The sequence below is a fragment of the Oncorhynchus mykiss genome, chromosome 17 (genome assembly GCF_013265735.2).
Source record: "Oncorhynchus mykiss isolate Arlee chromosome 17, USDA_OmykA_1.1, whole genome shotgun sequence".
Taxonomy (NCBI): Eukaryota; Metazoa; Chordata; class Actinopteri; order Salmoniformes; family Salmonidae; genus Oncorhynchus; species Oncorhynchus mykiss.
Window position 1 is genome coordinate 31,856,672 of NC_048581.1, and position 144,179 is coordinate 32,000,850.

Below are 144,179 nucleotides of genomic sequence, written 5' to 3' on the forward strand. Positions count from 1 at the left end.
CTCTCGGAATGTTTCTGTGCTGCATGTTACTCTCACCGAGATATGGATCGACTGTTAGAGCGATCAGCGATTGGTCATTGACTGCAGTCACCTCATGGAATCAGTCTCAGAACAAAACAAAGCCGGCCTCCATGTTGCATGAGAGATACTGAAGGCGTGGTGCGACTATCAGGGGAGGCACCGAAATAGCGGATCAGTGTTGGGTTCGTAGGGGTCAAAGAAGAGGCGGCGGTAGACACTGGCTAACCTGTCCTTGTTGCCGGCCTTCAGGAACTACTTTCTTTCAGTCACTCAGAGATGGGGGATGGGATGGAGATAACACGGCCATAGCAGGTGAGATCACTGACTCTGGGTTCAACTGCATGTCAGGTGAAATTCCCACAATGCCCTCTGTTTTCATAGTCTACACAAACATGGAACTGAGATCCAATCGCCCCCACTCTTTTGTTGTCTTTCAAACCTTTTCTTGTATTGTTGTGGCGTTTTAAGGCCTGCAAATATTTATAATCCTCACAGAGCAGACACAGAAGACATAACAAACAACCGTCGAAAGACTGCACTTGACGCCAGTAGTGCCCTAAAAACAGTCGTTGTTTGGATTGGGTTGAAAACGACTATGTTGAGTCCATATAAGTTCAAATGGCGAGCGATGAAGGCTAGGCTAATATCAAAGCTCACCGGTTGGTCAGAAAACGGCATTCCGTACATTCCTCTCCCAGTTCTGTCAGCTTAACCTCAGTGCTGAGAGACTTTTTCACTAGTGCCGTAATTACTGTGGATGGAAGGCAACAGGAAATTGTTATTCGCAAACTACTTTGTCTCTCTCTCTGTCAAAGTGTGTGAAGACGCAGCTGTGGTGGGTCAGTCATCCCTCTCCTCAGGCTTGTCTCTGTGACTGACAAGGGAAGCCAGGTTTGGGCTGGTAGACATTGTGTGGTCATGAGAGCTGTGGTAAACAAGCTAGGCCATGCCTCTATCGCCGCTACACAGCCAGGCATTTAGGTGTCAGTCATCGGGAATGGCGCTTTGTTAGCGCGTCAACACTTGAGAAGGGGGCCAGAGAGGAAAGGACGTCTTATTAAAAACTATTTGTGATTAATATTTCCATGTCACTGCTGAGTGAATGGAGAAGTGTGTGTGCCCCTGTGTGTGTGCCAGTGCATAATGTGTTTGTGCATGTGTGTATGCACACGTGTGTGTCTGTGCGTGACTGTGTGTGTGTGTGCGTACATCTGTGTTTGTGCATGTGTGTATGCACACATGTGTGTCTGCACGTAATTGTGTGTCTGCACGTAATTGTGTGTTTACGTGTATGTGTGTGTGCCTGTTTCAATCCGGAATGTGTAACGTATTACACACACACACACACACACACACACACACACACACACACACACACACACACACACACACACACACACACACACACACACACACACACACACACACACACACACACACACACACACACACACACACTGACTGAGGCATGGCAGGTTGAAACCTGCTGAGCAAACTACTCAAGGCTGCTTAGTCATGCATTGTCTGTGGTAGATGATGACTTTAGAGAGGAATGAAAAAACTCACCTCCCTGTCGAAAGAGTCACAGTCATTAAGGCCTAGTGGATTCAGTCAGACCCTACATGTAAAGGCAAGCTGAAGAGGTCACGACGACTACAGCTCCTCTCCTCTATATGACCATCAATGTCGTGCCTAGTTTGTCGTAAACACAAGTAGAGGTATCTTCATCTTACAGTATCCCTTTTGATCTACTGTCCAAGTGTCAAGGAATCTATGTGTTATGTAGGATCTGAAAAATGTAAATGTGAATTATACACATCCCACTGCTGACTCCAATGCGCTTCTGCCCAGTGTCAAGGCATTTACGCTTATGTACGTAGGATAGGACTTAAACTGTTCTAGATTTACCGGTGGTAAAGTTATTGTGAATGAAGAAGTAGTGGCAATAGCAGCACTTTCCATACTGGCCCTCATTTCTGAGCACAGCCTATCACTTTTCTCATGCAAGTGGTGACCTCTGCTGGTACAGTATAAGAACCGAACCATCAACTTGTTTAGCTTTCTTGAAACTAACACTATCTCAACATTTTGTCTCATTGCACCTTCCTGAATAGACCACTGGCGTCATGACACCTTCTTTCATCTGTAACCACCGGAGGCTGGTTGCACCTTAATTGGGGAGGAATTGCTCAGGGTAATGGCTGGAGCGGAATCAGTGGAATGGTATCAAACACATCAAACACAAGGACGGCTTGTAATAATGGCTGGAACGGCGCAAATGGAATGGGATCAAACACATGGAAACTATGTGTTTGATGTATTTGATACCATTCCACTGATTCCGCTCCACCCACCTTATTGTGGGAAGCTTGTGGAAGGCTACCTGAAACGTTTGACCCAAGTTAAACAATTTAAAGGCAATGCTACCAAATACTAATTGAGTGCGTGTACACTTATGACCCACTGGGAATGTGATGAAAGAAATAAAAGCTGAAATAAACTATTCTCACTACTATTATTCATAATAATGCAGAGTAAAGGATGTGGTTTGGTGACATCATAAAGGTGTCTGTTTATTTTGTCATTAACTACCTGCACAATATTGTGAGTGACATACCCTTCTTCAACATTAAAATACAGGCTGGGGCCCAGATAACAGCACATGGAGAGGAAAACAGCAGTCTGGTATAGTCATTACAAGCCGTCCTCCCCTCAGCATCCTCCACTGTGTAACCATCAAAACAATAGACATAGATACTTTTGTACCTGTTTCCTCCAGCATCTTCACAAGGTCCTTTGCTGCTGTTCTGGGATTGATTTGCACTTTTCTCACCAAAGTACGTTCATCTCTAGGAGACAGAACGCGTCTCCTTCCTGAGCGGTATGACGGCTGCGTGGTCCCATGGTGTTTATACTTGCATACTATTGTACAGATGAACGTGGTACCTTGAGAAGTTTGGAAATTGCTCCCAAGGATGAACCAGACTTGTGGAGGTCTACAATTTTATTCTGAGGTATTTGACTGATTTCTTTTGATTTCCCCATAATGTCAAGCAAAGAGGCACTGAGTTTGAAGGTAGGCCTTGAAATGCATCCACAGGTACACCTCCAATTGACTCAAATGACATCAATTAGCCTATCAGCAGCTTCTAAAGCCTTGACATCATTTTCTGGAATTTTCCAAGCTGTTTAAAAGCACAGTCAACTTAGTGTATGTAAACTTCTGACCCACTGAAATTGTGACACAGTTCATTATAAGTGAAATAATCTGTCTGTAAACAATTGTTGGAAAAATGACTTGTGTCATGCTCAAAGTAGATGACCTAACCAACTTGCCAAAACTATAGTTTGTTAACAAGAAATATGTGGAGTGGTTGAACAACGAGTGTTAATGACTCCAACCTTAGTGTGTGTAAACTTCCGACTTCAACTGTACATGCAATGTAGCCTACAGGCCAGCAGAGGCATAGGCTAGCATATAGGGCATAGCAGCAGAAAAAAATGTATACTCCTGCTGCATATGTACATTATGGTGTCCTTATTTGACCCCCAAAACACACCACACCTATGCGGTTCTCAATTGTAGGCTAGTGATGTCATCAACCAAACCCCCCTCTCACCCCAGACTTGATCATTAGGATAGGCTACACTTTATGCAACAGTGATCATTAATGGGCTAAGATTACGGCGCAGTCAATCTATTTTAGTCCACTAAAGCTTATTTGCGAACTAGACTGTAGTGCGAGAGAGAGTGACTCCCGGGTGAGACTGATAGATAGCGGATCCGAGTATAACTGCATAGCGGAGCGCGTTTCTCGTCCTCCGGGCTCGCGTTTCCCTGAGGTTGCTGCAACGCTCTCTATGTCCTTATCTCCCCGACAATCTCGCACTGAACTATTTTCAGCTGGACTCGCAAAGACAGACGGGCGGACATACTGTAGCGAGGGGACGGACCCGGGTTCACCATGTTGACATTGTTGTCAGCGATGTACATAGTGGTGCGGGCGGCATCGTCGGAGGTAAGAGGCTTCTCCTTGACCGCAACAGCATACAAAGGGGGCTCTCAAACGAAATATGAAGGCTACCTTTGAATAAACTACAGTTGCAAATTTGACATTGACTCTCCTCCATATAGCACATGTCTTGTTGAATTACCGCGATAAACTCTTACCAACCTAATCTTATTGGGTAGCCTAGTGAAACATTGGTTTATTCGGATCCATATTAGTTTTTGCAGAAGCTTCAGCTATTCTCTCTGGGTAGTGGACACTATCCACTAGAAAATGATAGTCTCATAGGCTACTATTTTGTGGTATCTATCCGTAGGCTATCCCTCAGTCAACAAGACATTCGAATTGAGTAGTCTACTCTGAGGCCTACTCATTCATAATGTAGCCGACAGACTGTCTGTGGCTGGACTGTCCTGTCTGTGTGACCCCATCATCATCCATTCATTCACTGCTTCCACTACGCAGCTTTGGTAAAGGGTGGCAGGTAGCCTAGTGGTTAGACTAACCGAAAGGTTGCAAGATCCAATCCCCGACCTGACAAGGTAAAGAAAAACAAAAGAACGCGAGCGGGTGTTCATTGCAGATTACAACATGGATAGCTCCTTGCCACCCAGTGCATCAGACAGTCGCTGCCTCCATAGGGAAGTCAACTATTTTCACCGGGCGATTATGTAACATTAATTGCACACTTCCCACAATCATAATGAAACGGATCTAATTAAGCTATAAAGCACGAGGGGCTGTGCAATATGGCCATATATCACGGCAAAGGGCTGCTCCTTTGAATGACGCAACACGAGTGCCTGCATGCACCCCTTAGCCGTGGTATATTGGCCATATACCACAAACCCCCTAGGTGTCTTATTGCTATTATAAACTGGTTATCAGCGTAATTAGAGCAAGCAGTAAAAAAAAAATGTTTTTCTTATATGGGTGGTATATAGTCTGATATACCACGATTGCCAGCCAATCAGCATTCAGAGCTGGAACCGTCCAGTTTATAAATCGTTTTTTTTTCTGTTTGCATAACAGTAATCACATTTTTAGCCATGCAGTGTTTTGTTGGAGTGTATACCGTGTGTATCCTGTATATAAGACTAATAAAACTTAAATAAAGGTAAATAACATTAGGTAACTAAGTGACATGTTATATCTGCTCTGGAAAATACTAGGCTGCATGTCAGTGTTAGGTCCTGGTTGCTTGATGTAATAGAGTGGACATTAATTATAGTTAGAAGTCAACAGGCTTAGTTCTTGAAACGGGTTCTTTTGAAACCTCCGAATGTATCTCCAGAGGGACCTGCCAGAAAGGATGGAATTATGGCGCTTCCCAACTAAATTGTATTCACTAAACCTAACCTTGTTCTTACCCCCACCATAGAAAAAAAAGCTAATATGCCTGCTCATCAGTTGTGAAGATAGTGCCACCTTAGTCTGTTCTATTGCCAAGCAGCTTGTGACTAGTCTACCAGAGCCACATCACTGCACTTGACTTCAAATGACCCCACTCTTGACCCCAGTGGAGGCTACAGACGGACTTCTTGTTCCAATAGTCTTCTATTAGAAAAAGTTAGGCGGACGTTATACTTACTACTTGAGGATGAATCATATTTTCTGTTTGAATTAGGCTACCAGTTGGCTTATGACCGATTTGATTTCACCCACCTACTAAATAAAGATGCAGGTCGTAAGGCTGGGAGAGGACGTGGTTTTCAAGTTAAACCAATATGCACAAATGTTCTCCAGCACTTTCACTTATCAGTGGTCATGAAGCAATGAGGCAATGAAAGAGAAGTGTCTCCATCTTACAGACAACGACCATTAATAGTTGCTTAGTAGTAAATCACCAAACTAACATTTAACTCAGTCTAATCAGGCTTTTGTTGGGTGTGAATGAATCGTTGCTTGAAATATTGTTCATCATGTAATAGTCGCTCTTATTAACTTTAATTCTAAACCATTAATAGATCATTTATAAACCATGTTTTTGATTTGCTGAACATTAATCCGGTTGTTATGCTCAATCTTTATAGAAAAATGCTGTGTGCTGTAATGTAGGTGTGATGCATTTGTAAAACCAAACATAGATTGATATCAGGGTATAGGCCTACTTAGGGACAATTCATTTGCTGAATTCAACTTGGTATAGGCTACCAAAATTCCACTCAAAACATCCCAACACAACCCTAATGAATATATCTGATTAATGAAGTGTATAGATTAAAATGTGTGTTTTCTTAAAAATAGATTTAAAAAAAGCTTGGCCCAGTGCAAATACTATGCCACCCTCCTTCATTCATTGTATATATTGTATAATGTATATATCTGATTAATGAAGTGTATGGATTAAAATGTGTGTTTTCTTAAAAATAGATTTAAAAAAAGCTTGGCCCAGTGCAAATACTATGCCACCCTCCTTCATTCATTGATTAGAGTACAGTGAGAACTGCAAATAACTGTGTACAGAAAATCCCTAGGATACTGTCGATCCAGTCCTTCTAGAGGAGTGATGAACGTTTGTTAATTTATTAAAAAGTTATACAAAATGTGCGGCTAAAAGAAGCAAGAAGCAAGGTATTAGCAGTGGTGTAAAGTACGTAAGTACTACTTAAGTCGTTTTTTTGGGGTTCTGTACTATTTATACTTTTCACTACTTTTACTACATTCCTAAAGAAAATAATGTACTTTTTACTCCATACATTTTCCCTGACACCCAAAAGTACTCGTTACATTTTAAATGCTTAACAGGACAAGAAAATGGTCCAATTCACTCACTGGTCCAATAACATCCCTGGTCACCCGTACTTCATCTGATCTGGCGGATTCACTAAACACAAATGCTTAATTTGTAAATTATGTCTGAGTATTGAAATGTGCCCCTGACTATCTGTAAAATAAAAAAATAAAAAATAAAAAAATCGTGCCGCCCAGTTTGCCTAATATAAGGAATTTGAAATGATTTATACTTTCACTTGTACTTTTGATACCTAAGTATATTTTTGAAATTACATTACTTTTGATACTTAAGTATATTTCAAGTCAAATACTTATAGACGTTTACTCAAGTAGTATTTTACTGGGTGACTTTCACTTTTACTTAAGTCATTTTCTATTAAGGTATCTTTACTTTTACTCAAGTATGGCAATTGGGTACATTTTCAACCCCTTGGTATTAGTAAAAGGAGATATTTGAACGCCGCTCATACACAGGTTTTTTAGATGTATGGTCCATATAAGGTTATATGGGCGTGGCCTACGATAACAACGAGCTCGGGCTGCAGCAGTTCTTCATGGGGAATGTGTTCCTTTTCGTGACTTGGGCGGGTAAAAAGACCAGCATCAGTCAATATTCAACTACAGATCCCAGGACAGGAATCGAGTGCGCCACCGTTTGACATTTCAATACAAGCGCAGAGGTGACCTTTCTGTCTAGTCCTAGCGGGAGAACAGTGTTTGCAGGCTTAACTAGATCATCTATCTCAAGTGAATATGGTAAGATGTATGTTTATTTTGTTGCTGTCAGTTAGTGCTAACTGTTATATTAATGATGCATCGAAAGTGTTAGCTTGCTAGGAAAATAGATGCTTGTCATTGCTGATGATCAAATTGGGTTTTGTATCCGCTTGTCATTGAAGCCGGGAGCTAGCATCATCGGTTAATCTAATGTTTGATCCAAAATGAGTCTGATTAGATTTCTGGCCAACGTTCACCATGTCTTTCTGAAGTCGTTTGATAACGTTATTCAGGAAGATGGCCAACCAGCCATCTTGTGCAGTGAGAAGAAGTATGAGGATGTTGGATTTTTTTAATCGTCTCTATACTACAATTGCGAAATTAAGAAGATAAAGTGCCTGATTAGGAAATTGTTTCCGTTTTTTCACACTAGTAACAATGTAGCCGCGGTGCCTTCTCTTCTCAGTCGTTATGGCTACATTGTTGCAGTAACAGACTTTCGCGCGTGGCATTAGTATAAATTGCATCATTATCGTCATTCATTTCTTGATGACAATGGATATCAAGAACAGCTTGAGTCGCCCATTTTGAAGCTATTGGACGCGTTCCTCTGCTCAGGCGTTGCTGACGCATGCCAGGTCTTACAACGCCTGGATATGTATTTTATGTATCAGCTAACTACGTCTGTTATAGCAATCTGTCAGTCAATGACAGTCGATGATGTGGCACGCAACCATTGGTTGATGCATGCAACTTCTGAGCAGGGGAACCTGACCAACATATGGGCATTGCGTGCATCAACCAATGGTTGCATCCTTTGCGTCATCCACTTACCGATTTGCTATAACATATGATGTGGTTAGCTGATACAACGCCTGGATAGGTATTTTACGTAAGATTCGGCATGCGTTACCAGGAACGCCTGTATGTGGAATATAACTTGGGTAAAATGTAAAAGCCATACACAATAGCCTACATATAGTTCTTAATCTTTGCTCTTTCAAACAACAGTTAACGTTATATCACGGAAAACGGCATTAAATGCACTTTATGGGCTAATGCAAAGTGCGTTTCCATCTGTCAACACTGAGTTTTGTCATTTTAATCAACATAGCAGTCAGATGCGATTACTGCCGCTTCATTTGCTTATCCCTGCTATGTAGGTCATTACTGCTGTGTTAGAAGATTGCACAGAATGAGTATGGGGTTTGTGTGTTGTTTTGCAGGCCGACCCAATCCGTGTGCTGGTGACTGGCGCTGCTGGACAGATCGCCTACTCTCTGCTGTACAGCATCGCCAAGGGAGATGTCTTCGGCAAGGACCAGGTAACACGGCCTACTTCTATCTGCTCTCTCTCTCTCTTTCAAATCATCTTTGGCCTCGAGAGAGCACAGGAGGCAGATGGATGTTATAACATGTTGGCTATAATGACGCTGTTACATAAGCACGTGTGAATTATACATGGGATGTGCATTTTTGATGAGGTCGGGAGGGACAGATCTCATATTTTTGGCCGTGGTGAATGCAGATCCCTCTTTGCATTCGTTTCTGTTCTAGCCCATCATCTTGGTCCTGCTGGACATCCCTCCCATGTTGCCAGTTCTGGATGGGGTTGTGATGGAGCTACAGGACTGTGCTCTCCCACTCCTCAGGGGTGAGCTATGCTTTTCTATTCTGCCTGGGCTGGCTCTGAGAACATATGCACCCATTATACACAGGCATGCTTTACATTCTGTGTCCTCCCCCATCTGAAACCTATTTAAAATGCGCTGCGTGTGTATGGACTGTATTTCTGTTTGCACCTCCCTGCTGCTGCGGTACTTTTCCAGTAGCCCTAACTTCACAGCAGCAGGAATGGTCCACAACAGACTGCTGTGGGAAGGAGTATCAGAAAGGAGGCCTCCTATTAGTCGTTTCCCAAGGCCCTATAGGAAATTCCAGCCAATCCTGAGAGTGGTGGGGCAACAATAGGGGAGGCGGGGTACAAGACGTTTCTTGCACCAGTGAGCCCTGACTGAAGTTCATCTTGATAAAACGGGGAATGAGTTTTTCACTAGTGGCCAGAGACCAAACATTATCTATGAATTCAGACCATTTGGCAGTGTTTCAAGAAAATAGACCATTTTTTTTCAGCCAGGTGTAGCCACTGTGTGGTGTGTGTGTACGGAAATTACCTAAAGTCATTTTCCACACAGAGACTTTGTCCTTATCTTGCATTCATGTACACCCAGATGGTCCTGAAATGGCAGTATAATTACTGTAAATAAAACACTTAGCTATCACCACAAACAGAAACTGCCACCACACCTACTATTTTACTAACTTTGGCAGACATTCTATGATCATAGCAATTGTTTTTTTAACGCATCATCATAATTTAAGTCAGAATTGTATTGCTTTTATGTAAAATCTTAATTTTATGTTAATTGCTAAATCCAATACAAACAAGCATCTCTCTACAAATGTGTCTGTAACACCAAACGTTAACTACATCCACTCTATCCAACACAATATCCATGGTAACTAACCCCCCCCCTCCCCCCCCCCTCCCAGAGGTCATCCCTACCGACAAGGTGGAAGTGGGCTTCAAGGATCTGGATGCCGCCATCTTGGTTGGCTCTATGCCCAGGAAGGAGGGCATGGAGAGGAAGGACCTCCTGAAGGCCAACGTGGCCATCTTTAAGACCCAGGGTGCCGCCCTGGAGAAGTACGCCAAGAAGACCGTCAGGGTAACTGTCCCTCTGTGTGTCTATGACTCGGCATGTTTCAGGCTGGCTAGAGAGGGGGAGGGAAACACCCCGTGCCAAAGAGATAGCTCTCATTGCTAACGATAATCAAGGGTCATGAAGGCACAACAGTATGGCGAAAGCCAGGTTGTGGGGTGTTGAATGATGTTAAAGGGTGTTTTGGGGAAAGGTTCATCATTTGCTTGTACTGATGTAAAAAAATATATTTTCTTTTTAATTTTTAACCCCCTTTTCTCCCCAATTTTGTGGTATCCAATTGTTAGTGGTTATTATCTTGTCTCATCACTACAACTCCCGTACGGGCTCGGGAGAGACGAAGGTCGAGAGCCACGCGTCCTCAGAAACACAACCCAACCAAGCCGCACTGCTTCTTAACACAGCGCGCATCCAACCGGAAGCCAGCAATGTGTCGGAGGAAACGCCGTGCACCTGGCGACCTGGTTAGCGCGCACTGCGCCCGGCCCGCCACAGGCGTTGCTAATGCGCGATGAGACAAGGATATCCCTACCGGCCAAACCCTCCCTAACCCGGACGACGCTAGGCCAATTGTGCGTCGCCCCACGGACCTCCCGGTTACCTCCAGTTCTAGGACATTTTGAAGTGAACCACTACAGATTTGACAACTTTCCTTCCTTTAAATTCATACAACTTTTTGACAAATCAGACTATAATTTGACCTTTTTTCGCATTTCAAACGGGCCAGTTTTATTGGACAGCCTTATACTTCTATGGTATAGGCGCAAGTTCCCATCTTAATGGGCTGGGTTCCAAAGCCAGGGATGGAAACTACTCCATGCTGGTGTCACGAGGGGGCCTTTGGCCACTGCGGGTTTGCAGCAATAACTAGACGTAAGTGTGACAAACACAGCCTCACTTCTTCTATGGTCAACTACTTCTGATCCAGGAATGTGTGTGAATAAGAATGGGCAGGTTTCTATATAGCTACATAAGAACTGGATGCCCGTCCTCTAAAGTAGGTGTGTTTTTAGAAGAAGAGTACTTTATTAATCCATACCAGATGGAAATGTGGATTCTACTTTACCCAATCCCTCCTATATATACGCACACACAAGTACCCATATTAGGCAGAAGCAGTGCAGCGACCCCGGTGAGCAGTTTAGGGGTTGAGTGCCTTGCTCAGGGCCACAATGGCGGGAGATGTTATCTTTCTAGGATTGGCACTGGCAGCCATAACACTCACGTACACACAGAAATCCCTTTAAATCGAGCTAATCCTTGACCTTCATTTAAAGGGGATGTATTCTGTGTGTGACATCTATCTTTATGTTGATTTATAGGCCATTTAGAAAGTGTCAGTATTTCCCTTAGTCATGACTCATGTTTCTGTTGCACTGCTACTCTTTTTTTTTTATATATTTTTTTATATATATATATATATACACACTTATTTTTTATTTTTTTTAAACTTTGTACCCCTTTTCCTCTCCAATTTCGTGATATCCAATTGTCCCATCGTTGCAACTCCCGTATGGACTCGGGAGAGGCGAAGGTCAAGAGCCATGCGTCCTCAGAAACACAACCCTGTCAAGACGCACTGCTTCTTGACACACTGTTTGCTTAACCCGGAAGCCAGCCACACCACTGTGTCGGACGAAACGGCGTACAACTGGCGAACGTGTCAGTGTGCAGGCGCCAGGAGTCGCTAGAGCGCAATGGGACAAGGACATGCCGGCTGGCCAAACCCTCCCCTAACCCGGACGACGCTGGGCCAATTATGCGTCGCCTCAGGTCTCCCAGTCGCGTATCGAACCCGGTGCTGTAGTGACGCCTCAAGCACTACAGTGCCTTAGATCGCAGCACTACTCGGGAGGCCTCTGCTACTCTTTCTGCTTTCATAAACCAAGTGTATGCTTTTAGATGTATAAATAGTCACATGCAATGGCACAAATGGAGATGAGGACTTAAAATAGGACTTATCCTATTCTTGTTTCCTACTCTGAAATTGAGCTGTTCCTGAGTCTGTAGTTTGAGTGCGTGATGACTCTTTGATGTTTCTCTCTCTCTCTCTCAGGTCTTGGTGGTGGGAAACCCTGCTAATACCAACTGTCTGATTGCCTCCAAGTCCGCCCCCTCCATCCCCAAGGAGAACTTCTCCTGCCTGACCCGTCTAGACCACAACAGGGCCCGTTCCCAGGTAGGCCAAAGCCAAGAGGCTCCATCCGGAAAAAGCCACTAGTTCCTAGCCTCTAGGCACTTGATGTAATGTCCAATCCCAAATGGATCCCTATACCCTATGTACTTCTGGATATCTGAGAGGATTAAGTGTGAGCAATATGATTGGCTAGTTAGAATTTGTACTATATTGCTTAAACCTAGTAAATCATCTTATCTCTGGAAGTGCAAAAGGTGTAGCTATAAATCTATTTGGAATTTAGATCTGAAACAATTGAATGGGTATACCAATATGGTCAAAAATCCCATGAATTGCATCACAGCCTGTCGTCCTCTAGGTGGCGATGCGTTGCGGCGTGCCCGCTGATGCAGTCAAGAACGTCATCATCTGGGGCAACCACTCATCCACCCAGTACCCCGACGTGCACCACGCCATGGTCAACGTGCATGGCAAGGAGGTGGAGGCGTACAGCGCCGTGAAGGACGACAGCTGGCTCAAGGGAGACTTCATCTCTGTAAGTGAACTCAAGTTTTTGCTCTTCTGAGCTAACCCATTTTGACACAGTTTCCCATAAGAAATGTACTATAGGGCATTCTAACAATTTGCTTCAAAAGGCATTATTCTGCCATTTAAAAAGAAAAATACAAATAAATGTATGGCTTTGTTTATGAAAATGTTCAGGGCCTCAAACTGTACAAATGTACCAATTTTCATGCTTTTATGAAAAAGTAAACAATTCCACCCCAAATCTGCACACATCGCTTGAAGTACTGCTCATAATCTAATTGTATTTGTCACATGCGCCGAATGCAACAGGCGTAGGTAGACCTTACAGTGAAATGCTTACTTACAAGCCCTTAACCAACAATGCAGTTTTAAGAAAAATAAGTGTGATCCTTAATATAAAAATAAAATAATGCTTTATGAATGTAGTTATACACATTTTATGAGTGGCTATTTGCACCTATGTTGTGTATGCGTAGCTCATAGGTATTATAAATGTGTGATCCTTACCTGAATGAATCTCTTCACATGGAAAAGCGAGCGTAGGTTGTGGGTGTCATTTTGGACCCCATATCTCATCTTTTAATAATCTCTTATCTGAATATAATCATTTTCACTGAATCTATTAATCTCTTTAGTCCCGTGTTGTAATGAAGCAGTCCTAAATCCCCCTCTTTCCCTCTCTTCCTCTCCTCTCTGTCTCCTGCAGACGGTGCAGCTGCGTGGTGCTGCCGTCATCAAGGCCAGGAAGCTGTCCAGTGCCATGTCTGCCGCCAAGGCCATCTGTGACCACATGAGGGACTGGTGGTTCGGCACTCTCGATGTAAGCCGTGTGTTTGGGAGGTGGGGTGGAATGGCGTCAAGGATCTGCAGCAAATCCCCCCCTGTTCCCCCCCCCCCCCCCCCTCCAAACTCCATAAAACATTTAACGCTAAACAACTAACATTGCTCAAATGTTTATATTTTGAAAAGAGATTTCTCAGAACAGAGCTCCATGACTGCTCATTATTTTATGGAATCCACAAACATGCAAAGCGTTTTGATTGGTTATCTCAGACAAATTCATTTGAATTGGCTGTACTCTTAAGTGGAAAAATAATATCATAGGGTTGCATGATTCTGCAAACGTTCCCTGGATTTCTGGAAAACCTGGGAATTTGTGTTTTTTTTTGTTTGAAGCTGTGTCCCTGGCCTGACTGTTTGTTCTGTTGTTATTTTCAGGGTGAGTTCATGTCTATGGGTGTGTACGCTGGTGGAAACTCCTACGGAATCCCCGAAGACCTCATTTACTCATTCCCTGTTCATATCAAGGTAAGGCATAACCATAGAGATGGATAGAGGCCTATTGTGCCACAGTTTATTTACGAATTGCCAAAATGAGTCACTCATAGCCCTCAATGGCTCTGCTCGTTCTGTCACAGAAGAGGCCATTGTATACATAGGAGATGGGCTGTCTTGCATCTCTATGGGCATAATTAATCAACCCTGGCAAGGTGAATTAATAGAACATATTATTTACCGATGGGTGATTATTGAAAGTCATTGTTACCCAACATCAGCTTTTCAGAGTTTAGGTTATACCAACATAGGCCTACTATTGCAAGCCAGCAGTGTACACAGACCTGTCACATTCATTTGCTATTGGAAAATGAATACAAAACTGTGTTACGCAGAGCATTATGGGTACTGTAGTTGTGATCCTGGACTAGATGAGATGTGCTGAAGAGCCCTCTGTTTGATTCTCATCCATATTCTCTCCACAGAACAAGTCATGGAATATCCATGACGGTCTGCCCGTCAACGACTTCTCCCGCGCCAAGATGGACGCCACAGCCGCCGAGCTGGTGGAGGAGCGAGACACGGCCCTGTCCTTCCTGAGCCAGTGACTCGCGGTGCCACCTGCTGGCACACCGCCACAACAACAGCACTTAGAAGACCCCCAGAACCCTCCTGACTCACGTCTGTGACCAATACACCCACTCGAGTCCCGCTGCACATTTGGCGAGTGTGTGTACCTCTCTGTATGTATGTGTGTGTTTCACTCTGTTCATCTCTTTAAGGTAACGGTTATTAATAATAAACCTGTAATAAAAAGAAAGCTATCTAAACGTTGGCCTTTGTCAGAAGACACTGGAGGATTGTCCTTTGGGTAGATGATAACGCACAATAGCTCTACTGTACTCACACGTTATCCAACAATAAAAACAGGTACAACTGATAGCTCATTCTGTGGATTGTGGTTGGTTATTTGACTAAATATCTATAAATCTGGGCCTCCCGAGTGGCGCAGTGGTCTTTTATTGCTGTGCCACTAGAGATTCTGGGTTCGAGTCCAGGCTCTGTCGCAGCCGGAGGACGCATGGCTCTCGACCTTCGCCTCTCCCGAGTCCGTACGGGAGTTGCAGCGATGAGACGACTGTAACTACTACCAATGGGATACCACGACATTGGGGAGATATATATTATTTTTCATCTCTAAATCTAGGGTTTTATGTTATTTTTCAGTTAAGTTAATATTGAAGTTTACTTGGAAATATAAGTACGATAGTTGTATTTCTATAAATATGGTAGTTATATCATGGTATGTGAAATGTTGAGTAACTTTTTTCTGAAGTTAATTATTATCTTGTCAGTCAGACAAAATACAATCAGTACATGTTGGATGTTGGTGAGGTCAAAGATGGTGAGGTTCATCGCCCTTTGCAATGAAACGCTTGACCACATGGTGGCAATATTGACAAGGTTATACTATTCGGGGACCCCTTTCAAATTGATCAAATGGTAGTTTAACCATATTAACAAGATCCTAATGGTGAAAGGCCTAAGATTTGTAGGATATTGTAATTTCCCTGTTACCCAATGATTTCTTACCATGAGTTATCAATGTTTCAAAAATAGCAGTTGCAGGAAGTAGTTTTTTACAACCATCTGAGAACCTATCATGAAACAGGAATCAGTAATTTAATCAATCATCCTGGACCAACCGGTGGAAGCCATTGTTTGCTCATTTTGCAGTGCCTAACAAACTACACAGCGGCCAGGGTCTGAACTCTAAGTCTACTGTTTGGTGAGCTGTGTGATGCAGGCAGAGGGGGGGTCCGGAAGACTCATACACTCCAAGGAAAAGGAGAAGATGGACACAGTCTTTCACATAGAGATCTTATTAAATTACAATTACATGTGAATTGTTTTAAACATTTTATAATATTTAGTGTTCCTTTAACAACACAGCGCATACAGCTGTCACTGGTGACTCATTGAATGTCCAATATTTGTTAGCAAATTACAGAAGGCGATCAAAGACTATATAGGCTAAGCTTTTGGGAACTATTTGAAGAGATCACATAAAATTGCAAAAATACATTATTGTATAGTATTTTTTATTTTATTTAACCTTAATTTAACTAGGCAAGTCAGTTAAGAACAAATGATTTTTTCAATGACAGCCAACACCGGCCAAACCAGGACGACACTGGGCCAATTGTACGCCGACCTAAGGGACTGTTGTGATACAGCCTGGATTCAAACCAGTGTCTCTGTAGTGACGCCTCCAGCACTGAGATGCAGTTCCTTAGACCACTGTGCCACTCGGGAGCCCAATGAATTTCTGGAATTAAAGTTTTCCTACCAAGATGGATGTATTTGTAGGCTTTTTCTCATCCCTCATCAGCTGACCACTAGAACCAGGGTGACTGGTGGCCTAAAAAGGCACGGTACCAGGCCCAAAAGCAGAAGGCCTCCACTGAGGTTTGTGGTGTGTTTGGGGACTCTTTGGAGGGGTGGATTAAGGCTCAAAGATATTTGGGAAAAAAGGCTATTAAAAGGAAAAATAGGTGAGAAGAACGTGGTTTAGGCTATCTACTGAACAAAGTCATTATTGACTAATACTCAGATTAGTCAGCAGAGTTGCCATCTGAAAGGCATTAGGTAATTCGTAAATTATTTTATTTTATTTATGCTTTTTATTTTTGATTGAGAGCCTTTGTTATAAAAACAAAGAGTTGGAAGAGCTCAGGTCCACCCTCGTGAACAAGATTCTGATTGGGTAAGCGGATTTCGCATGTTTTTATTGGCCACTAACTCACCAATCATTTGCCCTCATTAACTGGCCTGGCAAGAAGCCAACTTCGACATTTCCGGTTTTACTTTGATGTTACAAGAAGCCTGTCAAAAATAAATATACTCCTCAGGACAGTGAAAATGTACCTTTTAAAGTGTTAATTTGTCACTTGTTTCACAGGCCGAAACCCAGCTCGCTAAAGTAGCCAAGCACCTTGGAGTTCTTTGGTGGATTGATTTCAAAATAATTATCGTCAGGTGGGTAGCCAATGCAATGAATTACGTTTGAAACATGTTGCGTGTGATGTAAATGCACTACTAGAGCCTTATAAACTAAACAATTGGCTGCTGGCATGGATATCTTAGTTGCTACCGCTGCTGCAGTATGGCTAACTTGCCCCTGCCACTTCGTCTCCAAATGTACAGAGGCATGTAACCAAGATAGCGCATCGTGTGGCTAAAGTCAACCCAGGGTCAAATTAATCAATACAAATAATGTATGAACCGTACGCCAGAGTGCTAAACAGCCGCTTATCAACGGCGGGGTAGGACCAACCATGCTATAGAAGGGCTATGATGCTATTCAAGGAACTGCGTTATGGGGAAATGTGGGCAAATCTAACGTCACATATTTTGCCCACGAATGGATACGACCAGAAATGCGTGTTCCATAATACATTAACTCCATATTAATTCCTAACTCTCTCGGCTGCCTGCTGTGCTAAAGGTTTACATGTAGGCACTGTAGCCTACATATACATTCATCGGACATATCAGCTGGCAAGCACTTATCAAATAACGTTATGCGTGTAACTTAATTCCGTTAGTGAGACATTTAGCGATTGTTCCCTGCTAAGGGGTTGTCACTAACTACCATATCCACGAAGTCCAAAACCCCGCCTATTTCTACAAAAAAAATCTTATTAAAATACGATTTTAAACCTAACCTCAACCACACTGCTAACCTTATGTCTATCCTTAAATTAACACCAAAAAGCAGCAAAAAAAAATGTTCTGGAATTTTGACCACGTAGCCCATTTAGACTTTTGTCGCTGTGCTATCTAGTGGAAATTCTAGAGAGGTGGGAGAACTGAGAACAGTACATCTGAACTGATGAGTGGTGTCTGGTTTACTGATGGATTGGTACGTTGTTTATTGAGACTGCAGTTCATATTTTCTCAAGCGCGAGCGGCTGTCACTGGTACCTGGTGTCAAGTCATTGACGTTTATCTTTTATTGTAATATTTTCTGGCAAATTACTGAAGACTATCGAAGACTATAGCCTAGACTTTTGGGATCTTGTTTGGATAAACTTTTTTGGCACATATTTTATCATACGTCCAAAGATGTCTGTTTTTGAAGGTACGTTTTCTGTACCTGTCTGCTATTGATGGCTCTTAAACAGTTATATTTTCCATGAATCTGTAAGTCACTTTTTGTCTTCTCTTAGTTTGGAATGATTTTCACTTTTTGAAAGGCAGTGCATTCTTCTTACTTATCTATTTTTTTTCTGATGCCATCTTGAATTTAGGCTACTGAGGCTATAGATTTCACCACATCAGTTTAATGCAATACTGGAAATTGCCAAATTAGGCTATCAATCTCTTAGTGGGGGATATTTTCATCTTGAGTGAAAATGTCAATTGTAACCAGAGCTGGGTTGCTGGTATTTTTATATTATTTTCTTAACATAATACATCCTATGTTGAACAGAGGGTGAATGAACCACAGTTGACTGGTTCAATAATGGAGGGGCAGGTAGGCTACCATTGGTTAGGAACGTAACCAAAAGGTTGCTGGTTCGAATCCCCGAGCATACTTGGAGAAAAATCTGTTTGTGCCCTTGAGCATCCCTCATTGCTCCTGTATGTCGCTCTGGACAAGCACGTCTGCTAAATTACTTACATATGGATAATATTGACCCAAAAGGCTTGACTTGTTCATGTTATAATGGACATACGAAGAAAATGCTAGATGTCCATTAAAATAGATCCAATAAGCCAACATGTGGGTAGACAGACATTTGCATGGCATCATATGTAACCATGTTCCATTTCACTTATTGTAAAATAATGTGCTTGCTTGCTTATGAATGACTACAAGCTGCCTCGCTCTTTAGAACACAGGCACGCAGTTGTTTCAAGAAGATTTTGACTGATCTTTAAACTGACCATTTTCTGTCTTTGATAGTTTTGAATGGTTCCTGCAGAATGAACAAACAAACTCCTTTTTTTCCCCCATCTCTCTCCCCTTTGGCCTCATACTATTTGATTGTTTTGAATGGTTCAAGCAGACTGAATGATGAAATACCTCCTCTGTTGCTTTTTTTCTCTCTCTCCTTTCTCCCGGCAGATCTCAGCAAAGCCGGGATGGCAGAGTTTCAGGAGAAGCTGCGGCTGCAGCATGAGACCTCCATGCACAAAGAGCTGGAGAAGCTGCTGACCACAGCCAAGGGGGCTGAGCAGGAGGTGGGCCTGGGGTTTAGGAGTTTGGAGCGAGAGTACCTGGTGCATGTTTGTGTATCTAGGGTGGTTGTTTTGGAGGAGTGAGGAAATGTCTTACCCTCCCAGAACTCAGCCCAGCAGGGCAACAGGATGGTGAATGACCTGTGTCTCTCTCAATGGGTCAAACACAGATGCACACACTTCATGATTTCACAACATGGACTCGCTCTTTCTACCTCTTTCTGCTCCTCTTCCCATATTTTCACCTCCCCACTCTTTTCTCCCTTGTTTACTTTAAGCCCCAGCAGGCTTGCTTTTAAACCCCTTCTCTATATGATGTAGGCCATACATTCCCACAGAAATCATTGTCACTTTTCATCACCACTGAGTCCTCACCTTACAAAAGCAGCAGCTATTACCATGCCATCCAACAAGCACAGTGCACAACCCATATGACCAGAAACTGGAAAGACAATTCTCCCTGCTTAGCAAACAGTTTGTATGCAGTTAGCATTGCTACTGCTAACTAAAGCATTGGCACGATGGCAAAAGCTTACAAGATAAGCATTCTCGCTCTGTAGAGTAAGTGGTTCATTTTTTACTCTGCTCCTCGTTTCACTTCAAACACAACACATTAAAGTTAGACTACGGAGGGGGGAGAAAAGGCAATTAAAACCCACTGAGGAGACCGGAGGGTTTAAGAACGAACAGTGAGATGGGCTATGTGGGAGTTCTAATGATTATACCAATGGGGGCATTTAGAACACACTGAACTGTAACGTACATGAAAGCCATTAGGCAAAGGTCAAAAAGGAGGGTTGCGGGCAGAATGCTTTGATTATAGGGAGTGGGCAGGAAATGATGAAAGTCTACGCTTCACCAAACAGACTGCATCAACAGACTAGAGAAATAATGATGCACATCATTTGTAATACAAATATTGAGTTCAGATGTAGCCTATATGACACATCAAAAAGTATTTAACTGTGTATGCTATTATAGGATTGGTGAGACGGGGGTGTCAATGTAAATAGTCTGGTGGCCATTTTATTAATTGTTCAGCAGTCTTATTGCTTGGGGGTAGATGCTGTGAACTTATACAGGATCAGTGGGTCTCCCGCGGGATGGTTGAGCTAACGTAGGCTAATGCGATTAGCATGAGGTTGTAAGTAACAAGAACATTTCTCAGGGCATAGACATATCTGATATTGGCAGAAAGATTAACAAGAATTTAAGCTAACTTCACTGTCCAAGTTACAGTAGATATTACAGTGAAATACTACCATGCTATTGTTTGAGGAGAGTGCACAGTTATGAACTGAAAGTTATCAATAAACCAATTAGGCACATCTTGATACAAAAGTTTGAACATAAATGCAATGGTTCATTGGATCAGTCTAAACCTCTAAAACGTTGCACATACACTGCTGCCATCTAGTGGCCACAATCTAAATTATGCCTAGATTCATATATTGGCCTTCCTTTTGCATTTCAAAGATGATGGTAAAAAAAAAGTTGTTTTATTTTCTTTATATGATCTTTTACCAGATCTAATGTGTTATTCTCCTACATTTCTTTCACATTTTGACAAACTTCAAGGTGTTACCTTTCAAAGGGTATCAAAAATATGCATATCTTTGCTTCAGGTCCTGAGCAGTTAGATTTGGGTATGTATTTTTAGGCAAAAATTGAAAAAAGGGTCCGCTTGCCGAGCGGTAGCAGAGAAAACAGTGTATGACTTGGGTGACTGGAGTCTCTGACAATTGTTTGGGGCTTTCCTCTGACACTGCCTATTATATAGGGACTGGATGGCAGGAAGCTTGGCCCCAGTGATGTACTGGGCCGTATGCACTACCCTCTGTCGCGCCTTACAGTCAGATGCCAAGCAGTTGCCATATCAGGCGGTGATGCAACCGGTCAGGATGCTCTCGACGGTGCAGCTGTAAAACTTTGGGGACCCATGCCAAATCTTTTCAGGCTCCTGAGTGGAGATGATAGTTCGTTGGTGATGTGGACACCAAGGAACCTGAAACTCTCAACCAGCTCCATTACAGCCCCGTCGATGTTAATGGGGGGCCTATTCGGCCGCCTTTTCCTGTAGTCCATGATCAGCTCCTTTGTCTTGCTCACTTTGAGGGAGAGGTTGTTGTCCTGGCACCACACTGCCAGGTCTCTGACCTCCTCCCTATAGGCTGTGTCATCGTTGTCGGTGATCAGGCCTAACTACCACTGTTGTGTCGTTAGCAAACTTAATGATGGTGTTGGAGCCGTGTTAGGCCATGCAGTCGTGGGTGAACAGGGAGTACAGTAGGGGACTAAGTACACACCTCTCAGGGGCCCCAGTGTTGAGGATTAGCGTGGCAGACGTGTTGTTGCCTACCCTTTCCACCTGGGGGGCTGCTTGTCAGGAATTCCAGGATCCAGTTGCAGAGGGAGGTGTTTAGTCCCAGGGTCCTTAGCTTAGTGATGAGCTTCATGGGCACTATGGTGTGAAACGCTAGGCTTTAGTCAATGAACAGCATTCTCACATAGGTGTTCCTTTTGTCCAGGTGGGAAAGGGCAGTGTGGAGTGTGATTTGAGATTGCGTTATCTGTGGATCTGTTGGGACAGTATGAGAATTGGAGTGGGTCTAGTGTTTCGGGGAGGATTTTGTTGATGTGGGCCATGACCAGCCTTTCAAAGCACGTCATGGCAACCGATGTGAGTGCTACGGGGCAGTAATCATTTATGCAGGTTACCTTTGCTTCCTTGGGCACAGGGACTATGGTGGTCTGCTTGAAACATCTAGGTATTACAGACTCGGTCAGGGAGAGGTTGAAAATGTCAGTGAAGACACTAGCCAGTTGGTCCGTGCATGCTTTGAGTACCCGTCCTTGTAATCCGTCTGGCCCAGCGGCAATGTGAATGTTGACCTTTTTTAAGGTCTTGCTCACATCGGCTACCGAGAGTGTTATCACACAGTCGTCGGAACAGCTGGTGCTCTCGTGCATGCTTCCGTGTTGCTTGCCTCGAAGCAAGCATTAAAGGCATTTAGCTCATCTGGTAGGGTTGCTTCACTGGGCAGCTCGTGTCTGGGTTTCCCTTTGTAGTCCGTAATAGTTTTCAAGCACTGCCACATCCGACGAGCGTCAGTCGGTGTAGTAGGGTTTACCCCCCCAAAATCAAAAATGATCATTTGCACCAAAGTAGACATCATGCAAAAAATCCCTGCAAGCTCCTGCACGTCATCTCTAGCTGACACCTTTGCTAACAGTTATTGTATCAATTTAAAACTTGCACAAGACATTTCACAGAATTGTCAATTTTTAAAGAAATGTAGCCAATTTATTCATTGCTAACATTCGATAATTCATCCAGAGATTCTTACCCTTGCCTCGATTCGGCAGTCTCGTCCAGATCATGTCACTGGTAGTTCTTTATGATAGCCAAATTGGTAGCTAATTAGCGTTTCATTTTTGGGGGGTAAAATACAGGCAAATATATTGATAAAGTCACCTTGTCCTAGAGATTTACACGGTTAATAACACCATGTCCCTGTTTGACCATTAGGTTTTATGACTCATACTGTGGTACTCTATTCCAGTACAAGCACACCTGACTCAAATGTTTTACTAATTATCAGACTGACAGGAGATGTGGCTCAAGGAACTCTTCTGGTTCCTCTCATCTTCCTTTCAGCCATTGACAGCACAGCCCGGGATGTCGAAAGTAGGTGGAAATATGTTGACGATCTAAATCTGGTCCCATACCCTTTCTGGATTGAGGGCCAGGAGCTCAAAGTGTGTGATAGTGTGAACACTTTTTATAGCTAATGGTACAGAAAGACTTACAATGGGGCAAGCAGTTTGCTACTATGGTAACGAAGAGCAACAGAAAACGTTTTGTCCTTCGCCGCCTTAAAAGGTTCCATGTGCCACAGGAAGACCTGGTTTGCATTTACACCGACTACAGACGCCCCACCCTGGAATATTGCGCTCCGGCTTGACACAGCTCACTGAACCAGGCCCAATCTGGTGACCTGGAGCGTATTCAGAAGAGGGTATGCCGCACCATCCTAGGAGGATAATCCAGTTATACTGAGGCACTTCAGACCCTGTCCCTAACCCGGCTTCATGAAAGACGGACGCAACTCTACACTGACTTCGCCGTCAGCCTCCTAAAATCTCAATTCCTAGACTGGCTAACCCCTGACTGAATCACAGTGACGGGCAGGAACACCTGCAGCCAAAACAAACTGACTACCAAAGTCTAGTTTACCAATCCCATATTTCTGCTCGTTGATTAATTATTCTCTTCAAGACCACAGGACATTATTGATTTAGGTTTTTGTAAATGAAAAATGTTGCTCATATCCATTCATATTTGGTATGCTCATGGATTTGTGTTGACTGCTATATGAAAAACAAATTACCCCCCCAAATATCAAGCCCGTTATTAGTTGAATCAGGTGTGCTGGTTCTGGAATACATCAATTAAGTGGAGATGGCTAAAGTTACTAGAGGTTTGGGAGACACTGATTTAGGCTTTAGTAATGTTACGATTTCAATCGTGTCAGTATTTTATCAAGCTATGTTCTGCGTGTGAATTGGATGCTATAATGTATCAATAATGTGGATCTTGATCATTTGCGTCCATGCAGAGTCTGATCCTTGGCACTTTCTGTTTCAGATTTCCAAAAAGGACTTTGAGGGTTTTAAGAACCTCTTCCACAGATTCCTCCAGGTGAAAGGACCCTCTGTGAAATGGGACAAGATCCACAAGCCCCCAGAGGATCTGGTGAGTAGTTTGGTTTTAACCTTGGTTTTAAAGCTCAGGCATTCGTTATTTGCATAAAAAATGACAAGACATTGTCATACAGATCAGCCTGTGTCTAAAAATGGATCCCTTCCTTACCATTGGAAATCCATTGTTTCTGCAGGTGTAGACCCTCTTGTACAAGGGATTATCTGACCTGTAGTTTCTTTTATTTTGAATAAAGTCTTTGTTGCATATTTAGTGCTAGTCCACAAACTAGGGTCTCAGAAACACTGTTTTGAGTGTAGCATCTCTATGTGTATGTTGGGTGAGATTAGATCTGTAGGCCAAAGCCCTCTTCTACAATGAACATCTGAGCAGATAGATGCGGCCCCTTTGAACTGAACATGAGAGCTGTAGAGTTACAGTGGCTGTCATGTGACACTGGCTCTATGGGGGCAGAATGTTGTGGTCCTGTCGTCCTGCAGCATACCAGGGGAGAGTCTGGGACAGAAAGCCCAGTGTTGGGTTTCCTCCACTGGGACGGCAGCCAGGCGCCAGAACACCAAGCCCTCCACATGGCCTACGTCCCCATCCTCTCCCAGCTGACTGGAACATGTGAGGCTCCAGTCAGAGAGGGAGTGTTACAGCTTAAGGGTCACTGGGGCATGGGCTTTCCCCCCCCCCCCCCCCCCCCCCCCGAGTCTAAATGTCGAAGAACGTCGCGTTTTGAGTAGTGCTGGTCAAGAGAGTGCCTACGGTGACAGGAGGTAGACTCCGTTAAAGGAAGGAGGGGGGGCGTTTCAGGGAGACCTGGGCTGGAACCACTGATCCATGGAACACTTAGGCCACATGCAGGAAGTCTACATCCAGTTGGTATATAGATGCACACACTTGTTTGTGAGTCTACATTCCCAAGCTCGTGAAGCCCACAGATTATAATGAGTACGTAGTAAGGTATGGAAACAAGCACCCCGCACCAACAGAACTGAAACGAGGTAACCAGATCCAAGAACAGAGTGTGTAGCTATGGGCCAAAGCCAGCCAGCTATTTATCACCTGGGTGACATTTCAGTATCTCTGAGAGCCTGACACCCCACCTTCCTGAAATAACCCCCGGCTCATAGGTTACCTTATAAATAGCCTGACCTCTCCAGCATTCAAAAGCACGGCCTTGAGGGAGCAGGATTCTGGCCTGGGGTGATATTTGGCTTACCCTGCCCCGAACCCACCTCGTGGATGAGCATGGGTGGGTGTGTAGGCTTATCTGCTCTAGCAACCTCACTCTAGGACCGTCTTAAGACCGTCTTGTTTTGGGACGTGGTACATGGTCACGACCATAAGGCTAGGAGTAAGGAACTTGAAACCGGATATGGACTCGTTCCCCACTTGTGACATAGACACAGGTCACCTTGGAGACCTTGAGTTTGAAGTTGTTAAGTTCTTATGAGTTCAATCTCATCATGTTGTAGTTCGCCTTGTTATCGACTGAAGCTCTATGGCTCTGAAAGGGTTAATCGTTTATCCTTATGCAATACATCTGCACAATATTGACTTGTGAGTTCATGTACCTAACATTGAGTGAATCTCCCCAAAACAAGTCCATGTAAAGTGTTTTTCTATTATCCGATAGATACCGTCTGCTTCTCTACCAGATTCTCCATTCCCTCCCAGTTATGTAATCGCTTCATCGCCAAGGACACACAGTATCTGCAAAACGCAAAGCTTTTGCTCTTAGGTCAATATTGCTTGTTTTGCAGAGATTGACTGTTTGAAGTCCATGGCTGCTAGGAAGCCTGAAAATGCACCTCGAGTTTGCATTCTTAATATTTAGTTGTTCTAATGCTTTGTCGGCTAGCTAAGTACATGGAATGAACCCTACATTTTGAGTAGCCTAGTGAATAATAATTGCCCAAGTATGGAACTTTGTGGCACTACAGTATTTATAGGAAGCATTTCAGACATTGTACCATCAACCTGTACACTTTTGATTTGATAGTTTTCCACATTCTAAAGAGATTATTCTGGTTCTTTTCTGTTTCACTCTAGTAAAACTCTTTCTTTGCCTTATAAGTGCTGTTTCACTTCTCTAAATCTAGTCCAGTCTGTTGCCAGATCGGACTGTATTACTTTGGCCCAAACCACATTTGGTTCATGAATAAACTCTGTTAGATCCCCATAAAACCCATGGATTATCTCAACCCTTATGAGTTTGAGCGACTGAAATTCTCTTGAAAGACCACACAGGAAGCCTTGCTCATCACATTTTCTAAAATTCAGTTTCAATTAATGGTGGCTGGTTTTGGTTTTGTCTTTGTAAAGGGAACTACGTAACTCACAATGAAAGTAACCTCTTTTTGTTGTTGAGAGTAATGGCACTTCACCTCAATAACCCAGACTTTGGTAAACGCATCTTATTGTGCTGGGTTATGACTGACGATGGTGAACCCACACCTTCAGACGCTGTGTGGTCTTGACTCCAACAGAGCCATGAGAGACTATTGTGTGTTGGGAAGGATCCCTCATAAGGTAAGAAACATTGGTATGTCTTCGAGAGCAAAATGTTCATGGTGATGGAATTAGTAATTAGAAAACCATTTGGTTACTTCTCTCTTGATCTTTTGATACTCTTGAGATATCTTGATTAGGGCCTGGGACGATAGCAGTATCGTGGCAAGGAAACAAAACAAAAAGCATATTTAAATTCTTTAGGAAAACGGCCCTAATGTTGGAAACAAACATATTGTCCTCCAGAGTCACAAGTATTTATTTTTCAAGCTATAACACACAATATTCTACATACAGCAGGTTTTAAAGAGCCAAAGTGTTTGTTCTGTTGTGTTTTAATGTTTGCCATGGAAAAAATATCGCAATACTGGTATCTTCCCCAGTGGCGCGTATTCATGGATGCCAAGGGAAGCCAGGCGCACCAAAATGTTCTTCAATTCGCAAGAGGCTGAAATGTATCTCACCAGAAAAAGCATCCGAGCGAGCAAAACAGTGCCCCTCTGTCTCTGTGTAGACCATCTATCTATCCGATGCGGTCTGGTAAAAAAGAGTATGACATTGTTGCTGCCCATAGCATTGAATGCAAGTGAAGCCAGCGAGCATTTGGCCTCCCTTGATTAAAAAACAAAACTATAAAATAATAGCCAATCAGCGAACTCAACTGTGAATGGTCCTGGCGCACCAAAAAGAGTGTCAAGGGAAGTCAGTTTGGAACTTGCTTCACTCCAATCACATCAAGAGCAATATGTCATTGGCAGAAACAACTTGAATTGTTGCATCTCGTTGTGTTGTTAGCTAAAATTGAACCTTTTCTATACTGAACAAAAATATAAACACAACGTGCCACAATTTTACTGAGTTACAGTTCATATAAAGAAATCAGTTAATTTAAATAAATAAGGCCCTACTCTATGGATTTTACATGAATGGGCAGGGGCACAGCCATGGGTGGGCCTGGGAGGGCATAGGCTCACCCACTTGGGAGGCAGGACCTGTCAATCAGAATGTGTTTTACACCACAAAAGGGCTTTATTACAGACAGAAATACTCCTCAGGATCGTCTGGCTGGTCTCAGACGATCCTGCAGGTGAAGAAGCCGGATGTAGAGGTCCTGGGCTGGCATGATTATATGTGGTCTGCAGTTGTGAGGCTGGTTGGACGTACTGCCAAATTCTCTAAAACGATGTTGGAGGTGGCTTATGGTTGATTAATTAACATTCAATTCCCTGGCAAATGCTCTGGTGGACATTCCTGCAATCAGCATGCCAATTACACACTCCCTCAATACTGGAGAGATCTGTGGCATTTTGTTGTGACACAACTGCACATTTTAGAGTGGTCTTTTCTTTTCCCCAGCACAAGGTGCAAAGATTATGCTGTTTAATCAGCTTCTTGATATGCCACACCTGTCAGGTGGATTGATTATCTTGGCAAAGGATAAATGATCACTAACAGGAATGTAAACAAATTTATCCACAACATTTGACAAGCTTTTTGTACATATGGAAAATGTCTAAGGTTTTATTTCAGCTCATTAAACATGAGACCAACTCTTTACATGCTGCGTGTTTATATTTCTGTTCAGTGTAAATTAGCCATGGATGGTAGATTTGGACTTGACTTAATTCTCCGTACTGGCCAATGATTATAACGCCGATTCTGATCCGACCATAAATTCATACATTGTGCCCCTGTGCTCGATTTCTATACAACTGTCAGCAACAGATGTGTCTGAAATAGCCGAATCCACTAATTTGAAGGGGTGTCCACATACTTTTGTATTAGGTTTGCAAGGAATATGAACTAGCAGGTTATAGAGCAAACAACGCAATTTTCACAACACATAGGTTGTAATATGGCATTTAATGACATTTAATCTTGATTTGACTTTCTGACATGAGTTGTGAGGTCTTGGATATTGTAGAGCTTGGGCCAGTCTTTGGTCATGTCAAAATGATGACCAACATAAAGATTTAGCCTAAATGTTGTTTAAAATAATATATTTTTTGTAGCTAAAGGTCAGCTATTTAACTCAGAAGAATCCTTATTGAAGATTATTTTAGCCTGTATGTCTTGAGGGAAGTAGAATGACCCGGCTCTCCAGACTCCTATTCATCTAAAAGAGGCTATAGTTGTGGCGATAATCAGCCTAGTGGTTGAACTATAAAAAGGGTTTTTGAACCCTCTACCACCTAACAACAACTCACGTGAGGTGTTTTCCTAAGGAGTTCCCTATTCCCGTGTCTTACACGTTGCTTTGTGTATTTTCCAATAGTCCATACACACTGAATACAGTACACACTGTGAAACAGTAAATGGGGTTTGTTGAGAGAAGTGCATAGTCTGCCTCCTCTGTAGCCTATAGGGCACGTTTCCCAGAATGTAAGCCTTTTTTTTTTTTAGTACAGGACTAGGCTTTCTCCTAATCTGTCTGGTCCTGGAGAACACTGCCCATAGCATTGGGATATCAAATTATAGGAAAGCTTTGAAATGGCCTATTGTGGGTGTATCTGTGGGAAGACATTGTCAAGATACTGTGAGAATTCCTTCATGGTCACACTCTCGTCTCAATGGTTCGTCCCATGAAGGTGTGAGCAGTAAGGAAGAGGATGAGGCCTGGCTGCCTGTTACCATGCCAACTCTGAAAGGGTAGCCTCCCTCCGACGGTGCAGGAAGTGTGTGGAAACGTTGAGCAGGAGGTGTCCTCGCACCCTCCTGCGTCTGTCTATGCATGTGAGGAGGATGGTGATGGGAGGGAGGTAAAGTAAGGAGGTGTGTCTGTGTGTTTAAGGCAGTGTAACGGATTGCGTAAAAGTTAAGGTCTTGAGTGTGACACACACCCACTCTATATTTACTCCTTGTACAACACAAGAGGACATGTCATTTTCCCATTTGCCAACAGCGGGGCCAGTAAAGGCCAGAGGGCCTGTTCCTTGTCCCCTGGGAAGTATTCTAAATGACTGGAAGTACAGGAAAGGAAATTCAAATGGTTAATTATACCCACAAAGTCTGACTATACCCCATCTAGCTTACTGTATTCAGCTCACAGTAAAACATACCATATTACAGTTTGCCCTTTTCAATTATGTAGGCTACCGCTGTACCTTGATGTAGGCATTTCCTGCAGGGGTGTTATGTTGTCCCCTCAGTCTCTGTGTGAGGATGTACTTCAGCTCCACCGCTCTGGGGTTTGACAGCTGTTGCCATGGCTTCACTGAGTAGCACTGTTGCGTAATAGGGGTTTGGAGTGATGCCAGCTCCCTCCTCCTCTCCAACCCTCCTATGCTCCAAAACAGAGCACTCTACCTCCCCGCACCCTACCTTGAGCAACTTCAATACTGCCCCCAAGCTGTCAACTGCTGAACTGAAGATCCAACATCAAGGATCACTTTCACAGGGATTGATAAAAAAGGTTGCCCGGGGCAAGTGGAACTGAGCAGTCGGCAAGTTGAGTCTTCTCTGTGGTTAACCCGTTGGACAGGTCAATTATTTTATTGACAACGACCAAACCGCAACAAATTCCTGTAGCCTAAACTGATATTTCTGGACCCTCCCCATTGTTTAATAGAATCCATCAATTTGTCATTTCTGTGTAACTTACTCACTACTTTGTTAGTGGAGGAACGTGTGGCCTGCACTGAAGTGTTCTCAACATTGCCAGTCTGTGTTTAAACAGCTATACATTTCTGGGCAAGTGATAAATCTTCAGGCTACTCCTAGTATCTGACCTCTGACCTGTACTTCTTTCCCTCCCTGTTGCAGATCCACCCCTATGACAAGATCAAGGCCCAGGTGCTGCCGGACAGCGTAGCGGCCAGCCTCAACAAGCTGGTGGTGGTCAAGCTCAACGGAGGCCTGGGCACCAGCATGGGCTGCAAGGGCCCCAAGAGTGTCATCAGTGTCCGCAATGAGAACACCTTCCTGGACCTCACTGTCCATCAGATAGAGGTAGAGGATACTGTACCATTTTTTTTTGGTCCGAGTGAACATAACAATTAAATATCAGAATATTCAGTATGAGCCTGAATGTTAACTAGAGCTAGTTATTATTCAGTATGAGCCTGAATGTTAACTAGAGCTAGTTATTATTCAGTATGAGCCTGAATGTTAACTAGAGCTAGTTATTATTCAGTATGAGCCTGAATGTTAACTAGAGCTAGTTATTATTCAGTATGAGCCTGAATGTTAACTAGAGCTAGTTATTATTCAGTATGAGCCTGAATGTTAACTAGAGCTAGTTATTATTCAGTATGAGCCTGAATGTTAACTAGAGCTAGTTATTATTCAGTATGAGCCTGAATGTTAACTAGAGCTAGTTATTATTCAGTATGAGCCTGAATGTTAACTAGAGCTAGTTATTATTCAGTATGAGCCTGAATGTTAACTAGAGCTAGTTATTATTCAGTATGAGCCTGAATGTTAACTAGAGCTAGTTATTGTAGTACTAGATATTCCTATTTCTACATTCAACATAATTTATGACTGAATGACAAACTATTTGGGAGCCAAACTCCAGTCGTAAAAATGCCTCCCCCTCTCAGCACTTAAACAAGACATTCAACGTGGACGTGCCTCTGGTTCTCATGAACTCCTTCAACACAGACGAGGACACCAAGAAGATCCTGCAGAAGTACACACACCACCGGGTGCACATCCACACTTTCAACCAGAGCAGGTAACACACACACACACACACCGACCGCACCTACAGAAATACACACATGGGTTGTGTTCAGCAGGGCACACTGTTTTAAAGCGTTTTTGCAATGTAAAATCCTAATGAGCGTTGCTCTTGGACAAGTTCAGGTACATTCCATTTTCTCTGTACTGGACATGATCCTGTTCTATTACGATCCTCCTTAACTCTTTCCTGAACATCCTCTCCTTTTTACACCCATCCATCTCTTTTCCACTCTCCATTTCCCTCTCTCACCTCTACCTCACTTGACAGGTTGTCATTGTAAATAAGAATCGGTTCTCATTGACTTACCTGTATAGATAAAGGTAAATAAAACTCTCCTCCTGCCCCTCTAGATACCCGAGGATCAACAAGGAGTCCCTGCTGCCCGTGGCTAAGGACCTGGGGGTGCACGGCGACCACGGCGACGCCTGGTACCCGCCCGGCCACGGAGACATCTACGCTAGTTTCTACAACTCCGGCCTGCTGGACCAGCTGATCGCCGCGGGCAAGGAGTACATCTTCGTGTCCAACATTGACAACCTGGGCGCCACCGTGGACCTGTTCATCCTTAACCACCTGATGACGCAGCCCAAAGACAAGCGCTGCGAGTTCATCATGGAGGTCACGGACAAGACCCGCGCAGATGTCAAGGTGAGCAGAGGTTTGGGTGCTAGCTAGAAGCAGGCAAGGGGTACTGCTGGTTCATTAAATTGTTACTGTCGCTGAATGTCAGAGTCCTCACCTCGGCAGTATTTGGGGACCTTGGGGCTAAAGATTTAAGACATTTAAAAAGTGATAAAGCAACAATGGTAGAGGATGAAAAGATCATGATGAAAGTGACTTCCCTACAATTGTATGATCCGTATTGTACCTCAATGTAAAATGGCATACAGAGTATCATTTCCTGACTGCTCATGGTTCTGCCACGCCTCTCAATCTCCTCCGCAGGGTGGCACGCTGATCCAGTACGACGACAAGCTGCGTCTGCTGGAGATTGCCCAGGTGCCCAAAGCCCACGTGGACGAGTTCAAGTCGGTCACCAAGTTCAAGATCTTCAACACCAACAACCTGTGGATCTCCCTGGCCGCCATTAAGAGGCTGCACGAGCAGAACGCCATGGACATGGAGATCATCGTCAACCCCAAGGTGAGAGGACGGATGAAAGGAGAGCCTTAATATTCTGGTATCTGTATCTACAGTGGGTTCAGTTCGTAGCCATGTGTTTTAGGGTTTCCTTTGAAACTTACTCTTAACCATCCCATTTTATATGAATTAATATTTTTCAGACGGCATTCAACCATGGCCTCGAGTGACTCAACTACGATTAGATTTGCATCACTTTGTAATAGCCGCCACAAACTCACTGAACGTTAGCACCAATTACCCTTCAACTACCTCCTCCCCAGACGCTGGACGGTGGTCTGAACGTGATCCAGTTAGAAACAGCGGTGGGCGCCGCGATCAAGGCCTTCGACAACGCCCTAGGTGTCAACGTGCCCCGTAGCCGCTTCCTTCCCGTCAAGACCTCGTCGGACCTGCTGCTGGTCATGTCCAACCTCTACAGCCTGGATGCCGGCTCGCTCACCATGAGCAAGAAGAGGGAGTTCCCCTCCACGCCACACGTCAAGCTGGGCAGCTCTTTTACCAAGGTAATGGAACCAAAATGTAGATTAATGCATTTTGTCGAGTCATTATGGCAGACATTTTGATTTTATATATATTTGTGTGGGTCTTTTTTGAAGTACAGTGCCTTGCGAAAGTATTCGGCCCCCTTGAACTTTGCGACCTTTTGCCACATTTCAGGCTTCAAACATAAAGATATAAAACTGTATTTTTTTGTGAAGAATCAACAACAAGTGGGACACAATCATGAAGTGGAACGACATTTATTGGATATTTCAAACTTTTTTAACAAATCAAAAATTGAAAAATTGGGCGTGCAAAATTATTCAGCCCCCTTAAGGTAATACTTTGTAGCGCCACCTTTTGCTGCGATTACAGCTGTAAGTCGCATGTCTATCAGTTTTGCACATCGAGAGACTGACATTTTTTCCCATTCCTCCTTGCAAAACAGCTCGAGCTCAGTGAGGTTGGATAGAGAGCATTTGTGAACAGCAGTTTTCAGTTATTTCCACAGATTCTCGATTGGATTCAGGTTTGGACTTTGACTTGGCCATTCTAACACCTGGATATGTTTATTTTTGAACCATTCCATTGTAGATTTTGCTTTATGTTTTGGATCATTGTCTTGTTGGAAGACAAATCTCCGTCCCAGTCTCAGGTCTTTTGCAGACTCCATCAGGTTCTTCCAGAATGGTCCTGTATTTGGCTCCATCCATCTTCCCATCAATTTTAACCATCTTCCCTGTCCCTGCTGAAGAAAAGCAGGCCCAAACCATGATGCTGCCACCACCATGTTTGACAGTGGGGATGGTGTGTTCAGCTGTGTTGCTTTTACGCCAAACATAACGTTTTGCATTGTTGCCAAAAAGTTCAATTTTGGTTTCATCTGACCAGAGCACCTTCTTCCACATGTTTGGTGTGTCTCCCAGGTGGCTTGTGGCAAACTTTAAACAACACTTTTTATGGATATCTTTAAGAAATGGCTTTCTTCTTGCCACTCTTCCATAAAGGCCAGATTTGTGCAATATACGACTGATTGCTGTCCTATGGACAGTCTCCCACCTCAGCTGTAGATCTCTGCAGTTCATCCAGAGTGATCATGGGCCTCTTGGCTGCATCTCTGATCAGTCTTCTCCTTGTATGAGCTGAAAGTTTAGAGGGACGGTCAGGTCTTGGTAGATTTGCAGTGGCCTGATACTCCTTCCATTTCAATATTATCGCTTGCACAGTGCTCCTTGGGATGTTTAAAGCTTGGGAAATATTTTTGTATCCAAATCCGGCTTTAAACTTCTTCACAACAGTATCTCGGACCTGCCTGGTGTGTTCCTTGTTCTTCATGATGCTCTCTGCGCTTTTAACGGACCTCTGAGACGATCACAGTGCAGGTGCATTTATACTTAGACTTGATTACACACAGGTGGATTGTATTTATCATCATTAGTCATTTAGGTCAACATTGGATCATTCAGAGATTTTTCAGTTTTTGATTTGTTAAAAAAGTTTGAAATATCCAATAAATGTCGTTCCACTTCATTATTGTGTCCCACTTGTTGTTGATTCTTCACAAAAAAATACAGTTTTATGTCTTTATGTTTGAAGCCTGAAATGTGGCAAAAGGTCGCAAAGTTCAAGGGGGCCGAATACTTTCGCAAGGCACTGTAGGTAGTCATTCATATTTCATGGTTTGAATAGGTTCTTGACAGTATATAAGTGACCTGTTCTGGTTGCAGGTCCATGACTTCCTGATGAGGTTTGAGAGCATCCCAGACATGCTAGAACTGGATCACCTGACAGTTTCAGGAGACGTCACCTTTGGAAAGAACGTCTCTCTCAAGGTAAAGGCTTCATACCCGAAATGGTACCTCATGCCTATTGCATAGTATTTACTTGGAATACAAAAAAATGATACTGGGCTAGTTTTGCTTGACATCTCTCTCTAACTGTTGATGTTTTGTGTGTTACATTTGTCTACGCCCCCTCCTCACTATCCATTCCACAGGGAACTGTCATCATTATTGCCAATCACGGAGATAGGATTGATATTCCTGCCGGAGCGGTGCTGGAAAACAAGATTGTATCTGGCAACCTGCGCATCCTCGACCACTAAAGGCCTTCAGGACACAGACGAGACTCAAGGCCAAGAACAAACTATATACCTAGGACTGTTGCAGAGCAAGAAAGACACAGGGTGCCGTTCCACAGTTATGTGATCCACCATTTCAGATAAATTATCTGCAGCTTCAGAAAGACTACCGCAATCAGGGTCATTTTAAATCAGCTTAAAACGGATAGGATGGTCCTTCTAATGAGTGTTGTGGTTCAGCATACCATGCAAACACAAGGCTTCCGTTGGATGCGAAAGCTGTTAGAGGGTTCTAAGGCTGCGTTTACACAAGCAGCCCAATTCTGAATTTTCCCCCAATTATTTGACAAAAGAGATCAGAATTGGGCTGCCTGTGTAAACAGCCTCTGTGCCAACTAACCTGAATAAAGTACAGTATGGATTCAACGTGTCAGTCTCTCTTGATTTTAAAACTAGAAAGTCAAAGGTGCGGCCCTCAAGTGTATGTCTATTGCAGTGCGCTACAACCCTAAACTAGTGCACCCTTTTCTAATAATTATCGTTGATAAACAATCTCGTTGGAGCAAAAACCTACAGGTGGGTAGCTCTCCAGGAACAGGGTCGGAGAGCCCTGGTCTAATGGTTCTTTCGTAATGGGTGCATCAAGCCTAGCGGCTTCCTCACAGACAAAGTGGAAATGCTTCTATATTGTCCCATGTTTTATTCAGTTTCCTGGGATTCAAGATAAAATGCTCAGGCATGCGGTCAGATTTTCAGTTTGCCACACTTCCTTACCCATCTCAACCAGAGCAGCAATGAGGGCCCAACAGACAGACATATACACAGGCACTCAAACAGTATACTATTGTCTGTCTTTGATAGTTATCAAAAGTAGGCACGTTTGTTGAAGTAGACTGCTTCTTATATACCATTGGATGAGGTGTAACGTTCACACAGTGCAGACAGGCAGTTAATAGAACTGGGTAATAAGACTGTTTTGGTTAGAGCTTGACTCCAAAAACCAATCAGAGGCTAATGTTCGCTCATGCAATACAACTGGATAGAACTGTCACACGACTGATGCAGTGGAGTTTACTGCCCATTTGATGTAGCCTTGTTGGAAGATAATGCCTTATATAGAATGACTTAGCTCGGTCATTACAGAGAGGGGAACAATTGTGCATAATGTCTGTCAGTAGACAAGCAATTTAACTTAACTAGCAATGCTCGGTGGCATTATTATTGGAGAGAAATTGCACAGTAAAAGGTTAAATAAGTGCCATGGAAGGGAATGCTGTGTTTAGTCAATGAAAGACCAGTGGTCAACTTACATGACCATTTAGCTTAAACACAGGTCTGAATCCGTCAGAGTGGCTTGGTTATTCGTTGACGGACGTGAGATAAACAATATGCTTTCAACCTGAACAAAAATAAAAAAAACTTCTCCAGTAAGTGACATGTTCAGGCCAATCAAAGTCTATAGTTGAATTGCACAGTGTGATGAGGTGACAGGCAGCAGTTAGTTGTGTCCTAAAAGTCTCTCGTATCTCAGAGCTGCTCTTTAAAAGAAAGCCCATGTCGGTGTACGAAATGGCACCCTATTCCCTATATTCCCTATATATTGTGCTAGTGGTACACTAAATAGGGAATAGGGTGCCATGTTACGTAGCCTGTTCTACATCATGGCCGCTTTCAGGGTTTGGTCCCACAGCGCTGCTGCCTGGGGCAGTTTCTCCCTTGAGGAAGCACCACCACTACCAGACTTCCGCTCTCTTTCTGTACCCAGACAGTTGCCCTCTTCAGGTGGCTTCAGTGAGATCCCTGGTCCCCTGGGCAGGCTGGCTGCTGGAAGGTGAAGCAGGTACAGTCTCTTTACAACAAGAACCTGATTAGAGTTAGTTTCTCCCTTCCCTCCGGGGTGAGTTAACATGGCGTCACACTGTAGGTAGGACGACTACTCCCTCCCCCATCATCACCTCTTCTGCTCCCAGATCTCAGCCATGTTCAAGTCCAGCTTTTCAAGGGCCCTCAGTGATTGAACGTTCTCAGTGTAAAATGCCACATCCACCGTCACCAGCCTGGAGTGGGGTGAGAAATCAGAGAAGTGCTTTCAAGTCCATTGCAATTGTAAAGTACATTGTCCTTTAGTGACAAGAAGCTGTTTTATCAAACACATTAAGCCAAGTTCTGGGCCAAAATCACTTTCACTAGAGATTCTCCATTGAGCATTCTGTTTAGTATGGTCAAGCAGAGATAATATAACTGTAGGACACATTTTTGGGCAATATTACAGAAATGTTGTTCTCTCTCAACCATCACAGAAACACCCACCCATGTTGAGGTCCACCGTCGTGATGCACGCCAAGACGGGCCAGCTGCCTTTTAAGGTGCATTTTAAAGCTTGCATTGATCCTCAGGAACAACATCTAAGGCCCGGAGGAAAGAGGGAAAAAAAAAAAAATAGGGAAAAAAAGTGTTACCCTCAACTTAACATGTCTAGTCAGTTGCGACTGCAATGAAGACAACCTGGAACGTGCCCAGTATGTTATAATAGCAGTATTAAGGTACCGTAGTTACGTAGTACATTGTATTATTCAGAATGGCAAATTTGAATAATTAGAAGTAATTGAATAAGATCTCTGTGGTATTATTGCCATATGTTACCTGTGCCTGTTCCTCAGGTAGGAGCTCGTAAAGGGCTTCGTGCATTTTGGCCATTTGTTTACACACGTTGCGAAAGCAGGCCGAGGGCACGGGGGCCTTGACTTCATACTGGCAGGAGACCAAGTAGATATTCACATGATATGTTGATACACTGCTTGACACTGGCTACAGCGATCTTCAGAAAGTGGTGTTGCAGGTTAGACGGGGAGAGTTTGAGAGCGGTTCGGACCTGTAGAACTCACCTTAGACAGCACCTTCTCAAACAAGCTGTCCATGATCGCCATCAGTTTAGCGGAGATCTCCGCTATGTGATCGTTGTAGTCCTGGCCCAAAACAGGAGGGGGGAGTATTAAAACTCGAGGCTTGCACATCGTGTCACTCACGGTGTACAAGTGAATCTCCGAACTAGAGTACTGTCCTCATGCGTGCAGGTCTGTGGATGTCAGTGCTCACCTTAGTGATGTGGTCAAAGTGCCTGAGGACGCTGTACTGCTTGGGCGCCAGCTTGGTCTCAAAGTGGGCCCTGATGACGGGAATGTAGTGAACCACCAGCTGAAGACAGCGAGAGGCCAGGGCTGAGGAAAGACACTATGGTTATTTCCACACACACACACACACACACTAAATGTGGAGGTAACCCTGTAGTAGGGCAAAGCCTACGGTTCATAGCAAAGCACCAGGTTGTGTTCAGTAGGGAAAACACCAGACAATTTAAAATGTTTTGAAATGGAAAATGAAATTGCGCTTGTCTTATTGGACACGACCAAGTGGTACATAGCAGAGTATGTGAGCGGTTGGAAATCCCGCTCATTGAGCAGAGCTGGCGCCCTGCTCCGGCGCTCCAAGTCCTTTCCAACCGCTCCACTAAACACCGCTCTGCGCCCACAGATTAAACGGCTGTTCCTAATTCACTCCATTCATTGAAATCACTATTTAACCAACATCCATCTATTGTTGTGACTACCTGGACCTACCATTTGCTTTTAAAGAATTGAAACTAAGCCATATGATTTGAATGAAAAGTATTTGAATAAAAAGAAGCGCATATCATTTCAAATAGGCTACATGTCATATTAAACAGGATATTAACACTAAATAGGCCAGGAGCCAGACGGTGTGAAAATTATTTATATTATTTCAAGGCTATAGCCTACAAATAAATATTTTGAAGCATTTACGAGTGCGACACAATTCGCTGGTCGGGACATAAAGCGCTCAGCACGTAAACATTTTGCTGTATTAAATGATTACAGTCTATAAGTTGCGCATACAAGCGGTGACTTAATTTTTTAATTTAATTCGAAGTAAATGAAAAATGACAGTGCCTTTGAATTAATTTTTAGAAACAGGAGTTTGGCCAGTCTGTGGATTCAGGCTCATGTGAAGGAGCTTGTCAGCCAGTAGCAGACATTCTCTTATCCACTCTTGCAGAGCCACTGGGGATGCTAAACACCCCTTTGGCCACTATTGCTAGGCTGGGCAGAGATTTTTTTTTCTTTCTATAAGCAGGCCTAAAGGTTTATAGGCAAAATAACCCTATCCGAACAGAAAGCGTCTTGAACATGGGAATATGCCAGGCCTATTGGACCAAAATCAATTACGGCCTATTGTAAAGGTAACAGAACAAAAATGAATACTACTTTTAAGAGACCTGATTTTTAGTTTAGAAACACGTTGCTACAATGGACACACTTGCAGCGCTTTCAGGAAAGAATTCAGAACCCCTTGACTTTTTCCACATTTTGTTACTTTACAGCCTTTTTCTAAAATTGATTGAATAGTTTTTTCCCCCCCTCCCTCAATCTACACACAATACCCCATAATGGCAAAGCAAACACAGGTTTAGATATTTTAGCAAATGTATTTAAATAAATAAAATCACATTTACAGTATTCAGACCCTTTACTAAGTACTTTGTTGAAGCACCTTTGGTAGCAATTAGAGCCTGGAGTCTTCTTGGGTACCACGCTACAAGCTTGGGACGCCTGTATTTGGGGAGTTTCTCCCATTCTTCTCTGCAGATCCTCTCAAGCTCTGTCAGGTTGAATGGGGAGCGTCGCTGCACAGGTATTTTCAGGTCTCCAGAGATGTTCGATCAGGTTCAAGTCCGGGCTCTGGCTGGGCCACTCAAGGACATTGAGACTTGGTACCTTTCCCCAGATCTGTGCCTCGACACAGTCCTGTCTCAGAGCTTGGTTTTTTCTCTGAGATACACTGTGGGACCTTATATAGACAGGTGTGTGCCTTCCCAAATCATGTCCAATCAAGTTGTAGAAACCTCTCAAGGATGATCATTGGAAACAGGATGCACCAGAGCTCAATTTGAGTCTCAAAGCTAAGGGTCTGAATAATTATGTAAATAAGGTATGTTTTAAATTTGTAATACATTTGCAAGAATTCCCCCCCAAAAATCGGTTTTCACTTTGTCATTATGAGGTCTTGAGGGAAAACAAATAATTGAATCCATTTTAGTTGAAGGCTGTAACGTAAGAAAATGTGGAAAAAGTCAAGGGGTACGAATACACTGTAGTCATCTATCCACCTCGTTCCTTTCTTTTAGCATGTGCATGTAGTAAGTACACCATCGTGCTTTTGGGATGTGTGTCTCTTCAGATTCCACAATGATTCATTAGTTTGTGAACACTCCCTCTCTTGCTCTTGGTCCTCATCTTTCTAAGTCACCTTGATTTAGCAGCTGTGTGTTTTATCCGTTTCTTTATGAAAATATTTAGCGAACTCCATGGCAGTAGCTAAAGCAAGGGGCTATAGATGGCAGCACACAAGCAGACTACAGATGCATGCTGGGCCGGGCATGCCCTGAGATTGTGAACGGAGCGCTACTGGAGCAGCGGGAATCGCACTCCGCTCACATGCCCTGGTACACACCCAGGTTTTTAGTGGTGATGGTCTTGAGTCCCACCACTTGTAGTGCTCCTGCCCCCAGGACCAGCTGGCAGCTCCGCGAGTTGAAGTGCTGTCAAAGGAGGGGGGAGGGGTCAGGGACCATTCAATACATCCTGATGGCAGTTTGTTGGTGGGGTGCTTGCCTGGTGAATGTAGCCAACACTCAGACCATTATTCTAGACTGTTGCCACACACACGGGGGGGGGGTTGTTACCTTGAGTAGGTCTGAGAGGCGAGTGAGCATGTCCGTGGAGATGGAAGGGATGTCGTTGACACACTGACAGTACTCCAGGAAGATCCGGATCAGTAGTAACACCGTGCTGATGAGGAGGACAGAGGTCACCAGTCAATAAGGGTCTTATCATAATTTGTCCTACAAGCCTTACGTTTTCAATGTGGGAGTGGAAATGAGCATTTATTGTAGTTACCTACCCAACAACAGCATATTTCTGGCCATCAATGTGCAAATAATCACTTGGTTTCCTTTCTTCTGTGCCTGGTATTGAGAAGAAGACAGAAAATAAACTCAGTCAGTCTGGGGACAGACAAATATTTTTTGGGGACTGACCATCAGGGACCTGGACTGACAGTGGTGCAGAGCGTGGGTCAGTGACAGATGATGGTAAGCATGGTATACAGGGCTTAAAATTAACTTTAGTCCACCAGCCACTGTGGCAGGTAGATGAAAATATCTACCAGCCACTCAGGTCTTTAATCAAAATATTTTTGTCATAATTACATAAACACCAAAAAACAATGTTTCTAAAAAAGACATATTAGTAAGAAGTAATGTGGTATATTGCTGAATTTCATTAAATTTTTTGTGACCTGAGTCTTGGCCAAAATACCAGAAAATGTTCAGCTGCCCCTTTAAGGGTGGGAGGTTACCGTGGTAACTGAGCCACTCGAGTGGTCTCTTTGCTACCAGTTGAAGCAACAGACTCAAACTAACATTGAAACACAACCACGCAATGTAAATAACCAAAAAACATGAAAAAGTTTTACATTGCAGACTTTCGAGTAAATTGGACCAACTTTTAAGCCTGTGCGCTGCGCCTCCAAAAATGAATCTATCAGCACTTCACTCAGTGTGCCTAGCTCCCCAGCCAGGCTGTGTTACTGCGAGGTGGGACATAGGATTTCTATATATTTGAGCGATTAGCAGCTATGAAACAAAACAGCAGAAATACTTGGAAAACAACTACTGCAGCATTTATCTAACCCTAACTGTGCTCACACTTGACCTTTGACTCTTTTTATTTATTTTTATTTATTAGAGTCCTGCAAATTGACCACCTGCCTGGTGAAATAGACATTCTAACCAGACAAAATCTAAATCTACCCGCAGGTGGCGGGTGCTCATTTTGTGCTCAAATGGTATGTTACCTTGGGGTTTGCGTTCGGGTAGTGTGATCCTGCCATCTGCTATGGAGTTAACCAGGTCCTGGAATTCTGCAGGAACCTCTGCCTGCTTCCACCGCTCATTGTCCAGCAGCAGACTGGAGAGAACCCACACGCACAGTTAGGATAGACGGTTTAAGTTCCTGAAGTATTGCACCTCTAATCCCTATTTAGAAGTGTGTGTGTGTGTGTGTGTGTGTGTGTGTGTGTGTGTGTGTGTGTGTCTGTACTCTCCAGTCTAGTACCTGAGCTTGGTCTTACGCTCCTCGTGGAAGCGGTGGACAAAGCGGTTGGCCTGGCTCTGTAGCGCCCCCCTTAGGGACACACTGCGCCTGCAGCACAGCTTCTCTGTGTCCCTCACAAAGCCTTCCACCGCCTGGGACAGAAACACAAACTCTGCCGAGCTCAGACGCTCCAGGGAGCCATCCTGACGGAGAGAGAAAGGGATTTTTTCAAGGTTACAAACATGAAATACCACTAGCAGGGTTGGAGTTATTCCCATTTTACTTTGTCACTTCAGAACATCAATGGAAAGTCACACATAAGCCAGCTGAGAGTGAATTGGTCATGCTGCGTGTTGTTTATCCTGTCATGCGTTAAACGAGCTAGTTACCTTGGCTCTGGCCATGAGGACTTTGACACAGCGGTCGTGGCTGACGTCTGAGGCTGTGTAGAGCAGCTCCTGGATGTTATTGGCCACGCGGCCCAGCTCCAGGTCACTGGGCATCATGTCCTCATTGGACCTGCAGCCGGACAGACAGCATAGAAATACAATTACTAGAACTACACTTTTGTTTTTGTAATTCTATTGAACAGAATACAGATGGCACTTAGGAAGGGACACTCAGTAGTAGACAATACGAAATAAAGTATAAAAAAAAAGTTATTTGCTTAATATAGCAAGCCACGGCCACGTGACTCACTGTCTGTAGGAGCGATCCATTTTCGTGAACAGGGTGCTGTACCTAATATACATCATTTGTTTGAACTGGTACTGGGCTACCTTTCAGACAAGTCTTGTGAGGCGTCCTAGAGAGACCCACCTTTCCACAGAGGGGTTATATTAATGTTGTTGCCCAAACTGTTCGGATGCTACAGACGGGAAGGTGGCAGATGGGCAGTACTGACTTCAGACCAGTCCCGTGACGCTTGTGGGGGTCATAGAGCAAAGCAGAGTTTTTTGAGTCTCTATATAGAGGGGTCATAATAGTCGTTTCTGTGAGAAGACCGATTTTCGGGATGTCTCCTGGTCTAACAAACACTGCTGTAGCTCGGGCCACCTTCCACCGCAGATGGCCGACATCCGAGGATGCGGTGGATATATCTAGCTTAAAACAGAGATCTTTTATTTATTTATTTTTTAAATTAGGATTTTTTTTTATTATGCCAACTTGATTTCCAAAGGAGAGCGGACATCAACTCTAGGGTTAACCACAGAAAAGTGTATAGAATTGCAGGAAATTTACTTTAAAAACGGCAAAATATTCTCCCATGGAGCTTAGAGAACATGTAGAATTGCAGGTAATTGGCTTAACTTAAAAAAAAAATGTTTCTACACCACCAACATGGGGGGGGGACTCTAAAATGTTCTCGCTAACGGACCGACTACGCCCCCTGCCACGCCCACCACCTAAGACCCTTTTTTGATCCAGAATAACCCTGTATTATTTTGTTGGTGTACGCCCACACCATTCAAACACAGAAAAGCTGCTTTTTAGCATAAAACATTTTGAAAGGAAAACTATTTCACGTATATTGTAATTAATAATAGATCATATTTGATAGAAATCAGAAAACACTGGACAGTTACTTTGATTTCCTGAGTGTATACAGATGTGCAGCATGTATTCAATCTTTTTCACACTGCCTTGCAAACTTTACTTTGGTGGAATAATAACCAGGCCAGCACAGTATATCCTGACTCAGTAGTGTTAACCTGACTCAGTAGTGTTAACAGTGCGTTTGTGGTTGGTGAAGGTGGTGAGCGACTCACGAGATGGCGGCCCCTCCTGGCAGGAAAGCGTGTTCCCTGCTGGAGGACGACTCGGTGGTCCCTGAGGCGGAGTCACTACCACAACCATCCATACGTGACAGGGCCTGCCTGGGCCCCACGGTGGAGCTCTGCTCCTGGCCTGTGCTTGCCCCCAGGTGCAGCTGGGCATCATTGAGAGCGTCGCTGATGAACAGGCCCTCGTGCGTGAGGTAGGCCAGTTCTGCTTCCTCCTGGTTGAGAGGGGTTCCTGGGGCCTCAGTCAGGCCCCCCGCTGCAGCCCGCTCCAGCAGACGGCTCTTCTGGTTGCTGTCCAGCACCTCCAGCACGACATTCCTCACCACACTGAGCGTCACCTGTGGGGCACAGCATAAGGACAAACTTATAGGGAAGAGGAACTAACTACCAGGGTTGTGGTCACTCCCATTTAAATTCCAGGCAATTCAGAAAGTAAACAAATTTCAAATCCAATTAGACATTTTCTTTACTGAAAACCTTCTTGAATTGAAATGGAATTGACACCAACATTGCTAACTACACAAGATAAATGAAAGGCACAGATCATCAACAGAGTCCTACACAAAGGTATTAATCATGTACTACAAATGGGCCAGTAAAATAATGCACTTTAAAAACAGCTGGTTTATACACCAACGAAAAACGCCAAAGGAAAAAAACACTTCAAGTCTTCTATTCAGCAAGAAGACAATTCCATAAATCCCATTTTGATTAAATCTATCTGACCGGGATTGTGTTTTAATAAAGTGTGATCCTCACCTTGATCCTCTTCAGGAAGAGAATGAAGTTCTCAAAGACGGACTTCAGCAGCTCAAACCACTGGGGGAAGGTCATCAGACGCATCTGGTCTGCCAGCCTGACCAACCAGAAAGCAGGGTTGTATTCATTAGTGCAAACCATATCAAAATGTTTTGCAACAGAAAGAACCCTTTAACTCTGTTGAAAATCATCTAGGATTTTTTAAATTTTTTATTAACCTTCAATTCCTATTACTAACAACTCAAATAAGAATTTGCAATAATTTGTTGCTCTACCAGGAGGGTCACACCAGCAATGCATAGCATTTTTACTCATGTGAACAATATATATTTTTTTATTTTAGGTCTGCTTCAATGGCTTTCATAGGTAGGTAAGCATTGTTAAATGAGGACTGATGTCAAATGATGGTCATTTTGTATGTCCAAACATAAATACTCAATTACATTCAAATGAATGCGTTCAGGTGGTGTATAGTGCCATGTCCCTCAAAATGGTTCTCTTACATTTCTAAATGAGACAGGTTTTTTCACCATGTTTCCCACATGTTCAGACAACACTGAGATAAGACAGTGCAGTTTTTTGTATTATTATAGGCATTATTGTATACACAACTTTGTCTGAATATTGATGAATTGACTCCATGGGTCATGAAATGTGATTTAACCAATTTATGTTGCCTGATATTTTTCACCAAAATATATATATTTTTTTAATATATTATTTTCATTATTAAACATTAAAAAAAAAAAATTCTTAGTCCAACAAAGCGCCTATGCAAAGCCCTCACTGTCAATAAGAAACGTATTCCAGGGTCAGCCTTACAGCTGAAAATATTTGCCAGTATGCGTTTAGGCTACATACCCCTCCCATCTCTGAAGCATATGCTACTGTAGCCTACTGACGTTCGAAGCGTGATTAAGAAATTAGGGAGATATTTCTAATTACAGAAGAATTAGGCCCACAGAATTACACCTATGGAGGAGCGGCTTCTATGGAGGAACTTTAAATGTCTGAACTTCCCACAGTTGTCTTAACGTTGGACTAGAGCTAGCTAGCAAGCTTGTGTGTGCAGAGCAGCAGAATTAAAAACACGTCTTGCCTTCCTGTAGTTAATAAATCAAATGTGAAACGTGATGATTATGGTATGTTCAACTAGCATTTATAATCCATGCCATAACAAGATGCCCAGCGCTTCAAGGCAAGCATCCTCCTCCACCCTCTCTCCCCACCCGCAACAATTCAGTCACATCTGGCCCCCTACACTTGTCTGTCCAGCTTCTTGATGTGCCACACCGGTCAGGTGAATAGATTATGTTGGCAAAGGAGAAATAATCACTAACACGGATGTAAACAAATTTGTGCACAAAATCTGAGAGAAATAAGCTTTGTGTGTGTATGGAACAATTCTGGGATCTTTAATTTCATGGGACCAACACTTTACATGTTGTATTAATATTTGTGTTGAGTGCATGCATGCCCACACACAAAAACACAGTACATCCGGAATGTATTCAGAACCCTCGACTTATAAAATATACATTACACCCTTATTCTAAAATGGATTAAATTGTTGTTTTTCCTCAATCTCCACACAATACCCCATAATGACAAAGCAAAAACTAGTTTAGACATTTTTGCAAATGTATTAAACTTAAATCACATTTACATACAGTGGGGCAAAAAAGTATTTAGTCAGCCACCAATTGTGCAAGTTCTCCTACTTAAAAAGATGACTTTTCCCACCATAATTTGCAAATAAATTCATTAAAAATCCTACAATGTGATTTTCTGGATTTTCTTTTCTCATTTTGTCTGTCATAGTTGAAGTGTACCCATGATGAAAATTACAGGCCTCTCATCTTTTTAAGTGGGAGAACTTGCACAATTGGTGGCTGAGTAAATACTTTCTTGCCCCACTGTAAGTATTCAGACCCTTTACTCAGTACGTTGGCAGGGATTACAGCCTCGAGTCTTCTTGGGTATGATGCTACAAGCTTGGCACACCTGTATTTGGGGAGTTTCTCCCATTCTTCTCTGCAGATCCTCTCAAGCTCTGTCAGGTTGGATGGGAAGCGTTGCTGCACAGCTATTTTCAGGTCTCTCCAGAGATGTTTGCTCGGTTACTGGCTCAGGCTCGGCCACTCAAGGACATCGAGACTCACGAAGCTAGGTTTTCCATCAAGGATCTCTGTAGTTTGATCCTTTCCCCTGGTCCTGAGTGGTCTCCCAGTCTATGCCACTGAAAAACATCCCCACAGCATGATGCTACCACCACCATGCTTCACCGTATGGATGGTGCCAGGTTCCCTCCAGATGTGAGGCTTGGCATTCAGGTCACAAGGTTGAATCTTGGTTTCATCAGACCAGACAATCTTGTTTCTCATGGTCTGAGAGTCTTTAGGTGCCCTTTGGCAAACTCCAAGCGGGCTGTCATGTGCCTTTTACTGAGGAGTGGCTTCCGTCTGGCCACTCAATCATAAAGGCCTGATTAGTGGAGTGCTGCAAGATGGTTGTCCTTCTGGAAGGTCCTCCCATCTCCACAGAGGAACTCTGGACCTCTGTCAGAGTGACCATCGGGTTCTTGTTCACCTCCTTGACCGTGACCCTTCTCCCCCGATTGCTCAGTTTGGCCGAGCAGCCAGCTCTGGGAAGAGTCTTGGTGGTTCCAAACTTCTTCCATTTAAGAATGATGAGGCCAGAGTGTTCTTTTGGACCTTCAATGCTGCGGACATGTTTTGGTACCTTTCCCCAGATCAGTGTCTCAACACAATCCTGTCTCGGAGCTCTACAGACAATTCCTTCGACCTCATGGCTTGGTTTGTGCTCTGTCAAATATGGAACCATTATATAGACAGGTGTCTACCTTTCCAAATCATGTCCAATCTATTGAATTTACCACAGGTGGACTCCAATCAAGTTATAGAAACATCTCAAGGATGATCAATGGAAACAAGAACACCTGAGCACAATTAAGTCTCATAATAAAGTGTCTGATAACTAATGTAAATAAGGTATGTTGATTTTTTTTTTGTTATACATTTGCAAAAATGTCTAAAAACCTGTTTTTGCTTTGTCATTATGGGGTATTGTGTGTAGATTGTGAGGGATTTGGATTTATTTAATCAATTTTAGAACAAGGCTGTAACGTAACAAAATGTGGAATAAGTCAAGGGTCTGAATACTTTCTGAAGGCTCTGTATGTCTCTATTTATGCAACAAAAAAGAAAACTTGAGGGGCCAAATCAAATGATCTGAAGGCAGAATTTGATCAGCGGGCCGCCCGTTGAAGAGCCCTGTCCTAAACAATACGTTTCAATCTGATAATCTAACGTTACGCCCTCAATTAGATTTCCACACACACACACATTGTTTTCACAGCCCTCGTGTCATACTCCAAGCACTGCTTTCAATAGCAGGATGTCAGATTAACGCAGTTTAACTCATTGTTGTTGTTAAGACAACCATAAACAACTGGGTTAGCTTCCTTTCCTTTGTTGAGGAAGGATTCTCAGAACACCAGGCCATATTTTGACCACACCTCCAGTGCATTCGGTAGATATTACCAGCAGCTCAATGTGCTCAAGCAAATACAAACGCATGCAATGTATAGCTAGCTGTACTACTCACTGTCAGATGTCAATTTCTTCAATCTGCGACACCGAGTCGACAACAGTCTGCGGGATAAGAGTGTGTTACTTTCCATTTCGGTTTTACTAATTCAAAATGCACTTCTCGTTTGATACAGGTGTGCTAGTTCAGGAATAGACCAACAAAGTGGAACTGGGAGGGGGTGCTGGAGGAGAGGTTTTGGGAAAATACTCTTAATATGGCAAAGCCCTTTTCCTAATTTCACCATAAATGTTTATGATCATGAAGATAGTCTGTTCTGTTACTTTGTGTCTGGTCTTTTACCTGCGTGACGATGCTTTTGGCTGCTAGGATCATCTCGTCGCTGTAGATGTCCAGAAAATCCAGCTTCCGCTGCCTCAGCAAGCCAAACACCAGAGACTCCAGCCTGTCCTGTCTCCCCACACACACACACACACACACACGAGAGAGAGAGACAGACAGTGAGTGAGCAATACTATAAAACCCAATAACGCCAATCAGAGTATTCTTCACTTCAAGAGATCAATTATGATAAGACACCAATTCATCAATTAAATTACAATAAACTAATAAACAAAGAGATTCATATTTCAAACCAATTAACCAAACGATTTCCGCGTAATGGAGATAATTAAGATCTCCTTCAGAGTCATTCAAAGTTCCCATACACATAACAAAAGGCAATTGTGCTACTGAAATGTAAATTAGGTTGATGATTGAAGATAAACACATTGATGTTTTCCTCTGATCTGAACAATCTCGAGATTGCCCCAAATGTGCCATTTTAATTCACTAGATTCCAAGTAGCAAACGGAAGAGTCAGACCCACCTTTATTGAGACTGAACGTTTGTATTGCATCTGTGACCACTGTGACAAAAAAACAACCTCAGTTTGGTGCTCCAACTACACCTTCTCAACATTTACGGTTGAACTCAACCTCAACCTTATTTTTTCACACATTCTCTCCCCCCCTGTACCGTTTTATCTCAACGGTACAGACCTTCTCCATGACCTGTCCGTCGTCCTCCAGACTCCTGTTGAGGTCACTCCTGGAGTACATGCTAAAGTCTCCCACCATCATCTTGTCTATCAGCTTCTCCATCTCACACAGCTGCGAGCCCAGGTGTCTGCGGGGGGGGGGGGGGGGGGGGGGGAGACGTCAGACGCATCACAAGGCCACACTCTAAAATACACAGAGTATTTCACTATGTTTAACTGTGGGCTGGGACTCATGTTTAAAAGGACTTACATTGACACGAAACTCTGAAAAGCATTCTGATGAGAAGTGGTGTGTATTTTAAACTTTGGGCGTGATACAGTTCTGCCACCACGCTGTATTGGTGCCACCATAAAAGCTTACTCACAATAAATAGTTGGCGTGGACTGCTGCTTACTATCATTTGATGTACGATTGTCTCATATGAGTGTTTGGCGCATTTAAAATCAGACGAGTGTCACCGCCGTGACAGATAGATCTGAGTACGTAACTCAAACATCCCCCACTCGTCTCCACCACCCCCACCTGAAGCTGTGTATCCCCTGCAGCTCCAGCTGCAGCACCTCCTTGGTGGTGGCGATGAGCTCCAGGGCCCCAACGAACTCCGAGGTGGAGAGCAGCAGCTGCACAGTGGGCTGGCTCTGATGCACCGCCGCCATCAGCTTCAGCTTGTTGTGCAGCCGCGCGCAGTTGGAGCGCGTCAGCGCCTGCCGCAGTGCCCGCAGCGGGCCTTCGCACATGATGCGTTCGATGGCGGCCGCGCGGCCCCGGAGGACTGCCACGGCGCGGGCGGTTTCGGTGAGGCGGTCCTGGAGCTCGTGCTGGGAGGACATGGCGTGGAAGAAGGCCTCAGAGCGCAGGGAGATCTGCCGCGCGATGCTCACCTCCACCACGTCGAGGTAGTGGCTCAGCTGAGAAAGAGGGGGAGAAGCCAACAACAGGAAACATGACGGTGACGCAATGAAACAATGCAGGACATGACAATTTTCCGTCAGCTCACCTTTTCCTGTAGTAACCGTGACGATGCCATGTCCCTGCTGCTCTTCCCGCCAGCGCTGTTGAAGTGGGACCATGGTAGGACCGCGTTAAAGGTCGTTGGGTCGTCTAGCGCAAAGTCAGGCTTCATGAAGATCTGTTTAAGCCAGATGTTAATTTTGGAATCCAGAACCAAATAGTACGTGTGCTGCTCTAGCTGGTCTAGGGAGATATTAATATAATTAAACAATATATTATTTCAAAAAGTTAATGGTATAAACGTTTGAGAATCATGAGAGCATACAGTCAAATCAAGGGGACAAAGCGGTTCAATGGGGCTCTAGAAATCCCCACAACTCACATGGTTACAACACAAAACAAGAGGAAGTAATTACCTTGGGCACCTGCTCCAACTCTGTTCTTGATTTATCTACGAAGAACAGAAAGTGAAAAAGCACATTAGTTGGATCAACTCACTTAAACACAAAGGAAATGTGATATTTGACAAAAGTAATAACAGGAGGCCCAGAATAGATACTGTAGGCGCCAGGTGCAGAGCTGTTTCATATCGCATACCGTGGTTGTTTGTGATGCTGGAGACAGCATCCAACTCATCCTTGTTGGAACAGATACTCTTGCATCTCTCATGGATTTTCTCCCTCTACAGAGAAACACAGACATGATTTAGTTCAGGCCTAATAGCGTATACCGTTTAATTATAGTGGATGCATTTTCTTTGTGCTATTTCGACCATGAGTAAAGGGAAGAGGACAAAGTCTTAGAAATAGCTTAAAATGCAATGTTCATTACATTGCACAGGGCAGTTAAGGTAATAGGTAATAACCAAACAATAGAAAGAGGATTTGACACCTGGACTGTGTTCATTAGGCACCAAACAGACAAACTGGAAGGGACTATTTGGACTTGCCCAATAAGAAATGCACATTTTTATTTTTCATTGCAACATGTTTTTAAATGTTCTCTGTTGCATGCCCTAATGAGCGCTACCCAGGCCAGGCAGTGGCCTCTACTTCAGTCCAATCTACTGAATAATTCACACTGAATGACAGGGGCAGCGGGGTGTATTCGTTACCTGAGCTGTTTCCTGCAGGTAGGGGCCAAAGTGTTCCTTTGTGATGTTGGGGAGGTAGAAGGAGGGCATGACTTCTGTCTCGGCAAAGTCCAGGCCCCAGGTTTTGGTGAAGAAGTCAGACTCCCTCTTGGCCAGTCGAGGGTCATTCAGCGCGGCCGGGAGGTTCACCTTGGAGTTGTACACCGTCCACCTGTGCTGGTCGGCCACCACCGACGGGCCCTCGCACAGCACCAGGGCTGCCTCGCCTGCAAGGGCACGTGGGAAATGTAGTCAGTGGAAACCTTCAGCAGTAATGAAACGTTCAATGCATCTTGAGATGCATTCCATGGTTGCGCTCCAATTCTGTAGCCTGACCCACCATCCTCAACGCTGCGCTCTCATTTGAGGCTACCAATTTTTCTACCCTTCACCAGGAAGTGTGCACTCGTTCACTTCCGCTCATGCATTTAAAAGCTTTGGATTGGTGCAAGAATGGCTGGAGGGAGCTCCTTACACCAATCCATTAATTTTAAATCCATGAGGGAGAGTGTACAAGAGCACACTTTGGGAGAGGGGTAGAAAAATAGGACTACAGTCAGCATATGGCTGATCAACAGTGACACAAGATGAACCTTTATAGATATTAATCTCGGTAAGACTGTTGGCCAACCATAAATGTAGGCTAGTTCTTTACCCGTGGGCTCCTTGGGGCAGACGTCGGGCAGGGAGTGGACGGGCCTGTAGTGTCGTGAGGAAGGGTCCTTGTCCTTCCGGAAGATCCCCTCGCTGCCACCACTGCTGGGATGAGGCACTGGGGAGGAGCTGTGGCTGGAGGCCATGGCATTGGTGCACCTCTCCACAGAGGCTAGCTGAGTTAGCAAACATAGCACTGAGTCAGAGAGTATCAATACAAAACAAAGACATAGCCTAAACATTCATGTTTGCGGTAACACGATATAAACCCTAAACTGGACCATCTTCAGAGTTCTTAGTCCAAGGGCATTGAAAATAGGGCCATAGAAAACTAAATGTTGAGAGAGGAAGGATACAGTGGAACACTTGTGCCAATAGTCAATCAATTCAGTCAATCCATTCAAATGTCAGCCCATTTTTCTGTGCACAGCAATGACCTTCAGTTGTTGTCACAAGTCACTAGTGTGAAGCAGAAGTGAAAGTGCAGATGCTGCAGATGTATTGTCGCTCAGACAATTGTGGCTCAGAGGTGCAGTTGAGCAGGTGTTAGGCTTTAATCCGAACAGTGAGAAAAGCGATGCCTTTTGACTCGCTTCCTCGGTGTATTGATTCAGTTATTGCTTTGTCTGCATAACTAGCCCCGTCCTACCTAAACTGAATGATCAAATTCAAAGTAATTCACCATTGGTGATTAAAGTGGGGGGTACCTAGAACAGGGCCTATAGGTTAACCAATATAATCACACTAGAAAACAGTTGTGTTAGCAACTGAGACCATGATAAACTGCCTACAGGAGCAAAGCTCCTCTGTTGTCTAAACAGTCTGTTGAAAAGATTAGGGTGAAAGGTGGGCAGGTACCTTTAGGCTACAATCAATATGGATATGTATTGTTGTCCGTTTCAGTAACATACAATATCGAATGCATGGTGAAATAAGAAAATAAATGATTTATAGCAGACATATTAAGTCTTCATATGACTGATTTACACCAACGTCACGTGAATCACCACACACTGAACACGTCATTGGGCAATGACATCGTAGCTGCCTATATCAACAACGTCAAATGTTAATGCATGTAGCTTGCTAACTAACGGTTAAATTGACAGCTACAATGAAAAGTAAATTCGCTAGCTGAGGGCTATATGGATCAAAACTGTACAATGCAAAATGTCAAGAAAATATAGTCAGCTATCGCTGCGAATCAGATATTTCAACACCACCAGGGATGATGATGATGTTGTCCTTTTTTTAAACTAGCTGGGATTAGATGACCGTTTTAACTGACAATCTAGTTAGCGTTAGTTGTTTCACTTTTTAAATAGCTAGATAGTAGAGAGGCGTTTGCCTCACCACACTGATAGACAACTGCAGCTTCTTAACGTTAACGATCTCAGGTGGGGAACAAGATAGAACGATAACTCTAATTAGCCAAGTTACCTAGCTACTGTAGCTAACTGTGGAACACCGCCGTCCTCATTCGAATTTCCCCGTCATCCGGCAACATTAACTGTCATTGACCATTTTTTCTCATTGCTCTTTACAGACGATATACGATTTACTCTTCGAGCATCGATATTCGAGTAGCTACCCACGACTGCAGCAGCCTGAAGAGACCAGCTGGTTACACGTAGACTGATAACCGAAGCTAGCAAAATGTTAGCCATTTGACAGCCAAACAGAGACGGAAGCAGTCCACATAAATACATGATCGCTGAGCTTTTTTGAAGAGTAGACAAACCAAAAGAAGGTGCGCTATGTCTGGTACCTGTTGTTAGAACACATTAGTTCTTGATTCTTCTTTCTGCCATCACGCTATAACATTAGACGAACCAGGCGAAAACATCAAGCAAACCGCCGGTACAGTCACCATAATGCACTGCGCGAACAATCTTCTTCGAGTTCTTTCGAGCATAACCATGCAGTCACTTTCATCACAGCATACCACCTACTTCACTGCAGGATGGGCAACTTTGATTGGCGTGGGGGGCCACAAAAAGACGGGAATCATCATGATTGGGCTGCAGTGGGTCTGCGTACCCACATCCATACTCCCCCCTCCCCACCTTCTGAGCAAAACATTTCAGTGCCTCCCCCTCATATGGGAGTGAAGAGATACCAAAAATGTTATTAGTTAATTTCCTGCAATTTTACACATTTTGCCATAGGGCGGAGAGAACATTTAGCAATTTTATAACTCATTTCATGCAATTTTACTCATTTTGCCATGGGGTGGAGAGAAAAATGTGCAGTTTTACATCTTATTTCTTGCAATTCTACACATTTTGCCATGTAGTGGAGAGAAAAATGTGCAGTTTTACATCTTATTTCTTGCAATTCTACACATTTTGCCATAGGATGAATGCAAATGTTTTCAGTTTTTAATATGATAACTGATGATCAATTGGCCGCTAGACTAACTTACCAATCGAAAACCTTTTAGTTGACATGGGCTAATTGAGTGACTGCTAATGCACAAACACATTTCGAAATAGCATCTTGTGTATTCTATTATTCCAACTCTCAATAGTAGGTTGAGAACCCGAATTAATTCCTAAAAAAAAAATACAAATGTAGGTGCCCATCCCCTACCTACTGCTTACAACTGACAATTTTCACATTCTCTCATAAGTGGAAAAAGTTAATTTTATGTGAACTAGCTAGTACTGTCAATCCAAATGAATACTGTGTATAATAGGGTGAATGTTATTGCATATCTTGTTTATTTTAGCTAAATACACCAAATATCTAGTATACATGAGTTCTGTCCAGTGTCTATTGATGATGTTGGATTCCAACAGTGGATTGGAAAAAAAAGAGCACTCACACAAATGTGAACAATTTCAAAGCTTTTAACTTTTATTGTTTCCAGTTGGTAAAAAAAAAAATGGTTGTCTGCAACAGCAACCCTCTTCGCAGAAATAATACTCAACGTCCTGTATGAAGGCATCAGGCAATCAAGAGGATATAAAGCAGAACAAATTGGTAAAACTTGAATATTAAGTTGGTTGAACGGTAAAGAAAATAAGCTTTCACACATTACTAAAATTGGGAGTACAAATCACTGTGTAAATTAAGATCAGAAGACGAAACACGGGTACATTAACATACACACAAACATAAATATTATATACACACTGAATGCAGGTACACATGGAAGATGAGAGGGTAACATTTTCATACCATCTGAAAAGTCAATGTGTTTAGGGCCACACTTCAATTGAACAAAAATGGATCACTTGCTTGCTTGAACACATTCTGGACACTCAGATAAGTGTCAATGTCGACAAGTTTCCACCAGTCAATTTATAGATCTGTTTCTCCAGTCCTTGTACAGAAGGGTACACAGAGAGAAAAGTGATATTGTTTTTTATTATGTACTTCTTCCACTTCTTATACCACCTTATACCTGTTGATGTGGTGATTGATAACATTAAGATAGGGTACATGTTGGGATTCATGGTAAAAAAGGTATAAGGTCATAAGCACTTTTTTTTTACGCAATCGCCAAATATTATTTTTACTAGGCCTAGTTTAACAACATGGGTCTTCATGTCTAAGAAAAAGGAGGTCACTTCCAAAACAGTAGCTAGCATTACAAAGTATGCTTGTTTCTGCTACAATTGCCTTTCAGATAGAAAAAGAAATGGCTATAAACATCAAGCCACACCACACATCCTCACAATGGATTTTGCATCAGAACATTACAAATCTGCACCTGTGGAAGAGTTTGCTGTGTTAGCATATACTGTAGCGCTTTTTCATTGTTAACATGAAAATAGAATTATAGTATCGAAAACAGCACTGCTAGAAAAAAGGTCACTTGAAATGAGAGAAGCAAAAAAAGTATTCCGTAGCTCTCCAAAATATTTAAGTTAAGAAATGTTTAATAGTCCTTTAGCTGTTTTTCCACCATTCACTTGGTTATCGCATGGCCATGGGTCATGTTCATTAGAGCACCAAACATAAATAATCTGTCTGAAACAGTGAGGGACTACCTGGATTTGTCCAATAAGAAACTCAAATGTTAATTTTCTGTTGCAAAATGTTTTAAGATGTTTTCTGTTGTGTGCCCTAATGATCACAACCCTGGTAGTTGTGAAGCGTTAGTTGGGGTTTGGGAGGAGACCACTGTCCATTATCTAGTCCAGGGGCCCTTGGAAAATGAGTCTGAGGTAGCCGCTCTCGCCGGCCAGTTGATGCACGCAGAATGGACAAGCGGCGTGGAAGGTGTGCGTGCCGTGTGGCAGCGGGATCTGGCTCCAGAACGCTGCCGTCTTCTCCGAGCACACATGACCGCACGGACTAAAGGCGTGTGTGGGCGGTGCTGCATCCAGGTAAAACCCCGCCTCACACCCCAGCCATAACGGTACATACGGCCCTCTGGTTCGGCACATGGGGCACTCCCTCTCCCGGCCCACCTCCACCACCTCATCCTCGGGCTCCCGTCCTTGGCCTCCCCAGGCGTGGTAGCCGTGCACATGGCCGCATCGGAGGTAGGCCCACGGCTGCTTCTCATCCAGGATCTCCTTGCGACGGAGGCTGGGGAAGGCCAGGGTGTTGAAACCCACGGGGCACTGGGGCCGCCCGGCATTCAGCTCCTGCCGCAGGGCCTCCAGGTGCTTCACGGTGGGCGTGCGCGAGAGGCCCTCGGCCGTGCGCCACAGGAGGGTGGCGCCACACAGGTCGATCAGCGAGCCGTCCACCAGTTCCTGGCTCTCGCTCTCCACCTGCAAGACACCCAGATATATTAGCAAACAGATGGCAAGATATTAACAAACACAATACAAACACATGCTCCACATGGTGTTGCTCTGCAGTCTGCCTTGATTAAATGTGTCAATGGTCCTGTAGGCGGCAACCTGCGATGCCACATTTTATAGCTGTGGGGTGAAGGGGGGATCTTGGGTTCTCCATTAAGGACTTAATGAAGTGCTTTTCATTTTTTTTTTACTGGGGAGAGATACTATAAGTATATCTCAGTATTATATTGAGCATTGTCCTGTTTTATTGGCCTTCGGTATGTACCTCAATAATAGATCAAAGAGGTCTTGCTTTTGTTTCAGACAAGGTGCAGACCTGCTGTGACTAAACCCATTGAACCAGCATCCCTTCCTCTCTTTCTCCCTTATCAGCTCTCGGCATTTCCTCCCCCCTTCCCTGGCCGTTCTCATGCCTCAGTTTTAAAGTCTAAAGGCCAAACCACATCATAATCATAATAACAGCATGTCTCAGAATCTCAGTCATTCCTCCCAAAATGAAGGTGAGGTTAGGAGTGTGAGATTCCTATGAGAATTCCTCTGACTTACTGAAATCTTCCAAACTGACTGTGTGGTCTCTGGGAGAAGGGGATGGAACTTAAAAGTATAGAGTCAGGGTTTTCCAGGGGAGGTTATTATCGGTGACATAACAGACCTATCACACTATAAATCAGATGCTGATTTCTGTGTATGAGAAACAGAGACCTCAAACAGTTAAAGCCCATCCAACCAGACTATTCTGTACAAATGTCCCATCTGCTCATATCACAGAGCTGTGGTAAAATGGCTTAATGAAGTTACCCAACAATAACATTTTGGAGGACAGTAGTCTATGTTCTGAAAAATTGTTCAAGAGTCAATTGTTCCAAGTTAGAGTGAGAACTGGTGATATTATCTGGCAGCATCCATTCAATTAGTGCAGTATTAATGCTTCAGAAACATCTACTTAAAACAATGTCCCTGGAAAACAATGGCAAGGCATGGCTTACAGGGAGTATACTCACTCAATGAGGCTGCACAGGAGTGTATGTGTGTGTGTGTGTGTGTGTGTGTGTGTGTTTGAACATGTTATGTTTCTGCAAGTACTCACATCTATACATGTTAGGGCTTGTTACTTCATGTGTGCGCACGCATCTGTGTGTGTACGTGTGTGCTTGTGTGCATGCTTGTGTCTATGTATGTATCTACTAGCTACCCACCATCTTGCCCCGTTGCTGGGCGGAGCGGGTCTCTCTGAGGGTGAAGACTTTGCCACAGACAGAGATCTCTCTCCACACGCCCGGCTTGGAGTCCTGCGTGAAGCCGTGGCGAGGGTGCATCACCAGCACGCCATTAGTGGTCAGCCCGTCCATCTGTCCGTCCTGTGTCCTCCACTTGGCTGCCTTCTCCTGGGGGAAAGAAGGGATAGAAAGTAGAAAAGGAAAGTTTCAGAAATATGTGTGCAATACTTTTAGTTATAATAGTTCATAGTTATTTCAAGGTTGTATTATGGCTTATAAACGTCATTGCATCATGAATGCTAATTGCAAATGCTTACAGAGAAACAGTATATCACATTAGTAGTATTTCTCTCCTAATTATATGGCAGCTATTTTGTTTTCATCACAATCACCAACTCACCCCCAGGAAGATGTTCTTGGAGGAGTCGAAGCCGGCGGCGTAGATGCGAGCGGTGTACGGCGGGCTCCGCTGGCAGATGATGCGGCAGGCGAAGCGCGAGATGGTGCTCTGGATAGACTGGGTCTGGGTCTGGCCCTCCCCCCCGTGGCTCTGCTGGCTGCCAGGCACCGTGTCTGTCACCACAAAGTCTATGGGGCTCTCTGTGGAACGCCCAATCTGGGATGGAAGGGAAAAGAGGTATATGAGTTATCAGAGTGTATATTCCATTAAGCTTTAGCAATGTTCTTGCAAAAAAAAAAAGCTTTTAGAGAGGCAAATATTCAGTGGAGCAAAAAAGTATTTAGTCAGCCACCAATTGTGCAAGTTCTCCCACTTAAAAAGATGAGAGAGGTCTGTAATTTTCATCATAGGTACACTTCAACTATGACAGACAAAATGAGAAAAAAAACTCCAGAAAATCATATTGTAGGATTGTTAATGAATTTATTTGCAAATTATGGTGGAAAATAAGTATTTGGTCACCTACAAACAAGCAAGATTTCTGGCTCTCACAGACCTGTAACTTCTTCTTTAAGAGGCTCCTCTGTCCTCCACTCGTTACCTGTATTAATGGCACCTGTTTGAACTTGTTATCAGTATAAAAGACACCTGTCCACAACCTCAAACAGTCACACTCCAAACTCCACTATGGCCAAGACCAAAGAGCTGTCAAAGGACACCAGGCTGGGAAGACTGAATATGCAATAGGTAAGCAGCTTGGTTTGAAGAAATCAACTGTGGGAGCAATTATTAGGAAATGGAAGACATACAAGACCACTGATAATCTCCCTCGATCTGGGGCTCCACGCAAGATCTCACCCCGTGGGGTCAAAATGATCACAAGAACGGTGAGCTGGGTCTTTCAGCATGACAATGATCCCAAACACACCGCCCGGGCAACGAAGGAGTGGCTTCGTAAGAAGCATTTCAAGGTCCTGGAGTGGCCTAGCCAGTCTCCAGATCTCAACCCCATAGAAAATATTTGGAGGGAGTTGAAAGTCCGTGTTGCCCAGCAACAGCCCCAAAACATCACTGCTCTAGAGGAGATCTGCATGGAGGAATGGGCCAAAATACCAGCAACAGTGTGTGAAAACCTTGTGAAGACTTACAGAAAATGTTTGACCTCTGTCATTGCCAACAAAGGGTATATAACAAAGTATTCAGATAAACTTTTGTTATTGACCAAATACTTATTTTCCACCATAATTTGCAAATAAATTCATTTAAAAAATCCTACAATGTGATTTTCTGGATTTTTTTTCTCATTTTGTCTGTCATAGTTGAAGTGTACCTATGATAAAAATTACAGGCCTCTCATCTTTTTAAGTGGGAGAACTTGCACAATTGGTGGCTGACTAAATACTTTTTTGCCCCACTGTAGTAACTAAACTGATTCAGTTCTTTATTTAGATTAGTTTAAGGAATCACAGATTTGTGTCTCAGTACTCAAATGGCTTCCTTTCCTTGCCTCCTTTTTATTTGGTCTCTCAACCATTAGTGCTTTTACTAAGAGGCCTGTTAGCCAAGCCTTCTATCGTTTTCATGCCATTCATTAGTTAGAGTTGGCTAAAGCACATGTAGATCAGATCAGGACCTGGACTATGAGATTGAGAGAAAAGACAGGTGGCAGATTAATGTAAGAAAGAAAGGGAAACATTTTCAGATTTATGTTAGCTGAGGCTGTCATTGATGTCATGCAGAAGTAATGGAGTAACAGCACGGCTGGCCACCGTCAGACTGTTCACGTCTGTAAATCACTATGAGTGGAGACAGTCGGGATAAGGGTCTCTGTGTGTGTGTGTGTGTTTAGACTTTCTATGCATGTGAAGAAAGACACGGCTTCTTATTGTCATCACTATGGTAGTTGTTCCTTGGGTGTGTGAACGGAACAATTATTCTCTACTTAGGGAAACTCATGCAGGAGTCAACAGGGACATAAAAGAGAGAGAGTTAAAGATATGTAAAAGAGAGAGAGAGAGAGAGAGAGAGTGTGTGTGTGTGAGAGAGTGTGTGTGATGGATAGAGAAGGAGAGAGGGGGGAGAAAGAGAGAGAGAGAGTAGAGAGAGAGAGAGAGAGAGAGAGAGAGAGAGAGAGAGAGAGAGAGAGAAAGAGAGAACATTGAAGAGTGATGTAAGAGAAAGAGAGAGAGCGAGAGAGGGAAGAGAGGGTGATGTGGTCTTATCAGAAAGGAATGGCAGGGTGCACCCGGGCCTCATGAGGTCTCACTGCTTAACCGCCTGCTGAATCAGCTTCGAGAAGCCACAATGTAATTCGTCAAATCTGTACAATCTATACAGGATGTATAGCAGTGGCAGTCGGTGACATTCAAGATGAGGGAGGATGATTAAAAAAATTATGAGCATGGCCTTGTTTCTATTACAGCATATTGGATGACTGTCATTCATATTCCATTCCCCCAGTTCAGTGTAACAGCGATAGGTTTCGGCTACTATGTGATACTCAAATTTTCCCTATTCAACCTAGCCTGTGAACGCTAGCCTTTTAGAGCATTTCATGTCTACAGGTGTGACTGTTACGGGGCCATAGTCATTTAGACAGGTTACCTTGACGTTCTTGGGCACAGAGACTATGGTGGTCTGCTTGAAACATGTAGGTGTTACAGACAGGGTCAGGGAGAGGTTGAAAATGTCAGTGAAGACACTTGCCAGCGGGTCAGCGCATGCTCTGCGTATGCTTCCTGGTAATCCGTCTGGCTCTGCGGCCTTGTGAATGTTAACCTGTTCAAAGGTCTTACTCACATCGGCTACGGCGAGCGTGATCACACAGTCGACCATGTGAGTTGGCAAGACAGCACAACAGATCTGGGACCAGGCTTGACTTGAGCAGTGAGGACACGCTGGGGACACACTCACCTGGAACATGTCTGTATTGCTGTCATGAGTGTACTCCACCACCACCGTCTGGGCCCGGGACAGAGTGTAGGAGATACTGTGCTGGTCCTTGTTGCTGATGGCCTGCAGGAGGGAAAAGTTGATGTTAGGAGTAGCAGGATGATGTCATTACCAATTACATTTACTTCAGGCACCCCTGTTCTGAGTGGATATATAATGCCTATTATAGAGAGAAGATTGTGTATTAGTGCAACAAGAGACAATCCTGTCACTATCATCTTGTTTATATCAAGTATACATTACATTATATAAGAGAGTTTCTACAATTACAGAAATAAGTCTTAAATTCAAGCATACAGTATGACTGTTTCCTAGCTCCTACCTTGGCTGCCTGAGGTGTACACGCCACGTGTACTGTGCTGGGTTTCACCCCGCTGGCCTTGGGTCTCCGGCACAGTGCAAAGCGGCTTTTCCGCCTCCCCCTGTCTCCGTTGGGTAGGGAGCCATTGTACCTGTGTAAACAAGAACACACCCCATATAAATTGACATTTTTAATCAAAACATCCTGGCAGTGGTATCCTAGCCTGGTGTTCCAGTCTGTTTTGTACTTTAGCAAACACCTCTCTGCATTCATTTTTTATCATACCATAGAATATTGAAGAGCAGTTGGCTATGGCACTTACAGTATGAGACCAGGCTAAGGGGAACCATCAAATGTGGGAAAAGGCCACCTTGAAAAGTTACAGTACAAAAGAAGCTGTTGATTGTTTGTTTCATCATATTGGATATACAGTGGGGCAAAAAAGTATTTAGTCAGCCAACAATTCTTCAAGTTCTCCCACTTAAAAAGATGAGGGAGGCCTGTAATTTTCATCATAGGTACACTTCAACTATGACAGACAAAATGAGACAAAAAAATCCAGAAAATCACATTGTAGGATTTTTAATTAATTAATTTGCAAATTATGGTGGAAAATAAGTATTTGGTCAATAACAAAAGTTTATCTCAATTCTTTGTAGTTGAAGTGTACCTATGATGATTATTACAGGCCTCTCTCATCTTTTTAAGTGGGAGAACTTGCACAATTGGTGGCTGACTAAATACTTTTTTGCCCCACTGTATATAGTTTATTCGGAAAGTATTCAGACCCCTTGACTTGTTCCACATTTTGTTACATTTCAGCCTTGTTCTAAAAAACAGTTTTTCAGAAATGTTAGCAAATGTATTAAAAAAAAAAAAACGAAATACCAAATTTACATAAATGTTCAGACCCTTTACAATGAGACTCGAAATTGAGCTCAGGTGCATCCTGTTTCCAATGATCATCCTTGAGATGTTTCTACAACTTAATTGGGAGTCCATTTGTGGTAAATTCACTTGATTGGACATGATTTGGAAAGGCACACACCTGTCTATATAAGGTCTCACAGTTGACAGTGCATGTCAAAGCAAAAACTAAGCCATGAGGTCAAAGGAATTGTCTGTAGAGCTCCAAGACAGGATTGTGTCAAGGCACAGATCTGGGGACGGGTAACAAAAAATGTCTGCAGTATTGAAGGTCCCCAAGAACACAGTGGCCTCCATCATTCTTAAATGAAAGAAGTTTGGAACCACCAAGACTCTTCCCAGAGCTGGCCGTCTGGCCAAACTGAGCAATCGAGGGAGAAGGGCCGTGTTCAGGGAGGTGACCAAGAACCCAATGGTCACTCTGACATGGCTCCAGAGTTTCTGTGAGGAGATGGGAGAATCTTCCAGAAGGACAACGATCTCTGCAGCACTCCACCAATCAGGCTTTTATGGTAGAGTGGCCAGACAAGAAAAAAATGCACATGACAGCCCACTTGGAGTTTGCCAATGGGCACCTAAAGACTCTCAGACAAACAAGATTTTCTGGTCTGATGAAACCAAGATTGAACTCTTTGGCCTGAAAGCCAAGCATCACGTCTGGAGGAAAACTGGCACAATCCCGACGGTGAAGCATGGTGGTGGCAGCATCATGCTGTGGGGATGTTTTTCAGTCAGGATGGAGGGATAGATGAACGGAGCAAAGTACTGAAAGATCCTTCACGAAAACCTGCTCCAGAGTGCTCAGGACCTCAGACGGGGGCGAAGGTTCCCCTCCAACAGGACAACGACCCTAGTCTCTGAATGTTCTTGAGTGGCCCAGCTAGACCCCAGACTTGAACCCGATCAAACATCTCTGAAGAGACCTGAACATAGCTGTTCAGTGATGCACCCCATCCAACCTGACAGAGCTTGAGAGGATCTGCAAAGAATGGGAGAAACTCCCCAAATACAGATGTGCCAAGCTTGTAGCATTATGGCCATGAAGACTCAAGGCAGTAATCGCTGCCAAAGGTGCTTCAACAAATTACAGAGTAAAAGGTCTGAATACGTATGTAATATATATATGGTTGAAGATATCCCTCTAGTGGTGTGGGGCTGTGCTTTGGCAAAGTGGGTGGGGTTATATCCTGCCTGGTTGGCCCTGTCCGGGGGTATTGTTGAATGGGGCCACAGTGTCTCGCGACCCCTCCTGTCTCAGCCTCCAGTATTTATGCTGCAATAGTTTGTGTCAGGGGGCTAGGGTCAGTCTGTTATATCTGGAGTATTTATCCTGTCTTATCTGGTGTCCTGTGTGAATTTAAGTATGCTCTCTCTATCTCTTTCTCTCGGAGGACCTGAGCCCTAGGACCATGCCTCAGGACTACCTGGCCTGATGACTCCTTGCTATCCCCAGTCCACCTGGCCGTGCTGCTGCTCCAGTTTCAACTGTTCTGCCTGCGGCTATGGAACCCTGACCTGTTCACCAGACGTGCTACCTTGTCCCGGACCTGCTGTTTTCAAATCTCTCTCTCTACCGCACCTGCTGTCTCTAACTCTGAATGATCGGCTATGAAAAGCCAACTGACATTTACTCCTGAGGTGCTGACCTCCTGAGGTGCTGACCTCCTGAGGTGCTGACCTACAACCACTGCAAATTATTATTATTTGACTCTGTTGGTCATCTATGAACGTTTGAACATCTTGACCATGTCCTGTTATAATCTCCACCCGGCACAGCCAGAAGAGGACTGGCCACCCCTCAGAGCCTGGTTCCTCTCTAGATTTCTTCCTAGGTTCCTGCCTTTCTAGGGAGTTTTTCCTAGCCACCCTGCTTCTACATCTGCATTGCTTGCTGTTTGGGGTATTAGGCTAGGTTTCTGTATAGCACTTTGTGACATCGGCTGATGTAAAAAGGGCTTTACAAATACATTTGGTTAATGGATTGGTTTCCATGGCCGAACAGCCACACACAAGCCCAAGATCACCATACGCAATGCCAAGCGTCGACTAGAGTGGTGTAAATCTCCCCGCCATTGGACTCTGGAGCAGTGGAAACGCATTCTCTGGAGTGTCTGGCAGTCCGACGGATGAATCTGGGTATGGAGGATGCCATGATAACGCTACCTGCCCAAATGCATATGCCAACTGTAAAGTTTGGTGGAGGAGGAATAATGTTCTGTGGCTGATTTTCATGGTTTGGTCTAGGCCCCTTAGTTCCAATGAAGGGAAATCTTAACACTACAGCATACGACATTCTAGACGATTCTGTGCTTCCAACTTTGTGGCAATAGTTTGGGGAAGGCCCTTTCCTGTTTCACCATGACAATGCCCCCGTGCACAAATTGAGGTCCATACAGAAATGGTTTGACCAGATCGGTGTGGAAGAACTTGACTGACCTCCACAGAGCCGTGACCTCAACCCCATCAAATACCTTTGGGATGAATTGGAATGTCGACTGCGAGCCAGGCCTAATCGCCCAACATCAGTGCTCAACCTCATTAATGCTCTTTTGGCTGAATGCAAGCATATCCCCTCAGCAATGTTCCAACATCTAGTGGAAGGCCTTCCCAGAAGAGTGGATGTTGTTATTGCAGGGGGGACCAACTCCATATTAATGACCATGATTTTGGAATGAGATGTTCGACGAGCAGGTGTCCACATACGTTTGGCCACATAGTGTACATTTTTATTTTAATATGTGAAAATAAGACTATGCAAAATAAGACTATGCTAACTAAGATTCTGAACACAAATAAAACAAATAGTTTAACCACTGTAAACCCATTTAAAAGGGAAATTAATTAAAACTATAGATGTGCCCTTGAGCAAGGCACCTAACTCTAATTGCTGCTGTATGTCGCTCTGGATAGAAGTGTCTGCTAAATGACTCAAATGTAAATGTAATGAAGTCATTTGATCCACTTCTAAAATTGAGTGACCACTGAGAGGGGTCAACTGTCTACTGTTATTCCTTGGTGGAATAAGGTCACACTCCAGCGTTGGGTTTGTTGCAGTCAGATCTCCATTAAAACAAGACCCAATCCTCTTTGGTCCAATCAGAGGAGCTAAGCTATGAGGTTATCTTTTGGTCACTTACCTCTGCCAGCATCTGCTGTGCAAAGATTTCATTGGGAAATGAGGGCTTTCCTGTTGCAGCTACCTACTTTTCCTGGACAAGCAGAAGTATTAAGACTGTATTATCTAATTTCACGTCTTAACTGGTAGCATTACATCCAGTGCTAACTGAGACAACCAATGCTTTTGTTAACTACTTGGAACTGCAAAAAGAAAGTAGTCTATGACCACCTAATTGTCAGTTGAACGTTGTTTCTTTTCAGACCGTTCTACTGCTGAATACAACGTGAACGTGACAGAATACTTTCGAAGTCACAACAACCACCAACAACTCAGCTCACATCCTCCCTCTCCGCGCCACATAGGCTACATTCTCCTTTGTCCAATAAAATGGCTTACACTCAGGAAGCCAGCAGCTCTTTGTTTACCCTCACTGTGGCTGAGTTGCAGTGTACATTTAATTGGATTTAGATAGAACCACCCTGCTCCCCCTTTCAAAAAGAAACAAAACTGCCCAGTTCAAATATTGTAAATTAACATGTACCATTGTGTCTGTTGGAATTTGGAACAATGTGGTTCACATTTAGAGCATAAGTGCTGACTTGCATTTATTTCAAAGAACCTCCACGTAGCACAGTTGTAGCATACCACAGTTGCCAATACGCAACTTAACATGTACAGTGCCTTCAGAAAGTATTCACATCCCTTGACTTTTTCCACATTTTGTTGTGTTATTTTTATTACTGGTCTACACACAATGCGCCATAATGTCAAAGTTGAATTATGTTTTTAGACATTTTTACAAATTAATAAAAAATGAAAAGTTGAAATGTCTTGTGTCAATAACTACTCACCCCTTTTTTATGGCAAACCTAAATACATTCCGAAGTAAAAAAAAAAGAAGGTTAACAAGTCACATAATAAGTTGCATGGACTCACTCTGTGTGCAATTATAGTGTTTAAAATTATTTTTGAATGACTACCTAATTTCTGTACTCCACACAACACATCTATCTGTAAGGTCCCTCGGTGGAATAGTGAACTTCAAACACATATTCAATGACAAAGACCATTGAGTAGATGAGGGGGGGGGGGGGTCGAAGCAGACATTGAATATCCCTTTGAGCATGATGAAGTTATAAATGACACTTTGATTGGTGTCACTACGAAGGTAAAGGTGTCCTTCCTAACTCAGTTGCCAGAGAGGAAGGAAACCAGTCAAGGATTTCACCATGAGTCCAATGCTGACTTTAAAATAGTAACAGAGTTGAATTGTTGTGATAGGAGAAAACTAAGAATGGATCAACAACATTGCAGTTACTCCACATACTAAGCTAATTTACAGAGTAAAAAGAAGGAAGCCTGTACAGAATGAAAATATTCCAAAACATGCATCCTGTTTGCAAAAAAACAGAAATGGCAACACATTACCGCACTATGCCTCTCCCCTATTTGACCTTGATACTTTGTGTGTATGTACTCAAATGTAGGCTGTGTGTGATGTTTAAAATGTAAACGCTGCAAAAAAAGAAACGTCCCTGTTTCAGGACGCTGTCCTTCAAAGATAATTTGTAAAAATCCAAATAACTTCACAGATCTTCATTTGTAAAGGGTTTAAACAATGTTTCCCATGCTTGTTCGATGAACCATAAACAATTAATGAACATGCACCTGTGGAACGGTCGTTAAGACACTAACAGTTTACAGATGGTAGGCAATTAAGGTCACAGTTATTAAAACTTAGGACACTAAAGAGGCCTTTCTACTGACTCTGAAAAACACCAAAAGAAAGATGCTCAGGGTCCCTGCTCATCTGTGTGACCGTACCTTAGGCATGCTGCAAGGAGGCATGAAGACTGCAGATGTGGCCAGGGCAATAAATTGCAATGTCCGTACTGTGAGAAGTCTAAGACAGCGCTACAGGGAGACAGGACGGAAAGCTGATCGTCCTCACAGTGGCAGACCACGTGTAACAACACCTGCACAGGATCGGTACATCTGAACATCACACCTGTGGGACAAGTACAGGATAGCAACAACAACTGCCCGAGTTACACCAGGAAAGCACAATCCCTCCATCAGTGCTCAGACTGTCCGCAATAGGCTGAGAGAGACTGGATTGAGGGATTGTGGTAAGGCAGGTCCTCACCAGACATCACAACGTCGCCTATGAGCACAAAACCACCATCGCTGGACCAGACAGAACCGGCAAAAAGTGCTATTCACTGATGTGTCAAGGTTTTGTCTCACCAGGGGTAATGGTCGGATTAACGTTTATCGTTGAAGGAAAGAGTGTTACACCGAGGCCTGTACTCTGGAGCGGGATCGATTTGGAGGTGGAGTGTCTGTCATTGTCTGGGGCAGTGTGTCACAGCATCATCGGACTGAGCTTGTTGTCATTACAGGCAATCTCAATGCTGTGAGTTACAGGGAAGATATCCTCCTCCCTCATGTAGTACCCTTCCTGCAGGCTCATCCTGACATGACCCTCCAGCATGACAATGCCACCAGCCATACTGCTCATTCTGTGCGTTATTTCCTGCAAGACAGGAATGTCAGTGTTCTGCCATGGCCAGCGAAGAGCCCGGATCTCGTATCTCAATCCCATTGAGTACGTCTGGGACCTCTTGGATCGGAGGGTGAGGGCTAGGGCCATTGCCCCCAGAAATGTCTGGGAACTTGCAGGCACCTTGGTGGAAGAGTGGGGTAACATCTCACATCAAGAACTGGCAAATATGTTGCAGTCCATGAGGAGGAGATGCACTGCAGTACTTAATGCAGCTGGTGGCCACACCAGATACTGACTGTTACCCCTTTGTTCAGGGACACATTATTACATTGCTGTTCATCACATATCTGTGGAACTTGTTCAGTTTATGTCTCAGTTGTTGAATCTTGTTATGTTCATACAAATATTTACAGATGTTAAGTTTGCTGAAAATAAACGCAGTTGACAGTGAGAGAACGTTTCTCTTTTTGCTCAGTTTATATAGCATCAGTCAAAAGTTCATTAGAGTTAACAGTCAAACACCAAAACTATGAAATAACACATATGCAATCATGTGGTAACCAAAAAAGTGTTAAACAAATCAAAATATATTTTATGTTTGAGATTCTTCAAGGTAGCCACCCTTTGCCTTGATGACAACTTTGCACACTCTTGGTATTATCTCAACCAGTTCCATGAGGTAGTCACCTGGAATGCATTTAAATTAACAGGTGTGCCTTGTTTAAAGTTAATGTGGAATTTCTTTCCTTAATGCGTTTGAGCCAATCAGTTGTGTTGTGACAAGGTATACAAAAGAGAGCACCTATCTGGAAAAAGACCAAGTCCATATTATGGCAAGAACAGCTCAAATAAGCAAAGAGAAATGACAGTCCATCACTACTTTAAGACATGAAGGTCAGTCAATCCGGAAAATGTAAAGTTTCTTCAAGTGCAGTCGCAAAAACCATCAATGATGAAACTGGATCTCATGAAGACCGCCACAGGAAAGGAAGACCCAGAGTTCATTAGAGTTAACTGCTCCTCAGATTGCAGCCCAAATAAATGCTTCACAGAGTTCAAGACACATCTCAACATCAACTGTTCAGAGGAGACTGCGTGAACCAGGCCTTAATGGTCAAATTGCTGCAAAGAAACCGCTACCAAAGAACACCAATAATAAGAAGAGACTTGCTTGGAACAAGAAACACGAGCAATGGACATTAGACCGGTGAAATCTGTAATTTGGTCTGATGAGTCCAAATGTGAGATTTTTGGTTACAACCACTGTGTCTTTGTGAGACAAAGATTAGGGGAACGGATGATCTCCGCATGTGTGGTTCCCACTGTGAAGCACGGAGGAGGAGGTGTGATGGTTTGGGGGTACTTTGCTGGTGACACTGTCTGTGATTTATTTAGAATTCAAGACACACTTAACCAGCATGGCTACCACAGCTTTCTGCAGCGATACACCATCCCATTTCTTTTGCTTGGACCATGTTAGTTTATTGGTGATGTGGACACCAAGGAACTTGAAGCTCTCAACCTGCTCCACTACAGCCCGGTCGATGAGAATGGGGGCGTGATCGGTCCTCCTTTTCCAGTAGTCCACAATCATGTCTTTAGTCTTGATCACATTGAGGGAGAGGTTGTTGTCCTGGCACCACACAGCCAGGTATGACCTCCTCCCTATAGCCTGTCTCATCATTGTCGGTGACCAGGCCTACCATTGTTGTGTCATCAGAAAACGCAATGATGGTGTTGGAGTCGTGCCTAGCCGTGCAGTCATGACTGAACAGGGAGTACAGGAGGGGACTGAGCACACACCACTGAGGGGCCCCTGTGTTGAGGAGCAGCGTGTGGATGTGTTGTTACCAACCCTTACCACCTGGGGGCGGCACGTCAGGAAGTCCAGGATCCAGTTGCAGATGGAGGTGTTTAGTCCCAGGGTCCTTAGCTTAGGGGTGTGCTTTGAGGGCACTATGGTGTTGAACGCTGAGCTGTAGTCAATGAATAGCATTCTCACATAGGTGTTCCTTTTGTCCAGGTGGGAAAGGGCAGTGTGGAATGCAATAGAGATTGCATCATCTGAGGATCTGTTGTGGCGGTATGCAAATTGGAGTGGGTCAGGGTTTCTGGGATAATTGTGTTGATGTGTGCCACGACCAGCCTTTCAAAGCACTTCATGGCTACCTTACGTGAGTGCCACGGGTCGGTAGTCATTTAGGCAGGTTACCTTAGTGTTCTTGGGCACAGGAACTATGGTGGTTTGCTTGAAACATGTTGGTATTACAGACTCAGACAGGGAGAGGTTGAAAATATCAGTGAAGACACTTGCCAGTTGGTCAGCGCATGGTCGGAGTACACGTCCTGGTAACACATCGGCTGAGGAGAGCGTGATCACACAGTCGTCCGGAACAGCTGATGCTCTCCTGCATGTTTCAGTGTTACTTGCCTCGAAGCGAGCATAGAATTAATTTAGCTCGTCTGGTAGGCTCGTGTCACTGGGCAGCTCTTGGCTGTGCTTCCCTTTGTAGTATGTGATAGTTTGCAAGCCCTGCCACATCTGACAAGCATCGGAGCCGGAGTAGTACAATTTGATCTTTGTCCTGTATTGACCATTTGCCTTATATGCTTCCGGGTTAGAGACCCACTCCATGAAAGCGGCAACACTGCCCTTTAGCTCAGTGCAGATGTTGCCTGTAATCCATGGCTTCTGGTTGGGGTATGTATGCACAGTCACTGTGGGGACGACGTCATCGAAGCACTTATTGATGAAGCCAGTGACTGATGTGGTGTACTCCTCAATGCCATCGGAAGAATCCCGGAACATATTCCAGTCTGTGTTAGCATAACCGTCCTGTAGTTTAGCATCTGCTTCATCTGACCAGTTTTTTATTGACCAAGTCACTGGTGCTTCCTGCTTCAATTTCTGCTTGTAAGTAGGAATCAGGAGGATATAATTATGGTCAGATTTGCCAAATGGAGGGCGAGGGAGAGCTTTGTACGTGTCTCTGTGTGTGGAGTAAAGGTTGCACATTTAACATGTTGGTGGAAATTAGGTAAAACCGATTTAAGTTTCCCTGCATTAAAGTCCCCGGCCACTAGGAGGAGCATCTCTGGATGCGCATGGTCCTGTTTGCTTATGGTGGTATACAGCTCATTGAGTGTGGTCTTAGTACCAGTATCGTTCTTTGGTGGTATAAAAAATACAGATGAAAACTCTCTTGGTACAGTTGAAGTCGGAAGTTTACATACACCTTATCCAAACACCTTTAAATTCAGTTTTTCACAATTTCTGACATTTAATCCTAGTAAAAATGCCCTGTCTTAGGTCAGTTAGGATCACCACTTTATTTTAAGAATGTGAAATGTCAGAATAATAGTACAGAGAATTATTTATTTCAGCTTTTATTTCTTACATCATATTCCCAGTGGGTCAGAAGTTTAAATACACTCAATTAGTATTTGGTAGCATTGCCTTTAAATTGTTTATCTTTGGTCAAATATTTCGGGTAGCCTTCCACAAGCTTCCACAATAAGTTGGGTGAAATTTGGCCCATTCCTCTTGACAGAGCTAGTGTAACTGAGTCAGGTTTGTAGGCCTCCTTGCTCGCACACGGTTTTTCAGTTCTGCCCACAAATTTTCTATAGGATTGAAGTCAGAGCTTTGTGATGGCCACTCTAATACATTGACTTTGTTGTCCTTAAGCCATTTTGCCACAATGTTGGAAGTATGCTTAGGGCCAATGTCTATTTGCAAGACCCATTTGCGACCAAGCTTTAACTTCCTGACTTGTGTATTGAGGTGTTGCTTCAACATATTCACATAATTGTCCTGCCTCATGATGCCATGTATTCTGTGAAGTGCACCAGTCCCTCCTGCAGCAAAGCACTACCACAACATGATGCTGCCAACCCGTGCTTCACAGTTGGGATGGTGTTCTTCAGCTTGCAAGCCTCCACCTTTTTCCTCCAAACATAAAGATGGTCATAATGCCAAACAGTTATTTTTTTGTTTCATCAGACCAGAGGACATTTCTCCACAAAGTACGATCTTTGTCCCCATGTGCAGTTGCAAACTGTAGTCTGGCTTTTTTATAGCGGTTTTGGAGCAGTGGCTTCTTCCTTTCTGAGCGGCCTTTCAGGTTATGTCAACACAGGACTCGTTTTACAGTGGATATAGATACTTTTGTACCTGTTTCCTGCAGCATCTTCACAAGGCTGTTGTTCTGGGATTGATTTGTACTTTTCACAACAAAGTATCTTCATCTCTAGGAGACAAAAGGCTTCTCTTTCCTGAGCGGTATGACGGCTTGATCAGGGAATTTATATGCTTAAAGGTAATGATTAAAGAATTCCACCCTGAGACGTAACTATTAGTGATTATTAGTTTATGTAGAATGTATAATGAATAATTAAAGTACTAAACGTAAGTCCAATAAGGTTCGGTAGAGACATGTGTGAGTTTGTGTGACTAAGGAGATACCGAGAACAATTCAACTGTGTATGACCTGACCTGACTAGAACTCGGAGAAACTTACGATAGGACAGGGAGTCCTTTCAAGGTTCCTCTAATCTCGGGGGAATGGAACTGTCGGCTTGGTAGTGATAAACAGTGGTGAGAACTATGGGGAAAGATACAACTCATCTACTGTTCGTGTGTATGTATGTGCGTATGAGTTATAAAATGGATGTCTTTGTATTATGGACTTCATTGCGCTCTTATGAATTAACTGTACGAACCTGTCACGCCCTGACCATAGTTTACTTTGTATTTTCTATGTTTTGATTGGTCAGGGTGTGATCTGAGTGGGCATTCTATGTTTCATGTCTTGTTTGTCTATTTCTATGTTCAGCCTGATATGGTTCTCAGTCAGAGGCAGGTGTTCGTCATTGTCTCTGATTGGGAACCATATTTAGGTAGCCTGGGGTTCACTGTGTGTTTGTGGGTGATTGTTCCTGTCTATGTGTTTTTCACCAGATAGGCTGTTTTAGGTTTTCGTTACGTTCATCACGTTCTTTATTTTGTAGTGTTTGCATTGATTCGTGTTTTACGTTTGTCCATTAAAACATGGATCGCAATCTACACGCTGCATTTTGGTCCGACTCTCCTTCTCACGAAGAAAACCGTTACAGAATCACCCACCACCAACGGACCAAGCAGCGTGTCAACAGGCAGGAGCAGCGCGAGGAGAAGCGCAATAAGGATTTCTGGACATGGGAGGAAATCCTCGACGGGAGAGGACCCTGGGCTAAACCAGGGGAGTGTAGCCGCACTAAGGTGCAGCGGGAGAAGAAACAACAGGAACAGCCCAAGGAGGAGTACAGTATGGAGTATACTACTTGGGAGGAGATCGACAGGTGGGCGGCCGACCCAGGGAGAGTGCCGGAGCCTGCCTGGGATTCGCTGGAGCAGTGCGAGGAAGGTTACCGAAGAATGGAGGCGGTGAAAGCAGAGAGGCGCTGGTATGAGAAGGCAGCACGGCGACGCGGATGGAAGCCTGAGAGGCAGCCCCAAAAATTTCTTGGGGGGGGGCTAACAGGGAGTATGGCTATGCCAGGTAGGAGACCTGGGCAGACTCCCTGTGCTTACCGGGGGGCTAGAGAGACCGGACAGGCACCGTGTTATGCAGTGGTGCGCACGGTGTCTCCAGTGCGGGTGCATAGCCCGGTGCGGTATATTCCAGCTCCGCGTGTCTGCCGGGCTAGATTGAGCGTCGAGCCTAATGCCATGAAGCCGGCTCTACGCAGCTGGTCCCCAGTGCGTCTCCTTGGGCCGGTTTACATGGCACCAGCCTTGCGCTCGGTGTCTCCGGTTCGCCTGCATAGTCCAGTGCGGGCTATTCCACCTCGCCGCACTGGCAGGGCGACCGTGAGTATTCAACCAGGTAAGGTTGGGCAGGCTCGGTGCTCAAGAGCTCCAGTGCGCCTGCACGGTCCGGTTTTTCCAGTACCACCTCCACACCCCAGCCCTCCGGTAGCAGCTCCCCGCACCAGGCTTCCTGTGCGTGTCCTCGGCCCAGTACCACCAGTGCCAGCACCACGCATCAGGCCTACAGTGCGCCTCGCCTGTCCAGAGCTGTCGGAGCCCTCCTCCTCTCCAGCGCTGTCGGAGTCTCCCGCCTGTTTAGCGCTGTTAGAGCCTTCCTTCTCTACAGCGCTGCCGGAGTCTCCCGCCTGTTCAGAACTGCCAGTTAGCATAGAGCTGCCAGTTAGCATAGAGCTGCCAGTTAGCATAGAGCTGCCAGTTAGCATAGAGCTGCCAGTTAGCATAGAGCTGCCAGTCTGCAAGGAGCTGCCAGTCTGCAAGGAGCTGCCAGTCTGCATAGAGCTGCCAGTCTGCATAGAGCTGCCAGACTGCAAGGAGCTGCCAGTCTGCAAGGAGCCGCCAGAGCTGCCAGTCTGCAGGATGCCGCCAAAGCTGCCAGTCTGCAAGGAGCCGCCAGAGCTGCCAGTCTGCAAGGAGCCGCCAGAGCTGCCAGTTAGCATGGAGCAGCCAGGGCCGCCAGTCAGCATGGAGCAGCCAGGGCCGCCAGTCAGCATGGAGCAGCCAGGGCCGCCAGTCAGCATGGAGCAGCCAGGGCCGCCAGTCAGCATGGAGCAGCCAGTCAGCATGGAGCAGCCAGTCAGCATGGAGCAGCCAGTCAGCATGGAGCAGCCAGAGCAGCCAGTCAGCATGGAGCAGCCAAGCAGCCAGTCAGCATGGAGCAGCCAGAGCAGCCAGTCAGCATGGAGCAGCCAGAGCAGCCAGTCAGCATGGAGCAGCCAGAGCTGCCAGTCAGCATGGAGCAGCCAGTCAGCATGGAGCAGCCAGAGCTGCCAGTCATCATGGAGCAGCCAGTCAGCATGGAGCAGCCAGATCTGCCAGTCGACCAGACTCTTCCAGATCTGCCAGTCGACCAGACTCTTCCAGATCTGCCAGTCGACCAGACTCTTCCAGATCTGCCAGTCGACCAGACTCTTCCAGATCTGCCAGTCGACCAGACTCTTCCAGATCTGCCAGTCGACCAGACTCTTCCAGATCTGCCAGTCGACCAGACTCTTCCAGATCTGCCAGTCGACCAGACTCTTCCGGATCCGCCAGTCGACCAGACTCTTCCGGATCCGCCAGTCGACCAGACTCTTCCGGATCCGCCAGTCGACCAGACTCTTCCGGATCCGCCAGTCGACCAGACTCTTCCGGATCCGCCAGTCGACCAGACTCTTCCGGATCCGCCAGTCGACCAGACTCTTCCGGATCCGCCAGTCGACCAGACTCTTCCGGATCCGCCAGTCGACCAGACTCTTCCGGATCCGCCAGTCGACCAGACTCTTCCGGATCCGCCAGTCGACCAGACTCTTCCGGATCCGCCAGTCGACCAGACTCTTCCGGATCCGCCAGTCGACCAGACTCTTCCGGATCCGCCAGTCGACCAGACTCTTCCGGATCCGCCAGTCGACCAGACTCTTCCGGATCCGCCAGTCGACCAGACTCTTCCGGATCCGCCAGTCGACCAGACTCTTCCGGATCCGCCAGTCAGCCAGGATCTTCCGGATCCGCCAGTCAGCCAGGATCTTCCGGATCCGCCAGTCAGCCAGGATCTTCCGGATCCGCCAGTCAGCCAGGATCTTCCGGATCCGCCAGTCAGCCAGGATCTTCCGGATCCGCCAGTCAGCCAGGATCTTCCAGAACCGCCAGCCAGCCAGGATCTGCCGGATCCAACCACCTGCCTGAGCTTCCTCTCAGTGCTGAGCTTCTCAGTGCTGAGCTTCCTCTCAGGGCTGAGCTACCCATCTGTCCCGAGTTACCTCTGTCCCGAGCTGTCCCTCTGTCCCATGTTATCATTGTGGTGGGTAACCTATTTAGGGACGTTTAGGAGGGGGATTAAAACTGTCATGGAGTGGGGTCCACGTCCAGCGCCAGAGCCGCCACCGCGGACAGATGCCCACCCAGACCCTCCCCTATAGGTTCAGGTTTTGCGGCCGGAGTCCGCACCTTGGGGGGGGGGTACTGTCACGCCCTGACCATAGTTTACTTTGTATTTTCTATGTTTTGATTGGTCAGGGTGTGATCTGAGTGGGCATTCTATGTTTCATGTCTTGTTTGTCTATTTCTATGTTCAGCCTGATATGGTTCTCAGTCAGAGGCAGGTGTTCGTCATTGTCTCTGATTGGGAACCATATTTAGGTAGCCTGGGGTTCACTGTGTGTTTGTGGGTGATTGTTCCTGTCTATGTGTTTTTCACCAGATAGGCTGTTTTAGGTTTTCGTTACGTTCATCACGTTCTTTATTTTGTAGTGTTTGCATTGATTCGTGTTTTACGTTTGTCCATTAAAACATGGATCGCAATCTACACGCTGCATTTTGGTCCGACTCTCCTTCTCATAAAGAAAACCGTTACAGAACCTTTCGCATAAGCTGAGTCTTTGCCTAATTTTTATTAAACCCAGGGTCTTACAAATCTCGGGAATTGGTCAAAGCTTATGTATTGTTAGTTATTATCATTGGGATTGAAAATTCTCTTGATAGCTTGGTCCTTCGGAGCCGGATCTCAATATCTTTTTCTGTCATTCCATGGAGACACCGAAACCGTGCACGGGCAAATTAAATATCAATAGATTAAAGACCTGGCCCCATTCAGAGGGTTCTTTACAGGCCGGTGGCGAACTAGTATGCGACAGAAACGGTGACGAGATCCTACCAACATTGAAACCTCAGCTGCAAAAAATAAGGTCAGTACTTTTTTATTCACGGATATAGGGGATAATATCTGTATGATTGCATTAAATGATGTATGTATTCTGGGTGTTAGACGCTAAAATATCTGAAGGAGTTTATATCTGGTGATCTGTCTTTAAAATTTTGTGTGGAGAAAAATGTTTTAAAGGGAACCAAGTATTCTATGCAAATGGAAGACAGGAATTAGTTGTAAATTCAACAATGAAGCAGGGTCCATAATGACCCTGGGCATCTGTGGCCACTGCCAATTTAAACTAGCTAATGGTGAGACCTAAAACGTATAATAGGGTCAGAAGATGTAGGCAGAAAAACGTAAATTGGAAGGCGAAATATAATAATAGAATTATGAGAGAGGTCAGAGACATGATTATATTAATATAGGTTGCCTGTCAAAATACGCTTAGAAGGGGATAGTCAGATCTTTCGGAGGCGCACATCTAGGTCTGATTATCCAATGAAGAAGGGAAACCTAATATGGCGGGGTGAGATATGAGATATTAACGAGTCAAAAATCACAAGGAACAACAGAAAAATAGGCTGCTAACTAGGGCCTATATATATACTGTAGGTGTATGCCGCAAGTCTTCACAGGAGAGACATTTGAAAGTTTATTTATATTTTTTAAATAAATATATTTAATATATATATACACACACAGTGCATTTGGAAAGTTTTCTGACCCCTTGTGTGCTTAGGGTCATTGTCCTGCTGGAAGGTGAACCTTCGCCCCCAGTCTGAGTGCTCTGGAGCAAGTTTTCATCAAGGATTTCCCTGTACATTTCTCCATTCATCTTTCCCTCAATCCTGACTGGTCTCCCAGTCCCTTCCTATGAAAAACATCCCCACAGCATGATGCTGCCACCACCATTCTTCACCGTAGGGATGGTGCCAGGTTTGCTCCAGACGTGACGCTTGGCATTTGTCACGTATACTCCCTCACTGGCCTCTAAGTCACCAGATTGCTGATTATTACGCACACCTGAAACCATCGTCACACGCACCAGCGCTTATGGACACTCACCTGGACTCCATCACCTCCTTGATTTCCTGCCCTATTTATGTCAATCCCTTTGGTTCCTTCCCCAGGCGTTATTGTTTCTGTATCATGTCGGTGAGCTGTTTGTGTTTCTTGATAAGTTCATGGTTGTTTATTCATTACATGTATTCACTCCCTGAACTTGCTTCCCAACTCTCAGTGTACATTGTTACAGCATTCAGGCTAAAGAGTTCAATCGTGGTTTCATCAGACCAGAGAATCTTTAGGTGCCTTTTGGCAAACTCCAAGAGGGCTGTCATGTGCCTTTTTTTCCATCTGGCCACTCTACCACTGTCCCTCTGGAAGGTTCTCCCATCTCCACAGAGAAACTGTTTCTTGGTCACCTCCCTGACCAAGGCCATTCTCCCCCGATTGCTCAGTTCGGCCAGGTGGCCAGCTCTAGGAAGAGTCTTGGTTGTTCCAAACTTCTTCCATTTAAGAATGATGGCCACCGTGTTCTTGGGGAACGTCAATGCTGCTGACATTTTTTGATACCCTTCCCCAGATCTGTGCCTCGAAACAATCCTATCTCGGAGCTCGACGTACAATTCCTTCAACCTCATGGTTTTGTTTTTGCTCTGGCATGCACTGTCAACTGTGGGACATTATATAGACAGCCTTTCCGAATCATGTCCAATCAATTTAATTTACTACAATCAAGTTTTAGAAACATCTCAAGGATGATCAATGGAAACAGGATGGAACTGAGCTCAATTTTGAGTCTAATAGCAAAGGGTCTGAATGCGATTGATGAGAAAAAATATATTTAATCTATTTTAGAATAACGCTGTAACGTAACAAAATGTGGAAAAAGGAAAGGGGTCTGAATACTTTCCGAATGCACTGTATATATACAGTATATATATATAGTGGAGGCTGGTGGGAGGAGATATAGGAGGACATGCTCATTGTAATAGCTGGAATGCAATCAATGGAACGGTACCAAACACATCACACATATGGAAACCACGTTTGACCACGTTCCATTGATTTCTTAATTTCTTAATGTTTTACTTTTGGAATGTGCGGATTGTTTTGCATTGTTATGTAGGTATTAGTACTTCACTGTTGGAGATAGAAACCCAAGCATTATGCTGCGCCTGTGATAACAAGGTCAATGACCATGGTACTTGCAATACTAGATCATGGTACTTGCCTATGGAGCAGCAAGAGGAACTGCCCCTCCATACCTTCAGGCTATGCTCATACCCTACAAACCAAACAAGCATTCAGTTCTGCCTACTTTGGTATCTTGGCCCTCCCACTCCTGTCCTGGCATCCCAATGGTGGAACCAGCTTCACCCTGAAGCTAGGACAGCAGAGTCCCTGCACATCTTCCCGAAAGCACCTGAAATCCTACCTCTTCAAAGAGTATCATAAATAATAACCCCTCACCTCAACCCCCACCCCCAAAAAATAATAAATACATCCCTGAACCAACACTTGCACTTGCCTGCCCACCCCCTCACTAATATCAGATTAGGATAACCCTACTGTACATAAGCAACAAAATGCAATTAAGCCTCCTCTTACCCCAGAACAATGAGCTCTCCGTATTTGACTGGCACTTTGGTAGAGGCTGGGGTGGTGGAGATGTTTTCCTGGTCGGGAGAAAACATTGATGCAGCTGTCAGGGGGGGAGAGTGATGAGGAGCTCTCCCACGGTGAACACTCACTCCTCTGTCTCCTTTTTCCTCAGTGTCTGCTCCTTTTTCCTCAGTGTCTGGTCATCCCGCCTCTCACTACGCCACACTCAACCTGCAGACAAATAAAAAAAACAGCAGACGAGACATTTAGTCAGGATCAAAGTGACTCAGAGCAGACACAACAGACATCCCAGGTGCGTCTAGAACAGCAGACGTATATTAGTCAATACGAGACTGTGAGCGAGACTAAACAAACAACAGACGCAACAACCGAGATTGCTGTCTCTCCAAAACATATGATACACCACAACACGTAGATTACTCACACTCACTTTGAGATTATCGAAGAGCGTACTACAGGTACCACAGGTGGATAATAGTCAGCAAGAGAGAGAGAGAGATAGACTAAACAAACAAACAGAAGCAACAACCAAGATTGATGAGTCTCCAATGATAAACCACATTACTCATTACTCACTCTGTGACCTGTGGCGCATATCGAACGCAACAGGTAAACTGCTATCCTGGCTTTGCTTGCTAGTAACTTTCCTAAGGCTTGCAGCTGAAGAAACAGACTAATACAATAATAGTAATACTTCAGAAAGCATGTTAGCTTCAGTTACATAGTGCAGTAGAACTCTAAAGTGACCGGTCACACAAATCCATCAGGCGGCGAGTATAAAACTCAACTCCCCACAGCTAGACAGGCTCGGCACTAATCTGCAGCTTTGCTGCTACTGCAGGGAGGGTTCAGAGAGCAGGCTCTTAGCATCGCAACGACAGGGGACTTAGTGGGGCGCAAACAAAGCTAATGAGACCAGACATATGTCACACCCTTCAATTTTCAGCCGACTACCGCGGGCCATAGTTATCAATGTTGACCTTGGCAGGCTCTCTTTATGCTGTGTGCATGGCATAGCAGGAGCTTATCTTATAAGCATCTTATAATCAAGAGTGGAGTCACACAATTTGTTTATACGTCTGACATCCAACAACTTTAGCTGAAAATTAACTCACAAATTCGAAATGGAAAATTCAATGGTGTCATCCACAGCACCACAGTCAACTCCTGATAAGTGCACATTAGATCAATTGTTTAAAAAGTGCAATATAGCTCCTAGTCCCAATTTAATTGCCTCTGATAACTAACTGCGTGTTCCGGTTTAGTGCAAACTGCCACAACTGTCCCAAGCCATTACATTTATCAGTTATCAGAGTTGACTGTCATCCCTTGTGTTAGTTGATGCTCTCAACCTTTGGTAACCTTTTGTACATGAGGCGTATGGATAGAGAGTAGGTCAGTGTCTGCTCCAGGGACTGATCTGAGCTTGACGGCTCCCCCCGACAGTGTTGATAGTCTTCTGACCCTTACTCGACACGCTGACCCTGACCATACACTCCCACAGCCCCCAAGTCCACTCCACTCAGCTCTCAGTAGCGGTGGATCACAGGGACAGATACGTACACAAACACACACAATCACTCCACAGCTAAAACACACTAGTACTCATTACTACAATAAAGAAATAAAAGCTTAAATAAATCATTCTCTCTACTATTATTCTGACATTTCACATTCTTAAAATAAAGTGGTGATCCTAACTGCCCTAAAACAGGGATTTCTTACTAAGATTAAATGTCAGGAATTGTGAAATACTAAGTTTAAATGTATTTGGCTAAGGTGTATGTAAACTTCCGACTTCAACTGTATCTAAACAAGCCTCGTGGGCTCCCGAGTGGCGCAGAGGTCTAAGGTACTGCATCTCGGTGCAAGAGTTGTCATTGAACCAAGAGCTGGTTCAATTCCAGGCAGTATCATATTTGGCTGTGATTGGGAGTCCCATAGGGCAGCACACAATTCGCCCTCTGTAGTCCGGGTTTGGCCAGGGTAGGCTGTCATTGTAAATAAGAATATGTTTGTAACTGATTTGCCCAGTTAAATAAAGGTTCCATTTAACTTTAACCAAAGTAGATACTTTTAAGATTGTTATATGCATCAGTTGAGGCCTCTACAAGCCTCAATATGAGGTCCTAAACTTAGCATGAAAGAGCATCCTTGTAGCTGTGTGGGCTAATATAGTCAAAATGTTTGAGCCAAGGGCCTCCCAGGTGGCGCAGTGGTCTAGGGCACTGCATTGCAGCACTAGCTGTGCCACCACGTACGGGAGTTGTAGCGACAAGGTAGTAACTACTAGTAATTGGGGAGAAAAAGGGGGTAAAAATGTTTGAGCCAATGGAAAGTTTGAAGTGTTTTCTTCCCAGGCATAATGCAATGCATTATCGCTGGGATATGAGGTAACAACAGGGCCTGGCCTGTGTTAAAATACAAAAAAGTGATTGTGATTGTGTTGAATTGTGTTTGGGAAATAAAGAAATACATGTTTTTAAAAAAGGTATTGGTAATTTTTAATTCAGTACAAATATTTGAAGGCGGCTACCCTATAAGTTGTGCCAAGAGATACATTTTTTGGGACAAGTTTTCAAAACAAATGTTTACATTAATTCTAATTATTTCCTGGGATACAGACCATCCTTAAATATATGTACATATATTTGTTAGAAAGAAAGAACACTATATATTAAAAATGGCTCAACTTACCCGACTCTTCCCTATCATACAGTAAGACATGAACAAAATGCATCAGTGATTTGTATTTTCCTTCAACTTTCTGAAGAGGCAACGGCACTGGAATGTGCGTGTTTGTTTCTTCACTTTCCGTAGCCGTTAGCGATGATGCTAATGTAATGACAACCGTTTTCTGGGAGAATAATGATGAGTGAGAAAGTTACAGAGGAATATACATCCCCTAAATGCTAACCTTCCCTGTTATTGTAATGGTGAGAGGTTAGCATGTCTTAGAGGTATAATATTTGTGCGTCTGTAACTTTCTCACGCATTATTATTCACGATTAATTCAGGACTATCCGTAATCATGACAGCATCTACATAAATGTAGGAGTGTTTAGAAACATTCTATTCTTACTTATAATAAAAGTGACTCCAAAATTACACAATACATTATTTACCATTCAGTTCTATTCGGCACAAAATAATCTGAAACTCAACCAAAACAAACAGCAAATGCATCCAACAAGTTTGTAGAGTCACAAGATTGATGTAATTTTGACTACTTTAATACACATTTAAGTGAATTTACACCAATACTTTGGTCCCCTAAAATTGGGGGACTTTGTACAAAAAGTGCTGTAATTTCTAAACAGCAGCTGATAGTCTGCAGTCTAACCTCATTGTATGATTTCAAATCCAAAGTGCTGGAGTACAGTGCCAAAACAACAAAAAATGTGTGTAAAATGTGAGTAATTCGTACCTGTGTAACATCAGTTAATAGGAAACATGAAAAAGACCACTAGTCTCTCAAAACAGTTATTCAAAACTGAGCCAGCTAGCTAGCTCAAGGGTTGGTTTTGGCTTGCAAGAATAGCAGACCGGCCCACTATCCCTAAAGCAATAATATGGACATATCTGCATTATCTTACCACTTCTGCTCTATAACTCAATAAGGATAAAGCAGAGATTTTTCTGCTATTGAAATCCTTGGGCGGGCCGGCGGTGTAAAAATAGTACATTATATTATTTATTTATTTGTATTATTAATTTTCGGGATGGAAAAACACTTTCAGTGTAAACTTAAATGACTAAAACCAGATATAAAGGATGTAGAAAAGAAATTGGATCTGTATATATTTTTTTAAATATAATCATTGAGAACAAAGAATCACCAAAATAAAAGTTAAATCTAATCAAATTAAATTGTATTTGTCACATGCGCCAAATACAACTGGTGTGGAATTTCACATTAAATATTTGCTTCCCAACAATGCAGAGTTTAAAATAGTAACACAAGTGGCATACAATAAAATATACAAGAATGGAGATATATACAGGAAGTACCAGTACCAGATCAATGTGCAGAGGTACAAGGTATTTGAGGTAGACACTGTATGTGCAAGATGGCAGGGGTCAATGACTAGGCATCAGGATAGATAAAAATAAGAATCAAATAAAGAACAGAGCAGCAACAAATGATGAGTGTAAAATGTGTGTGTGTGTGTGTGTGTGTGTGTGTGTGTGTGTGTGTGTGTGTGTGTGTGTGTGTGTGTGTGTGTGTGTGTGTGTGTGTGTGTGTGTGTGTGTGTGTGTGTGTGTGTATGTATGTACTAGAGGTCGACCGATTATGATTTTTCAACGCCGATACCGATACCGATTATTGGAGGACCAAAAAAGCCGATACCGATTAATCGGGCGATTTTAGATTTTTTTTGTTGTAATAATGACAATTACAACAATACTGAATGAACACTTATTTTAACCTAATATAATACATCAATAAAAATCCATTTAGCCTCAAATAAATAATGAAATATGTTCAATTTGGTTTAAATAATGCAAAAACAAAGTGTTGGAGGAGAAAGTAAAAGTGCAATATGTGCCATGTAAAAAAGCTAACGTTTAAGTTCCTTGCTCAGAACATGAGAACATATGAAAGCTTAACATGAGACTTTTTAGGTTATAGTTATAGTATTTATAGGACTATTTCTCTCTATACCATTTGTATTTCATATACCTTTGACTATTGGATGTTCTTATAGGCACTTTAGTATTGCCAGTGTAACAGTATAGCTTCCGTCCCTCTCCTCGCCCCTACCTGGGCTCGAACCAGGAACACATCGACAACAGCCACCCTCAAAGCAGCGTTACCCATGCAGAGCAAGGGGAACAGCTACTCCAAGTCTCAGAGCGAGTGACGTTTGAAACGCTATTAGCGTGCACCACGCTAACTAGCTAGCCATTTCACATCGGTTACACCAACCTAATCTCGGGAGTTGATAGGCTTGAAGTCATAAACAGCGCAATGCTTGAAGCACAGGGAAGAGCTGCTGGCAAAACGCTCGAAAGTACTGTTTGAATGAATGCTTACGAGCCTGCTGCTGCCTACCATCACTCAGTCAGACTGCTCTATCAAATATCAAATCATAGACTTAATTATAACATAATAACACACAGAAAAAAAGAGCCTTTGGTCATTAATATGGTCGAATCCGGAAACTATCATTTCGATAACAAAACGTTTATTCTTTCAGTGAAATACGGAACCGTTCCTTATTTTATCTAACGGGTGGCATCCCTAAGTCTAAATATTCCTGTTACATTGCACAACCTTCAATGTTATGTCATAATTACGCGAAATTCTGGCAAATTAGGTGGCCCAAACTGTTGCATATACCCTGACTCTGCATGCAATGAACGCAAGAGAAGTGACACAATTTCACCTGGTTAATATTGCCTGCTAACCTGGATTTCTTTTAGCTAAATATGCAGGTTTAAAAATATATACTTCTGTGCATTGATTTTAAGAAAGGCATTGATGTTTATGGTTAGGTACACCTTGGAGCGACGATACGCACCGCATCGATTACATGCAACGCAGGACACGCTAGATAAACTAGTAATATCATCAACCATGTGTAGTTAACTAGTGATTATGATTGATTGATTGTTTTTCATAAGATAAGTTTAATGCTAGCTAGCAACTTACCTTGGCTTACTGCATTCGCGTAACAGGCAGTCTCCTCTTGGAGTGCAATGTGAGGCAGGTGGTTGGACTAGTTAACTGTAAGGTTGAGTCCCCTGAACTGACACGGTAAAAATCTGTCGTTCTGCACCTGAATGAGGCAGTTAACCCACCGTTCCTAGGCCGTCATTGAAAATAAGAATGTGTTCTTAACTGACTTGCCTAGTTAAATAAAGATTAAATCTGCCAAATCGGTGTCCAAAAATACCAATTTCCAATTGTTATGAAAACTTGAAATCGGCCCTTATTAATCGGTCGACCTCCACTTGTGAGGCATCTGTTTTTCAAACTAGACACTCTAATGTACTTGTCCTCTTGCTCAGTTATGCACCGACTTCCACTTCTCTTTCTATTCTTGTTAGAGCCAGTTTGCACTTTTCTGTGAAGGGAGTAGCACACAGCGTTGTATGAGATCTTCAGTTTCTCAGAACAAGAATCTAAAGTCTAAAATCTACAGAAGGACAGTGTTATTGCAGATTTAATCAGGACAACAGTTTTCAGCTGTGCTAACATAATTGCAAAATGGTTTTCTAGTGATCAATTAGCCTTTTAAAATCATAAACTTGGAATAGCTAACACGTGCCACTGTAACACAGGAGTGATACTTTCTGGTAATGGGCCTCTTTATTCCATAAAAAATCAGCCGTTTCCAGCTACAATAATCATTTACAACATTAACAGGGTCTACACTGTATTTCTGATCATTTTGATGTTATTTTAAGGGACAACATTTTTGCTTTTCTTTCAAAAACAAGGACATTTCTATGTGACCCCAAACTTTTGAAAGGTAGTGTGTGTGTGTTTCGGTTGTGTCGGTCTGCGTGTGTGTGTGTTATGTGTGCGTATCTAGTGTACAGTATGTGAATGTGTGTTGGTTTTGTGTGTGAGTGTCAATGTAGTGTGTGTGAGTGCATGCGTGTGTATATGGTGTGTATATAAAATCTAGTGAGTGTGTGTAGGGTCAGTGCAAGATAGAGTCAGTGCAGGTAGTTTGGGTACCCTTAATTTATTATTTAGTAGTCTGGCTATTTAACAGTCTTATGGCTTCCGTGTAGATGCTGTCTCGGCGCCTGTTGGTCCAAGAGCCGATTCTTCGGTGCAGCTGATGGTGCAGCTGTATAAAATTTTGAGGCTCCGAGGGCCCATGCCAAATCTTTTCAGCCTGCTGTGGGGGAAGAGGCACTGCCATGCCCTCTTCACAACTGTGTGGGTGTGCGTGGACCATGTTAGGTCCTTAGTGATGTGGACACCAAGGAACTTTAAAGTCAAGGAACTTGACTCATCGACATCGGTGATCATGCCTACCAGCTTTGTGTCATCAGCAAACTTGATGATGGTGTAGGAGTCATGCATGACCATGCAGTTGTGGGTGAACAAGGAGTACAGGAGGGGACTAAGCACACAGCCCAGAGGGACCCCCGTATTAAGGGTCAGCATTGCGGAGATGTTGTTGCATACCCTCACCATCTGGGGCCGGCCCATCAGGAAGTCCAGGATCCAGTTGCAGAGGGAGGTTTTTTTTAGGCCAAGGGTCCCTAGCTTGTTGATGAGCTTGGAGGGGACTATGGTGTTGAACGCTGAGCTGTAGTCTATAAACAGCATTTTCACATAGTTATTTCCCCCTCTTGTCCAGGTGGGAGAGGGCAGTGTGAAGTGGAATTAAGATTGCGTCATTTGAGGACCTGTTGGGGTGGTATGCAAATTGGAGCATAAAAGGCATTTAACTCGTTTGGGAGTTCTGCATCACTGGGCAATTAATGGCTGGGTTTCCCTTTGCGATCCATTATTGTCTGCAGTTTGTACCCTCTCGTCTGCTTCATCCAACCATTTCCGTATTGAGCACATCATTGGTACTTCCTGTTTGAGCTTTTGTTAGTAAACAGGAAGCAGGAGAATTGAGTCATGGTTAGATTTGCCAAAGAGAGGACGAGGGAGGGCCTTGTATGCATTTCTGTGGGTAGAACAAAAAGTGGTCTAGAGTTCTTGAGCCTAGTGGCGCAGGAGACTTGTTGGTAGAAGTGAAGTAGGACGGTTTTAAGTCTCCACCCACCAGAAACGCTGCCTCTGGGTGAGCACTTGTTTGTCAGGGAGAATTGAAAATTCCCAAACAATTAATTTAGCAGATTTTGTTGTAAAATGCAGCCCATCGTACCCACTGCCACTCCCTCAGCCACGCCCACCACCTAAACCCCTTTAGATCCAGAAAAAAACAGTAAAGTATTTGAAGTGTTTGAAGACCCAACACCCGGTGCAAACACAGCAGTGAAATCTGCTGAATGATTTAAGCATCCATGGGGAAACAACAAGAACAGAGAAAAAGATGAGCACAGATTCAAAAAACCTATCCTGTCCCAATTATAAGTCATAAACCGCCAATCCTGTGCCCACGATTAGCTATCTCTCAATTTCATCAAAAAAGCAGACAGGCTTTTTTCTCATCATTCCGTTCTCACAGATCACTCTTTAAAGGTCTGTTTGTTAGATTTAATCAGTAACTACAATCTGGTGGCTACAGAAGCACTCAGATCTCACCCAAGGTGAGAACGGAAAAACTTATTTTCACAGTACTTTCTTACATACTTCATAACAGTAATAGCGCTTGATTTAGAAAACAGTCTAGGACCACAATTAAATAGCTGTCCGTGGATGGCAGTGATGTTGGGTAAGGTCTGAGGCTGACTATTGAGCCCCACATTGGACGTGTCATAATACCCATAAAACCTAGCAAGTCAAACATGGAAATGTTTCCAATCTTTTTTCCCATAGGAGATTTTAGAAACATTTAAAATGAATGAATGTTAATTAACATAACATAGCATCTCCCGGCCTCCACATATACAAGCCGCCGATGCGGGCCGTTGGAAAATCTACATAAAAAAGTATAATAAATCATTTTTATATATACCATCACAATAAATCCACAATCTATTTTAGTCAGGTCTAAAGAAACATTATAGGAAGAAAATGTATTTCAGAAGAACAGAATATGAGTTGGCCTACTGTATGTTATCTGGCTATACGCCATGCCATAGGCTGTAGCCTTGTTCATTTAGCAGACAAGCGATGCGTAGAGGTTCCATGCCATTATTTTATATTATATGATTTTATAGTAAGAAGAATATAATTGAACATAGCTGAATAAAATAGAAAGGATATTTTTCCCATTACAGAGTGAGCGTGCGTGTGAAGTGGCTATGTTGCGCATAAAAGTGATCATTTGAAAAAGGTCCTGTATGCTAGATTTAGAGTTATTTGGCGACTTTAGTTGTGAATGATAGAAATCTTAGAATGTCTTCGAAATCAAGATATGGGCTGCATGATGCAACTATAGGCTACTGATGATTTAAGAAAGTTGCAAAGTTGCAAATAAAAGCTTGCAAAATGTTCCTTGCCTCAGGCTGCAAACACTGTTCTCTCATGAAGAGATCATATTTTCACCCTCTTCTACCCAGTGCTTCATTTTGGAAACCAAGTTAAATCTGTTCAGGAACATCGATAGTAACATATTTTCACAATGAAACATAATTCATTAAACTGTTTACAGCCCATCTCTCTGAAGGAAAAAGGGGAGGAGATGGAAACGCACAGTTGTGAAATATTCTGTAGCTATAGGTAATGTGTCAACCTATTAATTCTGAAAATATAATACCCTATTACTAGGCTATTCAAAATCAAATACAAACTCACTATAATTGTAGGCTAACTCTGTAAGCCGCCCTGCACAACCGACAGCATCACCTAGGCCTATACGTTCACTCCCAGACTCATGGATAGAACGTTTGGCGTGTAGAATGAGGTAACCAGTCCATCCAGTATGCATAATAATACAGTCAAAGGCGATTACTACAATTTGTTTAATTTTGTACCAAAGACATCTTAAATTAGTTTTTTGGTATGTTTTTCTGCCCTGTGTAATATGCCTTTGTATTGTATAATGGGAAAATCATTATTTTAATTATGTTTTTTGGGGGGGCTTGTGCTCATATATAGGCCTATGCTTATGCATAAGCTCTAATATGCATATGGGTATTTTGAATGAATCATTACCTTAGAAAGCGCTGTCCATTTTGTTGTATTAGACTTTGAAACAACATCCACAACGACCATGTTTTCCACTCACTTTCAACCTGTTGAAATTCTTTCTTCAAAATGATCAATCACAGTTAGGTGAGTTTTAAAAGCACATACTGTTTTGATAATACTTATTTGATGTGATTTTCTATTGCATTTGCATTGATGTCAGAGTGGTTAGAGGGAAACAGAGCCCTGAGAACCAGCCCATCAGTGACCTGATGATCATTAGCAAGTTGGGTACTACCTACACATGTCGAGAGTGCATAAGAGGAGATTACCGTGACCCAACGGTCATGTGGAATTTTACTACGGTTAGGACTCATGATGAATGCCAGTGTGGCGGTAATACAGTCAGCGCAGCAGCCCTATTCACAGGTAATTTGGATTAGTCATGTACAACAGATGCACTTGTGGAAAAAAACATGTTTCTGTGGTTTGTATGGGGAGCCCACAAGATGCACCTCAGTGAGAACATTCTGCAACTGTGCCATGGAGGAGGAGCCTGGAACTTCAATGTTTAAATTGAACTCCAAATAAGAAGTAAGTAGAGTTGGATAGGACACACCATACAAATTTAATGTGGAGTGCTTAACGAGAGCGAGCGAGAGCGAGAGACGGAGAGGAGAGACAGCTATAAATCGGGGCCAAAAATGTGTAGTGTATACTAGGATGGGGCGGTATCCAGATTGTCATACCTTCATACCGATTTTATGCCATACCTCGATATTCGGTAATACCGGGATTGAACACAAGGGGCAGTGTTTTGAAACCACACTGATACTCCGAAGGTCCGAAGGTTAGCAATGCTAACAAGTACAGTGCCTTGCGAAAGTATTCGGCCCCCTTGAACTTTGCGACCTTTTGCCACATTTCAGGCTTCAAACATAAAGATATAAAACTGTATTTTTTTGTGAAGAATCAACAACAACTGGGACACAATCATGAAGTGGAATGACATTTATTGGATATTTCAAACTTTTTTAACAAATCAAAAACTGAAAAATTGGGCGTGCAAAATTATTCAGCCCCTTTACTTTCAGTGCAGCAAACTCTCTCCAGAAGTTCAGTGAGGATCTCTGAATGATCCAATGTTGACCTAAATGACTAATGATGATAAATACAATCCACCTGTGTGTAATCAAGTCTCCGTATAAATGCACCTGCACTGTGATAGTCTCAGAGGTCCGTTAAAAGCGCAGAGAGCATCATGAAGAACAAGGAACACACCAGGCAGGTCCGAGATACTGTTGTGAAGAAGTTTAAAGCCGGATTTAGATACAAAAAGATTTCCCAAGCTTTAAACATCCCAAGGAGCACTGTGCAAGCGATAATATTGAAATGGAAGGAGTATCAGACCACTGCAAATCTACCAAGACCTGGCCGTCCCTCTAAACTTTCAGCTCATACAAGGAGAAGACTGATCAGAGATGCAGCCAAGAGGCCCATGATCACTCTGGATGAACTGCAGAGATCTACAGCTGAGGTGGGAGACTCTGTCCATAGGACAACAATCAGTCGTATATTGCACAAATCTGGCCTTTTTGGAAGAGTGGCAAGAAGAAAGCCATTTCTTAAAGACATCCATAAAAAGTGTAGTTTAAAGTTTGCCACAAGCCACCTGGGAGACACACCAAACATGTGGAAGAAGGTGCTCTGGTCAGATGAAACCAAAATTGAACTTTTTGGCAACAATACAAAACGTTATGTTTGGCGTAAAAGCAACACAGCTGAACACACCATCCCCACTGTCAAACATGGTGGTGGCGGCATCATGGTTTGGGCCTGCTTTTCTTCAGCAGGGACAGGGAAGATGGTTAAAATTGATGGGAAGATGGATGGAGCCAAATACAGGACCATTCTGGAAGAAAACCTGATGGAGTCTGCAAAAGACCTGAGACTGGGACGGAGATTTGTCTTCCAACAAGACAATGATCCAAAACATAAAGCAAAATCTACAATGGAATGGTTCAAAAATAAACATATCCAGGTGTTAGAATGGCCAAGTCAAAGTCCAGACCTGAATCCAATCGAGAATCTGTGGAAAGAACTGAAAACTGCTGTTCACAAATGCTCTCCATCCAACCTCACTGAGCTCGAGCTGTTTTGCAAGGAGGAATGGGAAAAAATGTCAGTCTCTCGATGTGCAAAACTGATAGAGACATACAGCTGTAATCGCAGCAAAAGGTGGCGCTACAAAGTATTAACTTAAGGGGGCTGAATAATTTTGCACGCCCAATTTTTCAGTTTTTGATTTGTTAAAAAAGTTTGAAATATCCAATAAATGTCGTTCCACTTCATGATTGTGTCCCACTTGTTGTTGATTCTTCACAAAAAAATACAGTTTTATATCTTTATGTTTGAAGCCTGAAATGTGGCAAAAGGTCGCAAAGTTCAAGGGGGCCGAATACTTTCGCAAGGCACTGTACGTGTAAAATCCCATGGAGAATGCTAACGAGCGCATTGCAAACATTTTATACAGTGTCTGACCTAAACTATACAAGTAACTAAAAAACACAGTTTGCTGCACACACAAAACACACATTAGACAGCAGAGCTCTTGATCCAGGAGCAGATTGTCTGCTGTTACCAAGCGAATGCTTGATTTTGGAAGAAACTAACCACCCACTAAATTAACAAACCAAAATGTTCAACTGCAGAGCATTTAGCACATTTTAGACAGTTAACCTAATAGTTATAAGATATCTAGCTGGCAAACATTTAGTTTTGAATTCCATACTGTAATTAGATCATCTAGCGCATGTTACACATCAGTGAGTGATTTACAAGGCTCTCATCATTTTGTGCTTGTAAACGTGACTGGGGACGACCGTTAAGTTTCAGAATGAAAAATTATGTGACAGGTGAAATGAAGAACGCAATCTTCTTTATCTTATTATTTTGTAAATGTTAAAACAAAAACATCAAATGCCCACCCCAACTCACGCCCTGACCAAACTAAAACAGACACATAAAAAAGGAACTAAGGTCAGGACGTGACAGTCATGTGTCCTCCGACACGACAGGCCAAACCGCAATTCTTAACACCCACCCACTTAACCCGGAAGCCAGCCGCATCAATGTGTCAACTGACGACCGGGGTCAGCCTGCAGACGCCCGGCCCACCACAAGAAGTCGCTAGAGCACAATGAGCCAAGTAAAGCCCCACACGGTCAAACCCTCCCCTAACCCGGACAACGCTAGACCAATTGTGCGCTGCCCTATGGGACTCTCGATCACGGCCGGTTGTGATACAGCCCCTTCTTTATCTTCTAACGTATTGCATATGTTAACTTCAGGTATTTATACTGAACAAGAATATAAATGTAACATGCAACAATTTCAAAGATTTTACTGAGTTACTGTTCACATAAGGAAATCAGTCAAATGAAATGGATTTCACATGACTGGAACACGCTGTCGTACACGTCGATCCAGAGCATCCCAAACATGCTCAATGGGTGGCATGTTTGGTGAGTAGGCAGGCCATTTTCAGCTTCCATGAATTGTGTACAGATCCTTGCGACACGTGGCCATGCATTTTCATGCTGAAACATGAGGTGATGGCGGTGAATGAATGGCACGACAATAGGCCTCAGCATCTCGCCACGGTATCTCTGTGCATTCAAATGGTCATTGATAAAATTGAATTGTGTTCGTTGTACGTAGCTTATGCCTAACCATACCATAACCCCACGCCACCACGAGGCATTCTGTTCACAATGTTGACATCAGAAAACCGCTCGCCCACACGACATCATACACGTGGTCTGTGGCTGTGAGGCTGGTTTGACGTACTGCCAAATTCTCTAAAACAACGTTGGATGCGGCTTATGGTAGAGAAATTAACTTTCAATCCTCTGACAACAGCCCAGGTGGACATTCCTGCACTCAGCATGCCAATTGACAAAACTGCACATTTTAGAGTGGCTTTTTATTGTTCCCAGTACAAGGTGCACCTGTGTAATGATCATGCTGTATAATCAGCTTCTTGATATGCCACACCTGTGAGGTGGATGGATAATCTTGGCAAAGGAGAAATGCTCAATAACAGGGATGAAATACAAATTTGTGCACAAAATCTGAGAGACTAAAGAAGAAGAAAAAATGTACGTATGGAACATTTCTGGGATCTTATACTGTATTTCAGCTCATGAAGCATGGGACCAACACATGTTACATGTTGCATTTATATTTTTGTTCAGTGTACCTACTAAGAAGCTACAAATATTAAAATGTATTAAAAAAATGTAAAGAAATTGTTTCAACCGTATTGACTGTATTGGAAAAAACATCCTGTGTCTTTTTCCAAATACCCCGGTATACAGTATATACGGTATACCACCCAAGCCTGTTGACTATACACTTTTTTTCTCCCTCATACACACACGCACATGAACACACACTCATAAAGGAGATGTTTGCGCCAGTGTTTAACCGTATGACGCAATCATAAAGATAACCATCAAACAACCACAACCAACCATCAAACAGGAGCCGGTAGGCGAGGCAACCGTTAGACACACATTCACAGGCCACAAATGCCCAGTAGTCAGCGCTACTTAAGGAGATATACACTCACCGGACAGTTTATTAGGTACACCCATCTAGTCCTGGAGGGCGTCCGTTTCTGAGATACTGGATCCGGCACACCTGGCACCGACGATCATACCATGCTCAAAGTAATTTAAATCACTCGTTTTGCTCATTCTAACGTTCAATCGAACAGTAACTGAATGCCTCGATGCCTGTCTGCCTGCTTTATATAGCAAGCCAAGGCCAAGTGACTCACTGTCTGTAAGAGCAATCAATTTTCGTGAACGGGGTGGTGTACCAAATAAACTGCCCAGTGAGTGTACAGTATACTTACACAATAAACATGTAATGTAATAATAGTAGACGGCACTACTGTAAATACATTTACTGTACTTTTACTTGTAAACGAAGTCCATGTGTCTATCCTTCTGGGCGAATGAACTGTAAAACTCCTCACTGTTGGCCCTCAGTTTTAAAAGTATCTCTATCTAGATGCAATGGAGATGATGCCAAGGGATGAGAGTCGTCCTTGATCGATCCGGTTTCTACTGTTTCAGTGCAGAAAATCACTTCACAGATGCTGATGTGTCTGGTATAGTGAGGACTGCAGTAACTGCAGTAACTTTGTCGCCTTGGGGACAGTCTGTGTCAGGTCATGCTGGAACAGAGGAGCTTTCCAGCTGAGGAGCTTTCCAGGTGATTTGTCTCACACCACTTGTGAACTATACAATCCGACCATTAATGAGCAGTGCCACAATATATCTTCTGATTCCACCGACTGGATCTTAATTCGATCACTCTTTTGTTGCCGAGTGTATTTGTAGTGTATTTGAGTTTTAAAGAGGTTTCTTGTAAGAGGTGTGTGACTGGCTGCAGGGAAGTCCGGTGCAGGAGACCATAAACTGGGTAATAACCGGAGCAGTTAAATATGCAAAACCAATGACACCCAGAACAACAAAATATGGGTACAAAATAACCACTGGCCTGAGGAGAGACACATAGAACGAGGGGTTAATACGGTATTCGGGGGGAAGCTGTAACCTGTAACTAACCTCGTTCAGTCTCCTCAGGACTTTAAATGGCCCCACAAACCGCGGCCCCAGCTTCTGGCAGGGCAGGCTTTGGGTCGAGAGCCAGACCCGGTCCTCACTGCGGTGACGGTCTGCGTCGGCTTTCTGGAGCAGCACGGCCCGCTGAAGGTGAATATGAGCAGCGTCCCATGTCTCCTCCGTGCGCCTGAACCAGTCGTCCACCGCAGGAGCCTCGATCTGACTCTGATGCCAAGGCGCCAGAACCGGCTGGTACCACAGTACGCACTGGAAGGGGGAGAAGTTAGTGGAGGAGTGGAGGAGCGAGTTCTCGCCCATCTCTGCCCAGGGCACGAACGCCACCCACTCCCCCGGCCGATCCTGGCAATAAGACCTTAGAAACATACCCACATCCTGGTTAACTCTCTCCACCTGCCTGTTACTCTAGGGGTGAAAACCCGAGGTAGGGCTGATCGAGACCCCCAGACGTTCCATGAACGCCCTCCAGACCCTAAAAGTGACAGGTGCGACCAAGGCCGTTGTGGAACGGGTAAGGGGTGTAGCTTACCTCTGGGCAGGTGCCTAGGAGCCTTACACTGGGTGCACACCGAGCAGGAGGAAACATAAACCCTCACGTCCTTAGCCAAAGTGGGCCACCAGTACTTCCCACTGAGGCAGAGCACAGTGTGGGCCCAATATATCAGCCGGTAATGGACAGCAGACGGAAGGTACAGACGCCCAGCGGGACATTGGAGGGGAGCGGGCTCTGCACCTAACGCCTGCTCAATGTCCGCGTCCAGCTCCCACACTACCGGCGCCACCAGGCAGGAGGCCGGGAGTATGGGAGTGGGATCCATGGGCCGCTCCTCTGTGTCATACACCCGGGACAGTGCGTCTGCCTTCACGTTCTGGGAACCTGGTCTGTAAGAAAGGGTGAAAACAAAACGGGTGAAAAACATGGCCCACCTTGCCTGGCGAGGGTTCAGTCTCCTTGCTGCCCGGAGGTACTCCAGATTGCGGTGGTCAGTCCAGATGAGAAAAGGGTGTTTAGCCCCCTCAAGCCAATGTCTCCAAGCCTTCAACACCTTGACGACAGCCAACAGCTCCTACATCATAGTTTTGCTCCGCCGAGCTGAGCTTCTTCGAGAAGAAGGCACAGGGGCGGAGCTGCGGTGGCATACCCGAGCGCTGAGAGAGCACTGTTCCTATCTCAGCCTCGGACGCGTCCACCTCCACTATGAACGCCAAAGAGGGATCCGGATGGGCCAGCAAGGGAACCGAGGTAAACAGAGCCCTAAGTGACCAAAAGCCCTGTCCTCATCAGCCGACCACTGCAAACGTACCGGGCTCCCCTTCAGCAGTGAGGTAATGGGACCCGCTACCTGACCAAAACCCTGGATAAACCTCCGGTAGTAATTGGCAAACCCTATAAACCGCTGAACCTCGTTTACCGTGGTGGGAGTCGGCCAATTACGCATGGCTGAAATGCGGTCACTCTCCATCTCCACCCCTGAGCTGGAAATGCGATACACTAGGAAGGAGACGGACTGCTGAAAGAACAGGCATTTCTCAGCCTTGACATACAGGTCATGCTCCAACAGTCGACCAAGCACCCTGCACACCAGGGACACATGCTCGGTGCGTGCAGCGGAGTATATCAGAATGTCATCAATATACACCATTACACCCTGCCTGTGCAGGTCCCTGAAAATCTCGTCTACAAAGGCTTGGAAGACTGATGGAGCATTCATCAAGAGCATTCATCAACCCATACGGCATGACGAGGTACTCATAGTGCCCTGAGGTAGTACTGTACGCCGTCTTCCACTCGTCTCCCTCCCGGATACGCACCAGGTTGTAAGCGCTCCTGAGATCCAGTTTGGTGAAGAAGCGCACCCCGTGTATTGACTCAATCGCTGTGGCTATGAGCGTTAGCGGGTAACTGTACCTCACAGTGATCTGGTTTAGGCCTCGATAGTCAATACACGGGCGCAGACCTCCCTCCTTCTTCTTCACAAAAAATTAATTTGAGGAGGCGGGTGAAGTAGAGGACCAAATGAACCCCTGACGCAGGGATTCGGAGACATATGTTTCCATAGCCACTGTCTCCGCCTGTGACAGGGGATACTCCTGACTCCTGGGAAGTGCGGCGTCTACCAGGAGATTTATCGCACAATCCCCCCAACGATAAGGTGGTAATTGAGTCGCCCTCTTTTTGGAGAAGGCGAGAGCCAAGTCGGAATATTCGGGGGGAATGCACACGGTGGAGACCTGGTCTGGACTTTCCACCGTAGTAGCACCAACGGAAACCCCTAAACACCTCCCCGAGCACTCTCGCGACCACCCCGTGAGAGCCCTCCGTTGCCATGAAACAGTGGGGTCATGACAAGCTAACCAGGGTAGGCCTAGCACCACGGGAAACACAGTGAAGAAGAGACTAATTCTCTCCTTGTGACCCCCCTGCGTCACCATGCCCAGAGGAGCGGTGGCCTCCCTAATCAACTCTGACCCTAATGGTCGACTGGCGTGAACTGGGAAGGGCATAGCCATTGGAACAATGGGAATCCCTAAACTATGGGTGAATGATCTGTCTATATAATTTCCAGCTGCTCCTGAATCCACGAGCACCTTATGCGGGGAAAACTCAGGAAAAGTAACATTCAAAAACATGTGTGCAACAGAGGGCTCTGGGTGAGAATGGTGCCGGCTCACCTGGGGTGACGCCAGAGTGCCCTGCCTGCTGCTTCGATCCCCAGAGGAACCAACCCGGCACCAACCTCCTCCGGTCTCCCTGAGTGCAGCATGTAACCGACAGACCACGCTCTGGACGTCCGCGGGTTGCCAGCAGGTTATCCAGCCGAATGGACAGGTCCACCAGCTGGTCGAAGTTGTGCGTGGTGTCCCTGCAGGCCAACTCGCGTCGGACATCCTCGTGCAAACTGCAGCAATAGTGGTCGATCAGGGCCCTGTCGTTCCATCCCGCGCCGGCGGCCAGGGTCCGAAAGTCCATCGCGAACTCCTGGGCGCTCCTTGTCCCCTGCCTCAGATGGAAGAGACGTTCACCCGCCGCTCTACCCTTGGGTGAGTGGTCGAAGAGTGCCCGGAAGCACCGCATCTCCCTCTCCACACACGGCGTTGGCCCACTCCAGGGCTTTCCCCGAGAGGCACGAGACGAGGGCGGACACCTTCTCACGGCCCAAATGAGCCGGGTGGACGGTTGTCAGGTAGAGATCCAGCTGCAACAGGAAACCCTGGCAGCGTGCAGCCGTCCCATCATACTCCCGGGGAAGGGCGAGACGAATCCCACTGGGACTGGGTGCAGGGGGGGCGAGTAGTGGAGACCCCGGTTGTGCTGGTGGAGGCGCTGGAGGAACTCCCTGTCTCTCCCAGTGGTCCATGGTTTGGACGACGCAGTCCATGGCGGCGCCGAGATGGTGGAGCATCGCCGCGTGCTCCCGGACGCGCTCCTTGACCCCTATAACAGGGGCACCTGCTCCTGCTGACTCCATATTCGGGTGTGAAATTCTGTAAGAGGTGTGTGACTGGCTGCAGGGAAGTCATGCGCAGGAGAGCAGAAACTGGGTAATAACCAGAGCAGTTTAATATGCAAAACCAACGGCACCCAGAACAACAAATTATGGGTACAAAATAACCCGTTGCGAACCAGTCAGAGTGCACAAACACTTTACAACAAACAATTTCACACACAGACATGGGGGGAACCGAGGGTTAAATACATGACAAGAAATGAGGGAATGTAAACCAGGTGTGTGGGAAAACAAGACAAAACAAATGGAAAATGAAAGGTGGATCGGCGATGGCTAGAAGACCGGTGACGTCGACCGCCATACGCCGCCCGAACAAGGAGAGTAACCGACTTTGGCGGAAGTCGTGACACTTCTAAATTTTGTAATTTCCACTTAGACATTTCAGACTTGATTTGCCCTAACAAAAATGTTATCAACCCCTACAAAAATGTCCATTAATTATCATTCACATAATAATTCACATTTCCTGTTGCTGCAGGATTATTTTCCTGCTGTAGCAAACTGGCTCAAATTAAGATCATATATCTGTACTAGAGGTCGACCGATTAATCGGATTGGCCGATTAATTAGGGCCGATTTCAAGATTTCATAACAATTGGAAATCGGTATTTTTGGGCGCCGATTTGACGATTAAAAAATAAATAAAAAATGTATACCTTTATTTAACTAGGCAAGTCAGTTAAGAACACATTCTTATTTTCAATGACAGCCTAGGAACGGTGGGTTAACTGCCTCGTTCAGGGGCAGAACGACTTGTCACCTTGTCAGCTCGGAGGATCCAATCTTGCAACCATACAGTTAACTAGTCCAACACAATAACGACCTGCCTCTCTCTCGTTGCACTCCACAAGGAGACTGCCTGTCACGCGAATGCAGTAAGCCACGGTAAGTTGCTAGCTAGCATTAAACTTATCTTATAAAATTGTTTTACTAGATATTATCTAGTGTGTTCTGCGTTGCATATAATCTGACTGAGCATACAAGCATACAAGTATCTAAGTATCTGACTGAGCGGTGGTAGGCAGTAGCAGGTACGTAAACATTCATTCAAACAGCACTTTCGTGCGTTTTGCCAGCAGCTCTTCGTTGTGCGTCAAGCATTGCGCTGTTTATTACTTCAAGCCTATCAACTCCCAAGATTAGGCTGGTGTAACCGATGTGAAATGGCTAGCTAGTTAGCGGGGTGCGTGCTAATAGCGTTTCAAATGTCACTCGCTCTGAGACTTGGAGTGGTTGTTTACCTTGCTCTGTATGGGTAACGCTGCTTCGAGGGTGGCTATTGTCATTGTGTTCCTGGTTCGAGCCCAGGTAGGAGCGAGGAGAGGGACAGAAGCTATACTGTTACACTGGCAATACTAACGTGCCTATAAGAACATCCAATAGTCAAAGGTTAATGAAATACAAATGGTATAGAGAGAAATAGTCCTATAATTCCTATAATAACTACAACCTAAAACTTCTTACCTGGGAATATTGAAGACTCATGTTAAAAGGAACCACCAGCTTTCACATGTTCTCATGTTCTGAGCAAGGAACTTAAACATTAGCTTTCTTACATGGCACATATTGCACTTTTACTTTCTTCTCCAACACTTTGTTTTTGCATTATTTAAACCAAATTGAACATGTTTCATTATTTATTTGAGGCTAAATTGATTTTATAGTTCCAGCCGGAACTGGGAACAATCGTTCAGTATTGTTGTAATTGTCATTATTGCAAATACTTTTATTTTTATTTAAATCGGCCGATAAATCGGTATCGGCTTTTTTTTGGTCCTCCAATAATTGGTATCGGTATCGGCGTTGAAAAATCATAATCGGTCGACCTGTAGTTTCTATGGTCTTATTTTGGACCTAAACTTGTCGGCTGCCTTCCCACCTTTGGAACAACAACTCCCATTTTAAGGGCGGAGACGTGCATCTCCTCATTATATACAAATCTCTGGTTTAAATGGGAAGGTGCACACAGCACAGAGGAGCGAAGGAGACCAAAAATACATGAGAACCAGCTGACATAAACACATATAAAAATTGTAAAAATAACAAAACCTTGATTCTTGCGGTATAGGCATTTTGAATATCCCGCAAAAACATACATTTTAATGAATTCTATATAATCTATCTACCACCAAGGCAATGAGGCATAGCTCAGCTGGCTCTGTAAGTAGATCACATCAGCCTACAAATTGTGTGTTGCAGCGACTTTACTACTCTTAGTCAGCCGGAACTGGGAACAATCACACACCTTTGCACCCTACAAAGACTCCATTAGAGTAGGTTTTCGATATAATTTCGAAAGACAGAGAACACACACATCTCTGACAAGATGTATTCTTAAGGTCCCAACAGGTTAGCAGATAAATGAGAGCTGATGCCAAATCTTCTTGAGAAGAAACACCCTGCAATTCAGTCACATTTCTATATTCCCTGTCCATGAATAAAGCCAGTTAACTGCAGAGGACAGAGGCCCATTCACTGGCCTGTAACTAGATAATGGAGGAGCTTTGCAGCAATAGCACAGAGAACCACCCTCTCCCAAGACAAGGAGGACGACTTTTAAAGTGATTTCACTCCTCTGCAGTAACAAGGACACTGTTGTTGCACCCCTTTCATTCCTCTGGTGACAGACGTAACAGTCTCCGGTCTGACTGGGCGGTGAATCGTTTTTAACCTCACGACAGGGGGGCGCGATTTGGTGTCAGACTGGCTTCACACAGAGAAAACGCAAAACAGCTTCTGTGCTTGGTAGTAGTACATAGAGTGAGGCATTATATGACAATAAAGAATACTAACTGCACATCAACAAGTGCTGTAGCTAATTCTGCGAAGCCTTGATTAGCTTTGAGAAACCGAATTATGTAATCAGTACTGTATTGTGCTTTTCACCCAGGAGAAGCAGGGAGGTTAAAGGAGTAAAGACAGGAGTTCAAACCAAGCTAACGTTAGAGCTGGCACAATTATTGTGTAATCGTGCAACCAACAATTATGGACAACAGTGAACTAATAAAAATAATTGTGATAATCAGCCTAATACATAAATTTTAGGAGAAGGGCGATTCAACTTTATATTCAAGTAGATATAGTTTACCCAATAGCATTGTTTTTTACATGACTTAGGCTAAGTTGGTGATCATTTTACGAGCAGAACAGCACGGTCATGAGGAGAAGCTTCACTTCCACTTCCAAGTGGTGAAAACCATTATTTTTTGAGACAGGGGTGTCACCCAAGCTGTGTAGTATTTATTAGGTATGTCGTAGCTCATTTCCAAAGACGCATTATGATGCATTACAAGCTCAATTCTGTTCATACAAAAATCACAATTATGAAATAACCGTGTCCATCTGCATGAGAATTCATCCTTACTCAAAATACCATAGGCATCACAGCCCTAGCTAACGTGCTTATTTGTAGATTTTAGGTGTGTTGTTAAAACAATGCACAATTGTTCAATAATTTTGATGTTAAATAGATGACTAATACCACACTAAATAAAATATGGTCTGTTAAGAATTTTTTTTGGAAATTGTTAATGATTTCCTTATTGTAGCAAATGTAATACGGTATATGCATTCAATGTTTATGTATTCCTATTGGTTGGTTTAATTTACATAACAATAAGATGATATGCCATTGGTCATGCTTGCAGATAGCGGGAGATCGTGAATTAAATTCTACTATTTTCTATTTTCATATTTACAGTGTGTATTTATTAGAGGTGGACCGATTAATCAGAATGGCCGATTAATTAGGGCCGATTTCAAGTTTTCCGAACAATCGGTAATCTGCATTTTTGGACACCGATCATGGCCGATTACATTGCACTCCACAACTAGACTGTGTGGCAGGCTGACTACCTGTTATGCGAGTGCAGCAAGGAGCCAAGGTAAGGTGCTAGCTAGCATTAAACGTATCTTATAAAAAACAATCAATCTTAACATAATCAGTAGTTAACTACACATGGTTGATGATATTACTAGTTTATCTAGCTGTCCTGCGTTGCATATAATTGATGCGGTGCCTGCTAATTTATCATTGAATCACAGCCTACTTCGCCAAATGGGTGATTTAACAAGCGCATTCGCGAATAAAAGCACTGTCGTTGCACCAATGTGTACCTAACCATAAACATCAACGCCTTTCTTAAAATCAATACACAAGTATATATTTTTAAACCTGCATATTTAGAGTCACGCAAGAGAAGTGACACAATTTCCCTAGTTTAATATCGCCTGCTTACATGAATTCCTTTTAACTAGGGAAATTGTGTCACTTCTCTTGCGTTCTGTGCAACAGAGTCAGGGTATATGCAGCAGTTTGGGCCGCCTGGCTCGTTGCGAACTGTGTGAAGACCATTTCTTCCTAACAAAGACAGACAACTTCGCCAAACGGGGGATGATTTAACAAAAGCGCATTTGCGAAAAAAGCACAATCGTTGCACGAATGTACCTAACCTAACCATAACTACAACCTAATACTTCTTACCTTGGAATATTGAAGACTCATGTTAAAAGGAACCACCAGCTTTCATATGTTCTCTTGTTCTGAGCAAGGAACTTAAACATTAGCTTTCTTACATGGCACATATTGCACTTTTACTTTCTTCTCCAACACTTTGTTTTTGCATTATTTAAACTGTCTCTGCCTGGCCGGTTCCCCTCTTTCCACTGGGATTCTCTGCCTCTAACCCTATTACAGGGGCTGAGTCACTGGCTTACTGGGGCTCTCTCATGCCGTCCCTGGAGGGGGTGCGTCACCTGAGTGGGTTGATTCACTGATGTGGTCATCCTGTCTGGGTTGCCCCCCCCCCCCCCCCCTTCTTTCTCTCTCTCGGAGGACCTGAGCCCTAGGACCATGCCCCAGGACTACCTGACATGATGACTCCTTGCTGTCCCCAGTCCACCTGGCCGTGCTGCTGCTCCAGTTTCAACTGACCTGAGCCCTAGGACCATGCCCCAGGACTACCTGACATGATGACTCCTTGCTGTCCCCAGTCCACCTGACCGTGCTGCTGCTCTAGTTTCAACTCTTCTGCCTTATTATTATTCGACCATGCTGGTCATTTATGAACATTTGAACATCTTGGCCATGTTCTGTTATAATCTCCACCCGGCACAGCCAGAAGAGGACTGGCCACCCCTGGTTCCTCTCTAGGTTTTGGCCTTTCTAGGGAGTTTTTCCTAGCCACCGTTCTTCTACACCTGCATTGCTTGCTGTTTGGGGTTTTAGGCTGGGTTTCTGTACAGCACTTTGAGATATCAGCTGATGTACGAAGGGCTATATAAATACATTTGATTTGATTTGATTTAAACATTAGCTTTTTTACATAGCACATATTACACTTTTACTTTCTTCTCCAACACTTTGTATTTGCATTATTTAAACCAAATTGAACATGTTTCAATATTTACTTGAGACTAAATAGATTTTATTGGTCTATTATATTAAGTTAAAATAAAAGTGTTTATTGTTCATTCAGTATTGTTGTAATTGTCATTATTACAAATATATATATAAAAATGGGCTGATTAATCGGCATCGGCTTTGTTTGGTCCTCCAATAATCGGTATCGGAAAATGACAATCGGTCGACCTTTAGTATATATATATATATAAAAGTTTTCTAGCAGGTGAGATGTAACGCTCGCATTAGCCTCCTGCTAATTCAGAGTTATTTCCATGCTAACAGACAAATCACGAAACTACAGCCATCAACATACTGTTGTTCTGCACATGTTGTCCTGTGCTTCCTTGTGTCTATCGTCAGGTACTTACATTTAATGTATTTTGTACTATTTTTGTCATTGTTATGATGTTTGATTACAAAATACCCAGTACATACTGTGTCAGCCTAACAAGACTTTTAGGACTTTAACGTAACCCTGTTTACAGAGGTCATAGGTGCCATTTTCCACAATCCAATAAAGAGGGTTGCTTTTGGCTGTAGGTGGCCATTTCATAGGCACCCATCTCTATAAAGAGATTATCAAGGGAAGGACAAAGTCTGATCCAAACATGTCACCTCATAAAAAGGGTTAGACTGCAAGCTAATAAGCTTATGGCTGGCTTAGAGAGAGAGAGAGAGAGAGAGAGAGAGAGAGAGAGAGAGAGAGAGAGAGAGAGAGAGAGAGAGAGAGAGAGAGAGAGAGAGAGAGAGAGAGAGAGAGAGAGAGAGAGAGAGAGAGAGAGAGAGAGAGAGAGAGAGAGAGAGAGAGAGAATTTCCAGATAATTTAATACAGTCAAAGTTTATTCTTCTTTATTAACGTCATTAACAATGGGGGGTAAGGGAGATGTCATCATGTCAGTTTAAAATGGAGTCCAACGGTGACATAACCTCAGGAGTCTGACTTTTGAGGTAGCAGATGTAGGGTGGCAGTTTACATTTCAAACACTTTGAATTATTCATTGAGGTAAAACACAGACTACCCTGAAAGGCAAATAAATAATTGTTTAAAAAAAAATAAGTATACCGTGTTGTGCCTAGAATGCATCTTCCTCAGAGAGTGAAGATGGTCTTCTGAAATTCAAACTAAAAAAGCTAGGCTACATCTGTCAACTACTGGTGTCATCCTCATACAAGGTACCGATTTAGCTATAGGTAAGGATAACGTCCATTTGCTTATGAGCAGCAATGTCACAGAGAACACATGTCATTATACTATCATACAAATTCAGGACAGAAAGTTACCACTTTTATTTGTTTTGCCCCATTCTCCAACCATCAGTCAGAAGAATGGTGAAAAATCAAATCAAATGTATTTGTCACATACACATGGTTAGCAGATGTTAATGCGAGTGTAGCGAAATGCTTGTGCTTCTAGTTCCGACAATGCAGTAATAACCAACAAGTAATCTAACCTAACAATTCCAAAACTACTACCTTATACACACAAGTGTAAAGGGATAAAGAATATGTACATAAAGATATATGAATGAGTGATGGTACAGAACGGCATAGGCAAGATGCAGTAGATGGTATCGAGTACAGTATATACATATGAGATGAGTAATGTAGGGTATGTAAACAAAGTGGCATAGTTTAAAGTGGCTAGTGATACATGTATTACATAAAGATGCAGTAGATGATATAGAGTACAGTATATACATATACATATGAGATGAGTAAAGTAGGGTATGTAAACATTATATTAAGTAGAGAGGTAATCATGGGCAAAACAAAAGTTCCCAAGCAAATGTGCTTCCCCTATAGCGTTGAAGCAAAATCGGCCAGGTAGGCAACCTCTCCATTTTCCAAGTTCATGGAGAACAAGAAAATTAGGATGCATCCCAAATGGCATCCTATTCGCTATATAGTGTACTACTTTTGACCCGCACTAATGGGTCCCGGGTCAAAAGTAGTGCACTACATAGGGAATAGAGTGCCATTTTGGACGCACCCAAAGGTGGTGCACTACATAGGGAATAGAGTGCCATTTTGGACGCAACCTGCGAGAGATAAGAGGCGGTGGCTTGTAGGTGCCCATGATTGGACCTTTCAAACACATCAAGTCGATCTTGATAACAGGAGAGGAATGAAGGAGGGGCGGGGCGTAAGCAGAAAAAGGAATGTGGAGAGGAGAGGACTGGACTGGATAGGACCAATTAAAATAGCCTTTATGTCTTTCTGTCCAGTCAGGAAAAAGGGAAGAAAGGGATCTTTCCAGGAATGACTTTCATTAATTGACTTTACCACAGAGGCAGATCTCCAAGTACTTTCATTAATTGACTTTACCACAGAGGCAGATCTCCAAGTACTTTCATTAATTTACTTTACCACAGAGGCAGATCTCCAAGTACTTTCATTAATTGACTTTACCACAGAGGCAGATCTCCAAGTACTTTCATTAATTGACTTTACCACAGAGGCAGATCTCCAAGTTAGAAAGATTTACAGGCTAGGTGGCGAGTTGTTTAATGTTTTGTCTATTCATTCACTCTCTGTTCAAAATAGATCAGTCACACAAGTTCCAACCTAAGCATGAACCAATGTCATGAGAATGGTGAGCATGTAAGGGCCCTTGACATGGAATGTAGGCTAAAATACAGTTATAAGCCAAGCTTGCACAACACTACACAAACATAGGCCTAAATGTTGATCATGGCACACCCAATGTTGCTGTTGTTAACATGATACAGCCTATGAATTACGTAGTAACTTTGTGGCTATGTGTAATAAACCATAAGTTACATGTTTTCAGTATGTGCCCCAGGGTTGATGTTAACTAATTGTGTTTCTCTACCCTTTAGCGACTTCCGAGTCACAGAACCCTAACGTGATCCTCACAAACGGCAGGTTCTGAACGCTCCATCCATGTTCAGCCTCAGCAACCTTCGGTGACCCCACGTTTGTTTTTCTTCCCGAATCAAGGCATGAAACACACACCCATCCTTAGGGCTTTTCGCCCCAAACAAATGGACTTGCATAACTGATCCCAGCACAACCTGTTGACATACCAGGGGTGAGTCGGAAAAGCATCTTATTTGGGAGGTTGGAGTCGAGTAGGGAGACAGGCCTGATTAAATAAAGGAAACGGATCCAGCCCATTTCAGGAATGGAAACTCTGGTGAGAGTGATATGATGGTGTTATTTTTAAACTCTCCCAAGCATCCACAGATGATGTAGTCCACTACTGAGGAATATAGTCAGACGACAGTATGATGATGCAAAGCCTGTTTTCTAAGACAGCACAATCATGAATCAACTGTGCTTATAATAGACTGGAGGGGCAAATGGAATGTCAAAGTATAGACAGTTGGCTACTAACAGCCCTACCATACTCAGATGACAGTTTGAATCGAAGCCAGTTTCTCTTCAAATAAGCCTAACCTTATATAGAGAAGGGTCAAAGGGTATTTCGAAGTAAAGACAGTATATGCTACACACAAACACAGCTCTATTATGATAGGGACAGCAATGAATATGACTGGACAGTTGAGCAAACGAGCCCGAATTTGGGGGAACAAAAGAGGGAATCACGAGGCCAGATGCTCGAGCAAGATGATGCATGCAAATCAGTTTATGTTGTGGGAACAATAGCCCCCAGCTGGGCTTTCTCTGTGCGGGCCAAACCAGCTTGTCAACCACACGAGGGAAAGAGAGACCCTTCATTGTGCACAACCAGTAACGTAATATACATACTTCAAAAGTGCCATAGACATTTCATTACACATACCCTACCTCTCTCTTAATAGTTAAATGGGTAACGTTATAGGTAGGCTACTTGGTTTTCCATGTGTGAATGATGACAATGGGCTATAAACCAACCTCATTTTGGGGTTTTCTTACTGCTGGAAAATGTTGTCATTGTTTGGTTTCTGTGCCATGAATAGACTAACTTGAAAGTAAAAAGTGATACATTGTAGGCTAGGCCTACTACGGGTAACGTTAATAGTCGACAACAGAAAAAAAAACGTGTAAAAGGTGTGCAACATTAACGTTAGGCTACAATTTTATATTGTGCTGATGATGACAATAACTTTCCCCTGGGTAGCCAAGCAAATTGCAGTAAAACAACACGTCAGCTACATAAAATAAAGCACATTGTATGTGTTTCAAACTCGCCTTACCTAATGATAATCCGACAGCATCATCTGGACTTTCCCGATATTCGCTCGAAATCCAATTTGAATGCTCCAGTTGAAAAAAAGGAAGGATGAAAGGAAAGCGATTCTGTCCGTGCTGCCCTAAACACCGAATTGTCGAGTCATTTTTACATTCACCTGCTAATATATTAATGTTTATAACGTTGTTATATGCTGTCCAACTATTTTCGCTCTAATGTGCTGGTAAACGGACTCAGTGTAGGACAATACTAGAGTGAGTAATCTTTACAATCGCGTCTTTGCTCCAGTCTGCTCGTGCTCACATGAAGTTACGTCATGAGACGCGTCGAAACGTACCATGGGCCTTGTAGTTGTAGCCTAGTCTACTGGAAATACCACACTGCACACGCACACACGCACGCACACACACACGCACACACCCACACAGTCTTGCACAACTAACCTTGTGGGGACACACAATCCAGTCCCTTTCCAAATCCAATTTTCCCTAACCCCTCACCCTAACGCTAACGCTAACCCTTACCATAACCTTAACCCTAAACCTAACCTTAACCCGAAAATCTAACCCTAACCCTAACCCTGAACTAACCCTAGCTCCTAACCCTAAACCTAATTCTAACCCTAACACGAATTCTAACCTTAACCCTAAACCCCCTAGAGATAGCATTTAACATTGTGGGGACCAACAAAATGGGGACCAAGTCAATTGTTTGTCTGTCAATGTGTGTGTCTGTGAGAGAGAGAGAGAGAGAGAGAGAGAAAGAGAGAGAGAGAGAGAGAGAGAGAGAGAGAGAGAGAGAGAGAGAGAGAGAGAGAGAGAGAGAGAGAGCGAGAGAGAGAGCGAGAGAGAGAGAGAGAGAGAGAGAGAAATACTAAAATAATCCCTCTTCTGCAAGACAGGACTCCTCCATACAGTGACTTTTAAATCACTTCTTAGTTCACAATTTCTTGGTTTGCCTCTGCATTTCATTGGAGGGAAAATGGTAGGTCTTCTTCACTCTTGCTTGCTTGTCTTTGCACAGATTTATTCCTGCTTCAATATCTGGAATTTGTCCCACACTTTCAAAGAGCTCTTCACATCATACTGCCGAAAACCTGAGGGACATTTTTTTCCTCCAGCAATGAAACACACATCAACATAGCAACAGCACTGCATTTGGTTCTTAAGAGTTCAGTAGGAGCATAGGGTGCAGCGAATGCTGTGCTAATACTGGCAAATATTACATTTCCAAACCACTAAATGATTGTATGCCTGACCTGTAAGCTGTTGTTATGCTGTCATGGAGACTGTAACCATGAACACTGATATGTTTACATAATGTTTTAAATACCACAAACTTGGAAGATGCATTTGGGAAAAAGGTTATTTTAGGCTTAGGGGTTAGGTTTAGGGTTAGGATTAGAATTGGGCTAAAAATTTGGTTTAGTGTTAGGGGTTATGTTTAGGGTAAGGAGCTAGGGTTAGGGTAAAGGTTTAGGGTTAGGGTAAAGGTTAGGGTAAAGGGTAAAGGAAAAGTCGAATTTGGAACGGAACTCAATTGTTGGTTGGTCCCCAAAAAGTCTTCACAATTATAGTAATAATCTGCTGTGTGTGTGATTGTGTGTGTGTGTGTGTGTGCTTGTGCACGTGTGTGTGTGTGTGTGCATATGTGTGCATTTGAGAGAGAGAGAGAAAGGAAGAGAGAGAAACCAGGATAAATACGTTATCCTTGTGCTTGAGTACATAGATAATAGCTGTACATGTATATAATAACAGCATATGTAAAATGAGGTGAAATAAGTGAATTCACCACTGCAGTCCACTCTCAAATGAAACAGTTGAGTGAATAGGGGTGGGAGATGACAAGCTGAGACAATACATAAGCGCAAGCGTCGGTTTCTGCATTGTCATTGCCAATGAATCAATGCCTGCCCTCTCAATAACCTTTCCATATGGGTGTGTGTGTGTGTGTGTGTTGGTTGGAGCTTTAATATGTAGGTGATGATAGCTGAGTCATGGTTGGCTGTGGTGTGTGAATAAGTCTCTGTATCGTACTTGAACTGAATAAGACTTAGGTTTGATTATCTGTTCTGCATTTCCAATACCTTTTGTTTTCCCTCTAACACTCATTTCATTGTTGGGTAGGAAGGTTACAATAATGTTCCCAATACTACATTTTACCAGACAAGAACAAGGCAGTCTGTAGGCATTTGCCTTATGAAATGTGTCAAGCAGTGCAGTAAGTGGAATACACAGTATTCCTATTACCTAGCAATAACAGTAAAAGCATCACAACCTATGACAGCAATATCATCACTACATGTACAATGATAGTGTTTACAGAATTCTCAGAAAATGTATTCAATTTTATTTGACAAAGAACCAAAGGGCTATATATGCCATTTAAGGTCAAATGTTGGGAATATCTCACTAATACAGTGCCTTGCGAAAGTATTCGGCCCCCTTGAACTTTGCGACCTTTTGCCACATTTCAGGCTTCAAACATAAAGATATAAAACTGTATTTTTTTTGTCAAGAATCAACAACAAGTGGGACACAATCATGAAGTGAAACGACATTTATTGGATATTTCAAACTTTTTTAACAAATCAAAAACTGAAAAATTGGGCGTGCAAAATTATTCAGCCCCTTTACTTTCAGTGCAGCAAACTCTTTCCAGAAGTTCAGTGAGGATCTCTGAATGATCCAATGTTGACCTAAACGACTAACAACAAGACAATGATCCAAAACATAAAGCAAAATCTACAATGGAATGGTTAAAAAAATAAACATATCCAGGTGTTAGAATGGCCAAGTCAAAGTCCAGACCTGAATCCAATCGAGAATCTGTGGAAAGAACTGAAAACTGCTGTTCACAAATGCTCTCCATCCAACCTCACTGAGCTCGAGCTGTTTTGCAAGGAGGAATGGGAAAAAACTTCAGTCTCTCGATGTGCAAAACTGATAGAAACATACCCCAAGCGACTTACAGCTGTAATCGCAGCAAAAGGTGGCGCTACAAAGTATTAACTAAAGGGGGCTGAATAATTTTGTACACCCAATTTTTCAGGTTTTGATTTGTTAAAAAAGTTTGAAATATCCAATAAATGTCGTTCCACTTCATGATTGTGTCCCACTTGTTGTTGATTCTTCACAAAAAAATACAGTTTTATATCTTTATGTTTGAAGCCTGAAATGTGGCAAAAGGTCGCAAAGTTCAAGGGGGCCGAATACTTTCGCAAGGCACTGTATCTCTTTTCATCCATTTGTTTTTTCACAGCTCTCTTAATCTTTTTTTCTTTATTTTTTTTCTCTTCTACATCCCTCCTCTTTCTCCTTATCTTTCCATCTCTCTCTCTACCAGCCAGGTGCTAGTGTAATCGGATACGTTCTCTGAGCGTGGCAACGATGACACGGCTGGTTTCCAGGTCACTGTGGGACCAGAGGCCATAGACAATGTGATGTGAGGAGAAACAGGGTGGGCGTGGGTAGCAGTTATAGTGGTAGTGTATCAAATAAGATCATTACAAGAGTGAATAGTGGAGAGGGCAAGTAAGATTAAAGATTTGTCTGTTTGTCTATCTGTCCTGTGTCCATATATCTGTGCAATGCCTGATTGGTGTGCTTTTCCAATAGAAACCAACCCTTAATTGTTATAACCCCAAAAGTGTTGGCACATGGCGTGGTCACATTTCTTGGACTGAACAGGATCTGTTGAGGTGCAATGAAATGCACATACAGTAAGTACATGATTCATGGGCTCCATGTGTGAACCCAGACGGCAGACCCACACTGAGTAAGTTGTGCCATCTAGTGTTAATTTTGTAAATACATGGACATACATTGGGTATATACATCGAGTGTACAAAATATTAGGAACACCTGCTCTTTCCATGACAGACTGACCAGTGGAATTCAGATGAAGGATGTGATCACTTTTTAAATTCACTTTAATCAGTGTAGATGAAGGTGAGGAGGCAGGTTAAATACAGGTTTTTAAGCCTTGAGACAATTGAGACATGGATTGCGTATGTGTGCCATTCAAAGGGTGAACAGGCTAGACTAAATATTTTTAAGTGCCTTTGAACAGGGTATGGTAGTAGGTGCCAGGTGCCTCTTGATGCTAGGGGCCACTATTTTTATGTTTGGAAAAATAATGTTCCCAAAGTAAACAGCCTATTTCTCAGGACCAGATGCTAGAATATGTATATAATTGACAGCTTGGGATAGAAAACACTCTAAAGTTTCCAAAACTGTCAAGATATTGTCTGTGAGTATAACAGAACTGATATTGCAGGCGAAACCCTGAGAAAAATCAAACCAGGAAGGGGCTTCTATTTTGAAAACTCCATGTTCCATAGCCTCCCATTGCTCCATTTAAAGGGATATCAACCATATTCCTTTTCCTATGGCTTCCTCAAGGTGTCAACAGTCTTCAGACATAGTTTCAGGCTTTTATTTTGAAGAATGAGCGTGAACGACCACATTGCGTAAGTGGATAGGTGGGGGCTCTCAGAGTGAGTTGTGCGCAAAAGAGAAAGGCGGCCATTGTTACTCCCGGTCCTAATGAAAAGCCAACTGTCCCGGTTGATATATTATCAAGTAGATAATTGAAAAAAAACCTGAGAATTGATTATAAAAAACATTTATGTGTTTATGTGGCATTACATGCATTACCACGCAAGCCCAGAACCTCCACACCTGGCTTCTTCACCTGCGGGATTGTCTGAGGGGGTGAGGAGTATTTCTGTCTGTAATAAAGCCCTTTTGTAGGGAAAACTCATTCTGAATGGCTGGGCCTGACTCCCCAGTGGGTGGGCCTGGCTGCCAAGTGGGTGGGTCTATGCCCTCTCAGGCCCACCCATGGCTGCGCCCCTGCCCAGTCATGTGAAATCCATTTATTTAATCCTTATGTGAACTGTAACTCAGTAAAATCGTTGAAATTGTTACATGTTGTCACGATCGTTGTTGTAAGAATCGGACCAAAAGGCAGCATGCTTTGGGTTCATCATCTTTATTAGGTGAGCAGGCAAAAAACAATAAAGAACTAAACGAACGTGAAGCTATGCAGTGCTCAAGGCAACTATACACAAACAAGGTCCCACAAAAACCCAGTGGGAAAGGCTGCCTAAATATGATCCCCAATCAGAGACAACGATAGACAGCTGCCTCTGATTGGGAACCATACCAGGCCAACATAGAAATAACAAAACTAGGGAACCCACCCTAGTCACACCCCGACCTAACCCAGGGCGTGACACATGTGTTTATATTTTTGTTCAGTATACTTAAGTATCAAAAGTAAAAGTATTAATCATTTCAAATTCCTTATATTAAGCAAACCAACTGGCCCCATTCTTGTTATTTTTATGGATAGCCAGGGGCACACTCCAACACTCAGATATTATTTACAAACAAAGCATGTGTGTTTAGTGAGTCTGCCAGATCAGAGGCAGTAGGGATGACCAGGGATGTTGTCTTGATAAATGTGTGAATTTGATAATTTTCCTGTCCTGCTAAGCATTCAGAATGTAACAAGTACTTTTGGGTGTCAGGGAGTAATGTATGGAGTAAAAAGTATATTATTTTCTTTAGGAATATATATATATATATATATACTCAGGATATGACCCAGATGCAAACACGGGAGGCGGATAGTACAGTTCTCAGATTGTTTATTAGAAACACCGGGGAGGCAAAGTGCATGTCGAGAGAAGGCAGAGGTTTGTGATCAGGTCAGAGTCAGGGAGGTACAGGAAAGCAGCCAGGCTCGGGGTCAGGGCAGGCAGAATGGCCAGAGCCTAGGAAACAAAACTAGAGAAACAGGAAGGCGGGAATGAACGCTGGTAAGACCTGACTAGACAAGACGAACTGGCAACAGACAAACAGAGAACACAGGTATAAATACACAGGGGATAATGGGAAGATGTAAAGTAAAAGTTTACTTTAAAGTATTTTTAATTAAGTACTTTACACCAATGAATTTAGGACCGTATAATTGTACTTTATCTCAAAAACATATGACATCGCTGGAGTTCCGAAGATGTCATGAAGCAGTGTTTCCCAGGAAACATAATTCTAATTTTCTGAATTCAAGAAACTCATATCAAAATTTGATAATGAAGCGGAAAGGTACGAGCACAGGTTGGTGGTTTTTATTTCAAAAATATATTTAGTATCTCCATAGACATTTTGGATTCTACTCACACCAAAGGAAAGCCTGACCATGTCAAAGGTTTTGAGAATTTCAGCTATTTCTGTCAGACTAAAGAAGCCAAATCAGACTACAGGTCTTTTGGCGATGGACCAATGCACAACCTCCTTGGACTGGCCAACCTGAGGGTGTGAATGCATATGGATAGCTTCAGAGATGACCTGACCAACCTTTAAGTCTTTACTGAAGACTCATCTCTTCAGTGGGTCATATGATTGAGTGTAGTCTGGCCCAGGAGTGTGAAGGTGAACGGAAAGGATCTGGAGCAACGAACCGCCCTTGCTGTCTCTGCCTGGCCGGTTCCCCTCTCTCCACTGGGATTCTCTTCCTCTAACCCTATTACAGGGGCTGAGTCACTGGCTTACTGGTGCTCTTTCATGCCGTCCCTAGGAGGGGTGCATCACTTGAGTGGGTTGAGTCACTGACTCCAGTATTTATGCTGCAGTAGTTTATGTGTCGGGAGGCTAGGGTCAGTTTGTTATATCTGGAGTACTTCTCCTGTCTTATCCGGTGTCTTGTGTGGATTTAAGTATGCTCTCTCTAATTCTCTCTTTCTCTCTTTCTCTCTTTCTCTCTTTCTCTCGGAGGACCTGAGCCCTAGGACCATGCCTCAGGACTACCTGGCATGATGACTCCTTGCTGTCCCCAGTCCACCTGGCCGTGCTGCTGCTCCAGTTTCAACTGTCTGCCTGCGGCTATGGAATCCTGACCTGTTCACCGGATGTGCTACCTGTCCCAGACCTGCTTTTTTCAACTCTCTAGAGACAGCAGGAGTGGTAGAGATACTCTTAATGATCGGCTATGAAAAGCCAACTGACATTTACTCCTGAGGTGCTGACTTGCTGCACCCTCGACAACTACTGTGATTATTATCATTTGACCATGCTGGTCATTTATGAACATTTGAACATCTTGGCCATATTCTGTTATAATCTCCACCCGGCACAGCCAGAAGAGGATTGGCCACCCCTCATAGCCTGGTTCCTCTCTAGGATTCTTCCTAGGTTTTGGCCTTTCCAGGGAGTTTTTCCTAGCCACCGTGCTTCTACACCTGCATTGCTTGCTGTTTGGGGTTTTAGGCTGGGTTTCTGTATAGCACTTTGAGATATCAGCTGATGTACAAAGGGCTATATAAATACATTTGATTTGATTTGACCATTGATCCTGTTGACTCTTGGAAGTCTCAACCCTACTACCCTCAGAAACCATGGATGTCCTTTGATGAGATACAGGTATGATGCTGACCATGTGTCTCCAAATAACCATGTACAATAGATAACCTGGTTTACACATTTTGATGAAACTCACAATAAACCTGTTTAGGGATTTTTATGAATAATGACTAAACAGAATACCACTATGTTACTGTATGGATGCATGAATCTTATTATAATCATAATACTGAATGTAATGTGTGTAGTTTTCGTCCAGAATTAGAAGGACTGTCTGTTCCTTGTTAGAAATTAATGGAATGCTGTGTTCCTTACAGGACATCCTGTCTCTTCACAGGGAGAGGAGAGACCTTGGGCTAGTAGTAGATTATTTAACAGGTGGTGGACAATGTGGAAAGGCTTGTGAACTATACTGAAATTATATCGGAGTGGAGGAAGGACAGAAGAAAACCTATGACGTCATTTTTAGTATTTAACCTGATGTAAATTGTACTATGATCAGTACTCCCGAGAATGAACACTATTGATTGATTTTGAGACTTGTCTCTGTCCATTTTATGCAAATAAGTATCTTACAAATTCTTAGAAATGGGCAGAGTGTTTTAATTTAATTGGTTGATAAACATATAGGAATCAAATTCCTTTAACAAAACCAAAGGATGCATGTCTAACTATGTCACACGGGCGTACTTCCCGTGGCAGATCATGCCTCCTTCAACCCCTGAGCAGAGGAGAGCCTCCAGCATTTGAAGCAACATAGAGAAGGCAGTTCACTCAGCCCTGTGCTGCAGAGTCCCACCCCAGAGGAGAGGTGTTTCGTCCAAGAGAGCCGGTTATGGAAATATGTTTTTGCCCTCCATCTTGCCCATGAGCCAGAACACTGTCTCTCCCCGTGGGGGACTATGAGATGGAAGAGGAGTAGATCAGCTGCCAGAAGAGCCAGGATAGGGACCAGGATGTGGCCTAACTTCCAGTTGCCATCCAGGGACAGCTGGCACAGAAGCCTCTCTCAGTTTTATCGACTGTTAGAAAATACATATTTTTTTCTTTATTATATTTCATTGTGGTCCTAGACTGATTTCTAAGTCCATTTTTACAATACGTTGTTTTTTATCCATTTATTTCCACTGCATAAAAAGTGTTATTCATGCTTTTGTTTAAAAAATATATATATATATATTAATAGGCCCTTATAACAAGGCATAATAAATGTAAGGTAGACAGACATAACTGAACGCATTTTGAAATAAATATTTTGTAGCCTACATCATAAATTGATTGTTGTACTTTGTAACTTTAAAAGGGCACTGCCCCATTCTATCCCACTATAATTGAAAGAGAGCTGGAGGACAGATAAGAGAAAACAAAGCTATCTGATTATAGAAAACAAGGATTAGACGGATTAGGTTGTGATTTCGTCAGCAGCTTTCAGGTCAGAAACTAAGCAAGACGCAAGATAGGACGTCGGCGTTCGCAATAACCGCATGCATACATTTTTGAGCAAATACCAACATCACCGTCGCTGCTCTAGTCTACCTGTCAGGTCACTTCTGCTGTGCATATTACGTTGGTGCGACAGACAGAGCACCTTTCAGCTCAGCTGATATTTTTTTTTCTCCATTTGGTCAAGATGGCGGAACTGGTAAGTGAATATGAGAAATATGTTTGAATTTATTCACAAGTCTGTGTAACATAGCCCAGGCCTAATAGATACAGGAAAATTGAATAGATTAATTTAAATATAATAGAATATCAAAATTCCTCAACAAGGTAGGCTACGTTGACTGGATTGCTACTAAGTGCTACTAATTGGCTACTTTATCACTAATTCTCAATGGAATGTAGACTCGAGTTTACCTCCATCTACTGTAATTTTTCAGCACCTGCTGATCATACGAGCCCCACACACACTGATGTCGACATCATGCAGCAGCATCAATTATTATGGCGCCTTCAATGTGCTCTGTGTTATTTATTAATTTCAACAAGGCAATAGGTGTTTTCATACCAATCTAGGCTATGAAACAAATAGGTGGTTTCATACCAATCTAGGCTATGAAACAAATCTGATAGAAATAAATGCAGTCCAATCTCCCTTGACCAAGAGGTTGTGCAAAGACTGGTAAGCATTATGTTATTTCAATGAACATACCAATATGAACCCTATTCTGGATAAAGTTTTTTGAGTACATGAGGGTAAGTTTAACATGACTTCTGGATGTGTGAAGAAAATGTATGGTACTTTGTTCTCAGTCAGTTCTGTTCAGTGGTCATATCACAGGTGGGATGAGGCCTGGAAATAAGATCATTGTGATGGAGATAGTGAATCCTGAGCCTGGCAGGTACATTGGACACACCCACATCATGCCTGCATACCAAATGGCAACTTTTTCCCTATACAGTGCACTACTTTTGACCAGAGCCCTGGTCAAAAGTTGTGCACTATAAAGGAGAAAGGTTTCCATTTGGGACGTCGAGCACGACTATCCTTTATCAAATACCAGTTAGTTCAGCTACAAATCATATGTAGTGTGAGAGTATCTTGCTGTGGCTTCCATACACTACCTTAGAAAAAACCTGCTCTAAGTTGTATTGGAATTCTATTGCCATGTGGATTGGGAAAATGCCACCGAAGTTGGGAGGATGAAGTCTAAATGTCAGGATTGTAATCCACTTTGTACAAGGTCAGTACGTATTGTATATGTAAACAATGACACACAAAATGCATAACAGACTTAGACTACCTTTTCTAACACGCTTACCTTTTTTGGTCTTTGTGGCTACCCAGCTTTGACATCAGTCTGGCCTGTGGGTGTGGCACAGTGGATGAGGCTCCTCCCACTGACGTGGTATTGGAGCTCTGTGCCAAGTTCGAGGACCTCCAAGTTCCTACGTAAGGCCTGTGTTTCGGGCACCTGGGGTGACGCTGAGAAGCTCATCCCCTACTTCCCCTTCATCGAGGACCAACCTTTCCGGGTATGGGGAGGATCTTCATTTCTTCTCAGTGGCTCATCTTTGTATTCCACCCTTTGACAGTGTCACTGAATCCTGCAATTTATAGCGTAGGGTTATGATTATAATATAGGTTATAGTGTGGTTATAGCATAGGGTTAGGTTTACATTGGAATAAACAGAAACATTTAATGTTGTTTCATACGATTAAGCACATTTTGAGAACACTGAAATAAAGTGTCAGGTGTCATTCAGGTTCAAGAAGGTAACACATGATGTAAGACTCACAATACAACAATATGGCTGAACTTCCTCCCCTCATTGTTTCTTCCCCAGATCGAGATCCAATGTGAACTACTGCGTTTCCGTGTATTTGTGGATGGACACCAGCTCTTTGATTTTTACCACCGGGTGCAATCCTTACTGGACATTGACACATTAAGGATTAATGGTAGTTTAACCATTACCAAACTCAGATAGAGGGAAGAAGGACTGTGTAGGATGCACCTTACAGAAGTGGTGATGGAACCTTGCCTCCCACAATCCTCACACTTAGCAACAATGTGGACATCGACTTGAAAGCAATGTCTTAGCCTCTTTGAGCCTCAGCTGACAAAATCGATTGCAAAGCAATGTTCTGTCCCTGGATTTTCTATAGGATGTAGCCTACCTATTTCTGTTAGTCGTGATTTATTTTTTGTTTCATGGTATTGAGTGCTGTTGGTTTGAGATGGTCATGAAATAAAAAAGCTTCCAGGGTAAAAAGAAAACTTTAAAAGATCAGAGATCTTGAGCAATACATTTTTTGGTGTTAATGAAAGCTCTCAGGAGGAATTACATACGCACACATACTGCTCTGAACATGAGGATGAAAATGACATTGAAATAAAGGACATAGTGTGTCCTTTATTTTTTAACATTTTGATTATATTGATGAACTAATATTGATTAACTTATAACTACAATATACTACATATTTCAGTATGATATAATATTTAAGTGTAATTGGAAATTAATAATTGAGTGGTTATGAAGTAATTCATAATTCTGTGGGGTATTATGCTTACACGGTGACCTTTCAGTTCTTCAATAATTAAATTACGTTTCTTTTGTATCATGGCATATTAGAATAATTTCATGAACTATGCCAGTAGATTATATTGCAGGGGCACAGGTTATTATTAAAGAGTAGAATGGTGATTTTCTATTCCCTCGCCTTGATGCTTGACAATGTCTGTGTATGTTGAGAAGCTCTTTCAGTGGCCTATTCATTTTCAATTAAAATATTTGAATGTGTCATAAATTAATCTGTTAATTTTGGAAATGTGGATTGTGGATTGTTTCAAATTGAAATGACTGAGGACTATTATAGGCCTAAAGAAAGGAATGCAGTACAGTATATTTTTGTTGCTCAGTTGACCAGATGGGACCTTGAATGGGAGACCTAAAAGAAGCCCCCAATTTAGTTGAGTCATTTTCTATTAAGGTATCTTTACCTTAACTCAAGTGTGACAATTGGGTACTACTCAGTATTACTACTGCCAGTGCAGATAGATTGTGGATGCAGATTATTCTCCACTCGTCCATGCGCTCCAGTATGCTCTGCTTCCAAAGTAGAGGAAAACCAAAAGGTCTTGTTGCATGCTGGGTAATATTCGGAGAGCGAAGGGGCCAAAGTAGAATCATCATCATAACCAGCTGACTCAACCTTAGCTAGTTGTCTCAGTCAGAACGAAACCACCTTGCTGTCTTGTTTTAAGTCTGAAAAGTGTCCACTTCATCTGAACCATGGGAATGAATGGTCAAGATATTAAGGTATGCCGAAACGTTTATTGGTAAGCAAGCTAGCGAGAGATGGGAGGACAACTTGATAGCTAGCTAACAGTTAGCTACAAATGCTTGTGTATTAGCAAACTAGCTAGCGAGCATCAAAACGACCTACTTAGCTACTTTGTCACTTCTGCCCTCGATCTCGAATCAATGCTAGTTTGCTATCCCATTCGTATAGACTGCCAAAGTTGTTGTTATTAGCTTGCTAGCTACGACATTTGTGCTGGCTAGTGGTAGCTAGCTACACTGGCTACGTATCTAGCCAGCTAGCTAGCTATCCCCCCTGCCTTCCCCATCTGATGGAGAGTAAAGTGTATGCCAGCCATGGCCTGTTTTCCATTCTAAGACTGGCTGGCACTTAACGTTATGGTAATTTAACTGTTAGTTAACATAATCAAAGTGATTTATTCAGCTAACGTTAGTTAACTATCTGGTTAACGTTAGCTATTTGGCTAGCAACTAATTTGCTTCCAGTTGTTAGCTACTGTAGCTACCTAACCAATCTTTGCTCGGCTAAAATTGAGCTAAATAGCTAGGTTGTGGGTTAAGTATATAGTAGGAAACAAATGATCATAGGGAGGGTTGCGTGTTCTCTTTTTGTTTACCCGGAGGTTTCTAGGTATTGGTCTGTCATCACCTGTCAGTTTTAGTCTTGTTGACAGACGGTCTAATTTGGTGAACGAATAGCTAACTAGCTGGACAGGACAGGGTGTTGGAGGACACCTGTTTCTGATGTGTTAATTAGTTAACAATGTTGTATTATAAACAGATTAATGTTGGATTATAATATGTTGTATTGTAAACATTCATGACCCATACTATATCATGCAATCATAGTGCCCATAATAAAACAATAGGCAGTGCTATTTGTTGTGAATAGCAATACAATAGCTATCATCAGATTATTTGCCTTTAATGCCATCTTGCTTTCTTACACAGTATCAGAAGCCACTTCAAGTAGCCTAGAGTTTTAACAATGTTTTAAATGCTTTCCAAGGTTCCATGTCAAGGCTTACTAGGCCTAAGATATCTAGTCAAGGCTTCGTGGACATGAATTCTCTGTTCTAAAACATTTGTGTCCAGTTTTGACTCAGAACTGTACTTTCAGCGCTCTAGTCTGGATGTGAGTAAAGTACAATTTAGGCTCAAGAGTGCATTGTGCAAGTTTAGCCTTGAGCATCCAAAAAGAACATCAATAGTTATTATTTTTCTGTGCCCTATGTCTGGTTTAGTGATGAATTTGAAATTGTCAAGGAAATGGATCACACCTGGACAAGGAAATGGATCACACCTGGACGCACAAAACGCCTAGGCTCTAAGTCTAATATTTCAAAAGGAAGCATTCTACATATCTTGACAGGCCTATGTCAATATACAAATACTACATGCACACAACCCTTAGGTCAATGCAAACACAAATTGGGTACAAAGTTCATTGGTTGAAGTAATTAGGCCAGTAGGATAAACACACAACATATTTGTACTGATTAAAGAAATTGTAGTTCATTTTCAGTTCTCATTTGCTACTATTTAGGTAGGTCCAGGTCGCAATTGTAAATGAGAACTTGTTCTCAACTTGCCTACCTGGTTAAATAAAGGTTAAATAAATTTTTTAAAAAAGGTCATAAGAAATGAGAGCTCAACATTGCCTTTCGGGCCTTTTCTACATGACAACGCCACTTTACTATTATCACTTAATTACTGTCAATTTGAAAACAATCTGTCCACTCTTCGCCTGGAGAGCTTTTGGTAATTTAATTTAGGTTAAGGCTGAAGCAACACACCGTGCAAAGAAAACAGCCTAGATCCTAGACTCCATCAGAGACCACTTCTAGGTCTGTAGGCTAACATGTTGTCATTTTGTATATTCAGACATTTTAGCCTTCAGAAATCAGGTTTAAGAGAGAAATGAAATTGCTTGCATTTATGTGCCCTTCATTGTTTCAGTCACAATGACTAGTGTCTTCCCCTCTAGGTGTAACCTCAAGGCGTAGTGTGACTGCTTTAGGACCATGGAGCCGGATGTGATCCGCATGTACTCCTCCTCCCCACCCCCAATGGAGGATGGAGCTGAGGAAGAGGACGACGAGTTTGGGGACTTTGGGGGCTTCTCTGGAGTTCCGACCAGCGCCAGCTTCACTGAGTTTGACACCCCAGCGACCTTCAACCAGACCGCAGCCTTGGCCGCCACCTCACCACCAGAACTCCTCAACAATGGAGGGGTGGTTGGGTTGTCAAAACTCAGCTCAAGTCCCATGGGAAGGGGTCCTGTGGTCAAGCGCTCCAATTCCAAGTCAAATGGTGTCGTGCCGGGAGGCTGCCAGTACGACTGTCCTTCAGAGAGAACTGTGAATGTGGAGGAGTTAAAAAAGCTTGCCGACCACACTCGAGCCAATAATCATTCTACCTCCCTGGACATATCTGGGAGGAGTCAGACTGACAACATAGACAAGCCTGTCGATTGCAAAGGTGCGGTCCCGGAAGTTCTGACCAACGGCTTTGCTACTTTTGAAATAGAGGGAAGCACATCTTTGCAGAATTCGATCCACTCTAAAAAGAAAGGAACCACCATAGAGTGTGCAGACGACTGCCCTCCCAGGAGCCCCGAGGACGACTTTGCGGATTTCTCGGCCTTTTCTAACGCAGACGTTCAAGGAGTCTCCAGCAAGGTGACAAACCGCACCAGCGAGAACTTGGACAATCGCAACAGGGACGAACGGCTGGCAGAGGACGCCTGCCAGCAACAGAGGCAGCAGGTGCACTCTAATGTAGAACAGGGAATCAGCTCAGGGGACATTGTCAGGGACACTCACATTATAACTGGATCCAACGACATTGCTGGCTCTGATTCTCTATCGCACCCTGCTGAGGCTCGAGACACTGGCGAAGGCTTGAGCAACGGGGACGGGGGCTTTCAAAGAGACACTGCTAACTCTGAACAAAGGAACGTAGAGCCGGACTTTGCACACAAGCACTCTGCTACTGAGGTGGTTATTAGTGAGGATTCTGCCCCAGAGGAGGTTTGTAGTGAGGATTCTACCCAAGAGGTGGTTTGTGGCGAGGACTCTGCCTCTAAGGCACTTTATGTTGACAAACCGGTTGCCCAGAATGGTGTGATTTTGGAGCAGTTGGAAGAGGAGGTGGAAGAAGAGAAGGCAGGTGTCAGTGAAAACCGGGTTTTCCCCAATATAGACGATGAAGATGGGAATGGCGAGCAAACAGACGAGAAGCCGGGGTCCGGAAACGAAACAGAAACAGAAACTGAAACGTCTTTCGGCCGACCTCTGTCCACGGATGCCCTTGAGGAGTACGGCGACATCAGCACGACGGGCTCGGTGCCCACGCCGCCGCTCCAAGAGGAGACGGCCACGCCTGCTGACCACAGCCAGCTGCTGGAGGACGACGACGACGGTGAAGACTTTGGTGACTTTGGAGACTTCGGGGATGTGGGCTCTTTTAGCGGACAGGGCTTTGCTGAATTTGACCAGCCAGAGTTGCAACTAGAGGAACAACCTGCACCTCTCACACAGGAACTAGTGGACAACGACTTTGGTGATTTTGACGCCCCCAACTGCCACACTGGTGGTGGGAAGGCAATTGAGAACGAAGATGGGGGGAAGTTTACAGATTTTCCCGGCAGCGACAGTTTTGCCGACTTTAGCTCGGCTCCTGTTGGTGCGGACCCTGATGAGGATGCTGGTTGGAATGCCTTTGAGCCTGAACAGGGTCAAGAGGAGGGCGATTCCTGGGCTGCATTTGGAGAGGAGCCGACCACCACTGCTCCTTTGGAAACGGGTGAAGACGAGTGGCAGGAGAGTGAGCCTGTAGCAGCCCGTCCATCCAGCAGCCATCAGATCAGTAGAAGAGACAGTCAATCTGTAAGTTTTTCTGTGCGAGTTTGGCCACTCAGGGTTTGAACTCGGTTCTCCCGTGCACCACAATAACATATTACGCCTCTGAGCTAAAGGCTCAGGGAGCCAATACAAGTTGTCAAGTCTCAGGCAAGATAACTCTGAACCACCTCTGTAGCATTCAGAAATGTAGCATACTTGACAGGAAGGTAGTGGTGTTTAAAAACCCATCTTACTGTAATCGAAGGCGCCCTATTGAATGTTGTTGTATTGTACTATCCAGGAAAAGTATGCTCAGTGACACTCTTAGGGGAATTCTGACGCTCTCGGGACGTTTATCACTAGAGTGGTAGAGAGCCGTACACGTGTCCTCCCTTAGGAATGTGACCAGACAGGGAGTTCCACCTTTTCAAGTACATACCATTTAACAATGCCCCTCCTTGTCCTTGCTAGTGGAGTCAAGCACGACGACTTATTCCAGATTTGAAATGTGTTGATTGAATCACGTCAGTGTTAGTCATTGTTGAACATAATAGAATGCAGCTTTATTGTCCATCGAAGCTCAAATATGAATTTATGTCGTCTGTCTATTGTATTGTGCATCTCCTGTACAGCAATGAGGCTAGCTGCCAAACGTGGTAACAGAAGACTTATTCAACCCGTATCTTATTCAGCAATATTGATTGTTATAACGTGTTTGTTATGTCACTGAGCCAGTCTCTTATTCAACAACGTTGGTTGTTATCATGTGTTTGTTATATCAGGCGGCGCTTTGCAGTCGGCTAGAGAAGCTTTTTCAGGAAATGTTCCCCGACGCACCTGCCCCGCAGGTGGGGGTGGAGGTGGTCCCTCTCAAAACCCTGCTGGAGCCTCCTGCGAGGTTACAGCAGGAAGAGCATGAAATGAAGAGCGGTATGCCAGACAATGGGTGAGAGAAATACCCCCCTTTTTAATGAGGGCTGGGACGGTACCAGTATTGCAGTATTTTTTTTCCATGGCAAAAATAAAACACGAAGCGGGCCAAACTCTTTGATCCATCATAACCTGCTGTATGTAAAATATTGTGTGCTATAACTTTGAAAATAAACAAATGTGACTCTGGATGACAACGTAATTACGTTTGTTTCCAACATTAGGGCTGTTTTCCTAAAGAAATTAAACCGCTTCGTGTTTTGTTTCCTTGCCACGATACTAACGGGTATCAGGATACTAGTGTCGTCCCGACCCTAATATCCCATAACTACACACAATCTCATCAATACTCAGAAAGACTCACCAGGTCTGTTCTATCTTTTTTTATACAACACAAATACACTGTTACTGTATACTATGCGGTCAAGAATTTTTGCGTATTACTATGACGTATTTAAAATAAAAATAAAATTACATTCCTGCTTTGTCATCGTCGTCTGTTGCTACAGGGACGTGTTGTGGAGGCAACTGCTGGACATCCACGAGGCGTTTGGCCTGCGACACCAGTGGGGAGGCTCGCACAGCAACAAGACACTACTCTGCTCCCTGGGCATCGACATTAGGAACATTGTGAGTTCTGCCGCCAGTCAGCAGTCATCACATTGTCTGTATCTCAAATGGCACCTTCCTGCTGTAACTCATAGGGCTTTGGTCAAAAGTAGTGCACAATATAGGGAATAGGGTGCCATTTGGGACATGCCACTCTCCCCCTTTCTGTGACCTTTGTCCTTTTTTTATTAATGGCTCTGCTAAAAAAACACGAACCATGATTGTATTGCGAGAATGTTTTGACTTCTCTTCTGTCAAATGAAAAAGGCTGTTTGTAAGACTATTTGCAGCAGAGAGCGGACGAATGATTGTGAAATGTGCTCTGTGTTTCCCCACAGCTGTTCACAGGTCAGAAGAAGCAGCCAGTAATAGTTCCCATGTATGCTGCCAGCCTGGTGAGTTAACTATGCGCTGCAAGGATGCATTCATCTCCCCCTTCAAACCACCTAATCGCTCCCTCAATTGTTTTTGCCCCTCTTGTAGAAACGGACCAAGACGCAAATTAACCCAAGGATTATAAAAAAAATTTTTTTAACGTTTTTTAAATTCTGGTGACATTTCTGTCAACTGGTTGCAAAAAGTTTTTCACTGGCATATCCTACAAATATATGGTTTCAACTTTCCGGGAACCTTCCCAAATTCCCAGGTTTTAAACAGAATATCTCAACCCAATACACATACCAGTATTTAGTACGTTTAGGATGTAACCCTGCCTCTCTGTTACCTAGGGCATGCTGGAACCCACCAAAGAGCCAGTAAAACCCATATCAGCGGCAGAGATGATCACGTCCATAGCACAACAAGCACCTCCAGTGGCCCCGGCAGAGATCATAAGCACTAGTCCACCAGACACAGCCCAGGTTGGACTCCTACATTGAATCAGTATGGTCCTTTTGGGGTACAATGTTTGGAATTTTGATGTTTTGTGTTTTTTCAGGCCTTTATTTAGATGCATTTCTTCTCATCAGTATTATGAGTATATACCAGGGCTCTCCAACCCTGATCCTGGAGAGCTACCATCCCGTAGGTTTTCAATCCAACCCTAATATAGCACATCCGATTCTAATAATTAGCTGGTTGATCAGCAGAACCAGGTTAGTTACAAAACTGGGGTTGGGGCGAAAACCTAGAGGAGAGTTGCTCTCCACCAACAGGGTTAGAGAACCCTGGTGGTATATACTGTATTGCAGAGGAGGCTGGTGGGAGGAGCTATAGGAGGACGGGCTCAATGTATTGACTGCAATGGCATAAATGGAACCGTGTCGAAACATATGGTTCCACATGTTTGACTCTGTTCCCTTTATTCCATTCCAGCCTTTACAATGAGCCCGTCCTCCTATAGCTCCTCCCACCAGCCTCCACTGCTGTATTGGCTGTAAGGCCAATTGTCACAACTGTATACAATGAATAGAGAGAGTGTGTTTATATATATATATGTTCTACGGTAATTGGTCTAATGTAGAACCTGAGGTGTTTTTCAAACAAGTTATACAAAAGTTGAGTTCCTGCCCCACAAGATGCGCAGGCATTGCATCAACCCATGGTAGCGTGCCACGTCATCGATTGTGCAGCTGGGCATCATATGGGTCGCGTTCCCCTGCTCAGACATTGCATGCATCATCCAATGGTTGGGTGCCACATCTTCGACTGTGTCATCGACTGACGGATTGCTATAACAATATAACGTTGTAAAATATGGCATCGGTCCGCAATGTAGTCTGGTAGGAACTCAACCTTAGACTGCTGAGTTGTTGTAAGGGTAGAAGCCAGGGGAGGACGGCTCATATTAATGACTGGAACGGAGTGAATGGAATGGCATCAAACCAAGTGTTTGATGTATTTGATTCCATTCCACTGATTCCGTGAGCCTGTCCTCCCCAATTAAGGTGCCACCAACCTCCTTTGGTAGAAGCAGTCCATTAGCAGGCCTCCTGAACATCTGCATGGGCGAATTACCTGTTGACAAAGCTGTTCGCTTTTACTGAGTGTCTCCACCTTCTTCTGAGCTGGTTTGTTCCCTCTCCTCACCAGGAAGCGCTCCCGCCCGTCCAGTTTGACTGGAGCAGCAGTGGCCTTACTAACCCCCTGGACGGTAGGTCCCTCCCCCAAACCACCTGCTGAGTTAATGAACCATTGTCTCTTTCCAGAGCTAACCTATTCCTTTTTTCCACCACTCAAACTGTTTTGTCCAAACACACAAGCCGCCTAGACCTGTTTTTGCCTGTTGTCTTCCGTTAACATCCATGGAACAACATCGTCTGATGTTTACTTCATCAACCATTGGTCATTACATGTTACAGTTTTACAGAGTTACGTGGATTTTGCTGTGAGGACTATAGTATAAGATTACAGAAAATTCTTATCTTACATGCTCTAAGATTTTGTGTATTTCATTGCCATATTGGACCATTTCTGATTTCACTTGTCATATCCAGACGCATAAAACATATTTATCTCATCAAATCTTCTCCTTATGCCTTTTGTTGTTAGCAACGAATCAAATTATTTTGCAATTTAGCTAAATGACCTGCACGGTTCATGCTACAAAGCCATGATGGCCGTTCATGCTTCAAAATGTCCACACAGATTTTTCATTAACCGGTAGATAGAATCTCACTATTTTCTCATTAACACAGCTATGTCAGTTAGCTTGCCCTGGGTCATGTTCATTAGGCATCAAACGAAATAAAATGGAGTCCCTGGATTTAAGAAATTCCTGAACTTAAGCATAATTTTCAGTTGCAAAAATGTCTTCAAACATTTCTTGCCCACTGAACATGACCCATGTGCTCTTTCTTTGTAACTAATAATAATGACCAGCTCAGCTGCATGTCTTCTAAGTGCGTCTCTTTCCTGACTACTTCTTCTGTGTTATAACCCACTGCCGCCTCGGTCTGCCTGTTTGCTATGTTGAATGTCAAGCGAGCGGAGGCTCGTCTCTGCTCAACCTCGATTTCTTTGGGCCCGTGGAGGACTCTGGCCCAAGCAGCTCCACCTCCATCCCAGGTCAGCACAGGAAACTCCAACCCCATGACTGCCAGACTCTTTCATACATTTGTCTGAATCCCAAATTGACTGTAAACTCTATTCAGAGACCAGAGAGGATTGGATCGGGGTAAACAATACAGTGATAATTCCAGCTATCTAATCATAAGGCAAGGTGGATCTACTATCATTATATGGCTTACATCCATTGAATCCTCTGAGGTCTTCACAGGTACACAAGGTGTAGAGGTCTAGGAGTCCATTTGGGATAAGTCCTTATTCTTTCCCCGATTCCTCGTGTCCTCTTACCTCTCTGTCAAAATGCACCAGGGGAGGTCAGAGAGGAGGAAGCTTGGATCTTCTCCAATGAGTTTTGGGAAAGAGGAGAGGACTGAGGGACAATGCGAGGAATCGAGGAAGGATGCTTGTGAAAGAGCCTCTGCCGTACTCACAGATTTCTCTTCTACTATTTGTTTTAGATTTATTTGCTTAGATACTGACCTCACTAAATCAAGCTCTTCTTTTTTCTGAGTGTTAATATTACCAACTGAATCAAACACTGAATCAAAATATTTGGGAATTGGCTACACTGTTTAATAAAGGGCACCCACCTCCCTTGTTTTGAGTGGAATATTAGACTGTGTATATGTCTCAACTAGCTCCCTATTCCGTATATAGTGCACTACTTTTGACCAAAGTAGTGCACTATATAGGGGATAGGCTGCCATTTGGGATGCAGACATTATAATGTGTTTGTGTGGTTAGGTGTGGACCCGGAGCTGTACGAGCTAACAACTGCTAAACTGGAACCCTGTGGCTCTGGGAGTCGTGTGGCTGACGCCTTCGCCCGCCTTATGTCTACTATGGAGAAGACCAGCACCTCTACCAGGTTGGTCTATTACTGCACCTCAGACCAGCACCTCTACCAGGTTGGTCTATTACTGCACCTCAGACCAGCACCTCTACCTACCAGGTTGGTCTATTACTGGACCTCAGACCAGCACCTCTACCAGGTTGGTCTATTACTGCATCTCAGACCAGCACCTCTACCTACCAGGTTGGTCTATTACTGCATCTCAGACCAGCACCTCTACCAACCAGGTTGGTCTATTACTGCACCTCAGACCAGCACCTCTACCTACCAGGTTGGTCTATTACTGCACCTCAGACCAGCACCTCTACCAACCAGGTTGGTCTATTACTGCACCTCAGACTAGACTACCTCAAAAAGGTATGCATGCAGGGCCGTGCACAGACCTTTCAGGGGGAAGGTGCTCAAAATTACCCCCCCCTTAAACAAAATAATCTACTTTCATAAACTCTGGCGAAGGCCGTGAGGCCGATACATAAACGTATTAAATATCAGTGATACTACCAAGAGCAGTGTGCGGTTTCCTTTTTCCTTCATATAATTCATATATTGAAATTCACAACAGACTAACTGCCTCTAGCACACTTTTGTAACATATTTTACCATATGCCTATTTATTTCTGCAACACGCTCACTCTTCACAAATTGTAAGCAAGCTACATCACAGTGCCTCCTAAAGACATGATTGACATCGGGAAAAGAGGGTGGGCTATCAGCTGATCGTTGATGATTGGTGTAAATCTGCTAGTTAGCTAGCTCGATTATTATTTTACACATTTTACTCAAGCGCACAAATTATTGAAGTGACAGGCTACTTTGACACTGAGCATCAGAGATCAATAAAGATGACCGTGTCATAAATCCATCAATAGCTTAGGCCTAAGTGTGTGGAGACACATATTGTACAATATGATGAGGAAATGATAGTCCTAAAACGGGGTGGCAAACTTGACGACGTCACGACGACCTGGAGCAGTGGGTTCAGAACAACAATTACAAAAACGATTAAAAAAAAGGGGGGGGGGGGCAGGTGCTCAGGCACCGGTAGACCGCTATCTGCACATGCCTGTATGCTTTGGATCAAAACGTCTGCTGAATGGCATATATTACAAATGGCACCCTATTTCCTTTATAGGAACCTTTGACCAAAAGTTGTACATTATAAAGGGAATAAGGTGCTATTTGGGATATGGCCAGAGTCTATTGCACCCATTGGAGATGGAGAGTAGCAAAACAATACAAATCCAGAGTTCTAACTTAACCAACATCTCACTCCCAAACATGAAATCAAGTTTTATTTGTCACATGTGCCGAATACAACTGGTGTAGACTCTACAGTGAAATGCTTGCTTACAAGCCTTTCCCAGCAATGCAGAATTTTTAAATATTAAATAGTTACACGAGGAATAAAATGCACAATAAAATACACCCGAAAGGAGCTATATACAGGGAGTACCAGTGCCAGATCAATTTGGATCTATATACAGGGAGTACCAGCACCAGATCAATTTGGATCTATATACAGGAAGTACCAGCACCAGATCAATGTGGATCTATATACAGGGAGTACCAGTACCAGATCAATGTGGATCTATATACAGGGAGTACCAGTACTAGATCAATGTGGATCTATATACAGGGAGTACCAGTACCAGATCAATGTGCAGTAATTGGGTAAGTAATGATGCTATAAAGAGGATGACGTCAATATATTTGCCATTAGTTAGAGCTAATACTTTTTAAGTCAAAAGTTAAATGGCGAACAGACATAAACAACCCTGGTATATATGGCTGGAATGACTTGAACCACATTCTAGTGGTGACCCTTTGAAACAGTTGGTCCACTAGATGGAGACAGATTTTCTAACGCCTCTGTCGGAGCCCCTTACATCAGCATGCAGACAGGATGTAGACTCAGCAAAAAAAGAAACGTCCTCTCACTGTCAACTGCGTTCATTTTCAGCAAACTTAACATGTGTAAATATTTGTATGAACATAAGATTCAACAAACTGACACAGAAACTGAACAAGTTCCACAGACATGTGAGTAACAGAAATTGAATGTGTCCCTGAACAAAGGAGGGGGGGGTCAAAAGTAACAGTCAGTATCTGGTGTGGCCACCAGCTGCATTAAGTACTGCAGTGCATCTCCTCATGGACTGCACCAGATTCCACAGGTGCATGTTCATTAATTGTTTATGGTTCATTGAACAAGCATGGGAAACAGTGTTTAAACCTTTTACAATGAAGATCTGTGAAGTTACTTAATTTGTAAAAATCTATCTTTGAAAGACAGGGTCCTGAAGAAGGGAAGTTTCTTTTTTTTGCTGAGTTTATATGGGAGTGAGACAGACACATCTGTAGTAGCAACCAGAGAGAGCTTGCTACATCTTGGCTCTTTCTCAATTCTCTTTCCTTGATTTCTCGTGTCCATTTTTCTCCCCTCTGACCTTCTCCAATGCGTGTTGAGAAGGATGTGAGGAAAGAGGGCACAAGGAATCGAGGAAAGAGATTTAAGAGGCGAAGTCCATTAGAATCTGACTGTGGCACATTCATTTAGTGAAGGGGGAATGTATGTGTCCCAAATGGCACCCTATTCCCTATGCACCTCGGTCAAACATAGCACACCCCAAAGGGAATATGGTGCTATTTTAGGATGCATCCTATGTCTGTGTTTTCCAATAAAAATGGTGTCCCTCTCCTTCTCTCGGATTCTGCAGAAAGCCCCGTAAAGAAGAGAACCTAAGTGAGGAGGCATTGAAGGTGATTGCAGGGTTACCAGACCTGTCCTTCATGCAGGCCAAGGTGCTGATGTTCCCCACCACGTTAACCCCCCTGGGCTGCTCCTCTGACCCTGACCACACACCTGACTGATCCCCCCCCCCTTCTCTTTTCCTTATCACTGTCTGTCATTCTATCGCTATATCATGAAGTTATCATTTTTGCTTCCATGCCTTCATTGTTTTGTCATTTTCTCCCTTTTATTTGTTATTTTCAGTTTTAATCAAGTGAAGCATTTACCGATTGTCCTTGTGAATGGAGAATGGTTAGTCAGACCGGGACTAGGCTAAGCCTGTAAAGCGAAGCTTCGTCAATAGCAGAACAAGAGAACATATTAAAACAGTTTGTTTAACTTCTAGATCAAGGTCCTAGAGAGGTCATTTGTTAATAATAGGAGAATCAATGTGTACATAATCAGGGACGAATTGCGTTGTTTTTCGAAGGTGGCTTTTACGTGTGTCAATGTTCATCTTTGAATGGAAATGAAACACTGGTTGAACCTCTTCAAAGGGAGGCGGGATATACACTGAGTATACAAACCATTAGGAACACCTTCCTAATATTGAGTTGCACTTCCTTTTGCCCTCAGAACAGCCTCAATTCGTTGGGGCATGGACTCTATAAAGGTGTCAAGCGTTCCACAGGGATGCTGACCCATGTTGACTCCAATGCATCCCACAGTTGTCAAGTTGGCTGGCACACACATACACAATCCATGTCTCAATTGTCTCCAGGCTTAAAAATCCTTCTTTAACATGTCTCCTCCCCTTCATCTACACTGATTGGATTTAACATGTCTCCTCCCCTTCATCAACACTGATTTGAAGTGGATTTAACAAATGACATAAAAATAGGATCATAGACCGACCAGGTGAAAGCTGTTTTGTTCACTCAGTGTATGACTATACAAATATATGACTTGAAACCACACTGCCTGCAAAATCCAGCTGAATGTTTTTTTCCCCTGTTGTGTTAATGGCCTCAGTTTTATTTTGTCATTTTTACATAGGGCCTAGATTTCTTAACCCATGGCTAAAAATGCGCTGTTAATGTATGCTCATTCTTTTAAGTCCGCGATTTAACCGTAGACCGTTTTTTTTCTTATTGGTGCAGTCCATAAAAATGGCAGTATGTCACAGATAACTGTTTTGTGTTGAATTCTTTTAACTTTTTTTCCTGATTTGGGGACGGTTGGTAAAAAGGGGGAGATCATGTTTTATTGGTTTAAACCACTGACAGAATCATAGCTGGTCTGAGTGAAGGTCGGCCTACATTACAAGGGAATAAGGGACCAATTTCTGCTTCCACGTGTCTGGTTTTACACTTATGAAGTGCTTTTTAAAATTTTGTTGTCATTCTCTACCAATTATTTTATTTTTTTGCGATTTGTTTTACCACTGTCAACCTGTTCCCAGGAGGATTTTGCACATTGTAAAGATGAAATGGATGTAATCATAGTTCACTGTGGCTTTAGACTGTGTACTATGGACTGTAAAATGTATGGGGAAAATTCCTATGGAAAAAATGATTAACTTGAAGAGCCTGTAAAAAGGTTACTTGCATGCCCGGGTTCTTATCAAACTTAAGTGTGTAAATTTACTTTTAGTGTACACAAATTAAAAATAATTTAAGAGAAAGTGCTCAATGGTCCTTCATGTTCCATTACTCCTCCCAACAGGGAATGAATGAACAATGAATTCATACAGGAGTCTCGTGCATTTTGTATTTGCTAATTAACTCTTGAGTGGGCCTTTAAAACCAGGCCTAGAGAAACAATGTTCATATACGGTTTTAATTCCTAGCCATTGGTCTTGGTCACTCGTGCTGAAAGGGAACGTCTGGGTAACAGTGTGGTCTTACGAAGAGGACACAACACACTGGACTTGGGGCCAGGACTCTAGCCAGCTTGACCAGCAAACAACCATCCAACTTGTTTTAGACTGGGTACCAAAAAAACAATGCTTGGTGTCTAGGGGTCCAAGGACTGTCCATAACCTGTGTACAGAAGAGCAAGCATGGACAGGTATAAGCATGTATATAGGTATGTACCCTGAGGCAGGCAGCTTCTAAATGCTGACCACCTTGGTCAGTCAGCTGAGGTGATGGCAAGTATAAAGAAATCAAAAAGGTCCATCAAAAGGGACTTGGATCTCATCAGTCCAAAGGGTTTTGAAAAGGACAGGAGTCGTCAAGGGCCTTCTCAATTCCTGTGTTCTTTCTCGCCTCATTTTGAAAAAGGTCAAAAAGGTAAGAGGTGGGGAGGAGAGGGAACGTCGACGGAAATGTGCTCGTTTGAAATTAGATCGTCCTTCACTCGTCATCAGGCAAATGACATTTACAGGGGTGGATCACAAAATGTGTAAAGTGGAAGTTTAATGCAATACATTTTATAGATAAAATAGCATTGTTTTTAAACGTGCATGATTTTCTAACTCTGACAATACAACAGCTGATTCAAAGGGGGTGTGGCGGATACACTGGTGCTTTCTGTCAAAAGGAGGCTATCGAGGTGAGGAATGTATTCCGTTTGCCTACTAACGAAATCACACTCGAACCACATTGGTTTTCAGGTCACGGAGGACAGACTCTTGCCCAAACGAGAAAACCCCAAGGAAATTCACCCATGGCACCCGGAAGTCTTGAACCAAAGAGTGCAGACTAGCCCTGCCCTTTATCAACTCCAAACAGGAAATTACCTTTGATAGTATAACCTGACATTGGAGCGCAACCAGACCATGGCATACAGGCCACTAGTAATCATGAGCAATGGTATTCAACTCTTACTTTACGAGGTCTGGAGCCTGCTGGTTCTGTTCTACCCGAATTATTTGCACACACCTGGTGTCCCAGATCTAAGTCCGTCCCTAATTAGCAGTGGAACTGGATATGAGGTCCAGAGTTGAGTTTGAGGGTTATAGAGTGAGTATTAGTTCAAATGGAACACATGCTGAGAACTGTTGACATTTCATTTCAATTTATTGTATAAAATTAATCTACAAAAGTAAAACTGCATTAAAGTCATATGCACATTTATACATAAAAATAGTCAGATATTTCCAACCAATTAATACATATTGCATAGAAGAAGGCACAGATTCAAGGTCAGTGATAAATACAGCCGTTCTTGAAAACAGGTCAACTTTAAAAAATTTAAAAATTGGCGAGATGACTGGAAATTTGCTGACCACATTTGCTTCAATTTTTTTAAATAATAATAATGCAAAGAATAGAAGAGGTAAGCAGCAGAAATGGATTTGCCACTGACTGACAAGAGAAATGCTTTGTTTTAAAGGGCTTTGGATTACTATAGTCACCACTGACAAAGTAGTTGACTGTTTCCCGACTGATCGATTGCCACAAATACCGGAGACATAGCCCAATACACAAACACACACACTGACTTACAGCATTCACTTCCCTGAAAAACAAAAGGGTAAAATATATTACACAGCATTTCGTCACACATTACTAGCATAATTTCACTGCATGTTCTGTACAACCCAAATGTTAGTGTCATGTTTGAATAAATATCTGTACACCAGAAATGGATGATAATAAATAACTTCACAACCACTTAGTACAAATGATTTTGTCTGCAATTGTGTTTGAACTGTGAACTTAAAGACCATACAAGGTTACCCTTGTATTTCACTTGATATCCTTTTGAGTCAGATCAGTTGAGAGTAAATTCAAAACATGCCATTCAGGAAAAGGAGACGTAGTCCATCTACAAATAGAGAGTTGAAGGCTCACAGATGATAAATTCAACTAACAAATTATGAATAATACATTAAAATAGAGAGAGAAAAAAACTTGAATGAGGCCTATGAAAAATTCTATAACATTGATAAGCTGTCCATATACAAAATATTGTTAAAGTACCCTCAATTTGGACGCATCAGTGTATACCTATGGTGCTGTATGCAAAAGCTGTATATAAATTCACTCTCTGCATTTGGAGAAGAGAGAAAATGTATGGCTGTGTTGATAAACAAAAAAGCTATATAAAATCAAGGAACAGAGTAGTACAGACAAAGGCACTCAAATAAATGCATTCCATACAGTATATTCAACATTGTTTCCATTTTGGAAAGGCGAGCACAACGCATGCACAGTGTAGTTAAAACGTCTCTGGTGAAGTCTGTTACATTTCTTACAATTTCCGGACAACAAAAAAATTAAAAAAGTTTAACATTTCGCCGCCTACGGCACTTTTTATCCGGTTTGTCGTGTTTATTAGGGCACACTGTAGCAAAACACTTCAAAATAATTTCTTATTGGACAAGCAACTTGCTGTTTCACTCAGTTTTCCTCTGCTTTGTGCCTATTGAACACGACCCCGATGTCAGTCAAGACCCCACCAGGACTTCCATAATGTGGTCGAGCTCAGCCAGGTCCATTTTGAAGGGCTGGTTTTGAGCCAGAGGGGGAGAGCCCACCCCTCCCCCGCTGTAACTGGACAGAGTCTTGACCAGGTCGTCTGCAGTGACCATGGGGGTCGTTTTGGACACCCCCAAGTTCGGCGGTACTGAAGAGGCGCCGCAGGGGGGGTTAAAGTCATACATGGAGGTGTCGATGTCCGTGAATAGAATGTCATCCAGAGCAAAGTCAGTGAGGAAGCCACCGGAGGAGGGCGACAAGTCTGCTGGGGCGCTGGGCGGGTCTGCCAACACGTTTTTTGCAGCCTGACCATCGTCCAGCAAGAGCGACTCCTTGTCCTTTGGGTTGTATGTCCTCCCTTCCTCTTTCATGTCCATCCCTGCTGGTAGAGAGGGTGGGGGCTGGGGTGAAGGTGGAGGAGACAAAGGTAGGGAGGAGGTAGTAGAGGTTGTCACTGCGATGGGGCACAGCTCCTCGATCTCCTCCAAAGCTGAGGAGAAGCTGTCCTTGGCGGGTGGTGGGGGAGGCGCTGACGGTCTCGGCGAGAGAGGGTGGTGACCCAGGGGGTGGGGTGAGGACGGCGGCAAGGCGAAGAACAGTGGTGGGTCGTCCTCCAGGAGCGAGGCCGGGGTCAAACCAGAATCCAGCGACGACAGCGGCGAGAGGGGCGGGGAGAGGACGCCGCTGAACGTGGATGACGGAGCTTCATGGTAGCCCTCGTCCTCGGTGATGTTCGGCGCCGGCGGCGGGACGGCGAAGAAGAGTGCGCGCAGCCCCGCGCCTCCTTCCTCTTTGAACTCGTGGTGGATGCGGCGGATGACGTTGTTGATGAGCACGCGGCGCTGCAGGGCAGGCTCGGTGGCGGGCGTCCGCGCCGGCCCATATAGCTTCATCAGGGAGATGTTTAGCACCGTCTGGCGCTGCAGTGTGTAGTTAATCCTGGAGTGGCTGCCCGCGGCCCTGGCCGCTGACGTGAGGAGCGCCTTGCCCTCCTCCAGGCCGTCCTCATCCAGTTTGCGCTTCACACCGTTACCCAACATATATCTGTGGGAGAGAACAGAAACAAGGTGTCAGGAGCAAAACATTGCATATGATTCCTTTTTCTTCACATGTGAACGAGTGAGTAGTAGTCAGTGAGGCACAGCTATGTGAAAGAATGACTGCTAGAGACGTAACAAAACAAAGTGAGAGATGTCAGTTACACTTGTACGTGATAAGTTTTTAAAATTAACCAACATCTGTGAGAGGAAAAACCCCCAGTTCATAGTTTCATCAGCAACACAACAAGCGGAAAACATCCACTTCTCACTCAAACAAGACGAGTTTCCTGGAAGCAGAGGGGCTTCCTCGCAAACAGTGACAAGAAATGAGACGAGCAAGCAATGAACACAACACACATGCTCAGCGTCAGTGTATGGGGGGGGGGGCGCCAGGAGGGGGTTTTGGTGTCAGCTGACCAGACGGCATCAGCTGACTAGGTGGGTGGCAGCAAGTTCTGACAAATGTGCCTGCGTCCCAAATGGTACCCCGTTCCCTACATAGAACTCTGGTCAAAAGTAGTGCACTATGGGCCCGTGTCAATAGTACTACACTAAATAGGGAATAGGGTGCCATTTGGGACGCAGGCAAGCTCCCAACTGAACCACCTGACTCCATCAGAACACGGCGCTAACAGACGTGCCAGCACAGGAAACTACCGACTTCCTGCCCGGACATAGCACAGAAAACAGGCAGAAATGGACCTGCTGTTTTATCGATTTACACTCAAAAATGGTCACATTGGGCTTATTTATTTATATATATAGATCTCACACACACACAGAACTAAAATATAAATGCAACATGTTAAGTCTTGGTCCCATGACCTGAAATAAAAGGCAGTTAGAATTGGGTATGTCCTTTTAGGTGAAAATTGGGGAAAAGGGGTTTCGATCCTTGTGAATGTTGACTTTTTTTTTGGGGGGGGGGGGGGGGGGGGGGGGCTTTGGCAGTTAATTGAAAAACATTCTCACAGTATTTTTGATTGTCTTCTCAACTCACCATCACATACTTTTAATGTAGGACTATGACAGTTAATTGATCATTTGTCTGACATGATGAATCTTCTCACCACCACTAATGAGATGGGTGTGCTTAAGGCATGTCGCGTAGGAGCTTCTCAAAGTCAGGGGGCGTGGTCGCACCTCATCTCCACTGTCACAGCCAACCTGGACCGACATTTGGTTTTAATGCAGACGAGAGCACTGATAGTGCTTTCAAGACAACTGGGAACTCTGAGAAATATGGAGGCAAAATCATGACGTCAGTGATATTCAGGTCAGACAGCCGGAGATCTAGAAAGAAGCCGGAGTCGCTGAGTTGGAATTCCGAGATGGATGACTGTTCAAATACATTTCCCTCCCCCCATATTTTTGGTTTGTTCTCCCCCGTCCCACACTTTTGAAAGAGTCGCTCTCTAATAATAATAGTTCTCTGAATCGAATCCACTGCTCACGCATCTGTAGAATGTTTTTCCCCTGCATGCTTGCGTTCAGTTTCCCAAATATGTCTGTTACATAGGCAAGGAGACACTATATTCATTACACAGAAAGTCAACCAAGTCGGTTTTCTTTTACATCCATTGTGAATGACGACAGTTCCTCTCTCAATGCAGAAAATCTTTCCAGCTCTCCCCCTCAATAACCACCAAGCCTCGATGTGAAATAGAACATTGTCGTGCTCTGATCCGATATCTCCACATAGTTTTGCGAACAGACATGCGCGCAGTGGATGTGGTTTGATGTAGTTTACAATCAATGTTACCTGCTGCGGTATATCCGAGTTCTGTGCTCCGCTCTTTCGTCGCCAGTTGCTCTCGGTGTATCATACAACGTGTCCACATTGCAGAGGGAGACTCATTCATAACTAGAGTGCAGAGGCCTGCCCGCCATAGATGGAAGCCCCATCTGTGCAAAAACCCACCATTCGATCCCATTGGACCTTTTTTTGTTGTCAATATAGCCACGCAGCACACTGAACATCCCCTGTGACGTTTCATGCCCGGGAATCATGAGACAGAACAATATGTCCTCGTGAAGAGCATCCCTCGACATGTATAGCGAACAAAAGTCAATGCATGGGCATCTCAGCCCTTACACTGTTTTCACCATATCAATTGCGCCTGGTAATATCAAAGTCTGCAGTAGTGTGTGGTTTCAGTGTAGCGGGCAGAGCCATTCATCGTGGAAATGATTCAAATGCAACGACTAAGCGCGCCGCTCTCTGGTTGAATTTCATCTTTCAGATTTGAAATCATTTTAATTTGGATTTTTAAGGTAAACTACATTACAATGGTTGAGAAAGAATATATATATATATATATATTTTTTAAATGTAATGATTTTTTTCAGGATTTGGGAAATTCTCTCACGGCCCCATTTTCATATCAGGGACCCTAGCTTGGGAACCGCTGCACTAGAATGCTTCCCAAACTGTCACCTAAGATGGAGCACACCTCTCCTGCAGTGCATTGTCTCACTGGCACGTGTAACTCTACCCCGCTACATAAACTACTGCACACAGCCTGCGAGAGACTCGCCCCTTTCAGTCCGTTGTGTAACGTGTGCTACCATGATAAAAGCCAGAGGAAAAGAGATTCACTATCACATTTCCAAACCGTGTTCTTGTAGAGAACATTGCTGTGTGAGTGAGTGAGAGAGTTTGTGTGTGAGAAAGAGAGAGGGTGTGCGTGTCAGCTTTGCTTAGAGCCACACACATCAACTTGAACTCTGAGCACACACACCCCCCCCCCCCCCTCCCCCTCCCCCTCGAGGGCCCACACAGTGCATGCGCGTGGCTGGGGATAGCTCCACACTCGCCTGTTACCATGACGAATACAGTCAGCTGGGAATCCAGACGGGGGGGGGGGGGGGGGACATAGGGAGGGACAAGTGGGGGAGGAAAGAAAGAACCTAAATGTGTTTTTTCCACTCAGGCTGCCCATCACTATCACAGATGATGATGCTGCTGCTGCTTGGATATGGAAGTGGAGGTGAGAGAACAACTTGTGTGTGTGCAGTGCACATGGAGTGCACTACTCTGATGTAGTTAGGCTACGTTTTGTAGTAGTTCCCTCGGTGCAAATACTATGCCTCCACATACCTCCCCCACTCAGTGAAATTATTCATCAGACCCCTATTCCACCCCTGCTCTGTTCACTTATTCTTTTCACACGTGGGGCCCTTTGACGCTGCCATCTGCTGACACTGTCTGAAGACGGGTGAGAGAGAGAGAGAGACAGAGAATAGAGAAGACTGACAGGGGATTTTGGCAGACGGGAGGAAAACAGGGTGACAAAGAGAGAGAGGAGAGGAAGGTGAAAGGGAGAGTTGAAAGAAAAAAAAGAGCAGAAATATAGAAATAGGAACACACCATCCGTTGACAAAAACAACTGAAAAGTGTCCAATTACAACAGCATTCCGGCCACACAGAATGCTTTCTTTCACTCCATACTCGCAGCAGGCTTACAGCGATGGCACTCAGATTACACTCAGATTGGTACGAGGCAATGTCCACCCCTTGAACACATGACCACTTCAAAACTCACGTCCCGACATGAACTTCTTGGTTCTCCAAGAGCTTTGTGTTCCGATACACCAGGGTCCTATTCATTAGTGCACGCCGTGTTTCAACTGAAAAGTTCAGGCAGTCCCTCCCTGTTTGCTTCCTAGTGAATACAACCCAGAATCCCTCCACATGTTATTGATAATTATTCCGTAATGTTATTTCAGTGTGTACTTCCATGAAGTGCTAGGGATATGTAAGAGCCCTGTCTGGGACAAGGTCAAAATGTCATTGGATTGCTTTTTTTTTTTTAGGGTGGTAGCAGGCAGCTGCATGCCTTACATACTCAGCAGGCATCGTCATCCTGAGGAGGGTCTCGGTGGTACACCGATTTCTAATACAAACTCTGCAGTGCACACTTAGGCTGGAAGAGCAAACCTTTCTCAGTGGCACACAGTGCAGCCTGCACCTGAGATTTCAACCCTCATTCAGCCTAATCATTCTATTTTCCACACTATTCCACACTAAGTCCTTCAAGATTGCAGTAAAAGTTAAACACATTCATATTCGGCATGCAAGCATTTTCAGGCTCGATGTTGCCCAAAAGGTTCCTGGAAAATAATAATTTTATGTTAGGTTGAAAGACAAGGTTCACTGTTGGGCTCTGGTCATGCGAGAAACCACACTCAGAAGCCAGGCTGGCCTGGCATTAGGGTTGTTTGCCCAGGTTTCTCCAGCAGGCAAGTGGATGCTTGTAGCACTGATTTACTGGGCTTGTTTGGAAGAGACTCCAACTGCGTCTGAAACGTCACCCTATTTAGTGCACTACTTTAGACTAGGGCCTTGGTCAAAACAATCAGACTATATGGAATAGGGTGCCATTTTGGACGGAACTAGGCTTGTTTGGGAGAAACGCAGAGTTACAGAGAGTTATTTTTGATTGATCACCAAGAGAGGGGGATTTCAAAGCCAATTTGCCAAAATATTTAGGTGAACTTCAGCCCTCCTGCTTGCATAGTAGAAGAAAAAGAGGAACAAATGGTGTTTACTGGAAACCAGAGCAGACAGAGTCAAGGAAGCAAAGGTGGACTTTAGTCACGGAGATGGAATGCTTAGAGTCTGGTACGAGTGTGGACTGTGTGCCTACTGCAAATCTGTGCAGATTCCTTGTGGTTGATCGTAGCATGTTAGTAGCCCATTGGTGGATTTCTTACTATTCTTTTTCCTATTTTATTAATACCTCACTGCAATTCTTTGGTGTTTTGATGGGCAATTCATGAACATGTTTTTAAAATCTTTAACATCATTATAAAAACAAATGAAGGAAATGTTGAACTGCGACACATTTCCAATGCATGCAACGGAACTCTACACAAAAGAGAAAACATCCATATTTCCCTGTGCAAATATGAATGTCACTCAGCCCTGCAGTTGAAATGCAAATAACACTTTGCACTGTTAGGTTCCTACAAGGCAGCAGTCAGAACTAGCCCTTTTTGCCACCCACATCCCTGAACCAGTATTAAACCTATTTGGAAATCTGAACAGCAATAGTTAAACGCTTTACAAAACAGTAAAACAAAGCCATAGGGCTGTATCAGATTAATTCAGAGAAGTTCTCCCAGTCAAGTCTATAAAAGTATGGCATACTCATGAACTTTTAGCCTAAAAACAGTTTGAAAAGGCATGTAGGGCTTCTATTTTCTAAACGACCAGTTTAGCTTCCAGGAACTATGGCTCATCATATTCCTGTAAAAGGTGACAATGAGTCACTCAAAAAACAATAGAATGTGATGACCAAGTCAATATCTGATGAGTTACAACAAAGCTAAGGGCAAGTCTCAAATGTAAAAATATGCAACATTACATAATTATTATGTACTTACAAAGTAGCAATTGTACTGGGACCCACATGAACAGTAACGTTTTCAGTGAAAAAAGTTATATTGGTGTCAAGTTCCTCCTCCCACTCCCTCAACGTCCTACATGCCACCAAAAAGTTGTTTTGTAGCCAAGGCCCTATTATGATCACTGTTGGCATGACATGGCTCTAGTATTTGAAACGAAACTAAGTCACGCCTGGGTGTCACTTGCTTTTTCAAATGTCAGAAAAACATTATTTCAATAGGCAGACCGTCTACAGCAAAAAAGAAGCAGACATTCCCACTACTGGGGCATTAAGACTACGAAAAATTGTATGGATGCCTATAAACAACTATTTTACTTATTGATATATGTTATAAACTGAATGGTTTGGGTTTTCTGTAATGTCAAAACGCATGTTTGATCAATTGACGGTATGAACTGTCACTGACGTATCACTGTAGCTGTCACAACAGCTGCCCTTGACCTCCAAAGGCAAACGCCACAGATAGCCTATGGCTGTGATGGGGGCGCCATAGCCTTCTCACCGTCACCTGCCACATAGGACTCAGTCGGCTCTTCACTGAACTGGAGACTTAATAACAATATTACGTTTTCGTTTCGAACATTAGGGTCTCCTTCCACATGCGACAATGTAACAGTTGCAACATTATAACAGACAAGTAGCTAAATGTAACAAAACAACAAAAAGACGGCGGTGCTTTCTCTCGATTCAAGACACAGCAACAATAAAATGCGACAAAATGTTTTTTTGAATGGCAAACAGGTAAATAACGGCTAATAATTCATGTATACGTAAATTAACGCATAATTATTCCATGTTGAAGCGTGTTTAAATAATCCTAACATTGGTGAAAGCAGCGCAATCGTAAACTTACCACATGTAGTTCCAGCAAGGGTTTCAAATCCTGCATCGGGGTCAAATTGACGCCAAGAACAGAGGCTCTACAACGAGGAACACCAGACATCGAACTCTTCTCCGTCTATACTTTCATTTCCCCGCCGCGGTTCTCCAAAAAAGCCGTGGAGCTCTACACAATGGCGAGCTGTCGAGGATACCGATGAGTCTAGTCACATACAACTACCGTTCACTGAACAGCAGGAGGAACGCCAGCTCTTTTTTTTTTTTTTTTTTTTTTTTAAATCTGCGGATAGACCCACAACTACACTGGCTAGGAATGACGTAAATGAAGTTACGCTCTGAACTGACTATGTTGACTGGTACGGTGGCACACGCCTCGCCCCCAT

At 43.6% G+C, this 144,179-nt stretch overlaps 6 protein-coding genes and 1 pseudogene across 12 annotated transcripts in view; 4 read left to right on the forward strand and 3 right to left on the reverse strand.

Annotated features, from left to right (window-relative positions):
* Nucleotides 1–3,671: 3,671 nt before the first annotated feature.
* Nucleotides 3,672–15,094, forward strand: cmdg (malate dehydrogenase, cytoplasmic). Of its 2 annotated transcripts, none has more exons than XM_036949727.1 (9): nt 3,672–4,040; nt 8,711–8,809; nt 9,042–9,138; nt 10,038–10,213; nt 12,264–12,386; nt 12,703–12,879; nt 13,579–13,692; nt 14,091–14,180; nt 14,633–15,094. In XM_036949727.1, the coding sequence occupies exons 1-9, from the start codon at nt 3,987–3,989 to the stop codon at nt 14,753–14,755; spliced, it is 1,053 nt and encodes a 350-aa protein (XP_036805622.1). In that variant the 5' UTR covers nt 3,672–3,986; the 3' UTR covers nt 14,756–15,094. The 2 variants fall into 2 exon arrangements, with proteins under 2 accessions (XP_036805622.1, XP_036805623.1); XM_036949728.1 differs by lacking the exon at nt 3,672–4,040 and adding an exon at nt 7,367–7,523.
* Nucleotides 15,095–16,983: 1,889 nt separating this feature from the next.
* LOC110493726 (UTP--glucose-1-phosphate uridylyltransferase) lies at nt 16,984–35,425 on the forward strand. 4 transcript variants are annotated; one of them, XM_021568151.2, is made up of 10 exons: nt 16,984–17,186; nt 19,282–19,397; nt 24,043–24,150; nt 30,379–30,564; nt 31,158–31,291; nt 31,651–31,948; nt 32,246–32,443; nt 32,704–32,946; nt 34,651–34,755; nt 34,920–35,425. In XM_021568151.2, exons 2-10 carry the CDS (start codon nt 19,299–19,301, stop codon nt 35,025–35,027), a joined length of 1,479 nt encoding a protein of 492 aa, XP_021423826.1. In that variant the 5' UTR covers nt 16,984–17,186; nt 19,282–19,298; the 3' UTR covers nt 35,028–35,425. The 4 variants fall into 4 exon arrangements, with proteins under 4 accessions (XP_021423826.1, XP_021423827.1, XP_021423825.1 ...); XM_021568152.2 differs by lacking the exon at nt 16,984–17,186 and adding an exon at nt 17,923–18,072 and having other exon boundaries at nt 34,920–35,424; XM_021568150.2 differs by lacking the exon at nt 16,984–17,186 and adding an exon at nt 18,047–18,291 and having other exon boundaries at nt 34,920–35,424.
* Nucleotides 35,426–35,688: 263 nt separating this feature from the next.
* LOC110493163 (vacuolar protein sorting-associated protein 54) lies at nt 35,689–54,141 on the reverse strand. The gene is made up of 23 exons (XM_036948370.1): nt 53,834–54,141; nt 52,067–52,241; nt 51,394–51,638; nt 50,877–50,961; nt 50,696–50,730; nt 50,326–50,457; nt 49,851–50,236; nt 49,329–49,455; nt 48,631–48,738; nt 48,349–48,392; nt 44,719–44,815; nt 43,945–44,297; nt 42,565–42,694; nt 42,197–42,378; nt 41,937–42,049; nt 40,983–41,046; nt 40,765–40,870; nt 40,533–40,620; nt 38,100–38,221; nt 37,889–37,969; nt 37,647–37,754; nt 37,314–37,408; nt 35,689–37,060 (listed from the first exon to the last, which is right to left on the reverse strand). Exons 2-23 carry the CDS (start codon nt 52,209–52,211, stop codon nt 36,955–36,957), a joined length of 2,952 nt encoding a protein of 983 aa, XP_036804265.1. The 5' UTR covers nt 52,212–52,241; nt 53,834–54,141; the 3' UTR covers nt 35,689–36,954.
* A 758-nt stretch (nt 54,142–54,899) lies between these two features.
* On the reverse strand, nt 54,900–108,287 carry LOC110493727 (E3 ubiquitin-protein ligase pellino homolog 1). Its single transcript, XM_021568154.2, has 7 exons — nt 107,972–108,287; nt 79,517–79,741; nt 61,720–61,849; nt 61,359–61,460; nt 58,446–58,661; nt 58,025–58,213; nt 54,900–56,795 (listed from the first exon to the last, which is right to left on the reverse strand). Exons 2-7 carry the CDS (start codon nt 79,600–79,602, stop codon nt 56,208–56,210), a joined length of 1,311 nt encoding a protein of 436 aa, XP_021423829.1. The 5' UTR covers nt 79,603–79,741; nt 107,972–108,287; the 3' UTR covers nt 54,900–56,207.
* A 9,278-nt stretch (nt 108,288–117,565) lies between these two features.
* Nucleotides 117,566–119,545, forward strand: LOC110493164 (annotated as a pseudogene).
* Nucleotides 119,546–119,923: 378 nt separating this feature from the next.
* On the forward strand, nt 119,924–133,765 carry LOC110493728 (aftiphilin). Of its 3 annotated transcripts, none has more exons than XM_036949730.1 (10): nt 119,924–120,121; nt 122,092–123,994; nt 124,732–124,895; nt 125,389–125,509; nt 125,827–125,883; nt 126,217–126,348; nt 127,520–127,580; nt 128,411–128,494; nt 129,239–129,362; nt 132,065–133,765. In XM_036949730.1, the coding sequence occupies exons 2-10, from the start codon at nt 122,129–122,131 to the stop codon at nt 132,216–132,218; spliced, it is 2,763 nt and encodes a 920-aa protein (XP_036805625.1). In that variant the 5' UTR covers nt 119,924–120,121; nt 122,092–122,128; the 3' UTR covers nt 132,219–133,765. The 3 variants fall into 3 exon arrangements, with proteins under 3 accessions (XP_036805625.1, XP_036805624.1, XP_036805626.1); XM_036949729.1 differs by having other exon boundaries at nt 119,925–120,101; XM_036949731.1 differs by lacking the exon at nt 128,411–128,494 and having other exon boundaries at nt 119,925–120,101.
* A 1,315-nt stretch (nt 133,766–135,080) lies between these two features.
* LOC110493729 (SERTA domain-containing protein 2) overlaps nt 135,081–144,179 on the reverse strand; it is a 9,406-nt gene continuing 307 nt past the window's right edge. The window contains exons 1-2 of the mRNA XM_021568156.2: nt 143,810–144,179; nt 135,081–137,549 (exon numbers count right to left, since the gene is read on the reverse strand). The exon at nt 143,810–144,179 is cut by the window's right edge and continues 307 nt beyond it. Of these exons, the coding sequence (XP_021423831.2) occupies nt 136,475–137,545 (1,071 nt within the window). The 5' untranslated portion in view covers nt 137,546–137,549; nt 143,810–144,179 and the 3' untranslated portion in view covers nt 135,081–136,474. The remainder of the gene's footprint in view (nt 137,550–143,809) is intronic.

Coding starts and splice junctions, on each gene's coding strand:
- cmdg (XM_036949727.1), top strand. CDS start 3,987: ATGTTGACATTGTTGTCAGCGATGTACATAGTGGTGCGGGCGGCATCG. Junction 12,387..12,702: donor ACAACAGGGCCCGTTCCCAG/GTAGGCCAAAGC, acceptor GTCGTCCTCTAG/GTGGCGATGCGTTGCGGCGT. Junction 13,693..14,090: donor GGTGGTTCGGCACTCTCGAT/GTAAGCCGTGTG, acceptor TGTTATTTTCAG/GGTGAGTTCATGTCTATGGG.
- LOC110493726 (XM_021568150.2), top strand. Junction 19,398..24,042: donor CCAAGGGGGCTGAGCAGGAG/GTGGGCCTGGGG, acceptor TTTCTGTTTCAG/ATTTCCAAAAAGGACTTTGA. Junction 24,151..30,378: donor ACAAGCCCCCAGAGGATCTG/GTGAGTAGTTTG, acceptor TCCCTGTTGCAG/ATCCACCCCTATGACAAGAT.
- LOC110493163 (XM_036948370.1), bottom strand. CDS start 52,211: ATGGCCTCCAGCCACAGCTCCTCCCCAGTGCCTCATCCCAGCAGTGGT. Junction 40,871..40,982: donor CAGAAATATGCTGTTGTTGG/GTAGGTAACTAC, acceptor CCTCCTCATCAG/CACGGTGTTACTACTGATCC. Junction 37,755..37,888: donor TTGAGAAGGTGCTGTCTAAG/GTGAGTTCTACA, acceptor GTCTCCTGCCAG/TATGAAGTCAAGGCCCCCGT.
- LOC110493727 (XM_021568154.2), bottom strand. CDS start 79,602: ATGTTTTCTCCCGACCAGGAAAACATCTCCACCACCCCAGCCTCTACC. Junction 61,461..61,719: donor GTACACCTCAGGCAGCCAAG/GTAGGAGCTAGG, acceptor TCCCTCCTGCAG/GCCATCAGCAACAAGGACCA. Junction 58,662..61,358: donor GCAATACAGACATGTTCCAG/GTGAGTGTGTCC, acceptor CTTCCATCCCAG/ATTGGGCGTTCCACAGAGAG.
- LOC110493728 (XM_036949730.1), top strand. CDS start 122,129: ATGGAGCCGGATGTGATCCGCATGTACTCCTCCTCCCCACCCCCAATG. Junction 125,884..126,216: donor CCATGTATGCTGCCAGCCTG/GTGAGTTAACTA, acceptor TCTGTTACCTAG/GGCATGCTGGAACCCACCAA. Junction 126,349..127,519: donor GTCCACCAGACACAGCCCAG/GTTGGACTCCTA, acceptor TCTCCTCACCAG/GAAGCGCTCCCGCCCGTCCA.